General features: G+C 38.3%; 2 protein-coding genes across 3 annotated transcripts in view; both read left to right on the plus strand.

Moving 5' to 3' along the window:
• Window positions 1-32,928: 32,928 nt before the first annotated feature.
• POT1 (protection of telomeres 1) lies at window positions 32,929-100,082 on the plus strand. 2 transcript variants are annotated; one of them, XM_086747165.1, is made up of 19 exons: window positions 32,929-33,058; window positions 35,967-36,039; window positions 36,878-36,969; window positions 45,362-45,472; window positions 48,309-48,356; window positions 49,590-49,704; window positions 55,417-55,547; window positions 66,638-66,928; window positions 70,790-70,945; window positions 77,148-77,308; window positions 79,915-80,003; window positions 81,779-81,823; window positions 82,266-82,422; window positions 85,287-85,492; window positions 89,535-89,670; window positions 92,110-92,204; window positions 93,761-93,852; window positions 97,102-97,207; window positions 98,170-100,082. In XM_086747165.1, exons 1-19 carry the CDS (start codon window positions 32,936-32,938, stop codon window positions 98,280-98,282), a joined length of 2,340 nt encoding a protein of 779 aa, XP_086603291.1. In that variant the 5' UTR covers window positions 32,929-32,935; the 3' UTR covers window positions 98,283-100,082. The 2 variants fall into 2 exon arrangements, with proteins under 2 accessions (XP_086603291.1, XP_086603302.1); XM_086747176.1 differs by lacking the exon at window positions 45,362-45,472.
• Window positions 100,083-137,368: 37,286 nt separating this feature from the next.
• The window catches only part of GPR37 (G protein-coupled receptor 37), a 13,866-nt gene continuing 7,055 nt past the window's right edge, over window positions 137,369-144,179 (plus strand). Inside the window, exon 1 of the mRNA XM_086739984.1 lies at window positions 137,369-138,550. Within this exon, the coding sequence (XP_086596110.1) occupies window positions 137,864-138,550 (687 nt within the window). The 5' untranslated portion in view covers window positions 137,369-137,863. The remainder of the gene's footprint in view (window positions 138,551-144,179) is intronic.

Below are 144,179 nucleotides of genomic sequence, written 5' to 3' on the forward strand. Positions count from 1 at the left end.
AATGGGGCTCCTGGCCATGGCCGGAGTGGGTGCGTGGGGGTCCCAGGTGGGGACTGTCAGAACACTGAAGCTATTTCACAAAGGGATTCAGGAGCCTCAGCAGAAGAGGTTTTCACTGTTACCAAGAGGAAAATGCTCTCAGCAGGGCCTCTAAGCTGTTCTCCTACTTCTGTAGCAAAACATCCCAGCTTCATTAGAGTTAGAATTACCTTGGGTAACTGACTGTGAAGGAAAAGTAAATGACTGTAGAGAGACTCATAAAACTAAAGAAATAATTAAATAGGTCCTTGTGGATAAGTAGCATTCCAGAAAACAGAGCAATGGTTGAGCCTATTCATTATTTGGTAGATGGTGTTCTGATTTTATGGGAAGAATTAAAGTTGCTTATTACTTCTCCCATTTTCAGTATTGATCCTGGTATCATACAAAATAGTGCTTGGATTATGATGCCAATTGGTTCCTGGGAAGGTAGAAAGTACACAAACCATGTATTTCACATTTCCTTCCTGATGCAACAGCATCGTCCATCCTGCCTATTTCACCCATGATTAGCGTTAGTTAAATTCAAAATTAATAAAACTGTAGAAGTGTAGACTAAAAGAGACCTTCCTGCTCTCTGACTCTAGCCCCTTGCTTTCTGTTCTATAATATAATTAATAAATGACTAAGCTTGGCATTTGAAGTAATTGGTGGTTTTGCCATCGTTTTTTTTTCAAAAGCTACTCCAAGCGATTTCTTTGCATACTGTGTAGTCAGGATGTGCAATTGTCAACATCAGTAGCTCTTACAGTCAAATGCTCCTGATAGATTTTAAAAAGAAATAGCTAATTTTATGATCAAATTATATATTTTATAAATGAAGCATGATCAATTCTTATCCTTCAGTGAATCCGTGAATGGAAGAGGGAAGACCGTTACACGGTTGATAAGCAAACAAGGTCCCATCCTGTGGGACAGGGATGGATTATCAGATCATCGCAGTTTTCTCAGAAATATCACTGAGCCTTTCTCAGAGGTGTTTATCAAACAAGTTGAATAAATGGTCTGATGAGAATTAACAGCTTCACTTGACACCCCTATAGTGCTGAAGTGCTGCAAATAATTGTGATAGAAAGAATCTCCACCTGACAAAAATTCAATATCGTTCAAGCTATATAATTATATTTTTCTGTTTATCAGTTTTGCTTCCTTCTCTATCCCTTCCCTCAACTCTTCTCCAGTCTGTGGCAAGCATGCTAATACTTGCCCAACAATGGAATAACATTTTAAAGAAGTCTCTTTCCTCCAGCTCTGCTAGTTTTTTCAACTATCTGACTATTACCGCTCTCTATTTATCTTATATTTCATTTATCTTTATTCTACCATGGCTACAACAGTACTATCAATGGTGAAAGAAGGTCACTAGAGAGGCCTTGGTATTGGCAAAAGAGTCTCAGAGCTGGAGTAGTGGATTTGCTGTATAAATTTGGATAACCTCAAGCTACTCTTATTCATCAGAAAAGCTGAACTGGTCCTTGGCTTACCAGGATCACAGAAACAGAAATCTGGCTTTAAGCATAGTTCACCAGAACTCAAGGGAAGCTGTTTGGGCTCAAATAGTTACTCACTGGTTTTAGCTTAGTGTCTGAGTATTATTTAATACACCTACACATGATTTTTATAAAGTAGACATCTCATGGAGAAAAGATAGGTTCTTCTGTTTCAATTGCCAGCTTTAACTTTGGATGTTGTGAGCTGGATCCATATCTCTCTGAACACATGCCAATTACTTTTCCATCGGGAAAGCTGGTATAGTTAAAAAAAAAACCAAAAAACAAGAAAAAAAAAAAGCCAGAAGGGATTATAATAACTTACCTCTGCTCCTTAATAAAATCCTGATGTTTTCTCTTGAGGGAAATCACAATTTTACAGCATGAGAATCTTTAAATTACATTTTAAAAACCTGAGGTAAAATTTGAGGTGATAGTTTTTTCTTTCTTATATGAACTTTCACTGGAAGGGAGAAACCAAACTCCCTACTTCCTTTTAAGAGAGCTGACCCTTGGGGTATTTTTTTATTTTGTGTTCATGAAAATTTCTGATTTTTTTACTAAGTCTGCTCCATCTGACTATGGATTTAAAAAAAAAAAAAAGTTTTATTTTAGCTACATGTGATGCTGTTGCAATTTACCAATCTTTGTCCTTAGTATCAGCAATTGTGAGATGTTCTATTGATTTCACAAGGATTAGTTATGTCAGTAATATGAAATGCATGCATCTATGACAACAAAGAGTTTAAAATAATGTGATACATGAACCACTGCATGCCTTTAAGTACTTCTGCAGTTAATTTTACGCATTTCTTGCATTTTATCATGTTTTGTTGCATATTGCATATACAGGAAAGTCTACTGACATTTTTTTATTCCAAAGCTTCAGTGTATGGATTCTGGTGATCCATGACGGGCAAAGATATTAAATTCCTAGACCTAAGTAGTTGCAGAGAAAAATTTGAACATCTGAGATATAACACTTATGGTTACTTGAAGCAATAAAAGAAACCTTAAGTTATTTTCTTAATCAACCTTTCAGCCAGTTTCCTAAGTATGGAACACCCAACTTACTTCTTCTGAAGGCAGTCCCAGTAACTCTAGGTTGTAAGAGATCAGACGGATTTTTATGGAGATCAAGTAAAAATGAAGGGAAAAGAAAGATGAGACACCTGAGAATTATGCTAGTAAATTAAATTTAATGAGAGTATTCCTAGGTCTTGGAACCAGCTGGCAGAGAAAAGCCTGTTTCTGTGCTAGTAATCGCTGTTATCCTGGGAAATCGAGTGGTTGCATGCCAGCTGTCTATTGGCAGCCCTCACTGGAACTTACCAACTCCAGCATCATGCCCAGGAATTCTTTGGGTAAGTTACTTGTGACACATGAAAAAATCATGCCAAAACACTAGCTAAAAAGCTAAAAGCTTATTAGTGTAGGCAGTTGTGTTCCAACACTCATAAACAGCACTACACATTGCATAAAGTGCTAGTGGTTTGTGTCTAGTATTAGGATTGCATTAAATATATATATATAAAACTTCAGATATACATAAAATAAACATGTAAAAAAAAATGCTGTAACAGCCATATAATGTGACAAGAGCTCCTCTGGCTTCCTACATCTTCTACCGTCTCAAACACTATGTCTATTCATACGGAGTCAATTTTACACCATACCCTTACATTGGGCTAATCCAATGCTATGTTTACTTATTCACTATTGATCTCACACATTGCTCTTCTGCCCCAAGTTACAGCTAACAGTTCCCTGGCTGAACCTGCTGCATTTTCACTGAAATCACCCACAGAGCACAGCACAGAGGTGAAAGACGTCTGAAGTGCACGCATTCCTTTTGTCACCTATTTTCTGACATGGTTTATAGATCTGCCATTTTTCCTCTAACTCACTGTGTTGGTTCAGCTGACCCTTCAACCATTCAGCAGAACAGCACCTTACGTGGACAAGGCTGGAATATATGGAGCTGATGACCAGTAGCTATTAACAGGCTCCACAAGAAGTATAAGCTACCATAACATACAGCAACAGGGAATTTCTCGTCTAGGTAAACTCTGTTGGTGTAAAGTTAGCAAAAAATATGTATGCAAGGAGCACAGCTGGACTAGACAAATAAAACTTTTCCCATGCAGCTCCAACCAAATACAAACTGCCTTGAACTACGTAGCTGCACTGGTTACTTGCAGATGACAAGGGGTAATGGTTTTAAAATAGAAGGAAGTAGATTCAGATTAGACGTTAGGAAAAAATTTTGTACAGTGAGGGTGGTGAAACACTGGAACAGGTTGTCCAGAGAGCTGGTGGATGCCCCATCCCTGGAAACATTAAAGGTCAGGTTGGATGAAGCTCTGAGCAACCTGATCTGGTTGGAGATGTCCCTGCTCCTTGCAGGGAGATTGGACTAGATGACCTTTAAAGGTCGCTTCCAACCCTAACGATTCTATGATTTTATGACCTGTTCTACTACACTTAGCCTCTGGAAGGTATTTTGAGTGCACAGATCATGATCTCAAGTTGAGGAAACTTACTGCAAGACACTATCAAACACTTCTTGGTAACAGAAAATCGAAGAGAGAACACTATGGCTCTTGTTGGCCAAACCCAGCTATGATCCTATCCTGTAGCTGTTTCCAGATGATTAACATAGTGAACCATGTCTCAAGACACAAGAAATTGTTGAAGGCTTTGTGAACAAACTGCTTCACAAATTGCAAGTTTTGGACCCAAAGAAAGTAAAAAACCATCCTCACATTTTGAAACATTTTTCATCTCAAGGACAGAACATCAGGTTTGGGGAATTTACAAACCTACCAGGTGAAACAGTCAAATTGATTTCCAGAGAAGTGTTCTGAGCAAGAGTGGTTCAATTTGTCAAATTTGGTAGTTCTCTCTGCTGACAGAGAAAATGTCAGGTGTGGAAGCACAAATCAAAGTACCTCAAGTAATATTTGCATGCACGTAGCAAGAACAAAATGGTTTTGTTATTACCCTGGGCTCTCTGACACATAACTGCTACAGCAGAGCCAAGCCTGCTGGTTAGTGCTAAGACCATGAGGCGGAAGCAATTGTATAAAAGATTGAAAGTCACATTTCTAGTCCTGTTTGTCTCATAAATCCTGCAAGGATTTTGTGAATATCAATTACACACATTCAAGTAATCTCGAGCTCATACTTCTGCCAACAACTGAAAGAGTCCTGCTGCTTTGGCCAGCACTAAAAGACCACTTCTTGTCCTCTGAAGCAACATCATATATGTTGCTCTGCTAAGCAACAAATTTGCTTCGTCTTTGTTCAGAGCCTGCTCTTGTTACTCAGAAAAAGCCAATGTGGTTTTCAAAAAGCTGAACTAATCTCTCCACTTCATGCAAGAGATTAAATCAGCACATAAAACAGTAAAAAAATTGAATCCCTCAAAATTTCTACATCACAGCATGCAATGCTACTGTGAATAGGCTATATCATTTGGTGAAGTACAATGATGAGAATGAAACTTAATTCCAGCTTAGAACTCCATACAGTCTGAATTGTTTTATAAGTTTGCATTTTTATTTTTCCTCTACAATCTCTTATCACCTAGCAATTTAGATAGTTTTGCTTATTTTAACTTGTGGCATCTGTTAAAACATGGTAAAAATCAATTTCACTAAAATAACACAAATCATATGTGTGAAAAGGAAATAGGAGAGAGAACTATTAAGATCTAACCTACCTTTTCTTGTTTTACTGCCACACGTGTTGTAACAGCTTAATGCTCTGCTTTTGTCTGCAACAGGGAAATTAAAATTGCAAAAACTATTAAGTGGAAAACTTCTTTGAAACACAACTTCCAAAGGATAACAATACTTGAGGAATGCAGCACTCGAGTTGTTTATCCAGCCAGCAAAATAAGTGGGGTTTTTTGCTCATCCGAGTGCTTAATGGTTGTACCCTCATCATTTTTATAACACACACTCTAAGAGCTTACAGATATGGACCAAATACTTCCTCAAGGGAAGCACTGACCAGTGAGATTTTTCTGAAATAGATCTTTGCTGCATGGCAAGCTCTCAGAGGTTGTTAGATAATTTTTAACGAAGCCCTCCTGCTACCTTCTGAGCTCCTGTCTTTTGTTGAGATCTAAAAATATCTTAACACTGTTTCTAAATTAGTCACACTGGAAGCAACCACCAGGGATTTCTTTGCACGTCTCTCAGAATTGGTTGCTTCACAGAAATGTTGACTTTATGAATTGTGAAAAGATTGGAGAAACTGACAAATCTGTCAAGCCTGAACTGGAATGTAAAGATAGCTTGTTTCATGCAGTAAATCAGTTGAAAGCTATTTCCAAGGAGCCTGTTGACAAGCTGTCAGGACACTGGTTGGACAAGCCCCAGGTAGCACTACTCAAGAGTGAAAATGTGACAATGGTGAGGAAATTCATGTCATTTCAGCTCAGCATGCCACTTCTTGAGAACCAGTTGTCATATAATAGAAAACATACTTCCTGTCAGATTGACTTTATGTACTAGGGCTCTACAAGCTGTCCACTTAAAAGGTGCATGTTCAAAGTGTAACTTCAGGCAGAAGAGCCTAACTATGCAGGTTCCTCCTTTCTCAGCCAGCAGTGAGAGACAAGATCTTCCACAGACTTCTTCAGAGATCATAGGTGGGGCTCCTTTCATGAATTCTCTCTAAAATGGCCTGTCTCCTGGGTTCTTGTTGGCCCACTTTTTTAGTCTGTTGAGGTGTCTCTGAAGGGTAGCACAACCATCAGCTGCTCCTCCCAGTTTTGCATCATATTCAAACTTGCTGAAGGTGCACTCTGTCCCATTGTTCAGGCCATTAACAAAGATGTATTGGCCCCAGCATCAACTCCTGAGGTACACCACTAGCAACTGTCCTCCGGCAGGACTTTGTCCTGATGATTGGAACCTTTTGAGCCCAGCTCTTCAGCCAGTCTTTAGTCTACTTCACTATCCACTTACCTAGCCTGTACTTAATCAGCTTGTCCCCAGAGATAAGCTGTTATAAGAAACAGATTTGACTAAAGTTGAGATAAACTGCTCTCCCCTCATCCTCCAAGTTAGTCACCTAAAGGGTTACCCAGCCTGCAGACAAGTAGAGATTGTGACCATCTTAAGATTTCATGACAGACAAGGACATGGAAGCTTACATTCTAAGTTTCTCTTTTATGGATGACCACAAGCACCACAAAAATCACCACTGGCCAATATACCTATGATTAATAAAGAAAAAAAAATATAGAGATATCAAGCTACTACAAATTATTATCAGTAATCAGTAATACAGCATCAATCAATGGTATGGCACTAATCAATAACAGTAACAATAATAATAGCAGCAATTAATGGTACAGCAACAATCAATATAATAGCAACAACTAATAGCAGCAACAACAACCAAGTAGATATATACTATTAGAGGTTACACATCATTACACAAGCATTACACATTAGTGAAGCAAACTTGTCAACAATGTAACATTCATGTTCATATACTTATGAAAGATTACTTATATGAGTACACAATATCTGTATGAAGCAAATTAGATAGATTTCAGAAGGGGGTAAATCATCCCCAGAGGGGGAATCTACCATCCCAGAGGTCGGAGGACAAACTGAACAGAGCCCAAAAGTGTGGGCCCAGAGGGGGACCAACAGAGTAACAGTCTCACTTCAAAGATGATCCATGTCGCAGAGTCTGGAGTCAGCTAGGCATCCCCAGTGAGAGTCCAAGATCTTGTAGAAAGCTTGTGCAGAAAATTCAATTTGTTTAGGAAAGGGAAAGTATGTGCAGCACAGCAAGCTCTCCATGGAGAGAACTTTTAATGTTTACCTAAAATGGAAAAGCACCATTCTGGGTAAACATTAACTCATTTTTATATCACAGAGATACAAGAGAGCACAAGACACCACCACTCCGAGCAGCCAACAGGTGTAGTTAATTTTCATTTTTCACCTGGAACAGCCAACAGATGATTATGTTTTCTATTCTTTCAGACCAATTTTTATATTTCCAGACTGTTTTCATGTTCTAACAGTTAGAACAGCCAATGGCAGTTACTGATTCTTACTTTCTAACAGTGTTTCCCCTTTTTGTAGAACAATTTGTGAGCAATTTTCAGCAGTATAGAAAAAGAGCATAACTATTACTATCCTGATTTAAAGGAAAAGCACTATTTCAGACTCATAGCCCCATCTGATGAGCTCTGATGTTTCACAAGAATTACCAATAGCTGGCATCCTTTGGCTTTTATATGAGCCTTATAAAATTTTAAAGTCTACTGTAGGGATACTTCTCCTTAGTTATCAATAAACTTAAGACCTAATTGTTAGTCTCGCCTTGGAGTTCTTAATCATACTAGTCTATGCACTAAGGGAGGTGGTATAGATTTAGAGCAAGTTATAGATGTCTGGACAGATAGTAAAATGTTAAATGTAAAATGTTAAATGCATCTCTTATTGTTCTCATAGCCTGCTTTTTTCTTGTCCTGTTTCTTTTCTATCTTGTTTTCCATTTCAGCTCTTCATATCACCTTTTCCTGGTTTTCTATGTAGATATGCCTATGACAGTTGAATAATTCATATAAGGATTGTTCACGGCTTTCCGTAAATATCCATTAATTTCTGGCATGTCACTCTATACAGACAGTCCACATCAATTCTCAGATGGTTACACGCAACAGCTGTTGATATCAGTGGACACTGTGCTCCGTCATACATTACCATTTAAGGAAGTACTTACAAAATGTTATCAGCACCACCTGATAAACATTTCCAGAACAATCTGATTTTTTGACATCTATATAACAAACGAAGATTTTTAATATTCAGAACAGTGTGTTATACTTCATTTTGTATGCACATCATGTGGGAAATCGCTCTGTATTTCAGTGATTATTAAGCTTAGAGTAAGATTATGATACTTGCCTAAGAATTTAATGATGGCCATCTCTGCATCTTCCCACCTGTGAGATGTGCCAAACTGCCGTATCACTGTCCTAAGAAAACTCTGTAGAAAGCCATCCCCATAATGGCCAGAGGCACTGACCCACAGAATACAGAAACCCTCACCTCCTTTTTTTTCTTCTTCTGATCTCAAGAGTTTCATGAAATTACTACGAAGAAGGGTAGGTGAGAAAAAAAGGCAGAGATAGTAATGACATTTTCAGAGTTTAGAAGATGTACAAAGTAATTATCTTTAATCACTACTGCAGTCTTTTTTTGCCTTTTTTCTTTAATTATCTCTGTTTGTGATTTCTACTATCATTTAGCCAAATGCACTAGCTGCGGGATATTTGAATCCTCTGGAATAGTTATTGGATATTTCTCCAATGAAGGTAACGACCTACACTGTTCATTATGATCCTTTTTTTTAAAAATCTTGTCCACCACAGTTCATGCCTTCTGGCTTTTTTTCCCTCTTGACTTTTTCTCACATGTGGAGAATCGCTTCTGTCAGACCAACAGGAAAATGGACAGATGACTGACTAAGAAATTGGACTGCTGACCTCAGCAACACTTAATTTGCTGCTGCTCTAAAACTACCTCTTATCAGGCTGACCTTATTACCTCACTGGCCTTCTCTTTTCTTCTACTGGTTGAAAGCACTTACTGTCGGCGGCTGTTCTCTTTATGACTATGTGGAATTAAATTCCCGATAAAGCTCCTACTTGCTACAGTAATAAACTTAATAAATAAGAATAAAATTTGCCCACCCTGAGAGAATTTTAGAGCTCGATGTCAATACAAATGATAAATTGTCTTTGTCAATGCATAGCAGTATCTGTTGGATACCACATAAGTCAGACTAATAGCTATAAAATACACATTTTATGTATTATTTGTTAAAATTAAAAGCCATGATACAAGCTGAGAAGAAAGAAATGATGAAAGCTGATGACAGCATTCAGTTCTTAAAGTGTGATGATGGGATATGGAATTCCTTCTGAAAAAGCAAAGTGGATAAAAGTTTCTGTGTTGGTGTGGCAAGGTTTTGGCAGTGGGGAGTTGCAGGGGTGGCCTTTGTGGAAGAAGGTCGGGGCTGTTCTGTGCTGGAGATAAATGGCTCTGGACTCATCATAGGCCAAAGCTGAGCCCATCAGTGAAGTCAGTATTGCCTCTGTGAAAATGTACTGAAATGACAGAAGACTCCAGGGAGAGGAGAAGGGAACATGGAGACAATGAAGGAACAGAGATAGAAGCAGGGAATCAGAGGGAAACAGCAAGAGAACACCAAGGTGAGAGGGACAGGAGGTCCTCCATGGCAGAGCAGATATGCCTGAAGGGACAAAGCCCATGGAAGACCCATGCCAGAGCAGAGGAAAAGAGTAAAGAAGCAGCAACAAACAGAAACCACTATGTCCTGACTGCAAACACTACCACCCCTCTGCCACTGCTATTCCTTGCTTCACTGAAGGCACTGAGCGTAACCTGCGGCCATAACAAGGTGCGAGGAGAGGTGTCTGATATGAAGTCAAGCCTGGGAAAAGGAATGGTGTGTTTTCCCTAAATGTTTCAATGCTTTTTTTCTTCTTTTGGTTTTTGTTTCTTAATATCTGAAATAGTAATTAAATATGTATATTACTTTGCAATAAATTAATTTCCTGAAGTTGAGTCTATTCCGCCTGCCGCAGTAATTTGTAAGTGACCTCCTTGTCTTTATCTCGACCCATGAGCTTCTCACTCCTGTTCTATTTTCTCCCCAGAGAGTGGGGAGAGTGAGTGAGCTGGGTACCTGGCTGCCAGCCAGGGCCAACACACTACAGACTTTTTTTGTAATTATCTTTTTGGTAATGTTGCTGACCTCTTCAGTAGCCTCCATTCTTAAAAAGAAATGAACCTTGTTTAGAAGAATCCACCTGTCAAAGCCACAGAGAAGCTAAAATTTCTGCAATTCTCACTGTTGTAAATAATTCAGAGATAGCTTCACATTTGAGAAGACATATTCAGATATATAGTGTTTGATCAATTGTAATGTTGTCCTGTGAACAGAACCACACAAGTTTCACATGAAACTAGAAAGAAATACTCATATTTGCCAGAGTTGAGGCAAACGTGATCTACGTGACTCATTCTTAATGTGTCTTCTTGGAAAAATGTCCTGTTTTCTTAGAAAATGTCATCTTGGACATCTTCTCTACAGCTATATATTATATCAACGCTAATAATCATAAGCAAATAAATTTACATTCTCCTCTAAGAAAAGTCTATTTATATTAGAGAGAGGTGCAAGCTCCAAATTTGGTGTTTTATTATGCTCCTTCATGCTCGACTGCTTTCCTAAAGATGCATAAATCAGTATCAGGAACCCTTATCTATGTTTAGTGCAAACACAGCATCCAACCGCAATTTTTCAAAATAATTAGATGCTTAGTTGAGCATCTAGTTTTAGTCAATTCAGTTGAATGCACGTGTAATTATGATACATCAGAAAACACTGTTTACAGTGTTTATTCCTTTTTGCTACTAATCAAATTATCAAATATATTTTAAAATTTATTTTTAAACCATTTAGCTCTTCTTAGATTTTTATGACTTATCTAAAAGATGACAATGAAACCAATAACATTAAAATGCACAAACCACAAAACTGAATGACACTCTCAATATCCAAAAAAGGTCAAGGAACTAACGTGGCATGAAAATGTGCAATGAATAACCATGTAAGATTGTGTAAAATAAAACTAAATGACAGCTTTTAAGTACATATTAACCACATCCACTCAAATACAATTAACACATTCTAAGCCACCAAAAAGCAACAAATTGTAAATATTTATTTCACAGTCTGCAAATGAATAGACTTCCATCCTTGGCTAGTGATTGCTTTGGGTTCACGTAAACAGGTTAGGAAAACGCCATCTGAGAAAAATGTAGCTTTAAGAAGTGAATAAATTTAAAATAAGTAAAAGTTTCATACCAAATCTTATAGAATCACAGAAAAATAGAGTTGAAATGACCTTCAGAATGTATCTTTTTCATCCATCTACTCTGAGACAGATCAGCTGGCTAAATTAAATATTTTATTAACCTGGTCAAAAAAAAATCCATTCAGTAATGCAGATTTCAGGAAAACTATTCCATGCCTCAACATTACGGGTTTTTTTTGGTCAGAGAGTCTGTCCTGTTGTCTAATGAATAATTCATTTCAGAATTTAAGCGTATTACTTCTTCTCCTGTGTACCATGGGCACACAGAAACAACTATTTTTTCTTCATTTCTATTTTTTGTATACCACATGACTCCACATGAGAAAAATATACTCTTGACTTTAGGCTAAATAACCCCAGGTCTTTCCATCCATCTTTGGAGGTCGTGTTTCCTAAGCCTTTCATCATTCTTGCTGATGTTCTTCAGAATCTCTACAACTGACTTGTGTTTTCCTCAAAGTTTTATGATAGAAACTGAACACATTACTTCAGCTTATCAGAGCTCTTGAACAGAAAGGTTATTTATGTATCTTACACGTTATTTATGTCATTTGTTCTTTTTCAGAACAGAATGACATGGCTGACTCACAATCAACTTGTGATTTGTTCCTTTTTTTTCTCTAAAGAACTGCCACTTAGCTCATTGTTTACCCTCATGTATTTATGCAGTTGACTATTTTTGCTTGTGTAGTAACTTTTGTTTGTCTCTGTTGACTACATCTTATTTTTCAAAACCATTTTTTAAAATGGTATCTGATAGGGGGTAATGGTTTCAAGGGGTAATAGTTTCAAAACAGAGGGAGGTAGATTTAGATTAGACATTAGGAAAACATTTTTTACAGTGAGGGTGGTGGAACACTGGAACAGGTTGCCCAGGGAGGTGGTAGATGCTCCATCCCTGGAAACATTTAAGGTCAGGTTCGACAGGGCATCTAGCTGAAGATGTCCCTGGTCCTTGCAGGGGGATTGGACTAGACAATCTTTAAAGGTCCCTTCCAACCCAAACTATTCTATGATTCTATGATATTATTTAAGAGTTTTTCTTCAGATTGCCGTGCTTCCCAGGTGTGGTATATTTTTAGAGAACACGGAAACAAATTTATTGCCAAGGTTGTAAGAACATATCAGCATATTCATATAATTCTAGAGGTCCTGAATATCTGTTCTGACGCTTTTAGGGAAATTGAGCTCAGGTAGTATGTCTCAAGACCTCGGCAGTCTGTTAAATAAGATCCTACCACAGCTGAAGGATCCTTATTACCACAAATTTCCATGTGGCTTTCGGTCCCATTGAAGTCCACAAGAATGCACGACATCCAGTACCATGCAGGTGCACTCAAAAAATGTGGCCAGTAATGGATGAAATAAGAAGCACTTTTGAGTTAAGCAAACTCTAGAAGTAAAGATGAGTGCAAAATCATCACTAAACTGTTATATCAGATACTATCATAGAGGTCAGACATTTTTTCTGTGCTTTCCCGTTACTTAGTTGCCGAGGGACACTTTTTTCACTTCCATCATAGTCAAAAACCAAATGGCATATTTTGCCTCAGTTTGAATATTCCAGCTGTTTCCAAATGTAAAAAAAAAAAAAAAATGCTTATGTTTATCATGTTTTGGAAAATGCTGTTTCTGTTTTTCAATAATACAGAACCTTCCAAAACTAATCATCTAGCCTAAAAAAATAAACAGATGAAAGTTTGGAAGATTAAAGACAAGCATCTTCAAAGTTATAAAAGTTTTAAAATAAAGTGGTCTCTCATTTATGGTAGAACAACCTTTGTCTAGTTTTTTCACAGAACACTGAAGCTAAAGAGGTTTAGAGCACTGGATGCCTGATGCTTTAGCTTCAGGGTACCCAAAACCACTTAAGGCCCTTTGAGTTAAAATCTGAATTAAGGACCTCTTAGAAAACACTCAGGATATCTCAGGATAGGAGGTGAACATAACTAGTGATAAAGTCATTCTATTTAAGCCACAGGTCTTTCCCATCCTTTATTTATTTAGTTTTGATTTTCATTTAATTTTCCTTTTACTTGTATCTTACTCAAAGCCAAAAGGAATACAGAATTAAAAAAAAAGAATACATTGATACAAAGGTAAAGTGAGAATTAAATATAAAAAAAAACAGGGAAAGAACCATATATATATATATATAATAATCCCACTACAGTCCATGAAGATAGAATTATCAGAATTGAGCTCTAAGAGTTAAAGATTTTTCAAGATAAAGAACAAATGCTTTTTGTGCTTTTAGAGTATTTGATATATACCAAAAAGTCTGCGGTTTCTGAAATTATAATTCACTTTATGTATTAAAGTTTTCTCCAGGCTGGAGAATGCAAAGATATCTAGAAAACTGGCACCATATTACATTAGTGAAAGCTAAGTAACTTACTAGGAGTAGGCTTCCCAGTACTATATCTTCCCAAGTCTCCTCTTACTTCCTGATGTATTTTCTGGTTTCAAATTAAGTATTTCACTACATTATAAATCAACTCCAGTTCTAACTGTCTCAGTGTATTTTGACTGTAAACCTAGCAGGGTGGAGAATGGCTTTTTTGTTCGCCATCGCCTTGTTAAACACAAGAGGATTCCAATTCATGATGGCATCTATGGATTTCCACAGGGAGTACAATGATGCCTGTGATAACAACCATAGTTACACTTTCATTCTTCAAACTGAAAAATCTGAATTTTCCCAATAAACTAGTTCATAAAGAATTCTATTTAAAAAATTAGAAAAAAAAATTTTCAGGCTTTAGAATATATAACAGAAAAGCAATTGCTTCAGTTAATGAAAATAAAAGAGCAAGAAGTACTTTACTATTTTCCAAGTAATACTTAAAAAGCTGTTACAGAAATAGTTCTAGTTATCTGTGTTCAGACAATTGCACCCTTTAATAAGCTCTTTTAATGGCTTCCTTGAAAATGTATGCCTAGGTTCCTGTCCGCTGTTCTCTATAACTGAACTACACTTACCAGAATTCACATGCAATGAATGGACATACAAATAAATGCTCCAACATTAAGTACAAGTACTTAAAAATTAAGCATCTCAGTTACACCATTTCATTTTTAATTACCTTGTACCTATGAATCTTGTACTTTTCTTGCAGAAATATCTTAAGATATTTCTGCTTTTATTCCTGTGTGTGAAAGAGAAGATCCAATGCTTCTGAAGTGTTGTGGTTTCTTTTCATTATCTTACTCTCAAGATATGTGTTACACTAACACATCAACTCCTTGGGAAATTATATAAATTACATTTATTTTTGCAGTAGCCTTCTTAGCCAATATATCCTTATAAGCATCAGTGAAGGAAGCACAAACTTCTATAGTTAGTCAGACACTTGAGGTTTTAGAATGAAGAACAGTATTTCAACATTTTAAGAGCTAGGGAGTATTCAATTTAAAATATAGAAAAACTACTATGCAAAGAGATAACAAATAGCCATTATTGTTCATTTCTACAGAAGGCTGTTGGGTAGCTGACTCATTAGAAAATAAAATCCTATTGCTAAGCAAATTAGTTGAGAACACAAGCACAGAACAAGCATACTTAATTAGTGTATTAGATTTAGAAAAGAAAAATGTCTCATTTTAAACAAAGAAGCAGACTTAATACCAGCAAACAAAAATCTAATCTGCAGTATATGTGATGATTTGATGAACAGGAAACACTTGAAACCAATGGAAAGACTAACATTGACTTCAAACAGCTTTGGGTGAGGTTCCAAAATTTACACTGACTGTAATTGTTCTTTGTATTCTATTAAAATTTGTCTTATTAATTTTCAAAATTCCAGCAAGTTTTGAAGTACCAGACCTTGTCAGGCTGGAGAGGTGGGCCCGTGCAAACTTCATGATGTTCAACCAGGCCAAGTGCAAGGTCCTGCACATGGGTCAGGGCAACCCCATGCACAAACACAGGCTGGGAAGAGAACGGATTGAGAGCAGCCCTGAGGAGAAGGACTTGGGTGTGCTAGTGTACAAGAAGCTCAACATGAGCCGGCAATGCACGCTTGCAGCCCAGAAAGTCAACCACATACTGGGCCGCATCAAAAAGAGCATGGCCAGCAGGTTAAGGGAGGCGATTCCGCCCCTCTACTTTGCTCTCATGAGATCCCACCTGGAGTACTGTGTCCAGCTCTGGAGCCCCCAACATAAGAAGGACACGGACCTGTTGCAGACAGTCCAGAGGAGGGCCACGAAGATGATCAGAGGGCTGGAGCACCTCTCCTCTGAGGACAGGCTGAGAGAGCTGGGGCCGTTCAGCCTGGAGAAGAAAAGGCTCTGGGGAGACCTTACAGCGGTCTTCCAGTACCTAAAAGGGGCCTACAGGAAAGACAGGGAGCAACTCTTCAGCAGGGCCTGTTGTGATAGGACAAGAGGTAACGGTTTTAAAATAGAGGGAGGTAGATTCAGAGTTGACACCAGGAAAAAAAAATTTATAATGAGAGTGTGTCATAGTTCAGCCCCGATCGGGACCAAACTATACAGTCTCTCTCTCACTCCCCCCACCCTCCAAGGGAATAGGGGGAGATGATGTGTCCAGTTCTGGAGCCCCCAGCACAAGAAGGACATGGACCAGTCGGAGAAGGTCCAGAGGAGGGCCACGAAGATGATAAAAGGGCTGGAGCACCTCTCTTATGAGGACAGGCTGAGAGAGTTGGGGCTGTTCAGCCTGCAGAAGAGGAGGCTCCGGGGAGACCTGATAGCGGTCTTCCAGTACCTCAAGGGGGCCTACAAGAAAGATGGGGACAGGCTGTTTAGTAGGGCCTGTTGCAATAGGATGAGAGGTAATGGTTTTAAAATAGAGGGAGGTAGATTTAGATTGGAAATTAGGAAAATTTTTTTTACAATGCGGGTTATAGAACACTGGAACAGGTTGCCCAGAAAGGTGGTGGAGGCCCCATCTCTGGAAGCGTTCAAGGCCAGGCTGGATGAGGCTCTGAGCAACCTGATCTAGTCAGGGATGTCACTGCTCCTTGCAGGGGGGTTGGACTAGATGACCTTTGAAGGTCCCTTCCAACCCTAACCATTCTATGATTCTATGATTCTATGATATAAGAAAAATGGCCCAAGGTTTGAGATAAGAACGGGGAGAAATCCTTAAAGTTACCATTATGGGCAAAACAGACTCGACTTGGGGAAAACTATCCATTTATTTCTAAAAACAGCAGGAGAATGAGACAGGGATCAAGATAACCTCCCCCCCACCCCTCCCTCTTCCCAGGCTTAACATTATCTCTACTACCTTCCCCCCACAAGCGGCACAGGGGGGAAGAGGGATTGGGGGTCGCTGTCAGTTCATCACGCATTGTTTTACGCCACTGCTTCATGGTTGGGGGAAAAACTCCTCACATTCCTCCCCTGATCCATTGTGGGGTCCCTCCCATGGGCCACAGTCCTTCGTGAAACTGCTCTGGCGTGGGTCATCTCTTCCATGGGGTGCAGTCCCTGCAGAATGGCTGCCCCAGTGGGCCCTCCATGGGCCACAGCCTCCTTCAGGCCTCCACCTGCTCCGGCGTGGGGTCCTCCACGGGCTGCAGGTGAATCCCTGCTCCTCCGTGGACCTCCATGGGCTGCAGGGGGACAACCTGCTCCACCATGGTCGTCACCACAGGCTGCAGGGGAATCTTGGCCAGGAGCCGCATTAATCCTCCCCCTCCTTCTCCACTGACCTTGATGTCTGCAGCCGTTCCTCACAAGAAAAATTCTTCACAACAGGCTGGCAGATGCCTCTCAGGATCTTTTAACATCTCATTCACATCTCATCTCCTCTCCACTTCTTGCAGTCGGCTGCCCGGCGGGAGGCCAGAGGGTGAGGCCTGCAAGGCCCACAAGGGTCACGCCTCCCCTTCTCTGCCCCCACTCAGATGCTTCACATCTTCTCTACTTCCCCTTCTTAATTATGTTATCGCAGAGGCATTATCACAGAACATTCTGCTACCAATCGGCTCGGCCTTGGCCAGCAGCGGGTCTGCCCTAGTCCCGGCCGAGTCCACTGAACAAAGGGGAGCGACTTCTAGCAGTTTCCTACAGAAGCTACCACCTTAGGCCCCCCCTCACTAAACAAAACCACAACAGGTTGATAGAACACTGGAGCACGTTGCCCAAAGAGGTGGTGGATGCCCCATCCCTGGAAACATTCAAGGCCAGGTTGGACAGGGCTCTGAGCAATCTGATCTGGTTGGAGATGTCCCTGCTCCTTGCAGGGGGGTTGGACTAGATGACCTTTAATGGTCCCTTCCAAGCCAAAGTATTCTACGATTCTAAGTAGCCAGGAGGCACAAGAACTATTCCTTTGTGAAAAAATCCACGTCATGTATCACCTTCTTTTACAAGAAAACTTGGAGATTTTCAGACATAGAGTTGCTAAACCACAAAATTCCCACAAGCAGAGATGTCTCCCGAATCACAACAGTGGAGACCTTCTTTACATTCCTACCTACATTAATTCTCTTGCTTTTCCCTGGATTCTGTCCCATTTCTTTTCCCTATCCCCTAAATATAGGATGAAACTGTCTCCTGCCCAGAATGAATCCTTCTTCACCTACTACTCCATTAGTGAGTCATCTAAAGCTAGCTTATTCTGGTCAGGGAGCCACTCACAACCTACTCTATGACCGAGCTGCTCAAACACCAGCAATAGTCTGTGAAAGTGTTCCACTGCTATCATATAACACGCACAATCTAAAACCCATACAATTTGGTCTAATAAAAGGTTTATCCTCCTCTGCAAATCTTGCTTCTTAAATTACCATAATGTACCCATTAAATACCTATTAAATGTATGTTCTGTTTATTTTTACATCAACATAAGCTATATGCATGTAAGTGAGCTTAATTACATAGAACACTAATATAATACAAATAATGAAGAATTACTTATTTCAGTACTTCATATATAGTTATTTCAAAAGACTAATTCTGCCCTGAGGTTTGCCAGCAGTGATAACAAAAACTCATGGATCTGACTGTCCTTTAAGAGAAGGAAAATCATCTAACCACGGCATCTTGTAGTGAGAAGCATGCTATAATCTATTGATTCACTGCACATGATCTATGTCTGTAAAGACGCAATTAGTCAAAATGCATTCTTGGAAATAATCTAGAAATTATTAAACATTTACATTGCAATCTTTTCAGTAATTGTAACAAATCTGGATTTTTAACTTGTATTAGCCTATCAACTCTGACAAGCAACACATCATTTCAGAGGTACCGCAAAGGATCTCTGCCCCAAACTGACTGAATTTAGCCTGTATCCATAAAAGTCTACCAAAAAATCAAGTGCTGTCATCAAAGCGAAGTTAAAGGAGTTGAAAAGGGTTACCTTTAGCTGTGAAGGTATTTGGAAATAGTTTTACAATAGCTCTCAAATGAAATGAAAGCTGATCCTTTTAGAGAGCTGCATTACTTAGAATTTGAGTATATGCTCCACATTTAACACTGTATCAGCAGCCTAAGAAATGTCTCATGCTGAACTTAGAAAACATTATACCAAGACAGCTGCTAATGCTGACAGCCTGTATTCCTACAGAACAATTCTCCTGCTACTGTTTACTAAGACATCAGTGGAAAATAACATCAGATAGAAATTTCAATATTGCTTGTGGACTTGACTGCTATTGCAACACCTGTTTTTCAAAACACATTTGAAAATCTTGCCCAATATTTTCAAATGGCTCCAAAAATAATAAAAAAAAAAAGAGCTTGAAGTTAGTTTCCCAAACCCCTATTTAGTTTCCTGCCTCATTAAGAGAATAGTGTTCAGGAGCTCCTGTGACTCAGTATTGATTTAGTGCATAAGGCTTCTATTTCTGAAAGCTTTGATTCAATGTCTTACACTACATACACTTTTGATGCACAGGGGGAAGTTTTGGTCTTGCTGAAGTGAATGGAAATTTTTCAGTGAGATCAGAATTTCAGTTGTATTTGGGGCTTTCAAGAACTCCTTAAACTGGTTAGGAGCATGGGCATCAGTTACCTGTGGACCCTCTTTGTCATCTCCCATTTCAAAACACAAGGTCAATAAATAAGGTTACCATGTTATTTATTTATGAACTTTTATTTAATAGTGAAAGCTTTAAACATGAATTACTGCAGGTCACACAGCACACCAATGTCAAGTTGAGAATTCTGCTTTTTGGGGGTTTTGTGTTTCGTTTTGTTTTTTTTTTTTTTTCTCTTTGTACTATTTTCTACTATGATATGTATATATTGTAGGACATTTCAAGATTACTGCAAGTAGCATAAAAACATACAGTACATTCTTACTGGAACATTAAAAATCACCTTCTGATGTAATATAATTCAATATATTGTTCATCTAACTTCTCATATTGACTGTAATATTCTACTGACAGAAACTGTATAATTTCTTGAAGAAAAATTAATAACTGAAGAGGAAGATGACTTATTGTCGTAGTTCAGCCCTGATCAGGACCAGACTACGCAGTCTCTCTCTCACTCCCCCCACCCTCCGAGAGAACAGGGAGAGAAAATATAAGGAAAAACGGCCCAAGGTTTGAGATAAGGACAGGGAGAAGTCATTAAAGTTACCGTCACGGGCAAAACAGACTCGACTTGGGGGAAACTATCCATTTATTTCTAAAAACAGCAGGAGAATGAGACAGGGATCAAGATAACCTCCCCCCCACCCCTCCCTCTTCCCAGGCTTAACATTATCTCTACTACCTTCCCCCCACAAGCGGCACAGGGGGGAAGAGGGAATGGGGGTCGCTGTCAGTTCATCATACGTTGTTTCACGCCGCTTCTTCATGGTCGGGGGAAGAACGCCTCACATTCCTCCCCTGCTCCGTTGTGGGGTCCCACCCCTACGCCACAGTCCTTCGTGAAACTGCTCCGGCGTGGGTCATCTCTTCCACAGGGTACAGTCTCTCCAGAATGGCTGTCCCAGACGGCCCTTCACAGACCACAGCCTCCTTCAGGCATCCACCTGCCCTGGCGTGTGGTCCTCCATGGGCTGCAGGTGGATCTCTGCTCCTCCATGGACCTCCATGGGCTGCAGGGGGACAACCTGCTCCACCGTGGTCGGCACCACAGGCTGCAGGGGAATCTTGGCCAGGAGCTGCGTTACTCCTCCCCCTCCTTCTTCACTGACCTTGGCGTCTGCAGCCATTCCTTACAACAGGCTGGCAGATGTCTCTCAGGATCTTTTTTACATCTTGTTCACTTCTCATCTCCTCTCCACTTCTTGCAGCCAGGCCGGACCGAGTCGGGCCCAGTCGGCTGCCTGGCGAGAGGCCAGAGGGTGAAGCCTGCAAGGCCCATGAGGCCCGCGCCTCCCCCTCTGCACCTCTGCCCCCGCTCAGCTTCTTCACGTCTTCTTTTCTCTCTTTTTTTTTTTCTGTTTTCCCCTTCTTAAATACGTTATCGCAGAGGTGTTATCACGGGACATTCTGCTACCAATCGGCTCGGCCTTGGCCAGCAGTGGGTCCGCCCTAGGCCTGTCTGAGTCCACTGAACAAAGGGGAGCGACTTCTAGTAGTTTCCTACAAAAGCTACCACCTTAGCCCCCCCAACTAAACAAAACCACAATACTTATTAAAAACAATATTAGAAATTAAAGAAAACCAGATTTCAGGCTAAATTTCTAACATATTCAACAACTGTTCTGTCAACACATAAAAGTAGGATCTATCTTATTTTATCAAAATTCTGCTTATATACAGCCTCTCCTTCATTTTTCTCTTTTGATTATATACAGGACACACATATAAAACTAAAATTCTTCTAGGTTTGAGATGACTTTATAAAATAATTTAGTAATAAATTTAGAAAAGGTAGCTGGAACAGAAGCAGCAAAAGATGAGAGAAGTAAGATGAGAAGATCAAGTAACTATTTAAATTACTCTGGAGTGCAACTTGCTGTCTCCAAATGACTTTAATTTAATTCATCTATAATGTATAAGGTTTCCATAACTTCACTTCATCATAATTGCTAAGCAGATCTTTTACAGACATGAAAAAAGAAACCGAACAGAAAAGAGAAGCGCATCACTGGGTTAAAGCAGAATTCCCTCACTTGCACTCCTTTACTTTTCTCAATGATAAGGGGCTGTGAAAACGCTTCATTCCCAATTGTATCCTTCACTGCTTTCCCAACCTTTTAGCTGATCAATTTTTAACTGTGATCAAAACTATTGTTTTCAAAATGTAGGTTTAAAACCAGAGGTCATAAGAGAGGACAGACAATATTCCACTAGAAATGCTCGCTTGACAGAACTTAACAGTCTAAAAATAAGGTTGATTTCTCCGAACCTTTTGATGAAAACAAAGGGCATGGGCAATCTTCTCAGTCTATCTACTCTGCTGTAGCTGGCTCTTCAGATACTCAGATCATTAGTCCTACTGGTAATCAGTTGTACTTAAATCCCCAGCTCCATCTTAACTCTGACTGTGAGCTATTTTTATCATGCCTGTACAAAAAGGTCTTAATAATATTTTTCCTTACAACCAAGCACACTACATTAAAACCCAATGGAAGGTATAGTATTAAACTTTATTGAGAACAGTGACGATTAAAGAAAAGAAATCTGTTCCAAAACAGGCTGTCAACAATGAAAATGAGTACAAAACATAAACATCAGTGAATCCCCTCCAGAGCCTTCCTGAACACGGATTTATTTAAGTTCCAATTTTTAAACTGAATTTGAATTCAAAGTGCAACTAAAACACTTCAGAGACTTAACTAAAGCAGTTCCAAAATAGGGGGAGGATTGTGAAGGAAAAGATTTTAAGGCAGAGAAAGGAGAAAATTATTTCCAGTGGGACTTTTTAAAAGTCACTAAGTGATGAGAAACAAGAAAAGGAAAGCTGCCCCAGATATCCAGGAGTGCAGAGATGAGAAAAGGGAGATTGTGCAGGCTGGCATAAAACATATCTCTGAGGTACTGGTGAGAGAAAGCTGAAATCTCTAAAGGAAAAAGCCTTGCTGTTGTGATGTTGAGCCATGCTGTAATTCTGAATTGGCAAGCAATGCAAATAGGATCTTGGCATGTGTCAGCTTGCAGCATCCAAGCATCAGCAAGCCTGAGGGACCCTGTGTCTCTGACAATGACGAATACTGATTTTCAAAGCCTGGCCTGGTGCCTCCTGCCATTTAAACAACAACAAACAAACATCAACAAATAGCAAGGTTTTTTTTTCCCCTCATCTTTTTTAACCTTCTGCGGGTAACAGCTTTTAAGTGCGCCTGAACCAGGTCGCAGCACTGACATTTTATCGGTCACCCAGCATCGGGCCGGTCCCTGCCAGTACTGAGCACTCCCTTTCCCAGAGGGGTGCGAGTCGGCGCTGCCTCGGCCCTTCCTCAGCCCACCGGCAGCCCGAGCGCAGCAGGGGGGAGGCCGGGCGAAGGCCCGGAGGAGGCCGCCCTCAGTGCCGGCGCAGCTCCTGCAAGCGGGCCTGCGCCGACACTGCCTCTACGGGGCCTCGCCGCCCCACCGCGGGGCACTGGGCGCAGAGACAAACCGGCGCTCCCAGCCCGAGCAGACAACCTTCCTCCCCCGCCCTCCTCTCCACCGGCCCGCACCGCCCACTCCCGCCTCTCTCCGCCCCTTGTCCGGCCTCTGCCCGCACAGCCGGTGAGGGCAGCGCCTTCCACCCTGCGGACAGCGCATGCTCGCACCGCCCCCTCGTGGGGCCGGCGGCGGTGAGGCTGGGAAGCGTGGCCAGAGCAGTCAGTGCGCATGCGCGGTCCGCCTGGGCATGCTCGGTGGGTGGCAGGCGCGCGGTGCGGACGGAAGTGGGGTTGGCGGCCGCTGCTTCTGCCCCGCGTTGGGAGACAGGTACCGGCGGGCCTGCGGGCCGCCCTCCCCGGGCCCGGCGCGGTCCAGTCCGGCCGCTGTGCAGCAGCAAGGCGTGGTGGGATGCTCTGCCCCCTCCGTAGGGCTGAGGGGAGCGGGCGGCCGGGCGGGCGGCTGGGCTGTGGAAGAGGGGTCTCTCGTAGGCCGGAGACCCTGCGACCTCGACGCGGCCTCTGGGCAGCCGCCCCGGCGCGGCAGAGCTCCCACCGCTGCCTTGTGCCGTCCTGGCGCTTTGTGAGGCTTCGCTGTCCACTGTGAGACCTAGAGTTACCGTGCACCAGCCTTCCCTCCCTGAGCTACCCTGCACACGGGCTCTGCTGTGGGAATTGAGTTCTCGCTTCGACAAACACAGTGCTTTACGGATTAAAAGTTTCGTTTCTTTTCTTTTCTTTTCTTTCTTTTCCTTTTCCTTTTCCTTTTCCTTTTCCTTTTCCTTTTCCTTTCCTTTCCTTTTCCCTCACTTTACTGAAAAAGTTTTTGTTGGTAATACACCTATGCTAATACATCTAAGCTCTTAGTTTTTAAGATCTCACCTTCTTGCAACTGCTGAATTGACTCTCTGAAGTGATTGCAATTCACATCCTGAGAGGATCTTCTTTACAGCCCTGTCTTCCTGAGATCTGTTTGTTTTGCAGTGGGTGGGTGCTTCCTAGAGCTGAACTATTGTTCAGATAAATGGCAGTATAAGAATCCATTTTCTGCAGGTAACATTTGATTGTGGCCTCTTTTGCACAGTATCAGATTAGTAAATTTAAATCTGAAATTAATAAAGGAGATTTTTTATTTTTTCTTTTTTTTTTTTTTTTTGTGGAGGGGAGAATTCTGGTTGTATTTTAGTGAAAGTAAATATCAGCTGTGTTATTAAGAGTAAGAATACCTTAGGACTTATTTCCAGAGGATAAGTGCCTGAAGATCTGCAGCAACAACAAGCTGAAGCCTTACAGCTAAGGGGATAAAATGTGTCACATTGCTGACTTGGTTTCTCCTTCTGTTTTAGTTATCTGAGGGGATGTTTTTCCTTCTGAGAATTCTTAAGGGAATCACAAGTTACAAGATTAGACTATTGTAAGAATTGTAGACTACAGACTTTGTTCTTCATGAATTGATTTTGTTAAGACTGCTGTATGACAAAACATTTCTATTGCGACTGACTGCAGATTGAGTTTATGGTGGTTCTGTACTGTCTGCTTTGTTCAATGGTGTAAATCTTCATTTTTATGAGAAAATTTTGCATAAACTACATAGTTTGTGTCTACATATGTGTGCGCATTTAAAGTGCGGCATTACCCATTTCATAATTGCTTTAACTTTTACACAGTTAGCCCAGATATTGCATTGACTAGTATTTGTGTTTACAGAGGCTTCAGATATCATTTTAACTGACCATGTCAATAAGATGCTGATGCTCTTGCCTATTCCTGCATTCTTCATGAAACTTTGGTGAGGTTTCCTCCAGAGGTCCACACAGTCACATGTGTTGTTTTCTGATTTGGAGTGATTTTGTGTCTCCCTGCAAGTAGCATCTGCTTTGACATTTGATCCGCTAGAAATCTCCTCCTGCCTCTGACTGCTACAGCTTCCTTTTCCCAAAATGACATTAATCACCTTTACGTCATTTTTGTGTGTCACTGAAGTATTTCTTGATTTTAGAGAAGGGAGTAATCTTTCCAATTTACCTCTCACTTCTTGTGTTTTCTTTGCTTTTCTACTCCAAAGCTAATTTCTCATTAGTTCTTGAAGAAAAGTTGTGTCCTAGAGGAGGCTACAAAGAAATAGTCCATTTGTTGTAGTGAGAGATAGAGTCAGGACCTAGTAGTGTGTATCTGTGGTTTGAAGAAAGGCTCAAATGTTGGCTGGATCTGAGTAATCCAGGCAAAGAGGTGTTAATTACTTGCTATCCTGTGCACTGGATTTATATACTATGATGATAAACCATAACAGAAGAACAGATCCAATTTTGACTTCCTTCTTCATTAAGTTAATTCTAGAGTCAAGATGGAGACTATTGATATGCTTATTTTTCAGTCTTTTTTTTTTTTCAGGATTAAGGGCTTGCGGTTTTTATAATGCAGTTCTGTTGTCTGTAACATTTCATTTGTATTTTGTATTTTTGACAGTATGAACTAAAAGTGGTAAGCCTGTCTTGTGTCTTATTTTTAATTTCGGGTACTATTAGGGGCTCAGTTTGATTTACTTTTTTTTTAAAATTTTTTTTTCATCTTTTAAATGTGTCCTGATGAATTTTTACTGAAGGAGATAGCAGTATTGTAATGTTTAGAGAACTAGATGTGGAAGACAAATATGATGGACTTACTCATCAAATAAAAACAATTGGGGAAAAGTCTTGCTTTATGATGTCTTTGTCCTCTTCCAGAAGATTCTTACTTCTCTCGATCTGGGAGGAAAAAAACCAAAATATTAACTCTGTCATTACTTTGTTTTCTTATATTGTTCCTCATATGTCCTCGGGTATATGAGGTGTATGGGACATCATTCCATTCCTAGTGAAATGAGTTTTCTTCTGATCTGTTGTCATCTGTGAAAGTTCAGATGATCTTCACTGAATCCTAGAGATTCTCCTTGCTCAAAAGAATTCAGCAGCTTGTATATTCAGAATGTACATGGAGATTCCTGGCTCTAACAGGAGGACGACTTGATCTATCTGTCATGGCTAATAAGATGTTTTCCACTGCTAGAATGTTCCCTGGGCTTTTAACTGTTACAAGACGTGTTGGTACCTTTATTTAACGTTGACAGTGTATGAGAATATTTTTGTATACTTAGCTTGCTACATATAACTTTTTGTACTGAAACCTTTTAGAAAACTTGTACTGCTTTACTGTGTTAATTGCTATACAAAATTTGGGTATTTCATGTTGCTTAAAGAAGCATGGAGGAAGGGGAGAAACAGTGATGAACTGTCTCGATGATGAGAACAAATCTATCTTTCTTATGTGGCTTATTTTTCTTTTGTTCGTATGTTTTGTCATGTTGTGCTGGTATTCATGTCAACAGTTTTGTGACTCTGTGGTGTTAACTTCACTTGTAAATGCAGCTTGTGGTGTCTTAATGATTTTCATTGTGCACTGAAGGGTGATAAAACTAATATGAGAGTTTAAATTCTGGTGTTTTTCCAAACATAATTTGAGATTTTTTTTTTTTAATAAATTATAATGAAAATTTTAAAAGCCTAGAGAAAAAAAAAAGATGTAAGGCTTTCACAAAAAGACTTAAATGGTCAAATTCTTTCTACCACGCTATTTTGCAATGCAAAGCTCAAAAATTACGGTCTTTAAACCTTTTGTAGAGCCACTGTTTAATTCTGCAAATGCCTTTGGGTGTATACTTTCTCATAAACAGTGAAGTTATAAGGCTTTTAGAGCTTGTGCCTGGGGTGTGCTGCACCTAAAAGGAAATGCTAATTATTTTGCTTTCTGTGTGAATTGATGAAAACACTATGAGCCTGAAAAGCTTTTCTTGTTTCTTGTGCATGCACCGCAGACTATACCTAGCTGCCTAATTCAGCTCTATGCATGTTTAAGCTCTCAAGCTGCAAGTGAGAAGGATGAGGTAAAGTCCTTCAGATATATTTATCAGAATTTTTGTCTTGCTTCTGGACCTAGAAATAAAGGCATTCTGTGGCTGCAGTATTTTGATAGAATGATGTCCTCATTCCAGAAGGAAAAAAAAAAAACTAAAATGAATGCTTATTTCTGTTGAAGATTAGCCCTTTCTCAAAACCATTTCTACTAGGCATTTTTTTTCTGGTGTACTGTGGTTTAAGATGGTTTTTATGCTTTTGAAATACATGTTAATATTCTATAGGCAATTAAGACACAACTAGTGGGTTGTTGTAGCTTGTTCCACTGTTAGAAATTTAAGGTCTAGAAAATTAGTAGGTAAAAAATCAAGGAAAGGGCAGACCAGCACATAAAAGTTCAGCTTGTAGCCATTGTCAGTGTTATATTTCACTTGCTTAAGAAAGTGATATATTACTCTCTCTTCTAGGGTATTGTTACTTCTGAGTTTTCATACAGAAAGAACTATATGAAAGTATGTATATCTTTCATATAATTCTTTGTTAAAATTACTAAGCTTTTTGGTTGATCACTCTCCATATTTTTGTAACTTTCAGCTATTGGAAGGCAAAAGGTGTTTGTAATTCACTGCCTTCTTCCTTCTCCTGTGTGTGTGTTATGTGTCTTTCTTGTTCCAGGACTGTCCCGTGACGCTGTCTACCTTAGCTCTGTTTACACCACTTACAGACTTCTTGAGCTGCAGACTGAAGTTGCAATGATTCTTGTCAGTGTTATGAAGTCAGCATTTTGAGAACAACAAAAATAGTTGACAGACTTATTTTCACTTATTTGCCACTCAGGAAAGCTGTTAACACCAAGGACAGCACTAAAGAGATCTTCATATAGACGTGGGAAGCCGATGCTGTGTCAGTTTGTTTTTAAACACTTACTTTTATAGCTCTTAGGGCTGGATACTCACGTCTTTGTTTTTTAAGTGCAAAGAGCAAGAATCTGGGAGCTTCAGTGGTTGGTAATTAAAATGCACAACCTTAGTTTTATATGTACAGAATTTTAAGATCTGAAAAAAAAAATCTTGTTTTCTGCTTGAATGTTATTTATGTAAATGTACTAAATTGTAGGAATATACAGTAAGTAAATAATATGGGCAAGTCCCACTGCATCACCCTATATAGGACTTCTTTTTAGAAATTTTCCTTTGTAACCTTGAAGACACATGGAATATTTATCCCAATGAAATAAATGTCAAAGGCTCTTTTTAAATTAAAGAAAGGGAGATGCAGAATTTGAGGGTAGTCATCAGAGAGAGATGAGTTTTTAAACCTCAATTCCTTTCTTTGCTTTGTTTTAACAATGATATTTGAATTGTAACAAAATGCATCTTGCTGTGAGACATCTTTATGGGGGAAAAAAACTCGGAAAAATCTATTTAATTGCTCAAGCACCATAACAGAGAGAAATAGAAGAAAAAAAAAAAAAGAAGTAGTGTTAATCTGTTACGTTGTACATTTTGCTAGCTCATTTTAGTGTTGCTGGATGAAGATCAATATTGCTGATTAATTTTGAAGTTGACTGTTTCTCGCAGAATAGATCAGTTTCTCAGCCTGCTAGAACTTAGTGTGGAGTAGATACTTTGCACTGAAAAGCTTTGTAAGACTTCTAGTTGTTCTTTTCACTAGAGGCTTGAAATCCTAGTACGCTAAAGACTATGCTATCCTGGTTCGTGTTTGAAAACATACAGATAAAGGCATCATTTTTAGCATCAGTTAGTGATATTTTCTAGAAATTCTAACTCCTAATACTTCACTAGTCAGAGCAGTCAACAGAGACGGAACTGTATCTGCATCTCTGCACCAGGCTTTTGCTTCTCCTTCAGCTCAAGTAGAAGTTGAAACTTGTCTGGTGTTGTACCTCCCAGTTCTGTACCATGGTGAATTGACCTTGGCTGGCTCCTATGTGCCCACCAAAGTCGCTCTATCACTCCTCCTCGACAGGACAGGGGGAGAAAACACAACGTAAAGCTTGTGGGTCGAATTAAGGACGGGGAAGTCACTCACCAACTGTCATCATGGGCAAAAGAGACTTGAACTTGGGGAAATTAATTGAATTTATTGCTGATCAAATCAGAGTAGGATAATGAGAAATAAGAACAAATCTAAAACCACCTTTCCCCCACCCCTCTCATCTTTCTCGGCTTAGTAGCTTGACTCCCAACTTCTCTATTTCTTCCCCTTGAGTAGCACAAGGGAATGGAGAATGGGAGTTGTGGTCAGTTCGTAGTGCTTCATCTCTGCCACTGCTTCCTCCTCACGTTCTTTCTCTGCTCTGATGTGGGGTGCCACCCGCAGGGGACGGTCCTTCATGAATTTCTCTGACATGGATTCTTCCCACGGGCTGCCGTTCTTCATGAACTGCTCCAGTATGCATCCTTTCCATGCGGTGTCACTGTATCCTATTGGATGGGTTTTAGGGATACGTACTGGATCTGTCTGGGATGGAGTTAACTATCTTTATAGCAACATGCACGGTGCTGTGTTTTGCATTTGTAACTTAAACTAGTGTTAATAACACACCAGTATTTCAGCTGTGCTTGCACAGGCTCAAGGCTTTCTCTTGTTCTCCCTCTGCTGCCCCCAGTGAGTAGGCTGAGGTTGGACAAGAAGTTCAGAGGTGACACAGGTGGGACGGTTGACATGAATTGGCCAAAAGGACATTCCATACCATATAGAGTCATGCTGAACAATAAAAAACTGGGGTTTTTCATTGGGTCTTCCAAGGGAGCCGCTGATCAGAGCACTGGTCTGCTTGAGGGAGGTGGTGAGTGATTGCCTTGGCACCGCTTGTTTGTGTTTTCTGGGGTTATTTTTTCCTCCCTCCTCTTTTCTTCACTTACTAAACTATTTTTATCTTGACCCATGAATTTTTGTGCTTTTACTACTCCTATTCTCTCCCCTGTCCTGCTGTGGGGAGATGAGTAAGTGGCTTTGCGAGTGCCTATGGTCTGGCCAGGGTCAACTCGCAGTGATAGCACAGAGAGTCAGAAGGTAGAAGTCTTGTCCAATGCTTCCTACAGCTCACTGGTGAGGTTATGGCGGGTATGACTGAAAAATGTGTCATGCATGTTGACGCTTCACCTTTGATTAATGTGTTGTCGCTCTTCCCTTTTCCCCTCCCCCAAAAAAACCCAACCGAACAAAGACCACTAGCATTGAAACCAAAATTGACCACCACCATTACTGGTGAGTTTTGTGAATGTTACTGTGTCTTTCTAGCTCCTTGGCCATCAAATGTTATGAAGAAGGATATTGAGGTTCCAGTTAAAGATTTATGAACCATTTTAAGAATTTAGTATATATGGTTTCCTATCAAGTAACTGACATTCGATAATACTTCAGTTTTATCCCAGTAAAAGAGTGAGGTTTTATTTTTGTTTTATGATGTGGTGAAGCTCCCTGCCCTGCTGTCCCGTTACAGGCAGTTGTTGATCTTGTTTTTGTCTTCTGGGTTCCTTTCAGAAGAGTAAAATTCTCTATGAGTGTCGTAGTTCAGCCCCGATCGGACCAGACTACGCAAAAGACTATATAAAATGAAATATATAAATACTTTAAGCCTTAAGTAATTAGGCTTAAATTTGTTGTTTGTTTGAGGTGTAAGCTAACATTCTACTTTGCAGTTGGGACAGGTTAATGTTGTACACAGATAAATACTGAGGTGAAGGCTGGTAATTTGTAACTGTGGCTAATTCTTGTCCATTCACCTGTCCCCATATAATTTTTTTTTTCTGCATATACCCAAAGTAATAAACTTTTTGAGTCTTCTCTTATTAGTAGTCAAGCTCTTAAATTTATTTATCAGTATTTGGTAAGCTATATCTGTTGCTCAAAATCTATGGTATTTTGAGTAACGGTGCCTCCTGGACTCTCTGTGTCTTCTGAATGTTGTAAGGCCTCTTTATTTCAGGCACACTGGGGAGGAAATTACAGAGAAACAAGTTGCTTGTTGACTTACATTGTAAAGTAGGGGAATATATATTGTAAGCAGGGAAGATGCATGGTAGTGTGGCCTTGTTATTTTCCTGCTCCTGAGTCTTCTGAGTTCTTGGGGCTGCTTAGTATTTTGTAGTAGATGAGGACTGATTTTCAAAGTCTAAGCTACAATTTAACACCCTCAAGTCAGGCACTATCTCCTATTTGAGATACAATATTTATCAATCTTGCTAGAATGTATTTTGCTTTTAAATGCATAATTTATTGCCTAGATACAGTAGCTTCAGAAATCAAAGGTTCCTTTACTATTACTGCTTTTTAACTCTTAAATGTTAAGAAGAAAAAGCTGATAACAGCTAGTGAATGGTTAACTAGTCTTCTAAGAATTGTAGATTTAAAATTAATGTATATTATGGCCAACTTTTCACTTGTCAATGTAAATGACAAAGTAAAAGGTGCAGTCTGGGACAAGTGAAAAGAGAGAAATTGGTAAAATGGCAGCTAGGAGAAAAACAAAAGCCAGTCGTTCTACGTACAGTCATTTTGGCTGAGAGATCCTTGAACGAAAGTATTTTATTTTATAGAATTGTTATTAGTGAATGTGAATTCTTGATAATATCTGTTAGCCAAGAATAACATTGCTAGGGAGTTTCTAGGAAAATGAGGAAGGAAAAAGGACAATCATTCACAACCAGAGAAGTAGTCATGAGTAATAAATGTAGTTGGATATCTTTAGATACTGGAGTGGAATTTGATTTTTCTAAAGAATAAAGAAATTTTTTCAAGAATGTCTATAATATTGCTGAGAGTGTCTACCTATATGCATTGACTTATGTTTATAATTTGTGATCCAGTGGTCTTTCCATTTTGCAATGGCTTTCCACTTCCATTTAATTGTAAGTGAATATTTTGTAAGAATTCAGTCTGCCTAGTATTGAAAAAGCACTTCTGAACTGTAATGAAAGTGTAGTTTAAGCTTTTATTTAGTAGAATATCAAGTTTTTGGGTTCATCCAAATATATAGGAAATACTTTTCTTTTTTCTGTTCTTCACTGTCACATAAAAATGACTAAAACTCTGTCTGAAGTTAGGACTGTGGCAATAATACTACCAGATGGGTTTTCAGAAAATACAACACTTTTTTTTTACTTAGTTTATTAAAACTTGCTGAAAACAGAAGATTGATAACACTATGACTTTTCTGAAGATACCTTGCTTTAAATAAAAATTATACAGCAAAAAAAAACAAAGATAGCCCAAGAAGAATGAGATGACCGTGTGTCGTAGTTCAGTAATGAGAAAATATAGCAATATAGCAATAACCACTCATTACTAGATCACTTTCTTGTATTTCTTGTATGTGTGACTTCAGTGTAATGTTACTCTTCCTCTCCCCCATTCTCAATATTATAACAGTGATGTCACCAAGAATTTCTTTCATTGACTTTTAGCACAGTGAGAACAAACAATCAAACAATAGACAACAGTCATACATTTCAAGCATTTTTCCACTGCATTCAGTGTTTAGCATTTGTAGATGCCCATCTTATTTTCTTTATTTTTTTTCTTTACTTGATACATCAGTCAAAATTATTTAATCGATACAGAAGCATTTTTTTGTTCATTATAAGTTAAAATGACAGACATTTTACTTTGATGCAGTCAAATTGTCTTCTAGGGAAACAACTGAGTATAGGGACTGTTTCTGCAGGACCTGTGCTGGGGAAGGAGTCATTCAAAGTCCCTGCTTGGCTTTTAATGTGCATTTCTGTACATAAAATAGTCACATTGTTTACATTACCTTTTGCATTCATATATAAAGTAATATCTTGTTGCCATTTGCAGTGTTTTGAAGTGTTTGCAAAATAAAGTAATTTGTATGGGTGTGTATTGCCAAGGAAACACTGCTTTCTCTCTTCCGCTGTTAAGAGATGAAGCCAATCCCTCTGAAGATTTTTTAGTCTTATGTAATTAAACTTCCCTGTTATGAAATATATAAATACTACCCTTCTGGGTAAATTGCAACTTCTGTTAACTCTTAATTTGAACAAGATGAGTAGCTTCAGGAGTCTATCATTTTTGTTTAGATAAAGCAGCTATGCCTGTTCAATTGCTGAAGATCATTAAAGGGAAATCTGAGACTCCACTACCAAGCCATTTGCAGAAGGAGGATTTGAAACATTTGGAAGAAGGCTTTGATCATACCAACAAATATTTTCAGGTAACTTAGTAATTCAAAAATTTTGGCTTATTTTGACATAGCTCCTGGTATATTTATAAAGGACCTCCATATTCCAGCTCAGTTGGTGACTTGCTGCGACTGTGTGTCTTTGTGTGCATCTGTTGCATATCTTTAAGCAACACAAAATTATGACCCCATTCAACTTCGTTGCATGTTGTTAATAACTTCATTGATTGACAGTTCTGCTCCTTCCTCTTACATTGTCAGACTTAAACTTTAGAAGATATTTTCTTAGTTTCTAAGCTGTGGACCCATTTAAAAACACATTCATATGCAGAATAGTGTGCTGAAACTGAGAGACTGGGGGAGTATTTTGTTTTTAAAAAAATAAGCACCACCATCCTGCTAAAGATCAGATTTCAGAGTAATGGCTTCTAAGGCAGTTTTCCTTTCCGGTATGATGCAATGTGATATCCAGTTTTATGAAAAGAGGACTCTATAGCACCCACCTGCATTAAAATACAATTAGGTTTTTTATCATTACCAAGTGTGCATTTATATTCTATAGGAATCCCAAATATGTTTCAAGTTGGAATTACAATTCTAGTGTACTAGTGAAATGCAGAAATATTTTTTTCATCTCTAAAACGAGTATACCCTGTAAAATGCAATGTCAGCTCTTGTGAGTTTTCTTTTTTAACCTGTTTAAATTTTTTTTTGTGAATAGTTCTGAAAAAGCTTTTATCATCCCTGATGCTTAAGAGGCAGGAAATCAACATCATCCCAGACTTGCCTTCATTCTGTTACCAAAAAAAAAAGAAAGGGGTGGGGGGAAAGGCAAGCTAGTTCTATAGAACACTTTAGGTGGCCTGAATCCTTAAAAAAATTATACAGATCTTTTAAAATTACAAGCTGAAGTGGCTTGATGATTTTCTATAACCAAAAACCACGTTTGCTTTCCCAGCTGTATGTTTCCAGTTCCAGCTTACTTATCTGACCTTGTGATTGAGTCTATTCCTAAGAAATAAATTGGCAGAATACTATCCATATTGATGGAGAGAGGGTAGTTTGCTGCTGCTCTCACTCTCTGGACTGGTTTATTTTGGTGTCAAGAGATGCCAGGAGTAGTGCAATTAGGTAAAGCAAAGGAGCAAAATTGCCATTTTTGGAAGCAGGCAGCAGTAGAGTGTTATAGGAGGTGATTTGATTGAGAATGATCCAGCCTCCCATAGGTCTTATAAAGGAAAAAAATTGAAACATCAATAACCAACGCTGCTAGTAAACAGGGTTTTTATTCCTCAGGGTGTAGTTTTCTGTTCCCCTTCACCTGCAGGGCATGTAGACTTTCCTGCTTTTAAGAGCTATGTCTGCAAGCACCCTCGACATGGAATAACAGGGGTTCGCGTTCACAAAGGAAATGTTGAAGCAGACAAAACCAGGTTATAAATTAGAAAATATTTCTGCCAAAATAAATGTTTCCATTAGGAAAGCAGAGCAATTATTACCAGACTGTGATTTAGAGCATACATAGTGTTATACCTGATTGCTGAAACAGAAACTCTACAGAATCTTTCTCAGACTTCTGCTTCATGTTAAGAGAATGTCATGCTGCTGCTCACCTGGATTAGTAGGTGACTAAAACAGCTTGGCATAAAAACAGTGCAACTGGAGAGCTGATAAAACTGATGGTAATGCACCATTAAATATGTAGGAAAATCCAATTCTACAGATTGAGCTTGACGCGAACCTTAGAATGCAATGATGTTAGGTTATTTTAGCAGTGGCACAGCACACTCGCTCTAGACGAGCCAAAATAGGGATTAGGTCCTGCTTTGAGGAGGGAGGAAGGGAAGAGGAGGATTTTTGAAGTATGTCCTGAGAAAAAGCAACAAGAAACATTCAGAATACTTCTGTCCGGCTTGTATGGCTCAGTCCTTTCATTCTTCTGAAACTTCTTTGCTTTCTGGCATCCCTCTGAGCAATACAATTTTTAATTTAAATTTGTGGAATCTCAGCACAAGCAATGTCCATATATCCTCACTCATGATGCCTATTAACTGAATTCCCATTCCCCATTAATTCATCATCTGGATTTTGCTGTGGCAAAGCTGAACCAAACCTGAAAATCAGTTGCCAAATCAGCTGTTGGATCAGAATGAGGAAGGAGGCTGCAGCAAGGAAGGAGACAAATTAGTTAGAGGAATGGCACAGTCAGTTTGAGAGTGAGCCTAGTGGCATACGGAATGGGGAGAGTTTTGGAAGAAGTTTGTGTGTGGGCACAATAAGCAGTGCAGAATTTGTAGGGAAGAGTAATTTGAGTGGATTTTGTTAAGGTAGGTTTTGTTGAAGTTTGGAGCCCAAGAGTTTCAGACATGTTGAGAAAGCAGTGGGTAGTATTTCTACTGAGGAAGAGAGCTAGAGCATAGGTGTTCGGGATGCAAAGTGGTGGGGCCAGACTATTGTAGTGAAGAATGTGGTCTCAGAATTTGAAAACTTGTTGGAAGATGCTAGAATGTAAAAGGAAAAAGAAAAAGTAAAAATAGTTAGAAAGCAGTCTCTATATCATCAATGTATTCTGCTTTTAAATAGCATACTTGTGTGGCTTGAAATTTATTTAGTAAGAAAAAAATACATATGTAAATGCAGTGTTCCTGTGGTGACTTTGTTTCATTGCAAAGACTTTGCTACAAGAAAAATTCTCCAGTATTTTGTTTACCTGTGAGTACAGTTCGAGACAAACAATCTCAGCAATAACAATTACATATAATACTTGAAATTTTAAACAAAGTTGTAATTTTGAAAACAAGCGGCAGGCCTTTCTGTAAGTATTTGTAGGCAAATCTCAGAATATTATTTTTCATATGCTGATTGTTAAAGTAAGATTTGATACTTAAATCCCCTTACAAAACTCTTCAGTCACAATATTTTTTTTTTTTTAACTTTTTAGGGAATTGTTATTCTTACCTACCCATTAACAAAGCTTGGAGATGGGACAGACTTTTTCAAGGTTGTTCTTCAAGGTACTGTATTTAAGTATACATTTTAAATTTATTTTGTTGAGCTTCTTGATGCTTTTTTTGACATCATGCTATTACATCACTAGTACCTGCTTTTTTTAGTGTTCATTAAAATGCTGTATTTAAAATACTTTCTAAAAGATTATTTTTAACTTGTGCCAGGTAAGTTAATGGAAACAATACAGTCTTTATATTTCAGTAGACGTCTGTTGCAGAATCTTTAAAAATACTGACCTGGAAATGTGTTAGCTATATGTACAGGTTAAATAGTGTATTTTTAAACTGCTTATCATAAAGAAGGACTAAGAAAAATGCACACTTAATAGTTACCATGTAACCATAACCATAGTATATGCTATGTAAGTGAACATTTTAATATAAGTCATTGTGTTGATTAGCAGCAAAATATTTATTTTTCATTCTGTTTTAATCTAAGCAGTTAGAAAATGGAATTTCACCTGATTACTCAGGTGTTCAAATATCAGTAGGCACATTAACCAATTGAAAGACTGAAGTTGTCCATCGTGTAAAAAATGATACTAAAAAATAATGTATCTCTTTCGAAGTGGAAATCTTTGTAATTTTTGTTTAATGTACACTGATGTACAAAGTGTGCACAATTTAAATGCTTCTCTTATGAAGAATGTTCTTCTTGATATACCTATAGTTAGCACATAAAAGCAGTTGTATAACCATTTGAAAGGATTTTCTGTTTGTAGGTTAGTTGGAATTAAAAGTGTTAGACTCTGTAGATTAACTTATTTTGTCAAACTCTTCCCATTGCTGTTTTATTTTGGAGAAGGTATTGTGATTGGAATTGCATCTGCTCTTTTTTCTCTAGATTTGGATAACTTGTGTTCACGGATCAAAAGCATCAATATTTTAATATACGGAAAAATGGCAGAGGATTGTGCAAAAGTTATACGTCATGGGGTAAAATATTTTTTTAATTATTATTATTATTTTAGGAATTGTTTTTCACACATATATGTTGATTTCTTATCTTGTCTTTGTATAACTGTAACCAAATTAGAAATAAACTATTCAGTTAGTTCAAATCTATAAATATGAAGTAGAAAAAAAAAATTGCTTATGTAAATAAGCAAAATTAATTATTAAAAATAGTATTGAAATAAAGTAATTCTTTTCATCTGTGTTGTTTACCTAGCAAGTAAGGGATCATGAATATGGATGACAGAGAAGTCATCCGTTTATGTTCAGAGTTCAAATGTCTATATCCATTTAATAAGGTAGATTTTAGAATTAAATGGATTTAAAAGACAGTTACACTAAAAGCCTTTTTTTTTTTTTTTTTTTTTTCCCTAAAAATTAATACAAAACTAGGTACACAGTTTTCTTTAGGTGCTGGTGCCTTGCTTTGTCGGAGATACAAGCTTGGTTTGATTATCTCCAGGGTAAAAGATATTGGCAAATCAGCCTACAAGTTTGTGAGACTGTATTGCAATTAAAGAAGGAAAACAAGCTGAAAACAATTACATCAATTTAGTCTTTTTTACTAGATTGCCTGTCAGTTTGCTGACATTTCAATATTAGTCAGATAACAAATTAAAGTTAGTGTACAATATATTATGAGCTCATGTTAGTGCTTTTTCATTTGGAATATAAATTCACACTATATCATAGAATGGTTTGGCCTGGAAGGGATCTTTAAAGATCCAGTTCCAACCTCCCTGCTGCAGGCAGGGACACCTTCCACTGCATCAGGTGGCTCCAAAGCCCAGTCTGTTACCGAAATCCGGAATAAAACTCCTTAACAGCAATAAGAAGTTAAGAAGCAGGCACTCCTTTATTGCAGCGCTGGGCACATCGGGGATCGATCCACCTAGCGTGCGCACCTGTCTGGTCTAACAGTGCAGGTTAAATACACACCTGTTACACATATTTACTAAATTTCTGGGAAATGTTATACTAAACATTAATTTTCTGGTAAATCATTAGCATATGTAAATGTCCTTAACGCCGGTGCAGTGGAGGTCCGTGGTGGTCTTCAGAAGCCCTCTGGTGGTCTTTCCATAGTCTTCCTCACTTATCCGCTTCTTGACCTCTGTGGTGATTCTGCGCAGTACGATTCTCACCATTACCTAATATTAATTTGCGTACTATGTCTATTGTTAAATTTAACCTTTCTAATGATTAGACCTTCAGTCACATCATCTCATTAATATTCTTATATTAAAGCAATCATTGGTTCATCTCACTTAGCTCTACTGATTGGAATCCTTGACCCCCAGATCAAAATGGGAAGGGTAGGGGTTTCCTAGCAGCAAACTGGTGTCCATAACGATTTCCTTAGTTTCCTAAAACAATACTACAAATCAGTTAATCCTTGTCAAAGTCTGCATGGTTAACTGATTTTTAGACAATGCTTGAATCCTTAGGGTTACAGTTCCTATAACTACAATTGATTCTTAACACTCCTATATTCTACAATTTTACTTTTAATCAAACCTGGGTCTTTTATATATAATCAAGTCTTAATTTGTATCATAATATTTGCAACAGGTCCAACCTGACTTTGAGCACTTCCAATGATGAGGCATCTACAGCTTCTCTGGGCAACTTTTTCCATTGTCTCACCACGCTCAACATAATGAATTTCTTCCTTATGTCCAATCTAAACCTACACTCTTTCATTTTAAAACCATTGCCCCTTGTCCTGCCACTATGAGCCTTGGTAAAAAGTCTTTCTCCATCAAAAAGGTGGAAGTTATTCAGTGATGAAATTAGGGCTTTGTTTTCACGTTCTTAGAAATATACGTTATGCACAGAAGTTAAGGACTTTCTCAAATGTGGAAATAGCAATGACTTGGAATTCAGTCAGGGTTTTTCAGCTCAGGTGGAGTAGTACACCTGAACTCTGGTGATCTGTGTGTTTCAGAAGGGTAAAAATTATAACAGACCTTAGAGCATGGTATCAAAATATCACTTAAAGTCCAAGTTGCTCTGAATTTATGGACCATTTTCATTTCAGTTCAGTTTCATTTAACATGTTTATCTCCGAACTCAGTTCAGTTCAGAGGTGAGCACGTTCTCTTTATGTAATTCTACAGTTCTGTTAAATAATGACGTGACTTTTGCTTAGTTCCCAGCTCTTTTTTCTCTCTCTCTTTTTTTTTTTTCCTTTATTTTTTTTTAAGTTGAGAGGGAAAGATCTATTTATGTTCATGAAGAGTGGTCTTGCTGTTTCTGTATAGTAGCTTACACTCTGAATTGTATCAGCTTCAAAGATGTATGCATCAGTTCATGAGACATGGAACTGAGGCTGCTGGTTTCAAGAATTACACCTGCAATTAAAGCTGAGGCGTTTATATAATGTATAGTGACCTTTATTATAGTTTTTATATGATTATGTGCTTATAAATATTCAGACACTGAAAACTTTTGAGTCCCGGTGTTTTCAGTATTATTAATCTGACTAAATTAATATGGATTTGATTAATATTAGAGAGAAGGAACTGAATGTTTAATTATTGCTTTTATCATGTAGACAGTCTTCAAACAGGAGGTGACATCTTCAAATGGGTAAAAAAGGTGTCTTGCACAAGAAAGCAGTTAGTGTTTCTCTTTTTTCCAGCAGAGATGCAACAGTTTTGAAATTTTTATCACTTCTCAAATTTTAGTTCAAGTCAGTAAAGAGGTTTGGAAGTTACAGAACATGTAGGGCAGACTGACATGACAGTGAAATTTGTCTCTATAAAAGGCAAAGCTAAGAAAATACTAGTTTTATAATTGTTTAGTGAATAGTTGAAGAATCTATTTGAAGTTATAGTTGTGACCTAGTGCAGCATTCAAAAAAAAAAAAATTGCAGTGTCATATATAGGTGAAAACTTGCCATGGAAATGAAAGATGCTGGCATATATCTCTCTGTCACTCTTACCTTGCCTTATTTCCAGACACATAATTTGTGAGCCAAAATACTAAAAAATGCTGGCTGTATTTTTAATGAATCTGTAAAATACTTCAGAAGTCTTGTTTAATAATGTGATTCCTTGTACATGGAGCATTTTTTTCTGGCATCATTTACCATGTGGCTTCTATCAGCAGATAATTGAGCTTGTGTCATGAACTGAATGGAATAAAACTTTGTTTTCAAATAAATCATAAAGTCTAAGAAACATTTTCCAGCAATCAGTACTTGCTCTGACAGATAGCATGGCAGTAGTTCTTGGGAAGTATACATTGTCTGTGGTGTGTAGTCTATTAAACAGAAGTCTGGATGAGAGAAAAAAAAAAAAAATTCTTTAGGATGTCTTCCTCTATTTGCATCTAGTATCTGTTCTTCAACCAGCGTAGCTTATGTGAATGAGAAGTCAATAACACCTAGTGATTATGAATGAAGGATTTCACAGAAAGAATTCTTTCAAATTAATTTAGCCGTAAGGATTAAAAATTACCTAGACCCTTTTAGTAGAACCCATTTAGCGATTGTGCTATTAATTTGACCTTGAAATTGATGCATGGCCCTTTTCAGCCCTTTGATATGTGTGAGCTTGAGGGAACAGCATGGAGGGGCTTTGGGCTGGGTGGTAAGGTGTGGAGGTCAGAGTATTCAGTTTTACATTGGATTCTGCTGTGAATTGAAGCCTTGTCTTAATGCTTGTCATATGCCATGCTAAAGAGAGAAACATGCCTTGAAGATCAGCAAAATCACTTCAGTCTGTTTAGGGCAGAATAATCTTTTACAACCATCAGATACATATAAAATAAAAAGTGATAGTCTTTGTACAAATTTCTTGACTTCACAGAATTTTGACAGTGAGTCTAGGATGGGAATTTCCCAAACTAATTTGCTAAATATAGACGCTGCAGAGTAATTTTAAACTTAACAAAGCAGTTTTATTGCCCTGATAAAAATATGAATCTTGAACAAGGCCCTAAGCAGCAATTAGACGATAGAAAGATCAGTACTAAAGAGCTGACCAGGAAACCACAACCCACAGGCAGCTACCCTTACGTAGCCAGAGTGCACCGAAACTAGTGTTCAGTCTTCCTTGGTGAACTGAACCTTCATGGTACTTCCCACATGTCTCAAATGAGATTTTAGTTTTGGCAGAATCTGAATCTGAGAATGATTTCTGAAGCTAGCAGAGTTGCTGTTTGGCAGCTATGAAATAGATTCAATTTTTTTTTAAAAAACAAATATTAGCCATTAAAGAATTACTTCAGTAAGTTCCAGTACTTTTTGTTTATGAATTAGAATTTCAAACTTCACTGTTTTCTGCATTTCCATACCATACTTCCTGTACTGTAACAGCTTTAGCTAATTAAGCTGGGGGGAGGAAAAGAGGAGGTTGTTCCCAAAACCATAAATAACCAAACCACATTCTTATTGTCAACTGAGAGTATTCTGCTTCTGTAACAGAATAACCATCGGGGAAAATACTGTCTTTCCTTTATTTCTCACTTCTTTTGAATGAGGGGAATAGAATTTCTCTTTGCTATTTAAAAATCTTGGTAGAATCTTTTAGTTTGTATATATATATATACAAACTAATACTCTTCTGTTGACATGAAAATCCACCAATTTATGTAAATGACTTTGATTCCCAGGCCAATTATAAGAGAATTACTAGTAATTACTAGTAATGACATGACTAAAGGTAAAATGGAAACTACTTTATTTTGAAAACTAATATAGCATTAAATTTCAAAGCACTGTGCAAAACTTACGTAAATTTTTTGCATGTTTAGAAACCACAAGTCACAACCTGTCAAAGTTGACCATGACTTTGTAACAAATCTGAGAATATACCTGTTTTTTTTTTACCTGAAAGGCTAGATTTTGAAGATAATGGTGTCTGTCCTCATTGAAATTGCACAGTCCTTTCAGAGGTGTTTTTTGAATGTCATGTTACGCATTGCATATTACAGGAGTGTAACCACCAGTGATCCAATAATATTCACAAAAAAAAGTTTCCGTTTATTATCAACATGTGTAAATGCTTGAGTGTGTAATTCTAAAGTTCCTTCTGATGCAGGAGAACAAGATGAGTCAAGTCAGCTGTACAGAGCTCCAATCCTGCTTGACTCAGCAGCCAAGTCCCAGAATCTCGTGCAGCCTGCAATCTAATAAAATGCTGAAATAGGAATAATGTATGGCAGGGCATTGCTTTTTAGCTGAAAGTTGATTCCACTGTTGAAGGAACACCACGAGTAACATCAGCAAAAGTGAAAAGACAGACACATGCTAACACCTGGTTTCTCCAAAATAGCTGAGTTTCCTGAAGCTTGTGTTTCTGTGTGTTTGTATCTGGAAATAATTAAAGAACTTTAATGTATGTTAGCAGGGTGAGATGTTCCAGATGCAAGGAATATTTAGTTGTCTAATTGTTTTGACCCATTTTAACTTACTTAGCTCTGAGTATGGCTTACACTTAGCTGGCATACATATTATCTTTTAGTCAAAATATATGTTGTATTCCCATTTGTGACGCTACCTGAAAATCACCATGCCCTAAGTAGTTTCATTGTGTATTAAACTGTCTAATTAAACTTATTTTTCTCTAGGTTTTTTTTTTTTTTTGGCAAATCCTTTAATAACTAAATATATCACTGTCGCTTAAGCTAGCAGCCTTTCTTTTTCTTGCACAAAACATTAAGTTTTTGGATCTTAAATCATTTAAAGTAGCATTGTCAGATTGCTGAAATAGCAAAAAAAAAATAGCCATCATAGTGCAATATTTGGCTAAAACTGTCAACTTTAATCAAAAAAACATTTTATTTGTTGTAATCAAATAAACACATGAACAAAAGTGATTCAGTAAAAGCTTATGGAAATGCTTTTGGCACAAGGTCAAATAGAAATAGGGTTCTGAGTCTAATATGTTCACTGGAATGGATCACAGTGGTACAACCCTGCTATACAATTCTGGTACCAAAGGAGCTAGCTTTATAAAGGAGCTTTACATTGTAACACAGTTCCAAGTATTACCTTTGTTTGGTCAGATAGCTTTTTTTTTTTTAATCATCTTTATCTCCTAAATGTATTTTCTATCTTCTCTCTCTCTCTCTTTTTTTTTTTTTTTTTTTTTTTAATAAGATTGCTTCTAAAAAGGCAAGCTGCTGCAGGGACTTAAATAATTTAGTTATAATTTTCATAGAATGGTTTGGGTTGGAAGGAACTTTAAGGATCATCTTGTTCCAACTCCCCTGCCCTGAGCAGGGACACCTTCCAAACGGGACAGCTGTCCTTCTAAACCTACCCTCTTCCAGTTTTAAGCCATTGCCCCCTGTCCTATCACTGCATGCCCTTGTCAAAAGTCCCTCTCCAGCTTTCTTGTAGGCGCCCTTGAGGTACTGGAAGGCTGCTATAAGGTCTCCCCAGAGTCTTCTCTTCTCCGGGCTGAACAACCCCAGCTCCAGCCTTTTTTCATAGGAGAGGTGCTCCAGACCCTCTTATCATCTTCGTGGCCCTCCTCTGGTCTCACTCCAACAGGTCTATGTCCTTCTTATGTTGGGGGCCCTTGATTTACCTCTTAAATCATCCTTTTCTTGGTCACTTTGTGGTATCTGAGGAACTTCATACCAAAATGAAAGTGCAGTTGCAGATGCAAGTGCTTCCTGTGCCAGAATCTCAGGATGCCAGAGGAATTTGTAACGTCCCTTTTGATACCAGAGACCAACCTATTGAATGACCTACCAATTTGACCCTTAAGGAAGAAACTGAAAGATGTCAATCCAACCAAACCAAAAAATATCTACAAGGAGAGTCTCTTCAAAATGCAACTGTAACTCAATGTCATAGTTCAGCCTCGCTAGGGACCAGGCTCCGCAGTCTCTCTCACTCCCCCCACCCTCTGAGGGAATAGGGAGAGATAATAGAAGAAGGCAGCTCAACGTTTGAGGTAAAGGCCAGAAGAGATCCTTAAAGTTAGCATTACAGGCAAAACAGACTCGACTTGGGGAAAAACTTGTTTATTATTAAAACCAAAGCAAGATAATGAGAAAGAGAACAAGATAACTTCCCTCCACCCCTCCCTCTTCCCAGGCTTAACTTAATTTCAGTTATCTCTACCTCTTTTCCATCCCCGAGTAGCACAGGCGAAATAGGGAATGAGGGTTACGGTCAGTTCATCACACATCACTTTATGCTGCTTCTTCCACCTCGGGGGAAGAACTCCTCGTATTCCTCCCCTGCTCCATTGTGGGATCCCTCCTGCGGGCCACAGTTCTTCATGAAACTGCTCCAGTGTGGGTTGTTTTCCACGGGGTGCAGTCCTTCTGGAACAGCTGCCCCAGCATGGGCCCTCCACGGGCCACAGCCTCCTTCAGGCATCTGCCTGCCCCGGCGTGGGGGTCCTCCCCGGGCTGCAGGTGGATCTCTGCTCCTCCGTGGGCCTCCATGGGCTGCAGGGGCACAGCCGGCCTCACCACGGGCTGCAGGGGAATCTCTGCCAGGAGCAGCATTACTGCTCCCCCTCCTTCTTCACTGACCTTGGCGTCTGCAGCCATTTCTCTCACAAGAAATTCTTCCCAACAGGCCGGCAGACGCCTCTCAGGTTCTCTTCACATCTCCTCTCTCCACTTCTTGCATCTGGGTTGGGCCCAGTCGGCTGCCCGGCAGGAGGCAAGAGGGTGAGGGCTGCAAGGCCCACAAGGTTTATGTCTCCCCCTCTCTGCCCCTGCTTCAGTTTCTTCACATCTTCCTCCTTTTTATTTATTTTTTTTTTAATTTTTCCTCGTCTTTAATGCATTATTGCAGAGGCATTCTTGGGGAACATTCTGCTACCAGTTGGCTCGGCCCTGGCCAGCAGCAGGTCTGCCCTAGGCCTTGCTGAGTCCACCAGCCAAAGGGGAAACTTCTAGCAGCTTCTTACAGAAGCTGCTGCTGTAGCCCCCCCTCACTAAACAAAGCCAACACACTCAGTAAGAAATAAACTCTGAGGAAAGAGTGTTTTGTCACTGCTGATCCGATGTGTGATTTTTTTTCTGGCTTAGTTAAGCTTCCTCAAAAAGAAGTCAATCTTCAGTATATTTGAAAGGGAATGATTATTTCGCTTTATTCAGTATGAGCCTTTCCCCCTAGCCCTTGTCAAAATTACCACCTGGTCATAGTAGCATCAAGATTGTGGAAATTATAGCTGAATTTGAAACAAAATGCCTGCTGTCATGGATTGGAAATATGAATTCCGTGGGTAGAAGAACTAAATACAGAAACTTAAAGGCAGCATTTAGAATTTGCTCAGGGTTTTTGTTTCTTGAATATCTTGAGGCTGTAAGGTGAAATTTCACATCACATACTCTTAAAACAGAATACAGCATACAGCGTATGTAATCATCTGTTTATCACCCTGTACCCCATAGGACACCTTCGTAGTTGCAGGATTTAAGTTGGCAAAATCGCCTACAGCGAGAGAAGATGGTAGACATGGTTGCCACCTGGAGGTGTCTGAAGAAGCTGGATCAGCCATTTATGTAAGTGGGTACCCAACTTTTTTTTTTACCTGTTTTTTTTCCAAATACCAATATTAGCATTTTGCTTTACAGTAGAAAAAAACAATAAAATCTATTATAATCTGAAGTACTGCAGGTTACTTTATCATGTCCATCAGGAAACAATCAGAAAACGTGTGTCTGTGTGCACGCATACAGTTTTCTAACACCTATATCCATGCAGGATTCAAATTATCTCGGGCCTCGAGTTAAATTTCTGTGTATTGAGTGCAGAATTTGACTTTAGTTGGCTTTAGATAGATCCCTAGAGCTGTTTAAGCCATTCTTGTGCATAACACAATGCAGTACTGCAGAGAAGGTAGAGGGTGTAAGAGTGGTCTTAGGTCTATCATTTTTTATTTTCTCTGGGTTTGCACTGCTTTAACTCACATCATTGCACTTTGCCTTTGAAATACATGGATTCCTGGATTCTTAATTTTTAAAAGAGAATTGCAGTCCTTTTTTTCTAAGTAATATATTTTTTATTTTGTACTATTCTTTTGTTGATACTGTTCATCTTAAATGCCTCCATCTGTGGAGATATAGGTATATTCTCCTGCCACTTCTATTTGTCTGTGGTAATACATCAGCAGTGCAAGTTTGTTGTAGCCACTGTGCCTTTGCTTCAAGAAACATTTGCTACCCTTTTTAAGCCTAAGCATTAGTATTTTTAAAGTTACCGGACTTACTAAAATGACATAAGATTTAGAATGTTGTTCTGTGTTTGGAAACCTGTGGTTTAGGGGGGAGAGAGAGGCACTGGATGTGGAATGGAACTAGGATTTTAGAAACTTCGTTGGACACTTCAGCAGGATATTTCTAATATTTCTTAATAAAGTTATCCCAGCAGTGATGGGCTTCTGGTGAGAAAGTGCTGCACATTTTTTATCACTCGAATTGTCTACTACTGTTATAAAGAGGGATGAATGCATTATACTACACTCACAGTAACAATGTTGTAAACTCTGTTCTGTACTCAGTAAAAGGGAAAAGCCACCTTCATTGGAGAACAATATAGCATTACACTAAATGGTGATTCCTTTGAGTCTATCCATCAAATTTTGAAACAGACTTAGAAATAATTATAAGAATTCTGGAGCCCCCAACATAAGAAGGACATGGACCAGTTGGAGAGGGTCCAGAGGAGGGCCACAAAGATGATCAGAGGGTCTGGAGCACCTTTCCTGTGAGGACAAGCTGAGAGAGCTGGGGCTGTTCAGACTGGAGAAGAGGAGGCTCCAGGGTGACCTTATAGCGGTCTTCCAGTACCTCAAGGGGGCCTACAAGAAAAATGGTGAGAGGCTGTTCAGTAGCACCTTTTGCGATGGAACTAAGGGTAGTGGTTTTAAAATAGAGGGAGGTAGATTTAGGTTGGATATTAGGGAAATTTTTTTTACAATGAGAGTTGTAGAACACTGGAACAGGTTGCCCAGAGAGGTGGTGGATGCCCCATCCCTGGAAATGTTCAAGGCCAGGCTGGATGAGGCTCTGAGCAACCTGATCTGGTTGGAGATGTCCCTGCTCCTTGCAGGGGGGGTTGGACTAGATGACCTTTGAAAGTCCTTTCCAACGCTAACCATTCTATGATTCTGTGATTCTAAATATAAGCACAAAATCGCATATGAAAGAGACTTATTAAAATAAATTGTGCACCAATGTCAAGGTTTAAACTTTTGTCTGTATCATTGTTTGACAATAATTTTAAATTTAAGAAAATGTATTTTTTTTTATGTCAGAAAGGCATTTTTTTCCAGAATTGACCTTTATAGATAGTTAAAGCTTATCGTGCAGCTTAATGAGAAACAAAATGAATCAAAATCATAGTGCGTACTCTTTCGTGACATTTTCTGTTGATAACAATGATATATAGTTAGAAACAGTATCTTTAATTGAAGATAAGAGATAGCAAAACTGTGCCCTGAGTCTGTAATCCCAAGGAAGATATGCAGCTCACTGAACACGTAGGTTGTGCTGAGAAGGTATGTGTCGTCATTGACTACAGAATGGAGCTTGTGGCACTTAATTTACTGAACATTCCTTTAATGCTTGACATTAATACAAATTATCTGAATTTTTTGTGTGTGTCACTTTCTCTTGACTATTTAAAATAAATACATGGAAGTAAAACTAACTTCAGGAATGCAGTTGAGGGTGGAGAGCAAAACCAGATCCCTAGTAGGAGCCCGCACTGCTGAGGCGACGTGCAGTTGTGAGGTGGGACCCTGCGTCCAGCAGACAGGCTGTAGTGTTGCATCAGGGTGGCAGGTGAACCCTGTGTTTCTCATTATAGAGTGGGTATGTGTTGACATTACGTCAAATCATCATGCATGATTAGTTCTTTAGAATACCTTGCACTGAAGATAAGTCTGGCTTCTAAGCATAACTCTGAAAACTTGGGAACTACCTTTAAATAGAATTTGTCACATTCTAGTTAATTTTCCTTGACCTTTTTTTTTTCCTCCAAAGGAGAGTAACGAGTCACTGAGAGTAGACCTGCTCCAACTGCTGACATGTACAAAACCTAAACCCATTTAAGTTCTGACTTATATTCAACGAAGTGCATTTCTGCTTTAGAAAATGTATGTGTTATTTAAAGGAGCTTTTGTCTTAGTGTCATTGGAGTAAATATTATTTTCTTTTTTTTTCTGTAGGATAAAATTTAACTAGTTTCAGAGGTGATTCACGTAGCAAAAGTGTCTATAGTGCTGTTTTGTATTTGCTTATAGAGTTATGTTTGGTTTAGTGTTATCAAATCTTGTTGTATTTACAATGCCTTAAATTTTGTAATCAGAGAGTTTGATTTTTTTTTTCTCCTCAGATTTACACTATGCCAAGAAAAACTGCTGCTTCAGAAACTGCATCTGTGGTGAGTTTATATTTGGGATGTTTTTAAACCACATGAGACTAACTGCATGTAAATAAGAATGTGTGGAATTCTTTTTCTGTCCTGTTTATTTTAATTCCATACTCCCATCCCAGCAGTTGTTTGTTTAGCTTTTAATTTTGCAAATAATATGCCTGGAAAACAGAATAAAATATGAAAAAGTAGTACTACTTCTATACTTACAGTATAGTTCCCACCTCAATCTCAGAATAGGCTGTGTGTTGGTTTAGCAAATACGAACTAGAAAGGTAACTTCCAGTCTAAAGAAGATTGTATGCTTGTACTTTTAAAAAATGGAAATATTAATCTTCTCTTGATTTAAAATCAGACTTCATGTACTGATTTTAACATTTCTTTTGATTACTGTTTGGAACAAGCCTTTATATGTCTGAACTAAAATTCTACAGGAAATAGAATATGAAAGGCATAGAAATAGGTGTCTTAAATTCTGTTGTTCTCTATCACATACTTAAAGATGTAGTACTGAAGATGATACAGCTTGCCTTTGTGTTAATTTTGTTAAGTTTAATTTTTTCCCCTAATAGAGTAATTGAAAACCATCATTTTCGGTCAGTTTGGCAGAACTTGTATTCTTTAAAAGAGACTACTCAACATATAATGTAACCTTAGAATGAGAGGAGAGTAGTCCTTAAAAAGTAGAAGGTAGTCCTTCAATTTCTTTAATCCTCAACAAGTGTGCTGTTTTAATGGGAAGACTTACACAATGGCTGTGAGAGGTAAACATCCTCCCCAAGACAGTGATTTTGTGCAGTGACATTGCCAATAAGAATTACAAAATTATTTATGTATGTGCTTTTAAAAGCCCTTTGGATGGACATGTTAAAATCAATCAGTAAAAAATTACTTTCCATTGTTCTTTATGATAATGACTCATATTCACCGATTTCATGCATTGAAACTTACTTGAGCTGCCTGCTTAGTTTATTGTAAGGAAGATGCAATCACAAAAATAAATGGAAATAAGTCTTGTGTGCTTTATTGCCTGGGAAAATATATATATATACATATATTTATCTTTAGAGAGCCTAAAGTGAATAAGATAGAAAGAAATAGATAACTTTTTTTTTAAGATGAAATAAAGGATATCTGAGGATGGATGGATATATATATATATATATATATACACATATTTATCTGTGTGAATGTATGAATAATTTTTTTCTTCTGATCCCTAATTTTATCATCTCTTTCCAGTCTGTTGCACCAAAATATGTATATACTCCTCTGAATCGTCTTAAAGATGGAACTGTAGTGAATTTGTATGGCGTGGTGAAATTCTTCAAGCCTCCATATGTAAGCAAAGGAACTGGTATGTACTATATTGAAGAGATTTAAAATCTCCTCCTCCCAACAGAACTGTTCTTGCTGTATTTGTTAAAAATCAACGAGAACAACAAATTCAGGTGATCCTTTGGCCATGGTTCTCAGCTAACATCAAGGAAACAGAACAACAAGTACGTAAGGGATATCAGAGTCACTTTAGGCAGACTAGTGGAGATAGCAAATAAAGAAAGTATTTGTCAAGCTAATGCTGTCAGTACAAAACAGGGAAAGGGATCTGTACCAAAAAAAAGTACAAAAGCCGTGCACCTGTCCTTATGGGAAAGGATTGTTTTGTAACTATTTGCAATTCTTCCTTTAGATTTTTGAAATGTGTTATGATATGCTATGAATGTGGTGCAAGTATATTTGTTACTTGTAGAAGCTGTGCAACAACTGAATAATTTTTCTCTGCTATACCTGCAGCATGATGGCTTCCAGAATGAGGTTTGCTTACAGTTAGGCAGCTTGAAACATAAGTGAAATAGCTGAAAGCTCTGCAGACATGGTGACACACCCAAAAAAAGTTCCAAGTCCATCTGAGATTCAACTAATGGCTTCACTTTTTGAAGACCAAGGAATCTTCAGCCTTTGAATCTGTTTGGAGTGTATGAGTGGGAGGAACATCTGGGAGGGCTGTGCAAATGTCTGTGTGCTGGCTTCAGTACATTCAACTGAACTATACTGATCCAATCTGTGTTGTGGGTATGCTTAGTTACTTCCATTTGGTGCATGTAGTATTCTAGATAAACAAATATGCTGGTATGAATGACCTTATTGACAGGAAATTTTTGTTTTCACTTGTAGCTGAAGCATGGCTTTGCTCTACTTGTAGCTAAAGTTGTGGTCTGATGTTTGCCCACAGAACAGACAAGACGTGCACTGCTCTCTGGGCTATTGTACGCTACGCGTCAGCAGTACTAAAGGCAGCCAGCGGCCCAGTCAGCAGTCATGGTTAAGTTATGCAGAGCAACACACAATTTTTGAAGAATATATTAGATTAACTGGGTCCACAAGCTAATGAATAGCTTTTGGGAATTCAGCAGCATTTTTACATACTTTTGACCATGTCAACAGCAGAAGCAATGTATGTGCAGCACTAGGGCTCCGTACCCTGGTATCTGCTGGAGAGCAGTTCTGTGCTTCCTATACCATTAGTGGTTGAAATGTATTCCCATCGGTGTTTATTATAGCAGGTGACAAGGCTTGCTCCTTGAAAACCTTTCCACTCTACATTCTTACTCAATGCTGAGAAGGCGGTAGGGTTTCCCAGAACAAGTCTGAAACATAAACAAAAAACCAAGTCTGAATAATATGGGTGTTGTAGACATTGATACACTGAAGTTATTCTACTAAACAATAAATCACAAATCTTTAAGATGAAGTATTGGTTTGATTGTTTTATATAGGAAGAAGCAAATGGTAGTTGGTAGAGAAAGCTGTGGAAAAGTTGGATGTCACTGTTTTTTCACAAAATAATTGGTCTGTGATAATACTGTAGCCCAGTAGTGAAGAAGTACAAATTCCAGTTGTTTTACGTTAGGAATGTTAGAACATAACAGATGTTCCTAGATGTGTGGAATAGTTGTAACTGAAAGTATCTGCAGGAGCTCAATGCATTTCGACTGGAAACAAAAAAGTGCTCTGGCATCTAATTAGAAATGTGAGCATTCATAAAATACTAAATTAAGTGTGTGTGTGTGTTTGCTGTTTGTATAGCAAATCAAGTTTTGCTGCTAGATTAGAAGTAATAGTAATAAAAATTATTCTGCCCCTAGAGCTAAATACTTATTATGGAACTGTGATGTGATTTAGCTACAGTTAATGCTTAAATAATACTTTAAAAGTATTATTTCAAAGAAAGACTCCAGTGGGAGCTCTTCCAGATCAGAGGTAGATTCCCAGATAGTAGTGAATATGTGATATTAGGTTGCTGGAGGCTTAAGGAGAAGGATTTGGGGCTACCAGGCATGAAAAAGGATTGCAAATAGGAAAGCAAACTACTGGATGTCCATGCCCAGGTGCTGGTAACAGGGGGACTGTGAGGTAACAGCCCCTGTGAGGCCAGGGCTGCCCCGTGCCACACTCATCTGGTTCCAGTGTAAAAGTAAAAAGGAATGAAAGATTAAACAGTTGAATAAATAGTTAATAGAAATAAATCTCAAGACATTTACTTTGATCTATAATTTACCAGTGATGGCATTAAAGCATCTGTTTAACCAAGTGCTTCTGGTAGTTACTGAATGTTTGTATCTCTTAACTGTATTGCCATGTTAGAAATAATAAGGTGTAGTAACACTTCTTTAGAAGTTTTGTTTTGGGCTTCTGCAATGTCTGTGTTTGTATGTACATACACACACACACGCACACAGAGGAGTGTGTGTACATTCGTATTATTTTTCTTCCTGTGTTTTGTTGAACATATTTCCTAAGTTTTCTGGTTCAGCTGCTTGGTTTTAGTACAAAGACACTAGTGTATTGAATGGCCTCCATAATTCTTGAAAACAGTATTAATCTTTGTTGTAGTTTTGAAGAGAAAATAATTTGCTGCACTACAATAATCTCTCTCTCTTTTTTTGTGTATATTGAAATATAACAAACAGAATGCAATGTCTGATTAGAGTCCCTCATTGCCAACATTACCAAAAACCTTTTTATCTCTTTGCAGGTTATTCATTCAGGATAGTGGGTTTTCCACTTAAATGTTAGTCAAGAGTACATATGTGATTACTCAAAAGAAGATTCATAATGAGGTTGATGTTTTCTACCTTAAAAATTTATACAAGCCTATTTGTTAGGAACTGCTGAAATCCTCAGTAAAACTAAAATAAATGTTTAATCAATAAGTACTAAATGCCTTCCTATGACATCCGTAACTACTAATCTGGAAAGCTTTTGTAGCAATTCTGGTTTTCTTACGATGATTGAAAGATAAATTTGTGACCTAAGCTGTAGGTTTGGGGATTTTTGTTGTTTTTTTAATATATCTGTACACTGTGGAGCAGTGCTGACGTTCTGAGCATGCTGACTGACATAACAGTCCATAAAAGAGTGGAAATGCCATGGCATTTATACAAAGAAAGCTGAAACCTAAAGAATGAACCTCAGTCATCATCACGGTGGAGGAAACTTTAGCTTGCCAATGACTGTTACAAGGCTACAAAATATTCATATTTCAAACTATTTAAAGTCAGGATCTAGAAGTTTGGAGATCACTGTTCTCTATGTAGTTAATGTAACCTTCTATTGAGCTTGACTTGGAATTTTATTGATTTTAAAGTCATCCTTGCAATAATAATTAATTCTTTTTGTTGCATAAATTTATTTTCTAAAAAGCTGCTTCACCAAATAGTTTTGGGGTTTTCTATAAGATGAAATAAAAAACTAAGTAACAAGTTAAATTGTATTTTTAAAGAATAGTAAGGAGTAATCTGAAATTATATAAGAAGCATATCAGACAGATGCATCACTCTGTATACTTCCATTTAAACCAAACATTGCTTCTCTCTCCTTGTTGTTCTCATGAACACCAATTCTGAGGTGCTACAACCATCCTTACAGTTAGCTGCCCATTGCTGGTGCTCCCTCACATGATGTTAAGCCTGGATGAGAATACCTCTTCATGATAATTAAGTACATTTAAAAAAAAGTAGGTGCATTTTGGAGTTCTGTGTAGTATCAGCCTAAACCCAGTGCTTTTACTGAGTCAATCTAGTGTGAAAGTAAAAACTTTATTTTATAGTATATAAATTTACTGTGTATCCATTATGTCACATTTTTAAGTCAATTTATTACAAGTAAAAGTTACCAGTGGTAAATTACCCTTCTTTAAGAAAATTTTATCAGTGGAGTAATTTTATCTAGTAGAGGAAAGTTGACTCCAATATGTAAACTTTCATTATTTTTTTTTTTTTTTTAGCTTGGTGACTAAGGGATTTTGCTTCACTGGAAAGTGTATTGTGAAAAATCAAAAGTTAGAGCAATGACATTTATTATATAGTTTCCTGTAACACTGGGACACTATTTAAATTCAGCAATTCTGTTTAGAGTTTGACTCTTATTTGTGCAGAAAAGTGAATTGAATCACTGAACTATAATTCTGCTATGGAAAGCAGAAAGCAATTTTCACATTCCAGCTGGAGAAGGAAAGACAGGTGGCTTTTTATTTTAACCTTCTAAAAGGACTTGCTGGATGAGGATTTCTTTAAAAGAAAATCAGTTTTTATGCTTTGTTCTTCAAGAGCTCTACTTTAATTAGGTTTATTGTAGAAGTGATGTTTTGAGGTTATAGTTAAGAATGGAAGCATAAAATCACAGAGATAGAGAACCTATATTACGTAGAAGGTGTTCCCTGACTACATAAAGCAAGTATACTATTTTATACTGCTTTGAGTAGGATGATTATTAGCCTTTCAGTACGCTAATTGCACAGAAAATTGAGGGTGTGTGTTAACTTTTTCCCCCTTAAATAGGCAGCTGCACATGTATGAGGCTGACTAGGTTATGTAATCACAGCATCAAAGAGTAACCCTTTTGAGAATGGTATGCTCAAGTGGAAAAGCAACACAATTTACGATTGCAACAGTTCAAACTATAAATTTTAAATTGTAATTTAATGAGCACTGTTAATGCCTAAAAATTGTGCTTTTTGCTTGAGGATCTTGCTAACTCTTTCTAAAAGCCAAAATTTTGTGTACATAAATGTATCAAGGTTGTTGAACAAGTTAAAAATAATAGGTTATGATATCATTGCTCTACTGATCTGATGAAAAAGTAGTAATTCAGCCCTGAACTGTAAGTTTCAGTAAATGCTAGCATAATAAATATCCAAACCAAAAGCACTCTGTCTTATTGATTAAAAGCAACTAGGACAAGATATATGAATTTTTGACATGCTAAACATACAGCCAAGTCAATATTGGGTATTTGAAAAGTTCTCAGGCAGGTTAACCAGCTACCATGCTGTGAAAGAGCAAGTGTGCTCTCACTCCATTTTATGGTTGTAAGATATCTGAGCACACATGCTTCTATAAGCTGCAATGGAAAATACTGTTTTCATTTATGTTGTATGCAAATACTGCTCTAGTCTGGGCTGTTTTGCTTTTTCGTATTTGTATCTTGGTTTTGAGTTTACTTTTTAGGTCACTAGTAGAAGTGAAATTTTATTAACGAAGTTTAACTTCAAAAGGACACATTTCGGATTCTTGCTATACTTTCTAACTACAACTCTGTGACTGTATCCTTGCAGTATGTATTTTGCATATTTTGTTGAAGTTAATTTATGCTTTCATTTGCTTTTAGAACTTGTACAACTCATTACCTCTTCAGAAGACAGTGCAAAACCAAATCTTAGAAAAGGATTCTACAAGATTGTATATATGCTCCTCATTTTATACAGGAAGTAATTGAAACTTGAAAAAATAGCATGCCTGTTGCAGACAGAGGAAAAAGTGTTGTGTTTTCCTGGCTCTCAGACCTGTGCTTAATCACACATTTCATTTTCAGTTATTTGAGCTAATTATCAGCAAGACGGGCCGCACTTCAGTTGTTATGTTGCTGTAACTAAGTTTACTTTGAATGAGTGACACAGATCATAGTAGAAAAAACATTGGCCATATGGTTGTTCATCCCAAGTTTAATATCTGTGTATTAATAACTCTGTAATACCTATTATTCATTCAAACACTTTTATATTTTACAGATTATTGCTCGGTTGTAACACTTGTGGACCCATCAAATGTGAAGTTAACATGCACTCTTTTTAATGGAAATCTAGATTCCCTACCAAAAATTTACAAAGTTGGAGATATTGTTCGATTTCATAGAGTAAAGGTATGTACTAGGGTGTGGGGGGTTTGTGTGCTTGCTTTTTTGCAGTGAGAGGACTGTTGGAATAATTTAATTATTCATGAAATTAACACGTGGAGACATTGGATAAAGCAATTGATTGATAAAACAGCTGTGGTTATGATATGGACCAAAAGTGGAAATAAACAATCACCTTTTTTAAACAACAGAGCACTAAGCTGATATCTGTCTCTAAAAAAGTGTTAGATGTGGTTATGACAACTGCAGAACAGCGTTATCTTTTTTAAGTATTTGTTAAACTAGTTGACAAAAATCATGTGGTAATACTTCTAGATGAACAGAATTTAACTGGCATAAATGTGCACAATTTATTCCTCTTCAAACTAACTGAACTGAGGAATTACTTTAGAGCTTCTGTTGTGGAGCAGTTTAGATCAGCTGGAGAGTTACTCAAGTAAATGTAATCTGTCTTCGGTTCTTAGTGTGCAGTATGCTCTTGCTGCTGCTTTGATGTTTTCCTGCCTTAGCCCATATTTATCTATATCAAAGACCATGAAGGAAATTGTTTATAGCTTTGGTACTGCTTCTGCTGGATGTTTTTCTCATGCCTGCTGCAACTATATAGGGAAGAGGAACCACATTATAGAGACTGAATGGAAGTCTTCTAATGCTGAACCGTACTTAAAGAGATGCAGAATAGTAACAAAGACATGATTTTACCATGTTACATATTAATTTTGCAAGATAACTGTACATAATCATATATATTTTTTTTTGCTTAAAATAATTATAGCAGAAATGAGTAAATGTCCTGAAAGAGGCCAGTTAAAAAAAAAACAAACAGTTTGCATATTGGAACACTCGTGAGAGATCTAGGAAATTCAGCATTGTACAAAAGGATGATGAAATGGATAAAGATCAGTAGTACTAAGCATGTAAGTTTTGATATGCTGTGGCAGGAGAACAAAGAAAAACCCCATGACAATAAATGTTAAAAGGTGTAAGATTTATCCAGTAATTGAGATTTGTACTGCTGAGATTATTAAGAAAGAACTTGTTAAGATTCAGAAATAGTCTTCAGTTCTTCATGTATATTATAAATATTTACAATTGAGAGAGAAATTAGCTAACCTGTTCTGGGTCAGTATAAAGCTTCTTCAAGGTCATCTTTATATATGAGTGGAATAAAACTATATTTAGATTTTGAAGCTTGTGTTGCTAATCAATACCTGAGATGTGTTAGTCTTGTAAGTTCATTGATTTGGCTTCACATGGGAAAGTCTTATGCTAAATCTTGAATTCTCTCTGAATACAGCAGGGTGATTGTTAAACAGATATACTCATTTCTGAAATTCAGTGAAGGTATAAACATGTTTATTGCTGCTAAAATCAAAATATATGTGTGTTTTTGGAATTTTATAATTCTGGAGTTGTAATATATGCATGGAAAAGGAGAAAGCAGAAGGGAGCCTGATTAAAATGAAAGAATTGAAAAGTTGCATGTCTGTGGTAGGTTGCTATTGGATTTTTTTGAGATGTGAGAAGTACAGGTTAAAAAAGCAAACAAGACCACTATCAGGGAAGTTATGTATGCACCTTTTATGCAAATGTAATAATGCCTCAGCTCCACTGTTTATTATAAACTTATTAAGGAAACCTATTGATATAGCACTTGTGAGGAGCCTCACCATTCTCCTGATTTGGCATCAAATTTTTAGGAGATCATTCTAAAATCCTTATCAATTGGTGCTTCATCATTCTCCAAGGTGACGTTTCAGCATTTAAAGATAGAGTCCGTCAGTTCCCTCCCCACATACACTTTTTTTTGTCAACACAGCTGAGCTGTTTTAAGTGGTTTCCAGCCCTAATTGACCTCAAGCTGCTCACAGTCCATATCTCCTCAGATGCATAAGCTGACAGCTTGTTTAATTACTTTCTGAGTTAGAATGATCTGGACTTGCTAAGTGGTCTTTTTCTGGATAGGAATGTTTTGACTACCCCAGGCTAAGAAACAGTTACTTTGGAAATTTTCATATCTGATCTGAGCAGTTAAAAATCTGACATAGAAGCCTGGTGTCAATTGCTGGGAGTGAACTGGAGGGGGAGTGACCTATCCCTCTCTTTCACCTAGAACCGGCATAGTATGTGTGATTGCTAGGCAACAGAGTTTTCAATTGAAAAAAAAAAAAGAAATCAACTCTAATTAGAGTTCTAATTACACTGTCTGTAGTTCCTTCTTCACTTTCTTCTCTTTTTGTCTTCAGGCCTTATCACCTTCTCTGAGCTTGCTGACTGGAGGGCAGTTAAGGGTAGCAGGGGCCATAGTCTGTCAGAGCTGTGCCTACCAATGATGATAGGTGTACATAGACCTTACAGCATGTATTCACATTTCCCTGTCCCAAGTATGCTTTTGAGAGACTTCCAAGAAGTTGACATTGATAGCAAACACATTTTAAAAATTACTGCTCCCAGCTACACTCTTGGCTGCTAATGAATAACTTCTCTTCATAGTAACAGTTGTTGGCAAGATCCAATGGTTCAGAGCTAATATGAACTTAATGGAGAGGATTCTGTTTGGATTACTCTGCGTAGAGAATAATTTTATTTGCTCATTATTTGTTGCAGAGAATGAAAATTTTAAGTCTCTTAGTAACAGAACTGAAAGATTATCCCGTTTCAATTACATTTCTGTTAATATTTCTTAAAGTGCATTTTTATTACTTCTTACGATTTCTCATGAATAGTAGTGCTTAGTGATTTGCAGTGTTGTATTTGGGCCTTCAGCCACAGTCAGTACTCTGGCAGAGATGACAGTCAGGGGATCCCCCCACCTCCCAGTATGAAAGCTAGGCCTGTAATCTAATTGTCTAGCCTCCCTCTACCTTCCTGGCAAAGAAGGGGTTATCTCAAGTAGGGTTTTCTTGAAGCTTTTTTTTATGGTTCACTGTGGATGCTCTTAGTATCTTAGACTTAATGCCTAATGTTTAAGCTGTTAAAGAGGCAACCTGCTGGTACTGACTAAATCTGCAATATTTTATCCTCACTTGACTTGGGAGTTTTGATGTGTATTCTGCCTTTCTTCTGTTACTCAAACCCTGCCATGATGATAGAATTGTTAATTTCCTCATTGACTTTTCTCTAGTATTCCTTATTACCTCTGAGTGATTCACAAAGAAGAATTTATTTCCTCACTCCCAGTGAAGTGAATTGATATTTGATTGCATTTTAATGTTTGAAAATTGGGGAAAAGTGAGGCACATTCTTATTTAGGTATTGTTCTGTGTACTCTAGTTGTCTGATACAATCGCTGTTTAGGATGTGTTTTGGTGGGTCTTTTTCCAGAATACTCAGCATTATAGAACTGCGTGACTCATGTGGAACACTTGGAGAATGAAGACCAAAGGAGTGACCTCTCATTGTAAACTTTATTTATGTGACTTTCTCAGAATAATGCAATCTCTGTAGCAATTACAAAGTCTTAATTCTCTAGCTTTTTGTCACAGTAATCTCGATACTCTTCTCATCTTTTACTTTCCTGCCTTAACTACTTTGTACATAGGCTCCAGTTGCTGTAATGAATGAAGTAGGAGTCTTAAAGATGACAGCTTCTTTGTTACACAGCACTAATTCATCATCTCTGCACTTCTGAAGTCATGCACTGGATAGGAGAAGGTCCTGTAGAAAAATAGGACGAAGGAATGGAGTATTATAATACAAATGTACCATAAGCTCAACTGTGATTGCACGGACAACAGTAACTGTTTCATCTACTAACTTCCAAATAATTACGATTTAGAATTCTAGTGTTTTAGCTTTACAGTTAGATACGGCCTGCTAGATCTTTAGAATAACAAAATGGAGAAAAACAGCAACAAATTCCTTGCATGCTATGAATTGCATATTCATCTGGTTCAGACTCTTCAGATTTACAATATAAATGCATTGCTTCTTTGAGCAAAGGTACTTTGTAGCCATGGTACTGATGGCTGTTCCCTCCATAGGTCAGTCAACTGACAAGTGTAAGATGTGCGTTTTGATAGTGACTTTCTAAGCTGTTTGCCTGTTCACAGGGGAGTGGGAATCTGAATATCAAGCATATGGAGTATGGCTTCGTAAAAACATGGAAGAATCAACTACACTCTCTTTTTTGTAATCTGTACTCGTTCTGTCCTGTCTGTCTTCTTGTGCATCACTCTCCTTAACTCAAGTCTGGAGCTTAGATATTGAACATACTGAGTGAACATTAAACTTCTTTAGAATTTAGCTAGCAGACTTTTAGTGTCCTCTGAGTAAATGTGGTTCAAATATATAAACTTGACCAAGGTTAGATTTGAGACTTTTTGCTAAAAAGGATGTCAAAGAATGTGTTGTCTGTGGCATTGCAACCCTGTTTTCAAATTCTTGCTCTGAAGAGTCAAAGCAATTAAATTTTTTTTAAACAATTATGAGATTCTTTTTAATACAGAGAAACCAAATTTTTTCTCAGAAATATCAGTATTACTATTACATTTGAGTTCCCTTCAAAAATTATGTAAAGAATGCAACTCACTTTGAAGTTTTGATAGAATTTAAATAAAAAACAAGTATTTGTCCTATGGTAAATAATGTCAGGAAATATTGACTGTAGGTAGGGATAGAGTTTCTCCATAATTCAAAATCTTAGCATTTTGAATATATGTTTTCTGAAATTTTCATCTGAGTACTTATAGTCAAGCTACCTGATCATGTTTGAAATATGTAGGAAATATTCCAAAATAGTCATATTTTTCTTTACTAGAATTTTCTCAAGTATGCTATCCCCCTTTCTCTAAGGTGTATTTCTAAAGTAGTATCACAGTGCCTGCTGTTTTTTTAAATTATTATCAAACCAGAAATTATTTCAGCTAGTTTAAGTATATATACTTTTTGCATGCAATTTTTTTTTCCACAAAATAGTTATAATATGTTCAGGTGAACTGATAAATGAAATGTACACTGTATTGTTCATTTTCTTCTTTAATTTGTATTTCCATTGCTGCAGACATTTCTGATAATCTTACTTTGCAGACAGCAATTCTCAGGAATAGTAAAAGTTGTAATTTGTCGTCCTAATGTCTAGGTATATATTTCATGTCTTCAAAAAAATTCATTTAACTTCCATATGACTAGCCTTGTTAACTTCCTTTTGGAAGGTGCCTGCAGGTAGTTTTTGCAGTTCAGTTTTCTTGTTCTTATATTTAAATATGTTCAAAATAGTTTAATTTAGATAAGGAAGAAATTATTTACTCAGTTACTTCAAATTGCTTCTCTTTCATTACTACCTCTCTGTTCATACAGCTGGAGGTACACGTGCCCTAGGACTACATTTTTAAAATACAAGAAAATATAATCAGCATACCATGTTTTCCAAACTTGTTTAGACTGCAATTTACTCTGCTTAATGTGAGAAAACGTTTACAAAATATAAGGAGATACACCACATGCATTCAAGTGTTTCTTTGACAGGAAACTTTTTTTTTGTATAAACAGCATCAGTGACAATAATAAAACTTTTATGAAGAAATTAATCTCTGGATCTGATATGGTTAAGGCTCAGGTTCAGTTGTCTAGGACATTTTTGAGCAATAATTTATTAAATTAGTAACAATTTTAACCAGTCATAGTAATTTTTTTTTTTGTAATTTGTTTGTTTGCATGTTCTGTTATGGGATGTGTATATCATTCAAATGCTTGTTCTGCAGCTTTGATTTAGCTTAGAAGTATGTCTTCAGTGTTTGTGATGTTCTTTTTAGCCTTCCATCCCATCCCACCCTTGTGCACTGCATGACACTCAGAATGGAAAACAAACATTTTCTGTTTCCAGATGAGTTTTAAAAATGCAGGTTTCCAGATTGTAGGACTGAAGTCATTCTCATGTTGCCAAATCTGGAGAGGACTACTAAGAAACATCTCCAAAGGTCTTATGCTAACTTTTAGTCTCTTCTTAGTCCTGTGCAATTCCTGATAAAGCTTAAGAGTTTCAGCAGCAGTAGAACAGGGGAAAATTAAGAGGATTAGTTATTAATATCCTTATAGACAATGCTGGACATACAGTGTATTGTATTCAGTGGCTACAGTCTCTGAGATGGACAAATCATCATAAATCCAGGACTTAGATTTTTCTCTAAGAAGTCTGTAACACAAAGGAGCAATTCCCATTTAATAGAAAGGCCATTTAGGAATGAAATTGTTGAGGCCATTCATACCCTAAAAGACTTCAGGACAATTCTTATGGTATTTTTTTTTCAGCTAGTTTGAGGCATATAAGCATAACTTCTTAACAAGACACCTTCTCAACCTGCTTCTGCTTTGTTTCTTATTTAAATTGTCAGAACCACTGATAAAGTAATAGTATTTACCAGCAGAAAGCAACCTTTGTTTATAACCCATCACTGCTCAAATGACAAGGAATACTTACGGGTGCTTCCAAGTCTTAAAAGCTCTGTAGTTCTGTTCAGACAGATCTGAAACCCATGCTGTCTTGGACCAGTGGCTCTTAGATACCATTCCATTTTGAGTTGGCAGCCTGTGCAGCCGAAAATAGAAAAGAAAGAACCCAAGGAAATAAGCTGAATGCCTGTCTAAGTGAACTAATTGTTTGTCTTGACACGAAGGAAAACCTGTATTTTATTTGTGTTTTTCCATCAAGTATCTGCTCCAGCTATTCTAACATTTTTGAAGTTAAAGCACAGTAATCTGTCTCTAAAACTTTGTGTAAGGTGGTGAGTGAATGAGAGAATTGAAGGGCATCCCTTTGCGACTTGGAACCCCCATTCCGTAGCATAAGGTAAATTTTTTTGTGTGTCTTCTAGAAAGAAATGCTTTTTCATAGCCATAATTTATAAGAACAAATGAACAAATCACAAGTGTATGTTGCACCTTGTATATTGTGTTCTTTTTTTTTTTTTTGCACTAGCCCAAGTTCCTGTCCATGTTTTTGGAGTTTTCAAGTTTCACTTGAAATATAATCCATGGGTAGATATTTTGCCCAAATTCCTACAGATCTTTTTAAACATTCGATACAATAAAAATATTTAGTAATCAGTGCTGGGGAACCTTACCGATCTAGAGATGATGAGACTTACTAAGGCAAAGGAGGTTTTACCTAGAATGCTTGTGGACTAAGGGAGTAGTGTGTTATTGAAAAAGGTTACCTGAGGAGGTTCTGGAATCTGCATGCTTGGAATTTTTCAAGGCTCAACTAGTCAAAACCTGATGTGACACAGTGCTGACAACAGCCCTGAACTGAGGAAGAGCTGGGACCGGATGTTCTCCTGAGGTCTTTGCCAACCAAAATTCCTGTGGTTCTGTGATTGGGCCATACTCTTCTAGTACTTGGACAGTATCCCTTTTCGGTACAGCCATTTGTAACTCCATCTGTACCTTCATAAAGTTGTTTGCTCTTGGAGGCTTGTGATCAGATTCTGTGTTTCAGAAGGAGGGTTTTTTTTGTCATTGCTCATTTGCATTAAGATATCTAGCTTCTGTGTCAACTGAACTCTGTCCGTATCATAGTGGCCTGTGCTTATATATGTGTTTTTAACTGAGGGGAATAAGTACGTTGCTCACCACAGTAACTATAATTCTTGCAGATAAATTGCCTGTAGGCAATTTTGCATGCTCTCTTTCCTTTTCAGTAGCATCTCACATATACTGTATTTCTCCAGTTAAGGAAAGACTGGGTAGCAGCATGTGAACGTTGATCTGTTATTTTGTTGTCAGCTGTGAATCACAGGGATCATAAGTTTTTGACTTCTGCTTAGGTAAAAGATATCTTACAATGAGATTTTCAACTGAATGTACACTCAAATTGGAATGGAAGTTTGGACAGTGCATTTCAGATGATGCAGTAATTCAAGTTAAACCAAAAACCCACAACACAACTTGATGTCTTGAAATAATTTTATATGTATAAATAATAATCAAGTTTTAAGCTTAATATGCCCATATTTCAAAATATTATCTTGAATTCCTAGTCCTTCAACAAATCAAAAGTTAAATTTATTTTAGAAAATCTTCTTCATGGTATAAGAACATGTACATTAGCTTAGTTTATGTTGTTTTACAAGGCAAATTTTAAATATTCTAAGATGACCTGTGACTGCAGTGGTTTCATAATAGTTCTTTACTTCTGCAATTTAACAGTCAATTTTGATGGAAAACTACCTTGAAGATGCTATTATTCCAGTTTTATACACTACTTACTGTCACACTCTTTCATCGAGTGAGGTGAATAATACCATCTTCAGTAAAAAAAATTAATAATTTGGGTGGTTTAGGTTACTGTAAATCTATTTATAAATATTTCAAGATTAGCTTCTTTTTATTGAGCTTATTCAGGATCGAGTTGTACCACATAGAAATCACTAGAGGTTATTGTCCAAGCAATTTGTTGAGGTGACATTTCACCTTTTGTTCTTTAGTTTAGAAAAATATGCCAAAAACTCCCTCAATATATATTGGAATTTACTTGTCTGCTTAGAACAAGCCAGATACATTTTATCTGCTTTTGTCTCGGAATATATTTTTAGTTAGTAACGATTCTTGATTGAATTTATTTAAAATTCTCAGGGAATTTTTCGAGTGCTAGCCATCTGTCCCCTTTACCTGTTGTGTCGTCGTCATTCCCCCGTCCTTCCCCCCCCCCAATTTTTTAAAAAATCCCAAGGCCTCTAGAAATGACACAAAATCTGCTGAGGGGGAGTTGTCACCATATACAAAAGTTTCAAATTAGCTCTTTTCCCTGAGTTTAATTTAGTTTCAAAATCACTTGTGTCCTGAAAAGTTTACAGTATCGCTGCTTAACTTGATCTGAGATGTACTTAGAATGCCGTAATGTAATAACATTTGCTCACGGATTTTGTTCATTTTACACTCCAGTGATTCCTCATCACTTTAGCAATGATTTGTTTTTAAAGGACAAGCCCAGAGAATTTCTGTTGACCGTCATCTCTTTTGTGGGTCTGACATAAGTAATTTTCCAGCTATGAAACATTTTGTTCTGTAACCCATTCTACGTTTACTTTCCCTCTTTGTTCTTTTGTTCACTAAATAATGTTGTTGAATGATGCATACCTTTGAGACCACTCAGTGACTTCTCCACATACCTATGCCTAAGGACATTTTGTTTTGCTTCAAGATCATTGGTAATGTTTTCATCATGACACTTAAGTTTACCTTCTTACATATTTTATTTTGTTCGTTATTTTATAACTGCCTTTCCCACCATTAAGGCTGATTTCAAATCCAATGAATGAGGGTACTAGGAGATGTCAGAAGTACAGTACATTCAAACACAGCCTCATGACTGCTCAAAACACGACATAAAGGATCTGGGAAATGGGGAAAATAGTCTGTGGTGAAATATTAGTGAAAGCCCAGGGAGACAAAGTAGTTTCTTGAACTGGTTTCATGAAGGGTGTACAGCCCTCTTAAATAGGCTAGAGGTCTAGAACGGAATTTTTGTGACAAAGAAGTCAAGATGTTTTGATGATGATTTAAAAGAATTAGTGAAGAAATAAATAAATAGACAAATTGAAAATTAAAACACTTTGAAAAACATTTGACATGTCAGACAACATACTTAAAAATATGCTTGAAGTATCTTGATAGCGGATGAATGAGTAAAAGTTATGAAAGAGAGCTTTCCTCCCCTCTGGATGTTACCTATTTTGAGAAGCTATGGAATATAATGCCAGTGGCAGCAACTAAAGTAAATCTGTGTATTTATATTAGATAACATCTTAGTGTTATAGTGGAACTTCTTCCAGATCATGGGTAATGGGCACGAATTGATTACGAAACTGTGTAATTTCCTTATTTGTCCATTAGCTTTTCTTGTATTTTCAGTATTTAAACCTAAAGGTTAAAGGACTAAAGCTTTTCAGTGTTACAATGAAGAAAAACTACATCATGCATTGATGTGCTCCATTGATCAGGTCTAGGGAATGCTTCAGTAAATGAAAGTTTGTCCTGGAAATGATCCTTAATACATTTATGCATTATGTCAAAGTAGCAGGGGTTAAAGGAGTTCCTGTCACCAAGACTGAACTGCTTTGTTTATGAATTTACAATCAATACTTGACCTGTGTGCTTTTTAAATTTCAGTGCATTTATAAAATATAGGCCTAAATTATCGGCAGTGTTTTTGCAAAAAATGTTGCTGTCACATCTTTCAGATTCTGCAATTTTAAATCAGTAGAATTTTCAACTATTTGAAAATTGAGCACTGGGAATCCTAAACTAGATTGTCTCACAAATGCTATATTCAGAAGTCTTGTTGCTTTTTTGGTAAGCAAATTTTAACTAAAAAGGGATGGATCAAAACAGCGCGTTTGAGATTTTTGGATAATGAGTTGTGCAGTGGTTTTTTATTTATATATATATATATGAATTGCAGGGAACAGTTAAGACTACGCTAGATCCTTGAAGGAATGCTTCAGACTTTGAACACTGTTTTATACACAGTGTAGATAAAGTGTGTTTTGTACACAGTAGTAGATACACAGCTAAATCAGCAGGATGTAGGGGACATGCCATGTACAGGGCAGTAGCCATATGAGTAATTGTGGAAGCTGTATTCATAATTCAAGGGATGAAAGCTGGTCACTGTTTGCTTTATAGAAAAAAAATGCCTCCTAGAACTGACACTGTCTTTTTCAGTTCCATAATATCAGGAAATGGGGCTATTGTGAGAGCAGAAAACAGGAATCCGTAATAACTTGGCTCTGCCATCACTCTGCTGTGTGACCCCCTTTTTGGTTTCCCCATCTGTAAAAGCAATCCTGATGTGTTCCCAGAACAAACATTTTGAGATTTGTGAATAAAATACTCTGCACTGATGCTGTATATTTACAGGTATTAGTATGCCTCTTTTAAAAAAAAAATTGTGTTAGGTTATACTTTCTGCTTATTCACTTTGTTTTCTTGTTAATGTTAATTTCCTTTTTTTTTGTTTTGTGTTTATTTTGACTCCATTCTCCTAATAGCATCAGGAACAAAAATGATCAATGGTCCATTCTTCATGCACATAATAAAACAAATGTATGTATTTGATGCAGTGACACCGGTTTTTTTTTTCTTTGTGTTTTGTACAGATCAGGGAATACAATGGACAGATGCAGGGAATTACCAGTGTGGGGTTTGCATCCTTAACATTTGATGGAACTGTAGGAGCGCCACTAGTTCCTCGAACATCTAGCAAAGTGTACACTTTTATGGATGAAGAACAGAAAACAATAGAAGAATTACGTGTTTGGGCAGCCAATAATCTTTCCGTCTCTGGACCAGTAGTAAAATTGTCTGGTGTTCAGCCAATGCTGTTCTTTGATCTCACTTGCCAGCTGGTAGGAAAAGCGAAAGTGGATGGATCTTCTTTTCTTCTAAAGGTAGATTTAAAAAAAAAAAATTGTTAGGTGTGTTTATTAAGACCTTGTGATTCTGTTTTCAATAAAATAAACTTAGTACTTGATTTAAATAATGTTATGTAGATATATATTTTGAGGTTAAGCAAATTTACGATCCTTGACCATCCATTAGGAAAAAATTTTTTACAATGAGAGTGGTGAAACACTGGAACAGGTTGCCCAGAGAGGTGGTGGATGCCCCATCCCTGGAAACGTTCAAGGCCAGGTTGGATGGGGCTCTGAGCAACCTGATCTGGTTGAAGATGTCCCTGCTCCTTGCAGGGGAGTTGGACTACATGACCTTTAAAGGTTCCTTCCAACCCAAACTATTAAATGATTTTATGATTCTGTTTCTATGAAAACAAAACAGAAATCCCAGTTCTCTTTAAAGTTGTTCATCTGATTTATTTCTTTAGAGAGATGGTTCTTGATGGATTTTAGGTAGCTTCTTTTATTTATACATAAGCTCTTTGGGGATCAGTGCTTACTGAAAGTACAAAATACAAAGTGCCACACAACAGGAGAGTACTTTACAAGGGTGATCCTTAACATCAGCTAAATAAAATGGAGGTCTGTCTGATTTTCCTGGTTTTAGCTCCGGATGTGTCAGTCTGATGTTATTCTGAAACTCTTCTGTATTTCTTTTTCTTTTGTAAGTTGATTATTAAAATGTGAGTGATGAACAGCCTTTTATTTTCAATTTTATGACTTCATAAAATTATTTATTGGTTCTACTGTGTTAAGCTGTATTGTTACAACATTTTTAGAAACAGCACACTGCATTATTCCTTCTTTAAAGCAGCAGAGATTTTTCTTGTGCAGAACAATGCGTGCGGTACACAGAAACAAACCTTAAATATCATCCTTTCATATGCTTTGCAGCTGTTACAAATATTTCAATTTAATTATTCCTTGTGAAATAGATGTCAAATGAGACCCAGTAAAATTTCAGAACTTTATGGACTGTAATTAAGTTGTTCGTTAATAAGTATATATTCAGCATTGCAGAACCCTTTGCAAGGACAGAGACAATCACTTTCTGAAATTATTAGTATTTCTTTACATTCTTTTCTGTCTTTTAAGATCTGAAGTTGATTTTGTCGGTTTTGTATAGTAAAGATAATGACTTGGGGAGGAAAACTTAGGATAGACTTAGGAAGGTAAAAGTTTGAAATCAAATAATGGTATCAATTTTTCTGATATGTAATTCCTTTGACAGTATATTTTTAGTAGCATAAAATATTAAACACTTAAAATACTAAAATACATAAGCTTAAAAATGGTAGATTAACATAGATATGGTGTTGCTGATTTCCTCAGTTTTTCAAGAAGGGCAAAATGCCTTTCTCATGTCAAATATTGGTTGTGATAGAAGAGAAGCCTTTTCAAAAAATTGTAGACAGATCTCTGATTATTTTGTTGGTGCACTAAGCAAAAACAAATCAGTACCAGCCTAAATAAGATGATAATAAAATATTATATTATTTTGGTTATACATTTTACAAGAATAATTTAAATTTATCATGTCATTCCAAGTATATGAATTATATTAATGTTTGATTATACTGTTAAATTTTATTATTTTAAGCATTGAGCTCATGTAACTAGTTGGGATTGCTTCAAAGACAATTAAAATTTAGCACAACTTTTAATATTACACTTAATAAATTAATTGGGATATGCACAGCACCTCAGGCTGACATGGCATAAATACAGTATCACTAACTTGTTAGTGCTTACCTTTTTTTGGGAATTTTGTTATTCAAACTGATGGAGAATAAAAAACTCACACTAGTAACTCTTCTGTCTTTTATACATTTTGTAAGAGTTTTACTATTATTTTTTTCTTTCCTTCTGTCTGTCAGTTAAATTGTCTGAGTTTAGCTATGCCATACAATCAGCATGCTCCACTGAAGAGAGAAACAGGTTTCATTGTGCCTCTCCCATTTCAGTGTTTTGCCAACCATGGCGATCAAAGGTCGTAACTAACTATTCCTTAGCTCCAGTCTGTTCATGACTAGTAATGGAACCATTTTCTATTTCTTACCCAGAATTAATTTAGTTTCTGTTGATTTTTAGACCAGTGTTGGTTTTTTAAACCAAGGCTTCTGTATTTTCATCCATGATTTCAGTAAAGTGAAGCTGGCAAGCTCCTGAGGTAGAGAGCTTGATCTGTTTTTGTATTTGTGCAAGTGAAAAACAAAACTAACTACTTTTCTAAAGACTTTTTTTTTTGTTATAGAGAAAGCTTACTGGCCTACGTATTCCTCCAAAAGGTGCCCTGATGCTGGCCCCATTAGTTACTCTGGCAAAGGACATTTTAAAGCTAGGTAGTCATCCTCGTATCCAACAGGGAGCATTCAGGTTATTTCAATCCATTTGTCAGATCCATGTCTTAAGTACAGAGCTACCAAAGTGTCTCAAGTAAAGCCAGTTGAAAAATAATGTGAAATTTGACAAACTTAAGGTTCTTTATTTTGTCAAAGTGACTAAATTCATAATATGTGTGCACTACATCTATATTTTTCAAGCTCAGTTCTGGAAAAGGTTTGATAATTCAGGCAATGGGCCACTTCTTTTTCAAAGGTGATTTTAAATATTTCATGGTATAGGATCAGAAGATAATAGGCTTTTTTTTTAATCTGTTGCAGCATGTACCACCTCATTATCTGGGTCCTTCAGAATGCAGTCTTACTTGGGAACATTAATTTGATGTTATGGGTCATTTTCACTGTGAACAGTTTTCCCTTTTATCTCTTGATTTGAGATGAGTATTTCAAGCATGAGTTATTCTCAGTGTATTTACACATGGCTTTGCTGATTCTTAGATCTTTTCTTGTGGGTCCTTTGATCCATAGCAGTTAAGTGTAAGGCATAAAACCCTTTAAAAATTAAGCTCTTTTTTCTCCCCGTCTGCAGTGACTAACTCATGGGACAAAACGCCTTAGTGTAACAAACTGTCTGAAAACTAACTTCTGTTGAACCTGTATGGATTAAATCCTACTAAATGCAGTATTTTAGTCTTAAAGTCTAAATGCTTCTAGATTTTTCTTTTTCTGTGCCAGTATTTCAGACCGTTATTTCTGTTGTCTTTGAGGATAATATATCTTCAGGAACTCAGGAAACCACAGTTTACAGAATATATTGTAAGCAGCTATTACTGGAATTTTAATGTTTGATTTAAGTAGTAGGATTTTGGTTCCAAAGTGGTAAGTCTGTTGGTAATCTTACTTTTTCACAATAACTTTGATAGCTCAAAAATAACTCTTGATGTTTCAATACTTAAGTGTATCAAGAACTTAGCTTTAGGCAAACAATATTTAGAATCTTTGATATTAAGTATATGTTAAATACTGATGTTTTTCTAATACTTTCTGGATAACTAGCAGTGTACACTAATGTGAGAGATCCATAATTAAGGGAGTATACGCTGTGTACTCAGTCGTCACATACTGTAGCTGGAGTCGTTAAAAAAAATCCTGTAGCAGGATTAAAGTGTTAAATATAGACAGTTCTGCATATGGTGAATTCTGATAGTTGTAACTGCTGGATAAACAGTTGAGGTTTTGCTAGCACTGATTTAAAAAAAAAAAAAAAAAAAAGACAAATACCAGGTCTTAACACTTGATCATATTCTCTACAGAGGTTATTTTATTGTCTGTAAGAAAGTATTATTTTTAGAAATCCCGTAAAATCTAATTTAAAGACTTTGAGACTCCAATTAAGTTTTCTTATTGTTATCAGTTTTTAATCAAACAACAAATTTGTTTAAAACATTAAAGTTATTTAAAATCTCAATCTAAAGTACTCTGAGCATGTTGAAATACTTCCTTTTCATTGTAGGTATGGGATGGCACAAAATGTCCCTACGTAACGTGGAAGGTGCCTGTGGAAGCAAGAGACCTGGAAGGAGAAAAAGTTCTTCTTCATCAGCTGCAAAATCTAACGGTGGACATTCTAGTCTATGATAACCATGTACAACTGGCAAAATCGCTTAAGGTAATGAACAATCTGGTGTTTCTAACTCTTTTTTTGTGGCCTATTTTCTGCTTAGAACTCACTTCAGAGAATGTATCAATTCAGTTCTGCTGTTAATTAGTTTCAAATGTTCCTCTTTATCTTTCACTATATTTCCCATCCCTTTTATTGAATGCAGAAATCCTTCAACATGTGTAAAACAGCCTCATTATCCGAAAATTGCCATAAAAAAAAAAATTCTTGCAATTAACCAGTTCTTTCCAGACGCTGTATTATCATATATAATCCTGTGAAACTAATGCACTCAGAAGAAGTATTCTGTGCTTGAGAATTGTTTTTAAATTATATAAAGTGGAGTTAAACTTGTTGTTCCATTAAAGACCCATAATTCTGAAGTCAATAAAAGATTTTCTTTCTATAAACTTCTGCAGTTTTCAGTGCAATCTTCATTTAGTGGGTCAGTAATGTTGATTATGCGTAGACAGAGAAAACAACAACATAATTAAACATTTGATCTTCAGCAATGCTGCCATCTTGCTTCTGAGTACAGTAAATTAGCAAAGAATACATCTTTCATTTTATGTCTTGCCCTCTGAACTCAAGCATCATTTTTAAGAAAGTGTTTGCTGGAAAATAAAGATAAGTGATAGCTGTTTGTTAGGCTGGGTCTATCAGCAGACATGAAATCAATTCGATATATTTATGTCCATTCATAAGTAAATGACAGATTGCAAAATAACTTGCTTTTGTATAAGAATTCATAACAAAACTTAATCACAGAAGTATTTCATTACTTACAGGTTCTCTTCCAGAATTTTTCTTTTGCTAACTGATGTAATCTATTGATATAAATAACTACTGATGTTCCAGTGAAGCAGTTTTTTAAAAAAAATAAGGGAAAAAATTATTATTAGTTAAACATACTGTCTTGAGTAGCTGATGATATTCCCTTTATTACTGTCTCCCATTTATATTCAAGAATTCCTATTGAATATGTGGTACATGGGATGTCTTCATCAGCTGTCTCAATTTTTTTTCCATCCTATAAGTCCTTTCTTTCTTATCTCTAAAGCTTCTTTGCCTTTGCTGGTTATTGGACTGTGTAGCAGAAGCTCTAATGTCAAAGGGAACAGTTAAAACTGATTTAACCTACTGACCAACACAGGCCATTTTTCTCCTTCTGGCTAAGTCCAAAGTTGCAGTAGTTTCACTCATGCAAGCTGTAGAAGTTTTAAGTTAAATCATTTTTTAACACTGCTTTTTAGTGGATGGTCTTAGTGGAATTGTTGAAGAGAAGTGCTGATATCCTAACAATTAAACTTCAGGAAGATGTATGAAGTTCAGATTACAATATGTGCAATTAATTTTATTTCACAGAATAATCTAAAGATAAAATTTGAGGGGACTCTTACTAATATGGAAGATTTCATGAACATTCATTTTTAAATACTAGTGGAAATCATGTCATATTGTAAAAAAGTATAATTGAAATACTCTATATTAATCTGTGTAATATTTTATTTCAAGGTCTTGTCATGCAAAGACTTATTTTTAAAATCATTTATATAGAAGTATAAAACTGGAGGGCATTTAGTGTATGCATGTGCACCTTCCCAAGTGTGACCACAAGAATAGTGTGGAGAGAAGCTGTACTAGATGTTTTGCCAGTTTATCGTTTCAGAAACAATAAAAGTGCACCGTTTTTCAACCATCTCTTCTGCATTTGACAATAGCTTAAAATTGCCTTTGAAAATGTAAATTGTCGTTTAGGTTACAGTGTCTCATGTGTCTCATGTTGTCGTGTACCATTTGCAATTGCACTTGCAAGTCTGAAATGATGTTTCATGTAGGAACAATCTGTTTTCTGCAGCCTTGATACTAAGAAGGGCAGATTGAAAAAAAAAAATGAAATACTTGTTCTTATTTTAAAATTGTATCTGTAAGCACATGTTCAGATAAGGAAGCTCTGAGTAAGCACTACAGTCTAGAGAAAGTAAGTAATGCATTACAGTGAATTTTTAGCAAATCCTGGAGCACAGTGTCAGAGATATTCCTACAAAAGTTTGTTGAAAGCTCTTTGTTTGGATTGTCTGTCCAGAGAACACTGAAGATAGGAGCATTTCATCCCATTTTCCAAGGTAGTCAAATAATACTTAAAATTTTCAATGGAGAGAACTTCAGTTACGTTGAAGGTACACTACAGTTGATACTTTAAGTAGACTGTTTGTCCCGTATATTTACTGGCCTTGCTTTCCTGCTGGGTAGGATTGTGGCTTTTCATCATTTGCTGCCTTAGCAAGAACACAAATAGAATTGTCAAAAATCTCATCTCTGAAGTAGATTATTTCCTGTGGCCTAAAGACACCGGCAAGAGCTAACAGCTCGGCAAGGGCAGCGGTGTTCACTGCTGTTTCCCAGACTTCCCTCTTCCTCTGGCTACCTGAGGTGCCTGAGGCTTTCTTGTTACTCTAGAAACCCCAGCCTGCACCCGTCTCTCCAGAGTACAGTTGCTCCCCATAGGTTGTAGTTTGTTGTTCTTTGGGCTTTCTTATTCCAGTTATTCCAGAGGTTCTCAGGATTCACTCAGACCTTGCCATACAACTCTAGAATGGGTCTGTGACATGGATTTCTCCATCTGGGGTGTTTTGCTAGATGGTAAGGATCAAGGTGAGTGAGCATTAGCGGTCAGTCAGTGCACAGTAGGGGTCCAGCTGTCCACAGCTGGTTGGAGATTTCCTTATGTACCATCATTCACTGAATATGTGGTACTGTGCATTGCTCTTATGGCTTGATACCATCAATTTGGTGTTGCCATGTGTTTTTGATAGTACAATTAAAACAATTAACCTTGAGCATGCATACAAGTCCTAGTCTGTAGTTTCACCGTATTTGCTTTGTTGTGTATCTTGAAATGTAGAATTTTAATATTCTCTACAGTGTTCCTCCCATGTGTGCAATTTCATGTCTTTTGAGATAGCAGTTTGGACTAAGAAGTCTTGCTTGCTTTTCTAGTGTCTTGAGTCACATTTCCAACCTGCAACTTAAATGAGTTACATGGCTGTACTATCTAGCTCCATATTTTTCAGGCGTTGGTAGCATTCCTTTGACCTGTCAGTGATATTTTCCCCACTTTGGCCTTTGTACTTATTAAAAGGGAGAAAAAAAACAAACCACACACCCCTCATTCCAGCCCCCATCCTACCCTCAAGTCCTCCAAACCTTTTAATGGATTGAAGTTGGTATTTTTTATTGCAAAGGACTACACTCAAATGCTATGTATATACTTTCTCTCATTTGTAAAAAGTTACACACAAAATACTCAGTAAAATTAGATTGTTGATATGATAAAGTGATGACAAAGAACTCTCATTTAATGTCATCAGCCATAAAATAGTACAGGTTGTTTTGTTAAGTGATTCTTGTAGATAAAGACAGCCTCTTGTCGTGAGTGTCTTTCTGGTGAAACATGAACATTTAACTGCCATGATAAATGACCATTCCAAATTCATCAGCCTCTCAAAAGTGAACACAACCCTATATGTTTTTAAATAATTATGAGAATTTGCTGCACTAAAAAGTTGGTTTAGTTGGCTAGTTACAGGTAACTGCATATGAGACTTCTTCATTTCAATTCTTTTTAGCTGTAATAAAACAGTCGTATTTGACTTAGACTGCAAATAGGATATTAGTACATTTTATATTGCTGCAAGAAATGTATTCTTATTGCTTTAATTTCATGTTAAATGAACTTGCTCTTAATGAGGTAGGTAGTTCATAAACAGAACTGCTGTACAGTCAAGGAGTTTGTTTTGTGCTAGTTTTTAGTGATGACTGTACTTTGGTGTTCACTTTAATATAGCTTATAATTTCATCTTAGTCGGGTATATAACGTGTGCTGGGTCTGCAGGCCTTCTGTAAACAGCAGAAATACAGTAACATTTTTTGCCATAACACCATTTACTCACCAGTTAACAGTGAGCAATGCTGCCTCCCGAAGGAATTGACGGAAATTGCACTCCCTCTTGCATAGCCAGATAACTTTCATCACTTTCCGGACTTTTTCAGTATTTTGCCATGCTGATTATAATGCATCTCTTTGCTATAGTTCTAAGTGATAATAAAATACATGAAATAATAAAATTTTCAGAAAAAAGTATCTAATAAAATGGAAATATAGAAATGTATTTTTATGGTGATCATAAATCTTGGGAAGTTGAGTGTCGCACTAGAACATGCAATTTGGTTGACTTTTGCATGAATTTCAGCACACAAGTTTAGAAGGCAAAGCCAGCATTTTGTGTTCTTGGCTTCTGGGCTCTCTTCTCCCATGTTTAATGTTTTCTCTTTGTACATATAGTAAATACTTCCTTTTTTCATACATTTTTGAAAAAAAAAATGAAAATCTTCAATTACAATTTACTTTTTCCTGCTTATATACAAATTACTCTTGGAAAAAAAAATAGTTTGGCACTATTATATTGATATAAGTTTATTTGATAAGCAGTACTTAGCTAAGAACTTTTTCAGAAACTTTCTCCAAAAGCATTTGTAATCGTTGTTAGATTACTTTTATAATATGACTGTCTCTTGCATGTTTGGATATTCAGCATAATTCAGTGAAATTTAGGTTCTAGAAAGAAAAAAAAAAAAGAAGCCTTCAGATAAGCCTCTTAACAACCATCTAAATGCACAAGCTGTCCTGTTGATCAGCTTTCAGTGAACAAAATGAGCAGCCCCCTCATGGTGCAGATCAATTAAAACCCTGGTAGGAGCTCCATGCTGGAAGCAAAATAGGTGCAGGCTGAAGTGCACTTTTTATGTCCCTGGTGTCTGAATTTGAAAATATGCTGCCTTTTTTAATATATGGTTATTGTTTAAAACAGCAGTTTGATACCAGCATTATATAGTCGTAGTCTGTTCCTTGACACAGAGGAGGATTCCAGACTCAAGATGCTGCTCTATCTGATTTTATGCATATATAAATGAATTTGTAAATGTTATACTAAGACCTGGCCGATTCAGTCAAGTAGGAATGCTTTTTAGGTTTCTACTGGTTAAAGCAGCAGCTGAAGCTGAAATAAGACTTAACAGACTGACTGCTGTAATATTAATGTTAATTGAAGTCAATTTAAAATAATTTATCATTTATATAGGGCTATTTAAAAATACTTTGAGTGAACATAAATCTAGGTTATTGAATATGCAAAGCTTGCTAGCTATCAGCTGGATCTTAGGTTATACTTTAAAAAAATAGTTGATTGCTAGTTAATGTGATTCAAAGGCCTTCAAAACACATCAAAGGGAAATTAACTATGCAATTAAGTTTCCTTTAGATAATGGTTTTGGTTTGGGATTTTGAGGGGGCTGGGGGGAGGGATAATAGGAGTGGTACTTTGAAATAAAAGCAAAGTTATAAAGATGTGTTCAATGTTCAGCACTCCATAACTTCTTCCTTAATATGTACTTGTATAAATTAGCCTAAGTCCGTTTGTGTAACTTGACAAAACTGTTTCAGAGAACACAAAATAATTCTAAGCAAAACAAGAAGCATATTCTCTGTGTACCTAAGGAGAAAATCTAACAAAGTTAGGAACAGTCCTAAAATTTTTTAATTTCTAACATGTGTTGCCTTTTGTCCTGGTGCTGAAAAAATGTTATCTGCGATGTAAGAGTAAGATATGATAAAGAAATCTGGGTAAGCAGATGCGTTTGCATGTATACATAAACAGATAATATGCCATGCATGATGGTGGACATGAGGTCAATTGCTGAGTGCAGTCATACATGGACAAATCGCAGCACGCCAATCTCTGGAGGGCTGTGTTGTGAATACAGAAGACAAATTGTGCCCTAAGGAAAAGAATATATTGGCTCATTTAATCTGTCTTCTGAAGTCTGCTTGAGAATCAGATTTAGTGAGAAGGCTTATGCTGGTTCTGAATCAGCCTTTGCTGCCAGTAATGTTGTCTGATAAACAAACAGGTCACCCAGAGAGGTTTTGGAGTATCCATCTTTGAAAATATTCAAAACTCAGCTGGAGACAGCCCCAAGAAACGTACTCTAGTTCGTGTCTTTGGGCACGGGGGGTGGGCTAGGCAGTCTTCAGAGGTCTCTGACAACTTCAGCTATTCTGTGATTTAGTGAAAACAGGGAAGAAGCTTTATGAGGCCTAGTAAATTTTCCAAGTAAATAGCTGACTTTGTGTTCTTTTTTTTTCTTTAAGATTGGAAGTTTTCTGAGAATTTACAGTATTCATACGAAGCAAGCAAGTGCTGACGATAAAAACGTCTCACATTTAGAATTTCATCTTCATGGTGGCACCTGTTATGGTCGAGGAATAGGAGTCTTACCAGAAAGTAACCCAGATGTTAAGGAACTAAAAGCGTAAGTTCTGTATGTATTTTTTTTCTAGCTGATTCTGGAGAACTCTAGGCTAATGTAACAACTATACAGTTCAGAATTGTAAACATACTTAAGAACCAGAAACTCTGGAACAGAATATGTCTTTAGCACCACTAAGATGAAAAGTAAGTATTTGGGGGGGATAGGTAAATAAAAGCTAATTTTTCAAATTTAAAATACAGTAGGGATTAAGTTTTCTGTCCTGGCCACATTAACATACTTACTGTGTTTTATAGTGACATATAATCTTTTAAAGATAAAAGCTATGGTTAAGCAAATAAATCGTGCATATTTTAAGCATGTGCATATTTGTTACTTGGAAATGGTGAGACTTAAAGATGTTCAAAATGAAGCATATAATATAAGTGCTTTAGTGAACTGCGTTACATACATAAGGAATCATAGAATCATTTAGGTTGGAAAGGACCCTTAAGATCATCAAGTCTGACCATTAACCTAACATTGTGAAGTTCACCACTAAATCGTGTCCCTCAGCGCCCTGTCTATACATCTTTTAAATAACTCCAGGGATGGTGACTCAATCACCTACCTGGGCAGCCTGGATAACCCTTTCAGTGAAGAAAGTTTTCCTAATATCCAATCTAAATTGCCCTTTGCGCAACTTGAGGCCGTTTCCTCTTATCCTATCACTTGTTACCCGGGAGAAGACACAGACACCCACTCCGCTACAGCCTCCTTTCAGGTAGTTGTAGAGAGTGATAAGGTCTTCCTTCAGCCTCCTTTTCTCCAGGCTAAACAATCCCAGTTTCCTCAGCTGCTCCTTGGAAAGACTTGTGCTCCAGACCCTTCACCAGCTTTGGTACTTTTCTTTGGACACACTCGAGCACCTTAAAGTTTTTCTTGTAGTGCAGGGCCCAAAACTGAACACAGTATTCGAAGTGTGACCTCACCAGTACTGAGTACAGGAGAAAATCACTTTCCTATTTCTAATACAAGCCAGGATATTATTAGTCCTCTTGGCCACCTGGGCACACTGCTGGCTAATATTCAGCCACCTTCTGACCAGCACCCCCAGGTACTTTTCTGCCGGGCAGCTTTCCAGGCACTCTTACCCAAACCTGCAGTATTGCATAGGGTTGTTGTGACCCAAGTGCAGGACCCAGCGCACTTGGCCTTGTTGAATCTCATACAGTTGGCCTTGGCCCATCGATCCAGCCTGTCCAGATCCCTCTGCAGAGCCTTCTTACCGTCAAGCAGATCAACAATCCTGCACAACTTGGTGCCGTCTGCAAACTCACTGAGGATGCACTTGTTCCCCTTGTCCAGATCGTTGATAAATATATTAAACAGAACTGGCCCAGCGCCGAGCCCTGGGGAACACCACTTTTGACTGGCCACCAACAGGATTTAACTCCATTCACTACCACTCTTTGGGCTCGACCATCCAACCAGTTTTTTACCCAGTGAAGCGTACATCCATCCAAGCCATGGCAGCCAATTTCTCCAGAAGAATGCTATAGGAAAAAGTGTCAAAGGCTTTACTGGTATCTTGGCAGACAACATCCACAGCCTTTCCCTCACCCACTAAGTGGTCACCTTGTCATAAAAGGAGATCAGGTTAGCCAAGCAGGGCGTACGTTTCATAAACCCATGCTGACTGGGCCTGATGGCCTGATTGTCCTGTACGTGTTGTGTGATGGCACTCAAGATGATCTGCTCCATAACCTTCCCTGGCACCAAGGTCAGACTGACAAGCCTGCAGTTCCCTAGATCCTCCTTTTGGCCCTTCTTGTAGATGGGTGTCACATTTGCTAAACTCCAGTCAACTGGGACCTCCCCAGTTAGCCAGGACTGCTGATAAATGATGGAAAGTGGCTTGGTGAGCACTCCTGCCAGCTCCCTCAGTACCCTTGGGTGGATCCCATTGGCCCCATAGACGTGTGTGTCTAAGCGGTGTAGCAGGTTGCTAACCATTTCTGCTTGGATTATGGGGGCTTCATTCTGCTCCCCATTCCTGTCTTCCAACTTAGGGGGCTGGGTACCCAGAGAACAACTGGTCTTACTGCTGAAGACTGTGACAAAGAAGGCCTCAGCCTTTTCCTCATCCTTTGTCACTATGTTTCCTCCTGCATCCACTAAAGGATGGAGGTCCTTCTATAGCCCTCCTTTTGTTGCTAGTTTATAGAAACATTTTTTTGTCGTCTTTTAGAGCAGTAGTCGAATTAAGTTTTGGTTGGGCTTTGACTCTTCTAATTTTCTCCCTGCATAACCTCATGACATTCTTGCGGTCCTCCTGAGTGGCCTGCCCCTTCTTCCAAAGAGCAAAACCTCTCTTTTTTTCCTCTTAGGAAAGGCTAAGTAACCAAAGTCCACATTTCTTTATATTGTGTTTAAAGTTCCAAAAGTGATTTGGAAAGGAGTATCTCATCTGCATCACTAATATACACTCCTGCAACTTCTGTCTCAATTGAGTTTTATGCCTTTGCTGGAAAATTTCTGTCTGAACATTAAACCCCTGTATTGATAAAGTAGGTTTTATGTAAGTAAATGTATTTATAGTCTCATATATATATGAGAATGTGTCTGTATGTATCTAGATTATAAAATACTTAGTCATTTATTTTTAGATTCTTAGAATCTGTGGATCTGGCAGGCAGTCAAAGTATGGAAAGCATGTCTTCAGTGGAATTAGACGGCACTTTTAACAATATTACAGGTAAGAGAAATTGAAAGCTGATTTGCTCTTTCTTCTAATATATATATGTTAGAACATAAGGTTGCAGTTACTTCTTCTTGAAGTATATAATGCTTCTTTCTCATACAAAGCCATAGAGAATTGTTTTGGATTATTAGAATGGAAATTGATGTTACCCTATCCTTCTATCTCGCAATAGAAGCCTTTCATGTATGTGGAAAAATAGGAGGTAGTCAGTAAATTATTAAACACAGATGGTACTCTTACTCATACTATATTAGATCACAAAGCAGAGTAATGTAACTGCCTCCCTCTAAAGGGAGATTCCTCAGAGACAGGCACTGAAAACACTACTGAACAGCTGCTTGCTGAGGAGCCCTTCTAAAGCCATTGAATGGAAAGTTGTGTCAGTGGCAGAGTAGCAAGGGGCAGCGGCATGGAAAAGTAGTGTCTTATAGACAGTTCTACAGATCCCATATTATTTTTTGAATGGTATTTTTAGCCCAGAATAAGAATAACTAAAAGTGAATTAAACTCTAAAGCTGGTTGGATATAGTCTGCATCTTTGCTTCTAGCTTTTAAAATCCTATGTTACTTAGCTGTTATTAACATGCTGTGACAGGATATTTTTAAAAGGGTGCAAAAGTCAAGAATAAATAAATATTTCATGTCTAAACCATAACACTGCAAATTTTGAAAAAATTTGCGCATATTTACTGCACTGTCTATATGTAGTAAGGTTGTTCAGAGGAGGATCTAGGCAGTTGTCACGTACCAATTTCAGATGAGAGGAAGGCCCCCTTGCGTTTTAGCCAACCTCAGACGAGTCTGGGAGGCTAGGGGCAGCTGGACCAACCTCTCACACACCGGAGAGTGGTTTTGCTGGTATTCTCGGGAACAGAATTAAGACTCAAAACGGAGTCAAGCGCCAGGTAACTTTATTAACCTGACAAGAAGTTTGTAAATGCAAGAGAAAGGAGAGAAAGAAAGGAAAGAGGGAAAAGAGTTGCAGTAGCTACCACAACAGAGCTGCGGCGTCTGGATAGTCCAGTTCACTCGGTGGGGGAACGATCCGTTTCAATGTTGATTCTGTGGATGTTTTTTTTTTGTCGATGTGTATTCCCCTTTTATGTCGGTTGTTTTCATTGTATTCCAAGAGCTGGTTTTCCTAGCCGCGCCCCTCACCTGGCAGTGATATGCATGCCCATTACCGGGTGATATGCATGCCCATTATTGTCTTTGGGCGCATGCTGGGGCGTAGGGCTAAATTTCTCAGAATCAGCTCTACATTCAGGTTCACAAGACAACAGGAGTTGGCTTGCAAGGTAATGGGAAGCCGTTGTTCGGGTGGTGGTTTGATGTTTCGACAATGTTGAGACAAATATTCTACACAGTCTTTTACAGCAGTCCGTATTGTTTTTAAAATAAAGTATTTATGCTCTTGTCTAGAAAGATTGCACGAGGATGAATACAGTTTATGTCGGCAGTATAATTCACAGTATACATTTCAAAAGTGTTCATTTTGATGAGCATTGCTATTTAATCTATACACTAATTTCTCCTCAAATATATTAACTCTTAGTAAGTAATGTTTGTCTCCTTCTTACTTTGCTTTTTACCTTTGATACATTGTTTTCGTACATTGTTTTCATACATTATTAGATTTTCCATTTTCCTTTGTTCAGCTTTTTGTGTTGTGTGTGTGCCTGTCTACCTGTCTGTCTGGTTTTGTGAGTCTGCGTGATAAAGAAGAAAAGAAGGAAGGAAAATAATTAGGAAATTCTTCTTTATTTTAGATCTTGAATCACACTTACAGAGATGTCAGCAATTATCTGTTACAGGTAGGAAACATTTTTACCTCAAGGTGAATTCTATTTTTACTAAGGAACAAAAATATTTTTTAGACATGACCTCAAAGGCTGAAATAATATAATTTACTTATTATAGGAAGAGTTATTCTAAGAATATAAGTTTATGAATGTTACATTGGTTTTATTCTGTTTTAAAGAGGTACAGCATATTTATATATTCTACTTTCATTTCTTTTTTTTCTACATGTTGAATTTCTGTACCCTGAAGAACACCATACTCCCACAGCCTGTTGTGCTTTTTCATAAACACTGCAGTAATATGTTGTATTGATAAAACTGAGGCTGCAACTGGGAAGGGAATTGAAGCTGGGAATTAAGGGAAAATGCGTACCTGCAATGGCCATTTCCCATATTGCAAATATTATGATGTTTAATAGGTATGCATGACTTGTTTTGTTTTGTTATTTTGCAGTATTAACAGATCATCAAGATTTGAATAACACAGAACTGAAAACTATTCTGAACAGTGCAGCTCCTCAACAGTATCGCATTAGAGCAAAGCTGAGAACTTATAAACCACAGAAGCTCTATCAGTCTATTAAACTTCATTGCTCCAAATGCAACTCTTTGTAAGTGTTTCACACGATAGAAGTAATTAGCAATTGTTCTATATATTTTGAAATACTTAGATTTTCGGTGTATTTTCATCCTATTTTTTTTTGTGTAAAATGAACTGAATTTAATTTTGAGCAAAGATTTGAAGCTCACTGATAATAGGTAGGAAAATTTTTAATTATCAGATGAGTTCCGTACCAAAATTGTATTTAAGTACCTGTTGCTGTATTGTGAATTTAGAATAGGATATGCAAAAAGGTACAATAGTCTCCAAGTGAATTAATAAATATCCACTGAAGTGGCTCTTCCAGAGAAGGCATCTTTTCTAGATCCAGAAATATCAGGGAAACACTATTCATCGTGATATTTTTGTCTTTTTTCTGACCTGAGTCAGTTTGCTGACCATTTTATCATTGTTATTTCCCCTTTAATGCTGTGTGTCATTGTATCAAATAATGCTCAGGCAAATAATCTTATACCATTTCTGGTGTATATTAATCTAAAAATGAAAGAATGTTTGTTTGAAATGGCCTATTTTTGATTAAACTACTGAGTGATGAGCTCTTCAATGATCATCTAAATCCTATGTCACTTTTTTTTTGCCTGACTTAGCCTAGCATCAGTCCTAAGCAAACAGCTTTATTGTTACTGGTGTAAACTGCTGCTTTCTTTAAATGATGGCGTGTTAGCATTCTCCTAGCCTTATGAAATTTTTTGCACAATCAAAATTTATTAGATACAAACATTACTGAGACAAGAATGCGCCCCTACTGTCCTTCTCATACAGCTTTTGGATGTGTAGTAGCACGCTTGCAGCTTTAAGAATACTGGTCCTTATCAGATGATAACAGATGATGTTATAACATTCTCTTCATTGCTAATGTAAGAGGAAGTGCTTCATCATCTTCACAACATACGAGTACATGGCCTTTATTACCAAGTATAAAAAGGAGATAATTACCAACCATCTCTGCCATTTTTGTCACTTTTCTGGTAATATTTGTGAACTCCGTATAGTAATAAGCAGGTGTGAATCATAGAATTTTGTTTGTTCTTTACAAAATTTATCCTTATGCCACAATTTTCCATTACTATTATAGCCTTTTTATATATTCTTGAATTGGTTTTGTCTTCATTTCTGTTCATTCGAGTCTCCCCCTGTTTCACATCTTGCTGCCTTTTCTCTTTGCCACAGAATTAGGATAGACTTTTAACCAGATAGATTTGTGAGGCTTTATTTAGCATGTTTTCTACTACTGCCACCACCATCTGGCTGCAGTGATGGACTACTTGCAGTTCCTTCTCAGAAATTTAGCTTCTCCTTTCTCAACTGTGTGCATCAGGTGGAAGGAATCTGTGAAATAGAGTGGAGCTGTACTGAGGCCTGGATTGGGTGAGTTAAGAGGCCCAGAAAGGAAACAGGATTTAGGGTCATCCTTCTTTCCTACATGTTCTGCTATGGCAGAAGTAGTTGTTTCATGTTTTAGCGTATGCTGAAGAGCCTGACTAAACAAAGTTCAATGCAAATTTGATCCTTTAACACTTTATGCAGTAAGATGCATATAATGCTTGGGGTTTAAAACCCTTGTGAGAGATACATTTTTGTTTTCAGGCTTCAGGTGGAAGCTTCTCTATAAATAGCAAAATATCGATATACATGGATGTAGTTTTATTAATATATCCACATTACTGAAATTTCAACCCTCACGTGTAGCTTAGTTCAAAAGCAATTACTTCTGTTCCTGTCTCTGCAGGAAATCTACAGGCAGACTGTAGAGGCTGGAAGAGTTTGATGGGTATATCGGGAAGCATGACCTATTATGTCAGGTCCATTGCTTTTACATTTAAGACAGTAATCCAGGAATACAGGTGGAAAGAGTTCATGTGAACAGCACTGTGTTCTTTGAATGAAAGTTCAGATTCAGGAAGACCTCTTGTGTGCTAGTTCTACAGTCATAGAAGAGTATCAAAGTCTGATTTCGTAGGCAGGAATTGTTCTATTCACTGGTAGAAGCAGCTGCTCTTGGGTTTGAAAGTAAAATCATTAGAAGAATCTGCAGGGGTTGGTGGTATTTTTTCTTTAACTCCACTCTGAAGCTTGCCACCTGTTCAGTGTTTTATGAAATAGCCCAAGCTTTTGCCTTTTTTTTTTCATTGTCCTTTTTCTCATGGTTCATGAGATAGCCACCAGGTCTATCTTGCTTAAGAAAAAAAATATTCTAATGCATTTTTAATTTGTATGCCAACCACTAGCTTTTTGCCTATTGTTGACGATATTGGTAAAACTTGAATGGCCTGCATTACTTCTCTGTGGATGACACCTAGAAATGCACAAATGGTACACTCTAGCAGGACAGGAAAGAAACTGTGTGGTGCAGAGTTGCAGATTTCTCTTTACAGTACGTATGTGAAGCTGGTCTGCTCCTGCCCTTTTTCTTGTTTTTTTTCCCCCCTCAAAATATGCAAAGTAGAATATGCTAGAGCATAAAACTTGAAATTATACGGTCTTTTCACTCTGCTGAAGTGGTATGAGGTTCTGTGACGCTTTTAAGGCCCAGCTGAAGTCACATAAAGCTGATATATTGGTTTTTCCATGGATTTACATATGTGTGGATGAAACCACTAGGCTCTCTCTGCTCCTAGGTAAGATTAGATTACTTAGCATATTGATTAACATGGAAATGAATTATCTTGTCAAAATTTGCTATACAACTCTAAGTGTATCTAACTGATACAACAGCAAAGTTATTTTTCCTGTATATACTTTAACTCTCATGATTATATTTTAATATTTATTCAGAGTACTGTCATCTTTGTTGCTAGATTGCCTAAGGAGAAGCTGTTAGAATTTACCTACTCATTTTGGAAATGGTTTTAGGCAAGAAGTTCCAGATGGAGATGACTTTGACTTTATTTTACAACGCTCTGCTGCTACTGCCCCAAACCCAGAATTACACAACACATCCTGGTATGATTCTGTAATGTGGACTACACAAGACCAGAAACAAAGGAAAATAGCTATCCATTTTGTAAAGCATGATGAAATGCTTCAAGAGCCTGAAGATACTTTGCTTATGATAGAAGGTAAGATAAATTGCAAATATACCACTCCTATGGCACAGTGTTCATTCTGAGTATCTGCAAAGTTAAGATATCATATGTTGAGGCTTTTCAGTGTAAGTAGTGATGATCATAAAAGCATCTTCAAAGAAAAGAAAAACTCAGCTGGAACTTTAAGTTACTGTTGTGCAAACAGGAAAAAGTAATCTGTGAAGGTCTTGTACGGTGCTTCTGTCTTTTAAAACTATACCAGTAAGTTTCTTGTTGATTCTGCTAAAATTAAACATCTGAATATGTTTTTTTAGTTATGCTTACTGATTTTTCAGTTCTGATTTGAAAACTCACTGAGTTTTCTAAAAAAAAATCTATTTTTAGTCTTGACGTGGAAAAGTTTTGGAAAGCTTCTGATAATACAAGCCTACAATTAACTTTGTCAGCCTCTGGATGTCAGTGTTGTTTCAGATTAATAGAGCTTCTCACAGCGTGAGGTTGGTTTGATTTGGTTTGGTTTTTTATTATTTTTCCTGAGGGAAGAGAAATAGCCACTGAACTTTAAACAAAGCAATTTAGCAAGAATACTAATAATGAGAGCTTTGAATAGAACAAAAGTAATAAATAATTGCAGACTGTACCCTTCTGGATTTAAAACAAAATCTTCAATTGTGCTCATGTAGTGGCCTGAATAAGCAAATGTAGTCAGGTGGTCCTTTGTGTAAGGGTTGATGACAAAAAACATTCTGTTTTCTGCTTTATATTCAGCTAGTTCTGATAAATGCTCTCTGATATGTTCCAAACTGTATTTTTATTTTTTTGCAATCTAACATTATCTTTGTGAAAACAAAAAAAAAAAGGTTCTATTTCTATTCTGTTTTCCTAAAAGAACTGAACAATATAACTTGATAAAACTTTTTTAAAGTATTAAGTGCCAGCAGCTAAGTATCTGTATATGTGGATATATGTGCTTCATGTTGGAGTACAAGGAAAAGGCATAATGAGTGTTTTAGCACTTTTTTTCCCAGAACACTGATCATGAAACTTCCAAAGCTACATGCTTTTCCAATTTTTATGTTTTTGGAGATGGAGATTTTGAAGCGTCCCTAGAAATCTTCCCAGCACTTTTCCAGATACAGAGCAGCCTTAAAGGCCAAACACATTAGGCAGACATGGTCTAGATTCTACTTGTTTGTTAAACACAAGCAATTTGCTCCTCCACCACACAATACTTTCTTCTTCCCCGTAATCATTATGCTGAAGCAAGGACTTATTTTTGAGTGTTTGGCATCTGTGGGGCTAGAATTGAGGAAACAGTTGGAAAAGGGACAGAATTTTGAGTGGCTTTCTACAGGGAGTAAGGGTGATCTGTAACCATTACTACAGATAAGTTGAACTGAAGGGTAAAATGTTACAGTTAACAAGTGCAAAGTCAGCCTCACCTCTGTGCCTGGCAAGGTCATGGAGCAGATTCTCCTGGAAACCGTGCTAAGGTACATGGAGAGCAAGGAGGTGGTTGGTGACAGCCAACATGGCTTCACCAAGAGCAGATCGTGCCTGACCAATTTGGTGGCCTTCTATGACGGGGTGACAGCATCGGTGGACAAGGGACAAGCAACGGATATCATCTACCTGGACTTGTGCAAAGCTTTTGATACTGTCCCGCATGACATCCTTCTCTCTAAACTGGTGAGACATGAATTTGATGGACAGACCAGCGGATAAGGAGTTGGCTGGATGGCCGCACTTAGAGAGTGGCGGCCACATGGCTCAATGTCCATGTGGAGACTGGTCACGAGTGGCGTCCCTCAGTGGTCCGTATTGGGCCAGGCCCTGTTCAACATCTTTGTCGGCAACAGGGACAGTGGGATAGAGTGTACCCTCAGCAAGTTCACCGACGACACCAAGCTGCGTGGTGCCGTTGACACGCTGGAAGGGAGGGATGCCATCCAGAGGGACCTTGACAGGCTGGAGAGGTAGGCCCATGCAAACCTCATTAAGATCAACCAGGCCAAGTGCAAGGTTCTGCACATGGGTCATGGCAATCCCAGGCACAAATACAGGCTGGGCGGGGAATGGATTGTGAGCAGCCCTGAGGAGAAGGACTTGGGAGTGCTCATGGATGAGAAGCTCAACATGAGCCGGCAATGCGCCCTTGCAGCCCAGAAGGCCAACTGCATCCTGGGCTGCATCAAGAGGAGCGTGGCCAGCAGGTCGAGGGAGGTGATTCTCCCCCTCTACTCTGCCCTGGTGAGACCCCACCTAGAGTACTGTGTCCAGTTCTGGAGGCCCCAACATAAGAAGGACATGGACCTGTTGGAGTGAGTCCAGAGGAGGGCCACGAAGATGATCAGAGGGCTGGAGCACTCCTCCTATAGGGACAGGCTGAGAGAGTCGGGGCTGTTGAGCCTGGAGCAGACAAGGCTCGGGGGAGACCTTATAGTAGTCTTCCAGTACCTAAAGGGGGCTTATAGGAAAGACAGAGAGAAACTTCAGCAGGCCCTGTTGTGAAACGACAAGGGGTAATGGTTTTAAAATAGAGGGAGGTAGATTTAGATTAGATATTAGGAAAAATTTTTTACAACGAGGGTTGTAGAGCACTGGAACAGGTTGCCCAGAGAGGTGGTGGATGCCCCATCCCTGGAAACATTCAAGGCCAGGTTGGATGGGGCTCTGAGCAACCTGATCTAGTCGGGGATGTCCCTACTCCTTGCAGGGGGGTTGGACTAGATGACCTTTGAAGGTCCCTTCCAACCCTAACCATTCTATGATTCTACAATACTCCTTGCATATCCTCATTTGTACATGAAGTCACTGTGGTTCATATCATTGTCAGCCCCTACTAATTCTGTGTTTTATGCCAGTCTCTTAGCAGCTAGAATACATTTGCTCAATGTAACAGCAAAGTTGAAATTTTGGAGACCTTTTAGCAATGTCAGTTAAAACTACCCTGAATTTTGTATCTTAATCCCTTGAATGAGAGTTCAAACATATATGAGAGGCTTTATCTGTGTCTCTGTATTTTGTTTTCTAACCTTTTGGGAAGCCATTTTAAATATCTGTGACTCTGTTTTCTTTGGTTTTTTACTAGAAGTTAAGTTCATTGGGAAGGTTTCATGTTGTGTGTTTTTTCATCAGCAGTAATAATGCAATTTAATTAATTTTATTTTCTTGTCTAGTCACCTCTGCAATACAAGTTACAAATATATACAATAAGTACCTTACAATCCAGTGTCGTAATTACTTGTCATAAAGTCTTTGAAACAGCTTAGTTACAGTTAGTGGTAAACAACACAGTTGTAGAACATATTTTAAAACACTTTGGTCTCTTTTTTAATTCTTGTTCGTGAGCTGATTAAATAATATATTTTTATTCAACTATTTCCAAATAACAGTTTTCTGTGTGTTAAATTAATAAATTTAACACATTTCCACTGAACTGATGAAATGTCAGAAAGATTCCTTAAACAGTTCTGCAGGCCATACTATAGAGACAGAGGTAGGTTATCCTGTCGTTATAATAAATTTGAAATTCCTGTCACTGGAATTGGAAAATCTCAGAGTTCCAACTGTATGTAATATATTAAGTTTCTACTGTGTTCCTAGGATGACTCCAATTTAGTAGCACTCAAATTTGCATGATGTTTGCTGGCTCTGCATTTCTTACCTTGTGTCAACTACGACATGGTTAAATAACATTTTTTTTTCATAAACTGCTAGTTAAAAATTAATACATTTTTGCCACTTAAAAGCTGCAATTGCAAAAGTCAGTTTATTGGGTTTGGGTTTTTTTTTACCAAGAAAATTGCTAGTAAAATCATAGGATTATGTTATGGTGATAACTGTGAGGAAGATATTAAGGCATCCACTCTCATAAATGTTCACCTTTGATTCTCTGTTGAGTCTGTCGTTGAGAAAGAGTGAGAAGATTATGGACCGTTTTTTCAGTTTTCCACAGTGGGTCTCAGTTTTTATTGAAGGTCCTGAAATGAACATCAAATCAGCCAAGAAATGCAAGTTGTTCAATTTATTCTTTATTACAGTTTACAAAAACATATTATTCTGTTTTTAATAGGCGGAACACTAAAAGAAGTCTGGAAGCTTGCAAAAAGATTTAAATGTGTTATTCCTGTGAGATCTACAGAAGATGATCTTGAATTATTAGATCTTTCAGCTCCTTTTCTTTTACAAGGGAACATAAAATATTACGGGTAGGTTAAAAGTATTTGTTGATATTTTAGTAGTTGCAATAATAGAGACATAATTTTTTTCAGTAATTCAAACTGCAGTGCTCAAGAGATAACTTAGCCAAAGATTTTTTTTATGCAAAATACATAGCATGATCAGCAGTACTGAGATGAGGGATGAAATGCCATACTACGACCTCATATCAAAGGACTGAACTGCAGCTGGGCTTTATCTTACTCTGTAAATCTTATGCCCTTAATTAGACAGCACTCCAGGTTCAGTCGTGCCTTTGGTGTGTGGGTAGGGCAGTATACTGCAGAGATGGAAATGCACGTGTGACTCTCTTTAGGCTGCAAGATGCTTGAATCCACAGACATTGGGAGCCACAACACTGCAAAGTGCCTTACCTATTCGTGGATGTCAGTCACTGTAGAGACAACTTCTAAATTCCGCAGTTCCAAGGCTGTGGAATGTAGTACACATATCTAGGTGTGATATCTACATTATGCCATGCAATACCGTATTCCTGCTCAATGAGAGCTACCAGCAGTATGCGCTCCCAGTACTGCACAGCAGCATGCAGCTACTGAGCTCAGAAATACCAGTCTACTTCATGCAAGCTGTTGAGTCCTCCTTCTCAGCAGTCCTAATAAGTTCAAACAGAGCGCTGTGTTGCATTGCTTCAGTCCTGTAGGCAGTAAAAAAATTTCTGTGCTGAAATATTGTATGTTTCATGTGAACCCTGAAGTTTCCCGTAAGGGCCTGATAAAATGAATACATATAATGATTTCTCTTTGTCATATATTGTTTTGACCTTTTCAGATATGCCTGTCCACAGCTTTTTTAAATAAAGGCAACATATGGGTATTCCTACTGGGACTGGATCTTCACCAGTGCAAAGTATTTCCCCTTGCACTTTTATAATCCATATATTTCCCCAGCTATGCACAACTCACCTTCAGACATCGTTCTCTGTTGAAATGGCTATATTGTAGAAGCCAACACTCTATAAGATATTTCATGAGTGTTTATAGGATATTTAGGAAGGAACCTCACAATGATGTTGACATTTCAGAGCTTTGTTCCACGCACTTCTTTGTCAGTGGCATATACTTAGCGAAGTCAAAAATTAAAGATTCTGTATAGTAGAATGAAAAGCAAAGTTATGTTTGCTGCAGAAATGAGCTTGAATACCTGTATAAATATTTATAAATGTGTGCATATGCATGTATATTCATATACAGATATAAAAATAAACACACACACTTGCATATAAAAAAATTCACAGCTAAAGTAACTTAATTGAGTTTGGCTTTATATCACTTGAGTAGAATTAGTGGTATTGATTTTTACAACACATTTAGCCTGTAATTCTGAAAGATAGTAAATGTCTTATTTTAAGTTCTAATGGTAATATACTAGCACAGATGCTTAATTTGGAAAAAATAGTTGTTCTGTAATTTTATTTCTTGAGGCAAATGAGAACAACTTTAAAAACAGGTCATCAATATTTTCATCCACTTGCAGCATTTGCTTACTATATCACGTGTAAAATATATTATTACTGGTGTAAATACACCAGTAATAAAAGAGGTTGTTTTAATAAGTCAGAGTTAGTAATTTTAACATAGGTAAAGACAAATTTCTCCTTTAACTCTGTTGTGCTTTTAGAGTGTACTACAAGTTCAGATTCATTCCTGCTTTTACAAAATGAGATGTCTGTATTGTTAAACAACAAAGTCGTGACAAATGAATATATGTTTAGCAGTGATATATGAAAATATATTTAGCAATGTAACGATCTTAGAATCATAGAATGGCTGGAAGGGACCTTTAAAGATCATGTAATCCAACCTCCCTGCCATGAGCAAGGACACCTTCAACCAGATCAGGTTGCTCAAAGCTCCATCCAACCTGACCTTGAACACTTCCAGTGCCTGGGCATCCACAACATCTCTGGGCATCCTGTTCCTGTGTTTCACCACCCTCATTGTAAAGAATTTCTTCCTTCTGTACAATCTAAACCTACCCTCTTTGATTTAAAACCATTGCCCCTTGTCCTGTCACTACAGGCCTTGGTAAAAAGTCTCCGTCTTTCCTATAACGCCCCTTGATGTTTTGAAAGACTGCAATAAGGTCTCCCTGGAGTCGAGTCTTTTCTCGGCTGAACAACTCCAGCTCTTTCAGTGGTATTGTACAGTTTTCCTCCTTTCTGTTCTCTAAGATGGTCTTTTCCAGACCGAAGTGATTTATTTCTTCTCAGGGATAATTCAAAAGCCGCGTTAAGGGTTTTGATGTGGTCTAAAACTTATGAGTCTGGTAAAATAGTTATTTTAAGCAGCAATAGAAATACTTTTGCACTTCCACTGAGTAAGGAAGTCAGATTTTTTTTTTTTCTGTACAGAAGGCTTCTAGTATAAATTAGTGTTTGTTTAGTCTCAGTATCTTGTTTTATATGCTAGGTGCAAGCAGTGTTCAACTCCAAAGCCTATCGAGAGTCTAAGTTCCATTGCAGCAGAACAACGACCATCATGGGAACCAACTGAAATAGCACAAGGTCAGCTGACATAATATTGTCCTGAAATACTTTTGTGCCTTGATTCTGAAGTGTTTATATGAAATAGTTGGGTTTCTGGGCTGTAGTACTATACAGAATGCATGTAATTTATGGTTATGCTTGAGAATAAAGCTGTAAAATTTATTCACCTTTTAACAGTTGAAATAACATATTTACTTTTGAAACCATTACAGTATGAATTAAAGGATTTTATATATTGAATAGTTTCTTCTACCACAGATGTCACTAGTAACTCCTATTGTAGTACAGATGTGATGCATTTTTGATTGCAGATGCCGCTTTTAAACTTGTATACATGCTTGCATCCCTGGAAGTTGGTCTTGCTTTTCCTTTTGAAGATACAGGTTTACTGACCTGAACTAAAGAGAGTCTTATTTAATGACTAGTACAAGTTAGACTTTTATCTTCTTTAAGCCTTATCAATGCTAAGAGTATTCCAGAGAGTCTGCAAGAAATAATGTTCAAATGAAAGGAATGGTACCATAACATAGATGTATGTCCATGCTTTGTGTGTTCATTGTGTTACTTTATGTAATCAACATGTGTGTTCAAATGATAGAGGTAAAATGGAGATTAAAATTTCACAACACATTAAGGAAAAAGAATATTTTCATGTTTATCAATTTGTATTCTAACATATTAAGTTGGAATATCTAGCAGTATCCAAGCTTGGTAAAGACTTTATAAAAGGAAAAGTTATCTGAGCAATACAGTGATTCTCGTAATTATATTCTATTAAAAAAATGTAAAGTAGTATGTAACTGGCACCTGCAATTGACATTTAATTCTCAAAATGAGAACGGTATTCATTAAATGCTTTCTGGCATTTAAACTGTTTTCTGTGTATTATTCTTTTATGATCTTTATTTGCAGACAGATGATAACCTGCAAGTATATCAGATCAGTTGAACATAAAATGATTAGCCAGTTTAAGTAGATGTGCCCAGAAAAGACTGATACTGAGTTGCAGTAATTTTGTATATTTAAGATGTTTTATGTTTGCAGCGTAACGGTTACTTCTGCCAGTGAGAGAATGACTACAGTCATTTACTTATTCTGGAATATTTTCAGAACTGCCAGCAAAGTTTTTCTGAATAAGACTTTGTCTGGTAACTTTTACTACATCGTATGAAACAAATTGTTTTCCTTAGAAGATATGTTTTCAGGTGGAATGTTATCTTTTTATCACTGAATTAAGAGCAAGTCTCCTTTAATCTTCTATGCATACAAGGAGTAGGAAGACCCTACCAATGGAGGATCTAAGATCTAAGCAAGTATTAGCATTTCTTTTATTAGGATGAGAATAAGTACTTAAAAACTCATCTACTAAAGTGTTTCTAGGCAAATTGCAATGCGCTGTCAAAATACAAACCACATTCTGCTATTCAGTGCCTCTGTCTTTTGGCCTGTCAGTTTATACTTTTAATGACAGTTTTCAAAGTCAGTTACTAATAAAGGAGGGATATTGAGAGCTTGAGTTGCCACAGTTTGTCTTGCAGCTTCACTCAGAAACAGATCTTTTTTTTTTTCTTCAGTTTTAGGTATTGAGCTGCTTCAGTATGTTTTTATTATGAAGTTTACACTGGTTGATGGAACAGGAGCACTAAATGCATACCTTTTTGATTATGTAAGTAAATCTAGGTAAAGGTAGACTCTACAGATTATGTGGGTTTGCATTTTATTTGTTTTTAAAATAGTAAATGTATGTACAGAAATATTCATTCTGTGTTACCTGCAGAGTGTTGCTGAGACAATTACAAGTGCTGTAATGTTACTAATACTGTCCATCAGTGAAGATGGCACAGAATGTTATCTTTAGGAATTTTTCAATAATATATCAGTATAGAATATCAAAGCATAAAGATAAAACTGAAGCTTGTAGATAGATTATTTGGTATTTCCATAGACTTTTATACATTTCCATGGCTGAATTTCTCCTTTATTGGCAATGTTAAATTATGCAGCCTGAATGCTGTGTGGATGATGGGAGTGTTTCAGGATTTATGCGGGTAACTTCTGGATTAGTTCAAAATCTCATTACTTCTTTTTGAACTCTCAGTAGAATCTGTCCATTCAGTAATTCTTGATTTTTGTTTCATATAACCATGAGGTAGAAGAGGCCTTCCTTCCCCTGAACCTAGGCAGGACTCAGCTATAGCTATACAGATACTTGTCTTTGATTTTCGAAGAAGTTCATGCAGCTACTTTGCTAACCTTAGAATTAACCTGTCTTTTTTTTTCTTCCATATCAGAGTTCTTTGAAAACTCTGACTATCCTCACTGTTGTTGTTCTGGATTCTTCCCAGGTGACCCACATCTTTCTTGAAGTGCTAAAGCAGTACCTTAGCATGAGGCATTGCCAAATAATGCTTCTATATGTATAAAACAGTACTGTGATCACTTAATTTCTTGCTTACTGATTCATGGTATAATCCCTTCATCTGTGAGTAGAACCTCAACTTTAATAAATTATTCCGCATTCTTTGTTTGAGCAACTGATTTGACTTGCTTAAAATCAGTATTTTATACATGTATGTAGTGGAAAGTGTATGGGGCTGGGGTTTTTTTGTCCTACTAGCTCTCAAGTTTGTCAAAAATTGATTCTCATTCTTTACTCCTGTATACTTGCAGTTCTCCCAGCTTGGTTTTGTCTGTAAACATAGTGGGCCTATTTGCTATTCATTCCATAAAGCATGTCACAAATGAAAAATCTCACAATCACCAGACTTAGGACAATCCCCTGCAGAATCCACTTTGGACATCTTCCATTTTGACAGTAAACTGCTGATTACTCTTCAGGACTTTTTAATTCTAGTTCATAAGCTTTATTATTAGATTAGCAATTTGATGCACAAAGATGGTTTGAGTAAGAATTTCCTGTGATGCTGAATGTGGAGGATTCTGACTGACAAGAACAGGTCGTTGCTTCCTACATCTCCAATTTAGGGCTGAAGATGAATTATATACATCTAGCGTACTCCTTAGTGAATATACTCTTTTACATGTATTTATGTGTGCAGTAGAAATATCCATTACTGTGTACTTTGTGGATTTTTTCCTTTTGTTTTACCTTTTGGGGTTTTTTTGTTTGTTTACTTTGTTTTGCTTTTTACACACATATGCATACATTTTGAGATGGTATGTCAATCATTTTAAAAAGGGAAAATAATAAAAAAGTGAGAAGAACTTAGTAAATACAAGAATTATTATCTAAAATAGATTAGTATTGCATTCTATGTTTTGTCCTTCTGTAAGTGAATTTGTCTGTTTTCTTATTCCAGCAACTCATAGCTGGGAATATCAGAATCTCACAATACAGATTTGGAGTAATCCATCTACCTAAATGGAAAGTAGTCAGTGTAATGGCACTTCAGAGTTATAACTTTGTCCAAAATGGGACAGAGAAACAATTTAGTGGGATTGTTTCTTTTTTTTACCCCACAGCAGTGCTATTTAAGGTGTATATAGCTGTATATTTTCCACTATCATACTAAAGTACTTTGAATGGGACTTTGAAGGCAATACTCTTCCTTGTTTAATTTTAAGACTGTAAATAAAAATAATACTGGAAAAAATGTAAGTATGTTTTCTTAAAATACACAGTATATTAGCAGCAAAGGAAGTCAAAGACTGCAACCCACGTTTCAGCTAGTCATCTTTTCCTTCTACTGTCCTTTTTTGTTTTTACATTGAGAAACTAAACTGCAAAAGGAAAGCGAGGGAAAAGATTTTAAACCATCTCTTGATGCAGAATTCAAAAAAACCCTGCTTCAAGGTATCTCAGATTCTTATTAGATACTGTTCAGTACTCCTGCTTAGCTGCAGGAAAAATCCCACAATTTCTTCTGAAGTGCCAGCTGCTAGCATTCCTGCTGGTGGTACTTCAAAAACAAGCCAATACCTTCCAAGCCTAAACTTGGGTCCTTCAGCACCACCTGAGAAGGAACTGGACTACTTTGAAGTGCAACTTTACACTACCTGCCAGTCACATTTCTGTAGGAACGTTCTTAGTTCTTTTCTTTCCTCTCCTTTATATGAAAAGTCATTGAAGGAAAAAATCGAACAGTTTTATAGTCAGAAGAATTGGAAGAGTGAGAGGAAAAAGTAATTACCTGTGTTAATTTTGTTGCTGGATTATCCACTAACTTCTGATCACTTCCATTAAACATGTCATACAAAAATTATGCAAAAGCAGATTATTCTGTCTTAGTATCTTTTTTATAAAAGGAGACATTACCTCACTTTAGAGGTACAAAATCAGGTAGCAAACTTAGAAAGAATAAAATGACAGTTTTGTCAGTCATGCTAACTGTATATGATTTAAAGATACGCAGGAAAGGTTTATTTAACGTTTCAGTGTTCCCTTCTTTATTTTACTCCTCCATTCAGAAATGTATCCCACAGTATAAGCCTTTCTCCATATTGAAAAGTGAAACTCAAACTGAGGGAGTTCCTCTTGTATGAAGCTAGGTTGCAGTGCCTCCTTGTTGTCAGGTTATTTTATTCCTCTCAAAATGTTCTGCTCACAGCAGTGAGAGACTTGAGGAGGACTGACCATCCTCTCTGCCCTAACATTGTCTGTTTACAGAAGTTTATGAGGAATATCTGCCAGTTACATATGCAGACCTATGTGTGTGCTTGCTGGGTGGCTGTAGTTCCTGAATACTTAGAGTACTGGAACATAGACATGTAATTTTTTTCAGGTAGTTTGTTTTTTTTCTTTATCTGAACAGTTCTGGAAATAATGTAGTTCTATTGTGTAACCTATCTGGATAATTTTAAGATTCTTAAATTATAAAAGACCATGTAGTCAAGGTTCTGGCTACTGATTTCTTACCCCTCTTCCAACACCTCATAGTTTTCTGTTCTCTTCCAGGAAAAGTTTTTCCAAATTTCTGCCTCTGAAATCTTAACTAATAATTTTCTTCAGCAAAAGATGCAGATGACCATGAATACGCTCTGTCCTCCAGGAAGAAAATTAGGTCAGTTTACCATTGTTTTAAAAGGGGGATGTGAAGGGAAAGGGTCTTCAATCTGCTATTGCATATACAAAGTCTTAGAATTCAACTTAAGCATGGGTAAAACTCAGTTAGTTTGTTTTGATACATTTCTTTAATAGTAGTACTCCCTTTTGAGAAAGAAAAGTAGTGGTTCAGTAAATTTCATGTAGCATGCAGTGATGTGTGAATACAGTCATGTCTATGCAGGCATTAACATGTCATTTGTGTGCATATGGAAGTTAACCGGAACACCTTTATACTGAAAGTCACAGCACATTAGGCAAAACTGAAAGGCAATTCGGCATATGGCACATGCTTTGAGTGAGATTCCACTTTTGAATGCACGCACTGATTTAGAGCATCCTTCACAATGGGAAACATCCATGGAGATTGTGCAAAAGCTCAATGCAAATCCAGTCACAGAGTTTTTGTGCAGTATTTCTGTTGTGGCAGAAAGTAGCTCTGTCTAAGCTATACGTCTCTGATGCAGCTTTGACGTCCGGAGCATACTCTCTCTCTCTCTAAGTACATGGCTGTCAGTGACCACCACAACCACGCTGGAGTCTTTACTATACTTATAAAAAGTAGCCTTATTGTAAAGGATGTTCCCTTTGAGACCAATGAAATTGTCTCATTGAGACACATCAAGATGAGTTCTTGTTATTGGAAAGTGTTTATATGTGCTATACTGTGATACAACTACTGGTACCAAGTATTTCAGGGGGACAGGGAGGGCGAGACTTTGAAGATTGTCACTGAGCACCGCTTCAGATGGTGTGGGAAATTTTAAGATACAAATTGGAATTTCAAAATTAGGAATTCAGTTTTCTTCCTATTAAGTATTGTATACGTTTAGATATCCTAGTTAAGATCTCGCTCAAGTTATATCAGTCCTATAAAAGTTAGAAATGAGTATTAAACAGTAATTTGGCTTTTCGTTGTAGATGACTTGCCATGGCTGGAATGCTTCATCAAGTCCTATAATGTCAGAGATGCGATGAAACATCAAGTTTGTTACCAAATTTTTGATACTACAGTTGCTGAAGATGTTGTATAGTGATGTGTTGCTAATAGGAAGTAATCCAGTTAAGAATCCAATTTGGGGGGTTTTCGAGATCAGAGACTGTATACAAAAATTTTGTTCCTTTCTTAGGAATTCAACCTGTATGTATGAAATTTTAATTTCTATGTTAACGTGAATGGGAAGTATAATTTGACGTATTTGCTACTTCCCTGGCATACAGCCTTATGATCTGAATGCAAGTGGAGGTGCTAGGCTTTTCATTGGAGGCTGCTTGGCTCAGGCTGATGGAAGCAATCTAGTATCCATCTGTCCTTCAAAAAGGCAGTGATGAGGTTACTCTAAACTGTGAGTTTTACTCAGAAAATATAGTCAGAATGGTGCTACTTTGTTCGTTTCTGTGTTAAAATAAATTATGTCAGCAGAGAGGGAAAAGCAACTCTTCAGTAAACTTCTCTCAGGCTACTTTTTGCAAGCATGTGTTAATGTTCTCAGCCAGTTTGACAGGAAGATTGTCCATATTTAGATGTTTCTTTGCGTTTGCACTGCTATATACATTTAGGCAGAACTCTTCCTGTTAATTGTATTAAGGTAACGGCTGTGTGTACCACTTACTATAGATTTTGATGGAGTTATGAATGTGACCAGGTAATGATTATCACTAAAATTAAAGTCAAGCCATGAAAGTAGAGTAGTGTAAAATCGTAAAATGAATATTGACATTTGCTAGGTTGTCACGATTTTTAAGGTGGCCCTATTGAGTACCAAAGTTGTTACCGTGCTTATTAGCTGGGTCTGTGTTTCCAAAGGCTCTCACGTCTGGCTAAATTTACTGTCAGATTACACTGCCCAGATCTGCCGTTTCTGTTTTACGTAATCCGATTGTATGACTAAATTTAGAGATACAGAACTGATCTAGTGATATCATGGCTTGAAAATACTGCTGGGCTAGAAAAATTACTCAGTGGTTTTACTTTGCATTCGGAAGTCTGTAGGACAAATTCAGGATATGTTTCTACAACGATAATTAATATAGAAATTCCTGTCAAATCTAATGCTTTCCATCAGAGCAAAATTACTTAATATTTACAATAGCTTTTTTTTAAGGGAGTTCAGAAGCAAGATGGAATACATACATAGATTATTATTTGATAGTAGATGACATTTTATTTTTTAATTTTTCAGGGCTGCTTAGTACATTATGCAATTTGTCATTTAAAATTTCATCTTAATATCTTCTGATAATTTTCTGATACTCTAAAAAATTATACTGGCTATATATGTCATAAACCAAGAGATTATGGTTTTTATTGATCAGTGTATAGGGAGAACCAATATTAAAAGTCGTTAGTGGATATTTCCTTTAAAAAGTAGAAAAAAACAAGCAGTTTACCAAAGATCAGCACTGGCTTTTGAAAGCTTGCCTGAATCTCTGAATAAACACATAAGCAAAAAATAGTTATAACAAGTTATTGAATGGCTATTATAAAACTTTAGGCACTGGCCATATCCAAATGATTTCAGAAGTTAGGGGTTAAATTGAAGGCAATCTTTTCTACTGTTCTTTTATATAGTGTATGAAAACTCTGGAAGGAAATTTTTTATTTTTAGATTTTTGTTAAAAACTGATAGATATTTATATTGTACATTTTCTCTAAATAAGTCTTTGTAAAGTAATAGATAAGGATATGTTTTGAACTTCAGTGTAAACTAAACAAATTTCATGACATCCCTTGTCTGAGATCCCTGCCAGAAGACTATGCAGATACATCACTTGATTTTTTTACTGTTAAATATTGTATTAAAATGTTTAATAAAAATTTTTCTAAATATTGAGAGGGGTTTTGTATTTGACTTTCAGTTCTTAAGTGATATGACAGTGAAAACTTTGTCATCAGCAGCCTTCATCCAAAAAATGCTCCAAATTAATGTTTGTATAGTTTGTTGGGTTGAAACATACATGTTTAATTCTCTTTCTAAGTATAATTCATAGAAATAATTTTCATTAGTAATGAAAAATTGTGTATTTGACAATATACTGTACAGAAAGGAATTAGTGCCCAGGCATTTAAAATGTCTGTCTGTCATTGGTAGCCTTTATATGGAGCAGTGGATGTCACTGAGGTGGGACTCGGACCTTTAATTTCTTACCCTGGTCAACACTGAGGCCTGTGAATAGCTGACTGATGGATGGAAATCCTGAGATTGCTGTGTCCTGAACATGCAGTACCAAGACACTCCAGTGTCTGAAAGCTGAGCCTTTCAGGCAGCAGACTTATAGCTGTTACTTAGTAGAAACAAAAATTCACGTTTCCCTTGGTCAGTTTCTTAACCAGGTTTGTGATTTAAGTTTCTAAAACATTAATAAAAGGTCAAATGTCTGTTTTAATGGTTTAAAAAATACTGACATATATTATAATGTACCTAGAGACACTGAAAAGTTGAAACAATAGTGGATCAAGTTAACATTGGGACACTCATAACCAATGAACACCCCAGGCATGTCTTCCTGGTGTCTCCTCTTCTTCCTTCATCCACATACATCCCAACATATGGAGTAGCTGCATGAAAACATGAGCTTCTTACTAGAAATGTGGGCTAAATGGCAAATATGCAAGGAACGTGAAGTAAGTAGCACGGAGCAACATCACCACAGGCAAGGACAAAGAATATCTGATTGTAAAGGAGGAGCTATGAAGGAAAATTATAAAACTGTAGAAGAACAATAAAAGAACATGAACCCATCCCCCCTCCAGTTATACAGGCGAGTGCATAAAAGTGGTAGCATTGTAGTTAAAAAAAAAAAACAGAAGGAGAGTTTTCAGAAAGAAGAAAAAACAGAAGGAGAGTTTTCAGAAAGAAGAAAAAACAGAAGGAGAGTTTTCAGAAAGAAGAAAAAACAGAAGGAGAGTTTTCAGAAAGAAGAAAAAAAAAAGTGGAATAGTGTTTTCAGAGGTGCCTGTATGATTGGACTCCCTGTAATCCTTGTTTTAATGGGGTTTAAAAACTTGTGATTGGAAATCTCCATAGAGTTAGTTGAATGTAAGCTCTTGGATGCCTCACACTGTCTTGAAACTCCAGCTGGACAGACAGAATGTAAATAAATAACATGTATTGCAGAGAAGGCAATTCTGGTAGGTGACCTGCTGTTCAATAGTGATTGAACTTTCTCATCAGCTTTTGCTGTTATGGGATCCAGAGATTTACAGACAAGACTTTGAAATGCTTTGCTTAATACTAATCCTTTGGCTACCAAGCAGCAGGAAGTGGGATTGCAAAAAAGACGGTAGAGCCCTCAGGCTGACAAGCTGAGGTTTGCAACAGAAGGAAGAGAGTTTATTGTGTTAACAGGGGTGAGGGCTTAGCTCTTCAATACCACAGTGTTTTACCTCAGAAGAATTTATTCATGTTAGGTCACTCTTTGGCTAAAGCCATTGCATTAATATGTGAAACTGGCAGGAACTGGGGCACTGCAATAAGGGGCAAGGCCAAATATTGAATTGGAGTTGTGAAAAAAATTAAGCAAATATGTATGTTCAAGTTCTTCAGGTGGAATGGGAGCACTGCAGAAAATTTTCTTCAATGGAGGAGAGAAAAAATTTCAAATAAGAATTTACTTCAAGTAAGCATTATTCCAAGTGTACTGAACAGTGAATATTAAGACTTGGAAACACGGAAATACAGCAGAAGAGGGAGAGAGAAGGGAAGAACAGTTGCAGAGGACAGTAGCAAAGGCCAGAAGTGATCGTAGAGCCTTTATGAGACAGTTTGCTGCAGCTCCTGTTCACAGCATTTCCTATACATGAAATTCCCAGTAAGAGCTATGGTTTGTGGAAACACCCATCTGATGAAGGATTACCAGATCCAAAGTGCTTGAAAAATGTATAGCAGAATTATGTTATAATGAATGAGTTCATATTTGTGGTAAAGCTATGGATGGACCTCACCCCAGAACAGTGCTACCATGTGTTTTTCCTTCTTATTTTCTGCTACAACTCCCAATACCTGCACAAAGAGGTACCCCCATGAAATTGCTGTAATGTTATCATTTGTCTATATAAACCAAGCAAATTGAAAATCTAGGAATAAATCTACATTTACTTGTTTTAATGTCAATTTTTGCAAGTAAACTAGGAAGACATATGCTTAATGTGGAAATATATGCCAGAGGAAAAAATGAAATTTTTTTTGTCTCATTACTGTTCTATTACATAAAAAGCTTTGAGCTTAAATTTGTTCTGTACCTTCTCCTGTGTGTGTACAGCCTGTAGACTACCACTGTTAAAAAAATACAGATTTGTGAAGTACAAGCTGCATCGTTATAGTTGAGTCCATATTTAACTGTAATTTTGAAGACTGGCTATCAGGTGGCTTTGGATTATGGAGCTGGTACTTTGCTGAAAGGAAATCTCTGAATGATGGCTGTTTAGAAATGCTGCTTGAATTTTGTGACTAAAAGAGCGGCAAAACTGAACACTGAAATCTGCTGATCAGACACATTTATGTACAAACTTTATTTCTTTCTTCTTCTGTCTACAAATGACCCCCTGAGCAACTCAAAGCCGCTCCAAAGCAGTGTTTCAAATGACAAACATGATCAGTCACAGACGGGATGTGTTTTACCAGAGGGGCTTTGTTTTTATCCGGGGGGTGGGTAAGGGGGCTTGCACCAGGCAGCTGAGTTTGAGATGAACCCACAGTATAGAGAGATGTGAAAGGTCATCTTGACATGCTGCCCTTCGGTTTCTCATTGTGCTTAGGTACCCTGGTGCATATAGTGATGTGCATAAAGCCTCGCTGCTCGTAAAGTTACGGTTGTCTTAAAGGGAGACAACTACTTTACGTTTCCACTACTTTGCTGTGTTTTGTCGATGGTAAGCCACCTAGCATTAAAAGTAAGGAGAAGGGTGAGGAATTGCTTTTCCCCTACAGGTCAGTCAATACCTTTGTTATCAAAGTGCTGCGGCTTGGGACCTTCTTGCAGGAAAAAAAGCAGCAGAAAAGAAAGCTTGAAAAGCTTCCTTTGAAGGGATGGGAAAGGTCAGAAGTTACACATGAAAGGACAGTTAGGAATGAGGAGTGCTCTTTAAATATCTTACAGTGCACTTCTAAAAATCAGATGTTGTAGCTGGAAAATCTTGATGCAAGTCTGTTGACTCCCATGGTCTATGTGATTTGATAATGAATAACCTTTTGAATATTACTCCAATCTGTGCATAAGTGATTAACTGGACTACTAATTCACAGTTATGTTTCTAAACAAGTTTAATTTCTCTGCATCCAGTTACTGGAATTTTTTTTCTGAACTGAGAAAAATCAATTTGTTTTTTCTTTAAAAACTGTGGAAAAAAAAACTTGGCAAAATTACAATAGTCATCATTAACTAGATGCATTCTTGCACTTCACCACGTGCCAGGGCCTGCTCACATCAGATCATTTTTTCTGGCGAGGACTATGTTACAGAACGATACGTTGTAAGCATACATTTTCACAGCAAGCTTACCAAGGCATTGTAAAAAGAGGAATAGTTTTCAAAGCTCATTGAGCTCCTCTCTGAGGCCTGAAAAAATGTGGACGTCTTTTGGCCTACTTTTCAATCTGGGTAAAGAGGTGCCTGATCTGATGTGATAGAGCAGGGAATTCTTAACTCATTTCTTAGCGGATATGGCAAAGGTACGCAAGCCTCAATTTAACTATTGAGGTCATCGGCTAATATGTGTCAGGAAAGCATGGAGCTGTACCAAATAATCCCGTCAAGAGCATGTGCAGCAAAGCAAATCAGAACTGGAAATCAATTCCAATTGAAACTGACACAAGGAAAAATGCGCCACTGATATAGTCTGCTTTTGGTAATTCAGCTTTGGTAAAGAATTCTAGTCTGAAACTAAAGCCAAATAATAAATAAAAAATTTAATCTAATGAAAAGCGTAATGAAACTACTTGCTCAAATAGAGCGGAGACCTCAAAAGAGGCATTGTATTGAGAAGCGCATAGCAGAACATACCAGTGCTTCTTTGTTTTTCCTCAACTTCGTTCATGAAGGTTGAATATTAAAAAATGCAACAGCTAGTCTTGATCAAAAGGAGAACACTGACAAGTTCGAAATAGAAGCAGCAGATTAAATCGTAGTTTGCAATAGCTGTGTCTGCACAGTTGCAAAATACCTAAGAATGAGCATACATAATGCCAGGTGGTACTCTTGTACTGCAGCCCTTTAATTCCTTAATTCCTCCTTTTCAATTCATACTTACTTACAGGGTTTATTTTGTTTTTAACAGAAATTTATTCTTGGATAAAAAATTAATTTTGACTAATTTCCTTGGTTAAAAAATTACATTTCTAATCTTTGCGTAGGGAGTAGAGAAAACAATTGCCAATTGGCACTGTTCGCATCTTGATAAGCTTATTGTTTTAGAAGACTGTACAGCACTAGGTGCTGTAACAGATGGGATCAGTGGTAACAGAAATATTTTCAACAAGCCCACCCAGCATCCCACCATATTTCATTGCAGGTTGGAGCGAGGGGATGGGCTACATGCAGCGTTTTCACTCCAGACAAGTGAAACTTAGGCCCAACAATGTTATGACTTAGTCGTATTTTCTTAACAAATTTATTTGAGGCCAGGAATGGACCAGTGCTTTCTGTCTCCCACAGTAATGCCTTGATTGAAAGAACAAATGCCCGGCTCTGTCTCACACTACACTGAGGTTACCCTTTTTAGTTAAAGTTTTTTAAATACTGAACAACAAACAAACAAACAAAAACAAAAAAAGAAAACCAACCAAACAAAAAACCACTACCAAAGCTTCTCAAGCTTCATGTAGTTGGAGTGGTGGATGCGGATGCGTGCAAGGCATAGAGGTATAGTACTGACAGCAAATGCAAAGGCACCTGAGAACACAACAGCAATCTGACTGGTACTATTGCTCAATGGAGACTGGAGAGATGGGTGAAAATGTGAGACAGAGTTACGTGATTTAGACAGTGAGAGTTAATTTCCTGATGGTCCAGCCTCCCTGCTCCAAAGAGATGAGGCTTTTTTTCTAACCAAATTAGGAAGTGAGAGGTTTATTCACCTTTGCATATAGAGTACCCAAATCTGCATCGGTATGAATTTCCATACCTTTACACCTGTGCTGATGTCACAGTGTAACAGGAGGGGAGATCCCGTTTCCCTGCCTGGCTGTAGTGGGTTGAGTTTGGCTGGCTGCAAGAGGCCCACCCAGCTGCTCTCTCACTCCCCCTCCTCAGCAGGCCTGGGGAGAAAAAATTAATGTAAAAGCTTGTGGGTCAAAATCATAGAATCATAGAATGGTTTGGGTTGGAAGGGACCTTCAAAGGTCATCTAGTCCAACCCCCCCTGGCAAGGAGCAGGGACATCTCCAACCAGATCAGGTTGCTCAGAGCCCCATCCAACCTGGCCTTGAATGTTTCCAGGGATGGGGCATCCACCATCTCTCTGGGCAACCTGTTCCAGTGTTCCACCACCCTCACTGTAAAAAATTTTTTCCTTATGTCTAATCTAAATCTACCTCATTCTAGTTTAAAACCATTACACCTTGTCTTATCACAACAGGCCCTTGTAAAAAAGTTTGTCCCCATAAAGATAAAGACAGGGACATCACCTATCATGGGCAAAACAGACTTGAGCGGTTGGAACCGCCTGTGTCCAGCACAGGGCAGCCCCAGCTGCTCCTCACAGAGGCCACCTCACATCCCCTGCTGCCGGCGCCTGGGCAAGGGCACACAGGACAAAGCCTGACTTTGCAGGCACAAGCACGGGCTCACGCACACTGAGACACTGACTTCTTGCCATGGGTGGCTGAGAGATCCTGATTTTAGTTAAAGAGAACAGCATGAAAATTGGCAGCATAAAAAATAATGTGGAAAGCTGTTAATCCAAAAATTCTAGCCTGTTCACTGATGGAGCAGAGCCAGGCTTTTGATGAGATGTGAGATTTTGGTAAACACAAATATGTTTGGTTAAGATCCATAAATAGCTTGATTTCCCAGATTAAGAGCAGAAATAATGTGGGATAGAAATGTGCAGGGTTCTACCCTTCTTTCCCCAGCTATCTGAAAAACACATTATTAAACAATTAAGGGTATATTCTTCTCTGTACTAGAGAGATGCACAACTTAAATGGTAGTAGACAGCAAAGGACTTGGGCATTTTAATCAGGAGAAGAACTTAACGCTTAAGGCCTAATTGTACAAATAACCCATCTGTCTTGTACAGTGCAGAACCAGAGTGATATTTTAAATCAACCCCTTAGAAATCAGACAATCTGTTGCCACTTCTACCCAGCTGTGCTTCAGGCAGTGGCACTATTATCCATTAACTCATCCAGTATTAAGCGACATGCAAGTGGAAAGAAAGGGCTTCAAATAATTGAGCAAATTATTATCATGTCTCTTCTTTTAATGGTTCTGGAACTACTGCAGCCCCAAAAGTCTATGTACTCACTGAAATAAAATGTTGTTTCGTTCATAAATCTGTGAAAGAAGGGATTAGGAAATGCTCCACAGATTTAATCTGCACAGATTTAATTTGCAGATACTGTATAATAACTGCTTTTCATATAAATAAGATCTTCATGACAAACTTTCTAGCACGAGCCTTTTACTCTTCCCTTTATTCTATAATGAGAATCTCTTTGGCATATATCTGGAGGATGTTTAAGCTTTTCTTGTTTACCCGTATAATTCTGGTTGCATCAAGATGCTTTCAAAGGGAAACTCACTTTAAAGATGCACAGATTGAGGATGATGATGGAAAGTTGGTTCTAGAGGAGAGAAGAGACAAGCACAGATACAATTCCAGTAAGCCTTTTGTAAGTCCTTCTGCAGTCCAACAAGACTATGACTTTTTTTTTTTTTTTAAGTTTTGCCATAGGCCACTTCATTTGGCTAGCCATGTGTCCACCTAGGTAAAACCCAAAGACAAAACCTGTGCAGTATTCCTTAAGGCAGTGGCTATCATCTGGGCAGTCCAGTCCATTTATTCAGCTATTTTCTTTTGCAGCCACTTGACATACAAAGAGCTTTGTGAACCTGAACAAGATGAATGAAACAAGCAGTCAGGTGAAACTATTCCTCAGTATCTGAAGAAATTGCTAATATCGGAAGTAAGCAATAAGTAAGCTCTGATTGATTGAAAAATGTGTCAGATAATTTTTTTTTTTTTTTTTAAACAAGCATCAGCCTAGTGATAGAGGAGCATTTTAATTCACTGTGGTCATACTTCAAACTTAGCTGAGAACATTGAGTGAGATTCAAACACAGAACAGGAATGAAAAAATAAATTCTGACACAATGAGCTGAAAGAAAACAAGGATTACTCAGAAAAATTATCTTTAGATGATCACAATAGCAACCATATTTCATTGTAATTTACTTAAAAGAGTAAGACCTCAGCCTGAGCAATCATGTTATCTTGTTAGAAGTGGATCCAGAGTATTTGCTATTTCATCTCCACAGACAGAAAACACCTGACTAATACACATTATTTTTAAGCCAGTCAAGGCAGGGACTACAGCCAGAGTTGGGAATCATGTGTGTTATGCCCCTCACAGACAGACATATGGAGACAGCCCTTGTTGTAGATTGTGCATGTTTGTGATCAGATGCAACACATAAATGAAGCAGATGAATGGGAGGGGTGTGAAAGAAAGGATGTCAAGGTAACAGTATAATTAACAAACTTGCATAGCAGCTAGAGGCCAGCTCATCACACACATTTTCCTGCAAGGGAAGTTATTCAGTTTCAAGTCCACTGAGTACAAGAGATTTAGTTTCCTTTCATAGCTTTAATACAGGTCAAGGTTTCAAATACTGCTCATCTCCCACTTGAGAAAGTAACTAGGTTTTCAAAAGCACTTTTTTGAGAGCTGTTCAGCTTGTCCTCTGAAAAGCTGGTAAGGGTTTTGCCCAATGACTTTGTTAGGAGCTTTCATTCAGAGCTTTGAGACACTGGTGAATTATTCCTCCTCCTAAGGAAACAGACTCGAAGCAACAGGGCATCATGCACAAAGTATGAAATAGACCTTTCCTCTTTGCTGAAAATACAGCAGGAAAACTATTGATATGGAGAAAAACAAGTCTGATTAAAGTTCATCACTTAATACTTCTAAAAGAAATAGAAAAAGCTCCTGCCTCCTGGGATTATACACCTGAGTCTTGATATTGCGTGTAATGCTGCGTGGGTGTGAAAAGCAGATGAGAATTGGATCTTCACAACTTTGTGATCATTTTTTGTGCATCTCCCTATGAGGCAGGAATCAATTTTTGAATGTTTGCCCAATATATCCAGTGTTGGTTTTCGTTTTCAAACAAGTTAAACACCTTTTTATGCCAGTAGTCTTAGAATTTGAGTTGAGATTGACATAGCCCTTCTTTGAACGTTGATGAGTGATCACTGTCTAATCTAACAGTGATAAGACCTTTAACAGTTCTAATATCTTTAACATTACATCTTTGGAAATATGGAGATGAGTCCTCTTGTTGCTTCCTTAAACTCAATGAGCCTTATTCATCTCTTGTGTAATTATTGCAATTTCAAAGCAGTTAGTTACACTACGGATAGGTTGGACCACTATTCACCATGAGAACCAGATTCCCCAATGTATGGCTCTTTATACATAACAGAATGAAGACCTGAAAGTATTTGTCTTTATAACAAAGATTTACTGTTGTCTTCAGACTGCTCAGGCTGATTGATAATTAGATATTTGGCCTTAAAAACAAAACTTTATGTGAACACACAGAAACACTTTCATGGTTCTGATTGCTAATCTTGTTAGAGTGGCACAGTTACCAAAGCCGTAATGGGAAAGTAAGTATAGTTATTATACCAGTACAGGCAAAAGAACTTTGAAACTTATTTCATTAGCAGAAGGCTAGAGCTCAATTCTTTCCAATGTAGAAAGTAATTATTATATCTCAAACTGTCTAGTTTATTATGTGTTAGTTTGGTACACAGAAAAATAACTCCTCTAACAGATTTATCCCTTTAACAGATAAGCTACCCATTACATTCTAACTTTTTGAGAAAAAGGAGCTTGTGTATATACATTTAATAGGTTTAGTGCTCCTGCAGAGATTCATAGCTTCATCTGCAGCAAAGAACATGGATGGAATCAGTGCACCTGAATGCAAGAGGAGCTGACAGCCCTGGCTTGATACCAAGCTCTGTGGAGATGCCTCTGTGTCTGATTTACCTCACGGCATTCTCAAATGCTGTCCTACTGTGAGAACTGATTTTGTGGCAGTGTAGCAGTCACTTCCCGGTCTGGGAAGGACAGCGAGGTTTCAAGGATCCCACACCGATAGTGCTTAGTTGATACTAAGCTTGCTGCTTTGCTCTCAGACACCACCACTGATATCCTGAAACATCACCACTGGATCTTGAAAACACTGGCTGCCCTCTCTAACATCTCCATGGGAGGTCCTGTGCAACAGCAGGCTTTGCATAGATACAATTCTTTCTGAAGATAAAACATCATAAATCACTTAAGCCCCAGCAAGTCCATGATGCCACCAAAAAGATGAGTCCTGCATTTGTCTCTGGTCATAAGCCCCAAGCCCCTCCTTCGTGCTAGTAGTAGTAGGGTTGCATGATCTGGCTTATCAGCTCCCTGGTGTAGCTCAAAACTAATCTTTGCAGGGAGAGAGAAAAGGAGGGGAAAGACGTAGAAACTATCTACATAGATGCAGGAGGCAACAATCCATTTTGGCAGCATTACTGTCTCAGGTCTTAAGCAATTATGACATCTATGAAACTGTGTCCAGCCAGAGGCCATTATAGGAGAAATGGTACTAATGCTTGGCTTTCCAGAGCTCCTTGAAAAAGCTCAGATTTGCCTCCTCTTCCTGCCGGAAAGATTTGTCATTCACAGTGGACTGCGCAAATCTTTGCAACATGATTTCTCCTTTTAGTGTGATTTGATCAACAGTAAAGTCATTAAGAGGATGATCATAAATGGCTCTCATTAACTTGTCATAGTAAAGATGAGTGCAGCTCACAAGTCTCAGGACTGTTATTTCAGGTTGTCTCCCTGCAGACTGAGGCAGCAATTCCTGTGGTACTTTGTATTCATCTTGCTTCTGCTTCCCAACTACAGAGCTTAGACATTTTCTTTTCTGTATTATCTATCTATCTATCTACCTATCTACCTACCTATCTATCTATCTATCTATCTATCTATCTATCTATCTATCTACCTACCTACCTATCTACCTACCTACCAGTTGGCAGTAGGGAGAAGAACGTAAATTTTGGAGGATAACAGGCAGGAAAATACTCTGCTTGCATTGTCCTTGCTACTGCACAGTAACTGCAATGGCTTTAGCACCTGCCTGCAAAGCCATCAGTGCTCTTAAAGTCCTCTCCCAGTACACACACAGCTTCAAGGTTCCAGTTTTACAGTCGCTTTTCAAAATCAAATAATGTTTTAACCTACAGCAAACTTTTTATTACCATCCCAGCTGCTCATTCATGACACTGTAACCAGCAAAGGTATTTCTCCAAATGATGACAGATGCTTACAAGAGATTCAGCACTGAAATTGCTGAATTCATTTCTACAATGTCTTAAGATATACACAATATACCTTAAGAACAGCCTTTTGAAAATCATCACCAATACAACAAGAAAATTTGGTCAATACAAAAACTGAGTCCTCTTGTAGGCCAAAAGCAAAGCTCTGCTCGAGACTCAACATCCTGATACTGAATTTCAGAGCAAACATCTGTATTCTGACCTGCAGACAGTAACACAAATATTTTACAGCTGAGTTCAATAAGGAGATTAGTACTGTGCATGCATCTATGTTGTACAACTATTACATAAAAAAAAAAAAAAAGAAACAGTCCAGAGAGCAGAGATTAGGACCCTCTTGGTCCTGCACTAGAGCAGGAGGTCCCATACAATCTGGTTCTCACCGGCTGGCTGCAAGCGCTGCGCACTCCCATGAGTAATTTTGAGTTGAGATTGTGGAAATGCAAGTGCTTATACAGGACTGACCTTGAGAGGCTGAAGTTCTTTATTGAGCTTAGTCCTTTTCCTCTGACTTCTAGCTTCTTCATATTGAATCTTCTTTCTTTCCACCTCTTCCTCTTCTCTCCTCTGCTGCACAGTGAAGAGCAAAATAGCACTTAGAAGATCTGTGCACTTTCCTTCATTGTTGAATAGAAAAATGTGACTTTTTTCCCTTACTTACTTTTATCTAGGTAGAGTTGTCCAGACAATACACAAAGAGGTTTCACCATTAATAAGTCTTAGGTTCATTCATCAGCAGAAACTGCTGGATAATTTTTTGCTTCCTGAGGCCATTTAGAGCCCGGTAGGTCTTTCTTACTGTACTGTTCTGCAAATCTTTTCTGAATTTTGAGAATTTCCCCATCAAAATCTGATGAAAAGAGAGCTTAACTGATAATTTTCAATTTTTAAGTCACAATGAATTACTAGTTAGGGGGAGGCAGCTTTCTCTCCACACAAGCTGTTATTTTCATTGGCAGCAAATCTACTTTGAGATTTATATTTGTACCCAGCTGTGTTCTCCTACATCCCCTCTCCAAAAGTTTATCATCTCCTCTGGATTTGAACATAGCAGCTCTCCAAACAATTTTTAAACGCCTTGGCCTAAAGCAAAATTTCTTTAGAAAGAAATGTTAGAAAGTGATCACTTTAGCCTACGTTCTTCCACAAGTGCAGTGTGGAAACAGTCACAGAAAAAAAAAAAAAAAAAGCTTACCAAAACTAAGAAGGAGTGGGAATAAGTAATGGAAATTATGGAGGTAACTTCTTAAACTGGATTTGCTGATGAGCATATAGTGACCTGTAACCATGGCTAGAAAGATCAAGTAGACAGGAAAATCCTTGGGTAGTGTACCTCAAAGTATTTTTATTTATTTTCTGTTTTAACTCCTGGTTAGTTCTTGAAATGTGTTGTATTGGAGGAAGTTTGGAGATCTGTTCAAGTTTCAAAATTATCTTTGTTCATTTCAGAGTGGTTTTCAAAAGCAATATTCTTAGACAATTTCAGCCCTGCTCTTCAGACTGAAAAAACCACAGTGTTTTACAGTACTTCACAGGTTATACACCATTCTTTCTCTGAGCTGGTCAAAAGCCACAGGAACATGTCAGTACATGGAATCATCAGACCAAGCTCAGAACTGTGTATTTTCTAGCTGTTCAGAAGATTTTCTAGCAAATCTCTGGTACTTGGTTGTCAAGTGAGCTGGATTTGGCTATGCCCTTTCATATTTCCAAATTTTAAAATCTGTATTTTCCTCCAGAGCAACTTAAAACATTTTCCAGGTCACAAGCTTTAACTATGTCTGAACTGTGAAGTCCTCACAATTGCAAGTTTGCTTTTAGTACATAGATAGGGAAATAAACATACCTGCTTCCTGACACAGATGGATGACTTCTGAACATGAGAAAGTATGAATGAGGTGAGTTACTGTCCAAACTATTTACAGTCAGTTAAAAAAAAAAAAAACAACAAAAAAAAAACCAAAACATAACCACCAATTGCAGTGGCCTCAAAATCCATGTGGCAAAGCCCTTACTCAAAGAGTATCTGGCTATTTTCTGAAACACACTGACACATCTAAGAATTAGAGGGTGGAGCAGTACTTTCCAGGTAGACAAAACAACGGAAGAAGTGCTGCTATGGGTTGTTGACCCACCAAAAACAAGGGCTGTGATGTGGCAAAAGCGGGCTAAAAATTGCTTTGTAAAATGGAAAATGACAACTAAGTCTAAATACAAATATGTGCAGAAATGCATCCCATTCAAATCCTTCTGCTGGAACATAGACAACGCTTGGCTGGAGGCGTGCCAGCTGCCTGGCAGCACCAGATGCTGAAGAGCCTTGTTTTTCAGGGTCTATTGCTCTAGGGCTGCAACACCATGTGGATGGCTCTGGGCCTCCAGGGCTCCCAGGTTATCTGTTTCCCATCATGGAGTTTGGAAATCAGGAGAGCCTTGACCTGAGATGAATATCGGAAGGATAGGCTTCTCGCTCCTTAGCAGAAAGCCATCCACCCACAGTATCTGCATTAGGGTTTACTTCAGCGTTTGCACAGCATCTGTAGAATTTCTTTAGGTTTGTACCACTGCATAGCCAGGATGACCTACACGTAATCAACACAACCTAGTATTTTTGGGTGAGCCACCTCACAAATCACATTGGCCATGCAACATGGATTTAAGTTTGTAATTGAGATAATCCATTCTGAATTTTGTGTAAAATTAATACATGCTAAGCAATAATTAGCTAATTTTAAAAGTCAGAAGGATGAGGGAAACAAGGAAGAGGGAAGCACGTTAAAACGCATATTCTATGATTCTAAAAACTGAAATGCTGAATAACTTTTTAATAATCAGTGAATATTGCATGTCTTTTCTTAATAATCCAGGAGGAACTTATATATAGATTTCATTAACCTGTTCTAAAACTTGGTATTTTATAAGAAATTGTTTACAAAGAAAAAGCAGTCTGTCACTAAAAAAAAAAGCTAAATCTCTAACCAAAGATCTCACTTGGGGAGCTTTGCTGTCTCTCTAACCAACAACATTCACGATTGCCTCACATTTGAATCATTTGACACAATCTTTGTGAGACCAAAACTACGTATTTGGAAGTGAAAATATAAAAATATATATTTGCTAACAATTTGCATAAACCCTGATTTCAGACCAGACAGTGCAAATTTGTCATGCATCATAAGAAAAAACACAGATTGAAGTGTATATTTTGGGGAAGTTTCAAAAAGCAGAAACATGAGAACCTAAAATCTTACCAGCCATTTGTATTTACTTTAACTGTGTCAAACCTTCAGTCAAGTTAGTAATAAGCATGGAGGTCATTAAACAGCTTAATTGAATTTGAGTGACATCTGCTTTTGAACAATTAGATGGCAAAACATATTTTCATAATGAAAGAATTGACTTAATTTCCCTCTTCTCTCACTGAAAGTTTATTAAGTAGTTCAGCCATTAAAGTGCTTATTTATTAGTGAAGCCCAGATGGCCAATCACTATAACTGTAAAGAATAGCTGAGCCGTGTCAGGCCTTAATTAAGTGATTGCAAATTAGAGGAACATCACTCAAAGCATAGAGGCTGAAATTACACTTTTCTACCATTATAATGCCATAATGACTTGTGATTCAGAAAGTCAGAAAGTAAATGTAACCACAACATAAAGAAAATATGTGGTGTTACCCCTGTACCGAAGCCCTATCACTGCTTCTACTGAATGTGCAACCCCTGAATACTTTTTCTGACATACATTTGCAAGGTGCTATCACTCCTGTACTTCATATGCCCTCAGTGGGAACCAAGGATACTCAGAGGCTGAAGGATTAGATCAGAAGTCTGTCACATGTATTTGGTTATAAATCTGTCTTGTTTCCTCATTCTGAAAGGCAATGAGTGTGTAACAGCCATGTACAATTTTTTTCTAAATATAAGTAGTAGACAAATAACACTCAGCACAGCTAAGGAGTGTGACACAGAGCGAGAGAGATGTCTGTCTTGTCTGACTCGGCTGGTTCATGTAACGTGCCAGCTCCCGTGGGCCTGTTTTCTTGAGTGAACGTAAAATAGAGACCCACAGCCCTCTCAAGTCCCATCTCGGCAGTTTTTCTGTTTCACAATACTTTCTTTACAGAAGATGGAGAAAAGACTTGTGATTTAGACTACAGTGAATTTGCATTTCCTGATGATCCACAGGTACCACTCAGGCCCGTTTTCTGCCTGCTTTGCACAAAGCCGATGGAAAGGACATCCAAAGACCAAGCATATTAACAAATGACCATGGCAAACTTAAGCCCTTTATAAATATAGATTTATGGTTCCTATGAGATGTGGGTTTTGGCAGCTGGGTTTTTCTGTGGCTCAGCTTCTGTTTTCATTGTTTGTTTCTAAGCTGAGTACTCAGGCAAAACTATCACAGCTTAAATAACAAAAGCAAATTCTGTTCAATGTTTAAAGTTTCCCAGTAAGTTCATCTCTCCAAAGCATAAGAAGAGTTTCCATAGCAAAACAAAATTCTAAACCAAGATGGGAACCGTTGCAACCCAGGCATTCAATACTGGTATTTAAATAACTGTAGATACTAATTAGACCCACTGTCCAGGCTAGTGCTCAAATACTGAAAATCAATTTAAGCTTAATGTTGCACATAAGTCTTCCTAGTGTAAAGACTGTGAAAAATCTATAATGTATTTCACTTTTCCTTTAAACATTTAGGGAGTTTCTGGATGTTGCCATCAACAAAACAACTAGAAGACAACAGCTTTTGGTTGAATACGGTCATGACACAAGCCCACCAGTCCTTTTATTCCCAGCACAGGAGTGTCCTTAGTCTACACGGTGCCCCAAGGAATGATTTCTCAGGCAATGCAGCAGAGGTGACAGCGTTCCTAAGTTCATCCTGTTCTTTTTGGTTCTAACTTTTGTCAGTTCCAAAGGCCACAAGCACTGATGATTGCTTCACAGCGAAAGTTGGTGTTACCCCACACTGGATGCATTAAAGATGAGAAAAGCAAACAGATCGAGCACAATATGGCTGACGAACTGGTAAATGATGCAGTCAAGACATTCCTGATGCTGCTGAAATCAACAGGTGTGTTTTGCTTTCAATTTCAAGAAGGGCTGGATTTCACCAAAAGCTTGCCTGTGCTTAATTCCTGATGGGATTTATGTCCATAGTTAATTGCTTAGCAGTTCCTACTTCCAGGCTATTCTTGACTAATTAAAAATATGAACTCTCTGGCACAGCACATCCCTCAACCACTAAGGCACATCAAAGGACATTAATCATCAGCACTGTTTCTTATATTCTTCCTCAGCTTTTGTCAGAAGGGAGAGACAGGGCTAAATCTTATCAGATTTTTACAGTGAATTGACTCATAAGTCTCAACATATTCCATTATAGTTTACCATTGGGTCTTACAATGCAAAAGAAGAGAATATTCTTAATGAGACAATACTGTGTTGTTTTTTTTTACAGGACTATAGTGTATTTATTCAACAGGTAAACGACTATATGGCCATCCATCTATTCAATCTTCTTTAAAAATCCTTCTATCATATTATAAAATGGGTTTGGCTTCTTGTATCAATAACAATTCTCACCATTTTGTCTTTGCTGAAGGGATATCTTTGAAAGATCACATATGCAGCACTGCAAGCTATATATACATACACACACATATATATATGTATATTTACATACTGTCCTCCACTGTGGTCCAGTGTGTCATTTGAAAGAAACTGGGACAGCATAATCAATCTCAGTAAGTTTATGCCCTTTATTGTGGCTGACAAATTAGGCTCCAGAAATATGATGTGCAACCCACCAAAATAGTACCACCAATATCAAAAAGTAATTGTGCATTTTGAAATATTTTCTGGATGAAAAAAAGAGAAGGAAACAAAGAAAAGTGCATCAAGAACTATATGATACAAATTCTGCCAGGTTTACTTCTCTTATTTCAATGATAATTTGGTAATGACTGTGATCCGATCTTAATTCCTATTGCAGCTTTTGTCATCTGGGAAGATTCATCACGAAGCAAAGCAGAGAATGTTATGTGTCGGCAGTGAAACCTGGAGAGCTCAAGTGCTTTATATCCTGCACCCTCCCTAGTAGCCAGTTCTCACGGTAGTGAGAAGAGAGATGAAATCTGTTACAATCGTAGAATAGCTTGGGTTGGAAGCTCATCATCATCTTTTTATTGTTCTTAAGACAGTCAGTTTCCTTCTGCCAACTTCTCCTTAAACGTGTATGTTTTACCAAATGCAAGAGTGAGGATTTCATAAGGACTCCTGTGCCATATATCATGCCTTGGTATTTTGCAGATCAGATGCTGGAAAATCATTGACGTTTATATTTTACAGTTTTAATGGCTTCTTATTAAAATACGAGATGTCTGGATCTACTTTTTTAGTACTAGTGGGTTGCACATTTGTTATTAAGCATATGTTGAGAACGATGTGTATAAACATTGTGAAGTTTCTCTTACAAAAATCAAGCAAAAGTGTCTGAAATTGGCATTTAGTAACTGTTTTCAATAAAGTAGGCTCAATTCCCACTTATGTAACTCTGAGGAGGATATTTTAAGAGCCAATGCTTAAATTTCTAAAGGTAAAGAAATGCGTCTTTACAATCAAACTTTCAGAAGCAAAAGAAACCTGTTAGTGGGAGTAAAAATAATGGGTGCTTCAGTAGGTGCTATATAGCAAGGTTAACAGTCTAGTCTACAACTGTGGGCCTGCAAAATACATAGGAACTGGCAAACTTATAATATCATACTAATTTCTAAATAAGGTCAACATATAAACTTCTTTGTTCAGTTTTAAAATCCAAGTACCTCACTCCTTCCGCCCACTCTGCACCACTTGATTCTGAGGTGAGCAGGCTTTCATGCCACACAGTTGGACCTGCCCATGTACACTAGATCCTGTTTAGGATCTTAATTTTGATGTTATTTGAAGCTAATGGCAAAAATTCCCTAGATGTCATAAAATCATAGAATAGTTTGTGTTGGAAAGGACCTTTAAAGGTCATCTAGTCCAAGCCCCCTGCAAGGAGCAGGGACATCTCCAACCAGATCTGGTTGCTCAGAGCCCCGTCCAGCCTGGCCTTGAATGTTTCCAGGAACTGGGGCACCCAACACTTCTCTGGGAAACCTGTTCCAGTGTTCCACCACCCTCACTGAAAAAAAATTTTTCCTTACATCAAGTCTGAGTATTAGTGGAGTATGCTCAAGATTATAGTACTCTCATTTAATTTCCTAATTCTGGGAAAGGTCTCTGATAAGAGGGACTAAGCCTGGATCAAGAATACAACTGAACTAGAACAGGTTTAGGTAAGTGGTTGGCTCATACCTTATAAACTCTTTCCTTGACATCCCAGACTGCATGCTGGGGATCTGCGTTTAGCTGTGGGCTACTTACAGTTTAATCGATGCATGTGGGAAGAGAAATTACCTCATAATCCTATATTTATTAACATTAGCAGCAGTCCAAGATCAGATGTACCTTAAAAAAACAGACGCGGAAATATGTTCTGACCTAAGGGATGGATAGAGAAAGAATTGCTGCATTCTGACCAGCAAACCTCTGGAAATAGCCTCCTCTCAGCTGCTGGTCTGAATCTGCCTTGGCATCTTTTGCTGAGCATTAAAATACCTTTACAAATTTGCTGGATAACAACATACAGGTTTATTATTGTAGACATTATTTAATTTTTTTTAAAATCCTTCCCAGTGTTCCTTGTAATTTCATACTTCTAATCTTAGCACTAGGGGAAGAGGGGGACTTTGATCAATGCTCACATTATATTTATTATTTGTATTGCTGTTGCACTCAGGGGTCCCAATTATTATGGATATTTCCAAATGCCAATTAAGCAAATGAAAGCTGAAAATTTTATGTAAAACACTTCTCATCTTTGGTACATCCATTAATTTACTTCTTAGGCCATACCTCTCACAGAGGATGCATAATATTTTAAACTACTTCATAAGTTTTCTTGCAAACGTGTGACATGTTAGAATTCATTAAAGTGAAATCTAAAGCATCAAGTCTTGATCTTGCGGGAAAGTGGGATTTTTTTGGCTTTGGTGCTTTTTTAGGGAAAAGTTGCTCTCTGTATATGATAGTCTTGCACTCTTCTCGAAGCATTGGATATTAAACACTTTTTGAGACAAGATACTATGATACATAGACTGACCCAGCATCTGCAGTTCTTGTAGTATTTGTATTCTTACACTATCATGCTGTCTACATGTTGACAATGAAACAGATGCTTTTTTAATCTTTTATTGGAAGAATGTATAAGTCCTCCAATAAGAGAAGTCTAAGGGATGTGAAGTTTGTTTATTAGGGAAGACTTTCCTTAATAGGCTGTTTCTATTGTGCTTCTTAAAGACTCTTATTATATTTGTAACTTAATTTACAACCTAGATGTCTGTCTCTGATTCATAAATTATATGCTCTAAATATCAGAAATGCTGTACAAATGACTCAGCAAGCGCAATTTAGCAGTACAATCCAATTAAGCAGGCTGATTTCCCCTTTAACACTCAAGGAATAGGTACAAGATGGGTCCTCTGTGGCTTGCAGCAATACCTTCTCTTTTGCAGGGGAGGGAGCTATTCCTTACATATTTTAGGATGTGGATGTGTAAAATCATTCAGTGTGCTAAAGAGAAACATGCAGGAAGTGCAGCTATGCTGGATAGGCTAAGGATGCCTGTGAAACATATATTGTTTTGTTCTGCCTCCAAGATTAAAACAGAAAAATAGAGATGATAAGAACAGAGGAAATACTCTTTCCTGCAGACCTTCAGCCTAACAGCGTGTTCCAGCCACTTGCTTTGCCTCTACGTCCCCACCTCATCTAGGGAGGAAGGAGTATTTAGCTGAGACTTTTGCTCTGTTTATAGGTAAATGTGTCTGCAGACATTTGATAGTGTTAATGCCACAATCTTTTTTTTTCTGCCAATATAAAAGAAATATAATGATGTTAAATATATATGTTTTTTTTGTTTGTTTTAAATAAGGCTCTGGGGAGATCTTATAGCAGTCTTCCAGTACTTAAAAAGGGCTTATAGGAAAGATGGGGAGAAACCCTTCAGCAGGGTTTGTTATGAAAGAATGAGGGATAAAGAAGGAAGTAGATTCAGACCGAACATAAGGAAAAAAAAAATTTACAACGAGAATGGTGGAACACTGGAACAGGTTGCTCAGAGAGGTGGTGGATGCCCCATCCCTGGAAACATTCAAGGCCAGGTTGGACAGGGCTCTGAGCAACCTGATCTGGTTGGAGACGTCCCTGCTCCTTGCACGGTGGTTGGACTAGATGACTTTTAAAGGTCCCCAACCCAAACTATTATATGATTCTATGATTCTATAATTTTTCTACCAAATCCTGGCTATTTTTTTGGCATTTGGCAAAAGATTTATATCCCAGCTTTGTGCCCTCTCAGCTGGTCTGTCCCCACAGGGAGGCTGCACTAAGGGCCCTTAAACTATAAGTTGGAAAGTCACAAAGTGCTAAGGAGAAGTTGTTTGTAGATTGGTAATGTCTTTATCTGTAGCATCAGTAGCACACAACTCTTTGGTCAAATTACAGGTGTTTCTTGCAGGGCTCGCAGCATGTGCCTTCTGTGCAAGTCAGAACATGGGCAACACTGGTTCTGCTCTGTGCGTACATCCATTCATCCACCTGTGTGGTACCTGGGGGACCAAAATCCTGAGTCAAAAAGGGTTTCCTCTTTTATCCATATGTAGCCCCGAAATAGTACTTAAAATGGGAGAAGTATGCATTTGAAAAAAAAAAAAAAATTTGGAAATATTGATAGTGACAGCTGGAATTATCTCTGCCTCCTTTCATTTAGTTACCAATTCAAATTTCCGTGCAGGCCCTATTTATGCTGCATAACAGTTAACACTGCAAATTGATGTGATTTCAACACAGCCCAAACCACAAGGTGAAACACATACAGAAACATATTCACTACATTAACTAGCAACATCAGTCAATCACTTGCACCGTAAATTAAAAATCACAATAGGGTAGATTGTACCAGCTAAACACTTTCTGAAAAGCACTGAATATCCTCTGGATGGGAGGCAAGGGAATGGAAAATAACTTCTTAGGATTTACAGCATCCCCCTCCACCTCTGTCTTCCCCTCCTAAGACTGTGTTCGTTAGCATAATCTGTTCATAGGGGACTGCATATTCCCTCACACCTGCCTCTTCATACAAAAGGTCAAGCGAAAAACCAAATGTGACTGAAGTTCATAGAACCACGATTTCAAATTAGGAAGACACTGTTGAAACTTGTAGGGCTGAAATGTACTTTAAATTGTTCTCATTTTTGCTCTGTAATTTAACGTAAGTTTTTTTTTTTTTCAAAATTAATCTTCTTTTTTCCTCTTCAGCCTCCAAAGAGGAAAAGGGAGTGTCAGAAGCCCACCAGTTTATCTCAGCAAGCTAACTTGGACACAAATTGGAGAAAAAGAGTTGTAATAAAGAACAGATTCACTTTCGTGTTGACTGATGATTGTTATGGAACATATAGAAAGAATGATTTTTACAGCGATTACCATAATTTTGAATGGCATCCTCTTCTCTATCCTTTTACTCTCTTGGGCAATTGTACTTACGGATGTTAATAGACTTTTTATTTCTGTGCAAATTGTCCTCCTGCAAAACCAGCTACAAACACTGGTTTAAATTGCCTGCAAAATCCTCTTTAAAGCTCAATTTGTGTCTATATTGAACATATTGATGTTGAAGAAAAACATGAGAATTGTGCTCATTATTACACAAAGAGGTTCTTTGGGCTAGAGAAATAGCCATCACTTGCTTCTGCCTTGGAACCTAACGTTGTTTACCACCTTATGTTATTTATTACCTCTATACAAACATTTTTGATACAGCCTTACATTTTAAGGCCTTTACTGAGTAAAAAAAAAAAGGGTTATATTCTTATAAGACAGATTCATGATCAATATTTGCATTTTAAATGTGATATTTATGTGCCATTCTTGGTACCATATTTTTCTGCAAATATTGCTGTAACTCACTCAGGTTTATGACAAATAACTGTAAGAAACTGTAAGAAACTCCTCTGCATTTTACTTCTGTATTGTAGTTTTTACTGGCTCAGGAAAAGGAGCTTCAGGAGCTTCAAAGCCATCTAATATGTATGTCTGGACCCTTTTTATTTGATTGTAGTATGAAGTTCTATGTATTCCCTCCTGTCAGTCAAAACAATAACAGCAATATGATAAATAATCATATGCATGCATCAGTTTTGGGGTTCCACAAGCTGCACAAATAACTAAATATAATTGCAAAACCCCATCCTTCTGGCTAAATTTGAACAGCTTGACTCTGATTCACTCACGGGTTTTTGCCTGAGTAAAACCAGGAAAAATAGCCTGGAGGCAATGAAAAATAATATCAACAACAAACAAGTGTCAGATCAAATGTCTGATCAGTCAAATACTTTTCTGGGTTTTTTTGTGTGTTTTTTTGGCTCTAGGAAATGCACATTTAGAGTGAAGAGATACTGGTCTGAGTTCAAGACAAAAAAAAATACCTGAATCTTTGAATGGAACCTTCATGTCCTCAAGGGAACACCAGGAGCTCAGCAGAGCTTGATCATTCCTAGTGTTTTTGGACTGCCAGGATTGCTGCTCCCCATTCTGAGTGCAGCTGACAAAGTATAAGTATCTTATATACTCCATCCCAAATAATTTGCCTTTTCCATCGACGTTAGGATTTCTGTTGCCAATAACACTCAAGAGGCGCTTCCTCCTGTTAGCGGATGGATAGGCAGCAAGCTGCTTGATGACCACTTGGTCACCAGTGGGCTTCTACCCACCAATTTTCACCTGGCTGCTCGGGATTACTTCGCAGTGAATAGGTAATGTAACATGCAGAAGCGCCCTGGGGAGCAGAGGTGAAGGACCTGTTCACTTGCTTCCCAGGAAAGTCCCAGCCCTAGGACCCAAGGTAGGCAGGAGATAGAAGTCTGAATGACTCCAAGGAAGGAACTGAATATAGATTGTTATTTCCCCATGGAAGGTCACTAGTGTCACTAATCACTAATCTGTTATGCAAACGATGAGTGTCTAAGCCCTCATTTCTGGATCCACTCTTTCTTCCTTCCTTTTTGTTCCTGTAACTCCTACATTTCTGACTACACAAAGGAAGCAAAAAAAAAAAGCTGAACTGGTCTGAAAACAGTCCTCTTCCTGGCCAAGCACCTAAACCATTAGAATATAACAGAAAAATTGGCTGCTACTACTACAGTATCATCAACTTCAATCGGTTTGGATCAGATACTTAATGCTTTACTACCTGTCAGCTTCAGAGCTACTAAAATCTCTTATCCCTTCACTAATTATCTATCTTTGCTGCTTCATTTCTTCTGCCGTTATGCCCTCCCCAGCATTCACACTGCATGCTTCTCACTAATCTCTCTATCACTTGTTGTTGCTTTCTCCATTAGTTACAGCTATGTATTGCTAAGCTGTAGCATTTTTGAATAGTTCGCTTGATATCTTATTGTTAAATACTTAAGTTGCAGCTCATCAGTTTAATTTTTATGCTGCTACAGCAGGATTGCTGAGTTTTCAATGGCAGTAACTGTAGCATCCTGAGAAGATATTCAGAGATGGTTATTGCTAATGGTGCTCAAAGTTCATCAGTCCTGCAATGAGGTGAGTATATTTTTTTAGAACTGCCAAAGTATCCCATGAACCACCATTTCTTTTTTTAAAGCACATCTCAGCAGAAATGGCTAAAAACTCTCTATCTCATTCTGACTAAGCTGCTATAGGACTTAAAAAACCCTTGTGAATTAATTGCTGTGATCCCAGGGAAAGAGGAGAATGTGTTGCCTCCCCTTTCACATTTTAACAGAAATTTTATGTCAGACTTATTATCTTTACCTCTTTTTTTCAATCATGCCAAATCATTTCGGGTAAAAAATTCAACAGCATGATCAGCAAGTAGGAGCATCTTCCAGTAGCCCTTGAACATCCTTGATTGCTTGTTAAGAGAGAGGTCATCTTTTTTTTTTCAGCTTATTGTAGCCTCAAGAAAAAGAGGCATGTAAAGTGGAAAGAGTTTTCTGCAGGTGTATTTTTTCTCTCAGGACTGCTCTTCTTAGTTGGTCTTTACCTTTAAGACATACCACACAGGTTTATTTGACTTCTCAATGTAAAGCAAAAATCCTGTGTTTTCTGAAGCTGTTCCCACAGAGGCTGGGAGACTTTTGCTGGAGAATTTTAGACACAAGCTACACAAATATCTGCTGGACATAGTAGTTATTTCACTCACCTCGTTGCTGGAGAATTAAGTTTTTTGAAGGTTTTTTCTCCACTCTCCAGCTCTAGAGAAAAGAATGCTATACTGGTATCCCACCATGGCAACTGAGGACAAGACTGCTTTGTCTAGTCTTTCTTACAACATCTAGATGTTAAGATGTCAGAAATAGCAATAAAATGGTAACAGGAGGGGGAAAAAAAAAAAAAAAAAAAAAAGCTGTTCTTGTGATTATTTGCAGCAGGGGAAGCCAGCAAGAAAAACTAGGGAGTTGGTGTCCCAGTTATACACAGCTATGTACCAGCATCCATGAGTGACACAAAATGTCACAGTTAGCAGAAATACGATAGACATATTTCTACAGGGGCAATACAGCATACATAACTCTGTGTGTGTATTTGTGTGTGGTCAGCAGTGTCCTTAAAAAATAAAGCACTAGGGCATGTATTAATGAAAGGACGTTACCATTCCTAAAAGTCCTGCCACACGGAGTTGAGTTGTCCGACTTGACAATGACTTGCTAGGATAACAAATTACTGCAGACCCTGCACAATTGGTACCAGGATGCATCACCAAATACATTTTTAGAAATTTGCTGCCAAGCACAAAAGTGAAAAAAACCCAAGTGTTCTGAAAAGTATTAATTCAGACGTAATCAGTAATAACATCGGCTGAAACACTTTGTTATGTGAAATACCATATATTTTCCCTCTGGCTCTTTTGTGAATACACAATTAGCATAATAGTTAGCATTCTCATATTAACAGGCACCAAAAATTTTCTCAATTGTTGTCTGCTTGCTCTGATAATCTACGAAGCTATTAGTCCATGTCAGTCCAATATAAAAAGCATTCTAGAACATGTGGATAGAAGCACATCAAAAAGTAGTATTCAGACACAATAATGTATTAGATTGATAGAGTGGTCACTCATTTAACAAGCTGGCCTGTAAAATACTAGCAGGGCTCCCATTGTTTTATCCAGCATAGTATTCAGAAAGTGCTGTAGGAGATGTCAGATGTCTCCAGACTGACGTTGTCATTGCCTCAACCTCACTGTCACCCCCTCCCCTTCCACTCAGTTCCTCACCCTCCACGTCCCTCCCCTGCAAAACTCCTGTCTTTCTTCCCTTCTTTTGTGATGCTGAGATTCTTTTCTGACCTCTGATTCGGGAGCGAGATTAGTGACAACATGAATGGTAGAAGAAGGAATTTCCTTCCTTTCGCTCACTGTCTCTGCAGCCAGATACATCTCCATAGCACCACCAATTGGGATGAGCAATTACAGAGTTCTGATGTAGTGCTGTTCCCTTGGGATGGTGAATGTTCAGTGCACAAACACTGGTCTGGCATGTGTATGGCTTGGTCAGAGCGCTGGAGTATCTGCAGTGAAAAGAGGATGCGCACCAGGCATCTTGCAAAGAGAAAAAATGGCTCGAGTGGCGTAACATTTCAGGGAAACAATAAAAGGAAACATCCTCTTTCTCTGCCCTTCTGCAATACATTTCAAACTTCTGCTTTTCATAGTGATCAAAATAATGTATTGTTTCCTTAATGCTCTCCCTAGAAACTTTCCAAGAAAACAGCCTAAAAATTCAGCCTGAAGCAAATAATCCTACCCAGTTTTGCCAAGTTCTAGGGAAAAGGAAAAACTCTGGAATAATATTTCTAATAATATTTCTAATTCATAATATTTCATTTTAGAAATCCAAGGAAATGGCTGGTGTTTCTAAAGCTGTTCTCCAGCAGTCTTATTCACATTATTTGCAGCTTGGTAGTGCACACGTGTCCAAATAGCATTGGAATGTTGTCTGTTGGACATTTTATAGGTGTTTTGCTGCAGTCACATCCACAAGGGCCTAGAAATATCAAGACAATTAGAAGACCAGAAATAGTGATCCTCTTGTAAATAAGAGGTACCAAACAGCAGCTAGCTGAACCACTTTCTTGAGGGCACATTAAAAGAGTACTCTCAGAGCCAGCTACTGAGTTTGCATCTCCCAAGGTCTTACCCACAAGAGCATCCTTCCTTTTCCAGTGGTCTAAAAAATGGGAGATAACTGGCTCTGCTGGGTAATTATATGACAGAGTAAAGGAATTTGAAATGTGGCACCCTTCAAGGCTCTCTTCCTTTCCCATTCCCCATGCTGTAAATACAAAATCCCTCAGTGAGATCATTACTGAACACAGGAAAGAGTATTACCATTATGCTGATGATACAAAATGTATTTTTCTGGGGTTGGAGCTACAGGGCCAACTCCATGGGAAATTTCAAAAGATACTGTTAACTGAATGCGTCAGGAGTTATTCATTCCCAAACCTGAGAAGATCCGTGTTCTTGGCAGAGGTCACACCCCCCAAGAGGGCACTCAAAAGTCCCCAACCTATCACCGCACTGTGCTTGCTAACAGAGCCTTTTTCATTATTTTTATTCAGTTGCATCATTCCAAGACCCCATCACGGGACTCTTGACAGGGCAGTTGACGTCATTGCAGCTGTACATTATCTCAACGTGATGGGCTATTGTGACACATTATGTCCACCCAGCAATTTTTTTTGCATCAGCTGCTGCTTGTTATTTCTAAATCTTTTGCCAGGCTTTACTTTGGCTATATTTAAGAACTACTTGCAGAGCTCTAAACCGGTGTGCCTCTGTGCTCATACACCACCCACTGTTGAGAGTTTCTACCATTTAATATGAAGTCAGCTGGAGAGCTTAATTCTGTTATGACAGCCCTCCAGAATAAAATTCCTCCTATATCACATCTGTTCCCATTTATCCATTCCCAGTGTTATGAATTTAGACTGAAAATATGCTGCTGCTTTCTTGGTTTTAACGTTAACATACAACACAAAATAGAAAGTGTGACAGACACGCTTCAGTAAGTGCATGAGAGAGCATGTGTTTGTGTGGAACAGTACGTGTGCGTATGTGCATTTACAACATACAGCATTATAAAAATGTAATTATTATTGAATGGGACTGTGCAATCTGTAAAAAAAAAATTATCACATGGATTTCAGGATATGAGCGTTATGCATTTTTATATTTCCATAATAATTTTATGAGCACTCTATGAAATATTGTGTAATGTTTCTATTTGCTCTTCTGTGTGCACAACTGCATTCCAAATGCTATTCAATATTATACTCCCTTGTACTATACACGTCAAAAAACATGTAAATATTTTATTGTAAAATGTACATCCTGTGACTTGTGGGCCAGAGGCTATCCCCTAATTTATAAGTGGTTGATAAAGATGCTTAGATTTTATTTGATATTATTTATTTTTGATAGCACAGCAGAAAAGCTAGTGTGCAGGGGATAATCTTGATGGATTTGCTATGACGGATCTGGTGTTTTACAAAATCTTCTACCCCAAAGAAATCGGTTCTTCTGCTGTGATGGCTCATGGGAAACTCAGATCACTTCCATTAGCAACGATGCATTGGTAACATTACTATATTCAGATGTTGGAAATTCATTTTAGCTTAAGATTTATACAGTGAACATAAAGAAAGCATGAGGCTTTCTTGGATGGACTCAGAGTAGCTGCTGTGCATTACTTCCCAGTACAAAGATATCTGCAATATTTATATTTTTCCTTCCATTTTGCCAGGCTTCCTTCACAGTTGTTCAGTCACCACGCTGTATTTTTCAGGGAATAAAGCTACTCTCACCATCAAGAACACTCCAGGGCCCTTCGATGAGAAATCCCTTCCCCTACACACGGCCTCAGAGTCTCACATCTGTCTGTCTGAAGTCATTAATCCAAAGACTTAAACGAAGGCAGGATTCTCATGTTAACAAGCTGGCAGCTTGGGTTGTGCTCCGTTTCCTGGCTCCAGCTAAAGCCTTCCCTGCAAATGGTTAGGAAGAGCAGCCCCTCATTTTAAGGGGCATTTTAATGCTCAAGTGGGTGACTGGAGCTAAAATATGAGTGTTTTTCAGAGAGGCTCATTCTCAGAAGGAAGGATCTTCATGAACACAAAAGCAGAGCCCTTTCCTATTTAAAATATTAATTAAATATATTTTTAAAATTCTTCACATAAACCACTCCTGTTGTCCGTTACCTTTGTAATGTTGGAGGGGACGTGACAGAAACCTTCACACACAGTGAAGTACAATTCACTCAGGGTCAGGCTATACGATGTATGCATGTGTCACGTGAAATAGGTATGTATTTCACTCCACAGCAAACTAAAGTTTGTGAGCACCCAAATGAAATACTGTTTGACAGTGGCTGCTAAGAGCAAAAACAATAAGCATATCAAAACAGATAACATTCATTTCATGAATTAGACTATAATAATTCTTAACTTACAGCCTGTAAGTAAAAAAACAGAGAAAGAAAAATAAATGCCATTAGCTTTCTTTCAAACCATAGTTATTTAAAAAGAGATTGTAGATTATTTGGTGGATTTTGCATTATTATATTTTAAAACAATTTTAAACACCTCTTTCAGCCAGTAATATATTTTCGTTCTGGAAAACATGTAGCTTTCTCTGTTTTTCAAGCTCCCATAGAAATAAGTTCTTTGAGAGATCAATAATGCATTTCTGAAGTTCTTTACAGAAACCAAACTGGATCCTTGGCCTTTTTTTCTGATGTCTATGCTATGAAGGACACATATTAAAAAGCAGCTAAAACAATGCGAGTGAGACTTTCCTGATTTAAGAAAGTTGCTGATTGCCAAACACTGTTCAGGGTGGCTCTGTGATACCCTTCAAGAGGAAAGTGGGCTGTAGATAACAGTCCAGAGCACTATTCCTGTGAGCATCCCTGAACCCAGTGGTGGTTTTTAGAAGCTTTAGAAACAAAGTAGCTAAAAGGCAATTTAGTTTAACTCTATTCCTGTATCTTTGCTGGCCTGATTAGCAAAGAACAGTCACAGCCAAAAATTTGCCCCACTGTACAAGTCATTCACCTACCACTCAAGTGAAGATATTTCTGTTATGGGAAATGACCGCACTCTCAATGTTAAGATATCCTCAGTCTTGCAAAAAGTGTTCTGGAATTTATTAATGGGCACAGCTAACAAGTGCCTCCTCACAATATTTCATTTGGCAGGGACATTCTAGTAACAATGGTGCTTGCTTAAATGAGGGTATTCACCGGCTATTTTAAGGGATGAATATACTAGCTCATGCAGCAAGCTGAGGTTTCCACCTAAACAGACACGAGTGCTGACACTATTTAGGTAGAAAAAGCACAGCCTAATGCAACGTGACCACAAGCAGCTTTTAGCAATGCCCTCAGAAGCCTTGTGTGGTCCAGGACATCTGTGATTCATGAGACCAGTGACAGAAGAGCTGGCATCCCTGACTGCCTCTTCTCCTCAATGACCTGCTGACATTACCAGTGACTTTCTACTATGTCCTCATTAAAAGATGCTGGCAAATTGGAACAATGTTATAGAAGGCAAGAATTTCAGTCTCTAAAATAAATATGGAAAATTATGCTAATAAAGAAAATCCAGCTACATCTAAAAGAGGTAACAGATATATCCCTCATAAGGGCATAACATCAAAATGCACAAAAAATAACTCTCCAGCTGCTGAGATGCAGTTGGTAGATCTCCCTATTCATTGTCAGCCGTCAGAAGCTATCAATTTATCGTGGGATAGAGAAGTGGGAGAGAGGAAAAAAAATTAAAGAGAAGGAAAAGCAAAACAAAACAAAACAAAATGGAAAAGAGGACCCCAAACTAAAACAAAATATGAGATTTGACAACTAAGAGTGTGATCCAAACTCATTTTGATGAACTGGAATATTCTCAACAACTTTAACACACTTGGATCTGTACTTAACCAAGAATAAAGAGGGTATGAAAGGGAAAATGTGTATGACATAGATCATACAGTTTTAAGTAACTCTTCTACCAGGATGATGTATTTACTTACAAAGAAAAAAGCAAACAAAACATACAGAGTGGGCTAGTATTCAGAGAAAAGATGAACCATAGAAGATGACTTGTATGAGCAACAGCAAAGTGTAAAATTTTGTGCTTAACCTGAATGTATGAATATTCCCAAAGAAAGCTGCATGATGACTTCAGCGATGAAAAGTAAATATATTCTTACAGTCTTGTTAGACCACGGTTGAAGTGCTCAATGGCTTTCAGGATAAAGCCAAGAAAAAGTTAATTATACCAGAGGGGATTGTTAAAAGATATAAAATAAATGCAACAATAATCCAAAAGAAGGGCTACTTTGGTAGGGGAGAGATGGGCAAAACTCATGATTCCCAGATAAATGCATTTATTATTCGTTCTTATTGAAAGCAGAAGGTTTGACAGAAAACAAGAAAAAAAAATGCTGTTGATAGCACACAAGTTAAGAAAAACAGTGGTATCCAGCCAATTTGTCCAAGTTAAAGGCATTCCTGAGTACACACTGAAAATAGTAAGCCCTCAAAAAATTATTTCTGAGAAGTCATATAGCATAGCAAGTATAGCCTCAAACATCCATAAAGGGAAGAAGAATGGTTTATTAAACAAGAAGTCTAATTTCAAGCATATTCTGTAACGCGAAAGAACAGAACAATTGCTGAGGGGAAAAAGAAAATAAACAGAAAAAAAAAAAAAAACAACCCAGAACACTTCTATAAACATTCAAAGGATAATGGAACGATAAGCAATAAGCAGGATGGGTTCATAAGGAACATGTCGTGCCAAGGAAACGTGATTGCTTTTTTGATAGAACTGCAGAAATCCTGGATGAAAGATACACAGCATGATTTTAATAAAGGATTTAATGCACTGTCTCACTAAATCTCCCAAAATTAGTTCAAATTGCTTTGGACATAAGCACTGTAATGTAAATTGAAAACAGGTTGAAGAATCACAAACACTGGCTGATGAGAAATGGCAGCAGATTGCACTAAGTTGTGGGGAAATACGCAGCAGGTCTACCTCAAGGTATAAAGTTGTTTCTTGTTTTAATAACTTCATTAATAAGCTGGAAAAAAAAGTAAACAGCATGTAAACGAGCTCTGCAGATGAAACTACAGTTGGAGTAATGTTAGAGTGGCAGAAAATAACAAAGGTCTAACTTTAAAAAAAAAGTTAAAAGACGGCAGCAAGATACTGCACTGGAGAAGGGACAGCCCACTGCAGAAAAACAAGTCTCTTGTACAGGCAAAGCAGTGGCCTACTGTTACTTTTAGGAACAAAAGGCAGCACACATATGAGGGTTTGGAGTGCACTTCTCTGGACACAAAAGCTAATGCATGTTGGGCTGCGTATTCAGGAGTTTAATGTGGCACAGGAAGAGAGAAAATCCTCTGTGCGTGGAGGAAACGTAAGGTTTTAAGTGTTTACAATTAAATATATTTTAGCATTCCAAACTAGAGGAAAATCTTAAGGTGCATACAGGAGGGAGAGACAGAGACCACAACACTGGGAGATAACAAGAGGGGCTAGGGACAAATAACCTGAAGTTGTCTGCTCCATGCTTTCAAGGGATGAGGCAGCCTCTACATCGTAGGCTCTTCCTTTCCATTTAATTCTTTAAGCTGTTCTTCTTCTCCTCATACTCTCTCAAGAGAATCCCTTCTCTCCCACTCATGACCTTATTTTCTGTCAGCCTTCTTGACTCTTCTCCCTCTTTGTCCTTCAAATAATCTTTTTCAGCTCCCCTACCCCTCATTTTATTAATTTTTCTTTATAGTTGCACTAGCTGCTTAAAACCAACAACTGAGATGTCATTTGACTGCCTCTGCCACTCTGAGATATATGTAATAGCCCAGTCTGGGCTGGATTGCAGGTGGGGTTGGAGGAGGTGCTGCTATGCTAGGCAACCAGGACCATCCCAAGGACAGCAGCGCTGCCAAAACTTTTTGGATCCATAAACTATTGCCAACTCTTTACAATTTCTCAGGACAGTTTCAACTGGAAATGATGGAGGTTTCATTCTTCTACCAGGTTCTCCACACTAGCTGTGGAACCCTTCCTATGGCCTCACAGATCTTCCTTGGTTCATGGACCACAACTTAGAAGTCACCACAGTTCAGGTATTCATTTCCCTTGAACTTCAGTTTTGCTTTAAATAAAATACTAGGGCAAGCGGTGACTAATTGGAGCAATGTTCCTGTTGTATCACAGGGGCAGACTGACTTGAAGCTCTGAATACTAGTTTGTGCTTTTTACAGTATATGGCTCCAAATCCAAATGAGTTGAAATAGTCAGACTTGGAGATCAAGAAGGTGAGAAGGACCATGGCCATTTTTCTGCATGGGGAAAGTAAAAGGACTCTGGTAAATACAGGAAAAAAAAAAATTGTATAAAGCAGCTAGCAAAAACACCCAAACAAACAAAACCCCCTCCTCAAAAAAAAAAACCAACCAAACAAATATCTAAGAATTCTCTGAAATGCAATGATCGAAAGAATTTCACCATGGTGGACACTTCAGAAAAAAACACTGTTGGGTTGAAAGCTGGCAACAGCTACCATTTTAAAAGTCCGTAAAGGTTTAACCTGTGTCCATAAGACTCTTATTGTCCATCTACATTTCTTACTGATTACAGAGTGAAAATCTTGGATAAATTTTTTAAAAAGAAAGATTTTATTGTTTTCTTTCCCTGATCTGAATTTCATAGCTAGGCAAAGGGAAAAAAAAAAGTCTTTGCATCTCACCTCCAGTACTCTTGATTCTTGAGACCTTTTATCAATTTGAGCACTTTCTGCACAGAAACTTGTGAAGATGATCACAGGTAAAAGGGAAGATGCTAACATGAGAGACTGAAATAGAATGATTTAGTGTGGATGGACATGACTCACGGACAGGGCTTTACCCTCATTGTCTTAATCTACGGACTATCAAGCATACTCACTAATAGTAGACACTCTTTCCCTCAGCTCCACATTATATAAATATAACTTACTCCCCAAGTAATTAACCTTAAAAAAAGTATTGATGGCTTCTCCCTCCAACAATCGATGTTGTTAGATAGTCTATATATTTTTCTGCTTTCTGGATAAAATAGGACAGAAAAGTAGCAATGCAAGTATCAACCACATTTTAGTTTTCCATGCAATATTGATCACCTCTCTTTTTATTACTAATTGTAATAGAAGGTTTCCTGGTACTTATCCTTCAAACAAGGATAACTTAAACAACAAATCTATTTGGACTATGTGATATGAGCACTGATGCTTACTCTTTAAAACAGAACTCAAACTTTAGCAAAAGAGAAAGGTTAAAAGGAAAAGTATTATAATTTAAAATGTGAAAATAGACAGGAATAGGAATATACACTCAGGAGCCATCGTAAGCTTTTCTAACGGACATAAATAAATGCAGAATCGGAATAGTAATTGCAATAAATTCCCAATATTATCATTAAACTTTTCATTCCTTTTTGAATTTCAATTTCAAATTTTCCAACATTTATGTATTATTACATAGCCTGACTCAGCCATATCAGCAATTGAATTCCACAATGAAAGTCCTTCTGTTGATTAGGGGATTTTGATCTGTCTGAAATAAAAATCCCAATGACACTACATCAGAGAAATTATGTTCTCTCTGAACTCAGATTTTTATGACAAGGTAATACACATCAAAACCCAGTGAGATGTAAGAAGATAGCATAAAGAAATCATTCTTCTTTCTATAGAAAAAAAGTTGTCCTATTACGTTTGCCTAAACAAGGAAGGAGAACAGAGAGTAAGGTAGCTGAGCACACCATAGTTCAAAACAAAAAAAGAATGGAAATTATTTTGGGAAATATACTCTTTTTCTTCTTCATTGACTAACTGTTGAATACAAACCCTGAGGAGAGGTAAAAAGGACAGCAACAATCCCTTCTTGCTACAACACAATAACATGTTCAGGCTCAGAGCATCACTTATTTGTATAATGAACATGAGATGTCAAAAAAACCAACACTGCAGGCATTGAAGGCCTATTGATTTCTCTACCATAGTTAAAATGTAGTAGAATACTAACAAAAAAAAAAAGGAAGGTATTTTGAAACCTTTCAAATTCCATAATTTTACATTTACTTTTCATGTAAAAATATGTTTATTGGTTTTTCCTTTTATAGATTTTGGCTGCAAAAATACCTCTGAACCTCAGTTCCCTCATCTAACAGAGAAAAATGTTTTTTTTTTTTTAAAATGTGTTACAAATATAAATCTCTGCTTCTGGTTTGTGAGACTGTTTCTAGGCTGATGCATGAATTGGTAGAAAGACTGTCAAAACGTGTACAACTCCTTTAGAAGAGAAGCACGCTATGAGTTGTGAAAGCCTGACTGAACCGGAGGCTGTATCAGAATCTGACAGGGTAGAAGCTTCATCCTAAAGGAAGATCTTACCATAAGAAGTACCTCACTGATTTGAAAGACACAGGACACATGCAGCACTCCCCCTCCCCGTCTCGTAAAACAAACCCAAAACTCAACCAAAAAAAAAAAAAAAAAAAAAAACAACAAACCCCAGAAATTATAGAGATCGCAGTAAAATGTTAATTAAATATTTGACAACAAAGAAACTGGGGAAACCAAATCTTCAGACACTAACTTCCAGCATCTAACAGAGCAGCAATAGTAAACAGGGAACTATCATAACGGCAAGTTAAAGGTTTTTAAAGCCAGCAAGAGGGCCTTTTTAGACTGGCAGAATTAGTTAATTATGATGAGGTGCAGATGCACCTAACTCTACAAAAAACTACATCTCAATGAGACAAAAAAAAACCTCTAGGAAATATCATTCCTCTGATCCCTTTTGACGTAAATGTTTCAACAAGACAAAAGCCCAGAAGAGCTCTTCCTTCATGCCTATGTAAATACAACAGGCTCCTCCGTTCCAGGCAGGGTGGGTATATGGCTACAAGCCACAAAATCCAAATTTTTTGCAAGTGCCGTTCTTTGTAGCAAGCCAAATACCTAATGAAGCAAGAGAAATATGACAAAATGTAAGCACAGAACAACAATTTATGGGAGTTTTTGTGTTTAGAAATCCACTTTTTCTATTATAAAGCAGGTAGAATGCTGACAGTGGAAAACCTACGCATGACTCAGTTCTTATCTTTCCATTAAAGGATCAGTGACGTAAAGCAAACACTGCTTAACCTTCTTCTTGGTGATCCATATTTCTTGCAGAAGTATGCAGAAGAGCAATATGTCTGCTAACTGCTGTCTGCTCCTTCCATACAAAAGCCAGAAGCGATATTCCTCAGTATCCTTTAAGAACAAGCAGTGAATTTATCATATCTGTTTGTAATGCCCGTTGGGACTCTTCAGGAAGAAAGGCGCAGTAAATGTAAGCTCATTATCATCATTAACTCCTTTTATACACCAGCTGAGCTCCAAGGAAAAAAATGGGAGAAAAATATAAGGAAAAAAAGGTGAAATGTATTTATCATTCTCTTCTTTCCCTTATAGCCTTTGTTGGTTTGTTTTTTGGTTTTTTTTTCATTCATGGATACTCTTATTAGATAAAACTTATTATTTATCAGGAAGTCTTAAAATTAGCTTGATCATTTAACTCTAGAAGATGACACTCGCACTGCTAAGGAAGAAGAAAATGGCTTGACAACAAGGGACATTCAACACAGCAGTGCCTAACTTAATACACTCGTTCTCATAAGCTTAGGAGCACCTTAACCTTCCCACCATGACACCTCACCTACACGTGTGAGAGAGCGGTATCAGGAAAAGGAAAAGCTTTCTGTTTGTGTCTTTTCTGGGTAACAATCATGGCCAGGGCAATGGCACTACACCTTGATCTGAACGGGAAAGGACTTACTAATTCTAGACATGAAAGGTCACATTTTTCATCCAAAATAATTTTCTAAGTTCCTTCCCGGGTAGATGTCTGCAAGTGGCACCTCCAGACAGCAATTTATACCACATGTTGGACATGAATATCAGATAAATGACTTCAGGAAGGCACTTTTCTATCTCTGGTGACAGCACAGGCAGCCTAGTGAGCACCTTTGTGTAAAGCCTACCTTTCCACCAGGCAGTGAATTTGTGCAGCTGTGTTTTTACGTATAAACAATAATTAACAAGTCATATGAAAGGATCCATTCAATGCTGCAGCTTGATTCAAGTATGGTGAGAAAAAGTGGTAGTAATCTTGTCTCTTATTGCATCTGATAGATTTTTTGTGTGTGTGTGGATGCAATGTGTATTTTCTATTACTGCAGATGTCCATGGTTTTCTTTGTTGATCATTAATATAAAAAAAAGATGGAGCCCCAACCGGCAAGCACATCTCACGTACTTGGGATCTCAAGACTTTAAAAACTGGCCCACAAGAAAGGACTGTTGGATCCACAGTGGTGACTCCAGTCTCTAGAATGGGGAGCTACGGTAACTTTGACTAAATTTCTGATCTTGACATCAATCGAGTTACGTTGGAGGGGGGAAGAGTGCTTGTCAAGCTGCTTTATGAGAAAAGTTTCAAACTTTTAAAACTGTTGGGAGTATGCTACACTAAAACTCTTAAAGATGGAAACAAGGGTGATAGGGGATCCCTAAGGTTACTTTCAGTGAAATATTTATTGTATTATTCTTTGGCGGGCTAAGAAGTCACCTTCAGGTGATCGGAGGAAGAAGGAGGAAGAGCTGTGAAGTTTGTCTGACTGTACAAAGCCAAGGAAAAAAAAAAAACAAAACACCCACAAATGTTCAAAACAGGAAGGAAACGTGGACTTGAGACGCTTCTGCTGCTGTTCAGCTGCGGGGCTGATGCTGCGAACACCGCCTCCCTCAGCGGCACTCTTGTGCTTCGCGTAGCACCCCCCGCCCCCTCCCCGGGTTGATAAAACCCCTCTCCACCTCCCGCCCCGACGCCGAGCTCCTCCTGTCACCTCTCACCCTCTGCTCCCACCGCCTGGGAGCTGTGCCGGGCTGCGGAACCCCCCCGTCAGCCCTGGCCGCCGCTCCCTCCCTTCGCCCCGCTGCCCGGTTCCCTCGGCCCCGGCCGGGCGGCGATCGGCCCCGCGGCGCCGCCGGGCGGCGCTTGCGCATTGCGGGCCGCCGCGCGCTCCTTGCCCGCCTCTCCGGCGCGGCCCCGGGAGCCGCGGCCGAGCCGAGCCGGGTTGGAGCCGCCGGGAGCAGGAGCGGAGAGCGCCGCAGGCCGCCTCGCTGCTCCCCGCCCAGCCCCTGCCTGCCCCGCGTCTCTTGGTACCCGCACGGCTCGGCGGGCAGGAGCAGCCCCGAGGGGTCGGTCCCGCCCCCGCCCGCCGCCCCCAGCAGCTTTGTCGCCCCGGGCCGTTCTCGCCGCTCTTCGCCGCGGGGCGAACGCTTCGGGGGCGCGGCGATTAACCCCGGCGAGAGTTCTGCAAAGCTCTTAAACACTCTAAGCCGCCCCGCAGCAACCTGTTTTCTCCGAGGTTGCTGGAGAGGAGGAATTAGCGATCATCCGGAGAGGGGAGGTGTTTTCCGCAAGGGACCTTTCCTCACCGGTAACGCCATGTGAACGGGCAGCAGGCGGCCGGTGCTGGCGCGGAGGCAGTGGTCCCGGGAAAGGGCGGAGCGCCGGAGGGGGGGTCCTCCCGGCGCTGCACTTGCTACATTAACTCGGCGCCTCGGAGATAGCGGCACAACTTTCCAGGTCTGCCAGGGAGGCGGCCAGAAGAGCCTCTTCGCCGCCCCCAGCTCCGCGGCGGATCCCGGCGAGGTCGGCAGGCAGGCAGACCCCGGGAGCCGGGCGGGGATGCCTCCCCCCACCAGCCTCGCCGGGCGGGGTGGCCGCCGCCTCTGAAGGGGAGCGGGTGAACCCCGCCGCTTCCCGGCCATGCAGCCCCTCTGCGCTCCCCTCGCCCTGCTCTGCCAGGTGCTGGGCGCCTGGGCTGCCTGCGCCCTCGCCCCCTCCGCCGCCGCCGGGCTGCCGGCGCCCCCGCAGCGCACCCGCTCGCCGCCCGCCCCGACGCCCCTGGCCGCGGCTCTCCCCGGGCGCGGAGCCCTGCCCCGCGGAGCCGACGCGGCGACCGGCGAAGCGGCTGGGCCGGGCGGCGGCTGCGCGCCCCGCGGGGCGGTGGGGTCCGGGCGGCGGCGGGCGCGGAGCAGCGAGCGCGGAGCTGGCGCGGCAGCGGGGCGGGGGGCCGCGGGCGGCCCCCGCTGGTTGCCCCTGAACGGCTCGACCGGCGGCGAGGGCAGCGCCGGGAGCCGCGGCAACGCCACCGGGCGCCGCGCCCGCCTCCGCAACCCCTTCTACCCGCTGACCGAGGAGTCGTATGGCGCCTACGCCGTCATGTGCCTCTCCGTGGTGATCTTCGGCACCGGCATCATGGGCAACATGGCAGTGATGTGCATCGTCTGCCACAACTACTACATGCGGAGCATCTCCAACTCCCTGCTGGCCAACCTGGCCTTCTGGGACTTCCTCATCGTCTTCTTCTGCCTGCCGCTGGTCATCTTCCAGGAGCTCACCAAGAAGTGGCTCCTAGAAGACTTCTCCTGCAAAATCGTCCCCTACATCGAGGTAATGGCGGTGGGTAGGGATGCGCGGGACCGCGCTCGCCCGAGGGGACGCGGGACCCCCGAGCATCCTCCCCTCGCTTCGCCGCCGGCGGCCGGGGCTGCGTGCGGGACCGGCCTTACCAGCCTACCCCGCTGCCGGCCCGCGGAGGTCCAGGCGCGGTGCGGGCTTCCCGGGAGCTCCCGGCCCCGGCCGGGTCCCGCGATGACTGGCGGGGGGGGTACGGCCGCATCAGGGCCGGCAGCAGCGGGATTTCTGCAGCCCCAAACCGAATGCGTCCGGATCTGTCTTCCACTCGCGCGAGTTCTGCCAAACTTTCCCTGCTGCTTGTGATCCTGAAAGGCGAAGAATCCTCTCAGAATTAGATTTCAAGTTTTTTGGTTTAGGGTTTTTTTTTGTTTTCCTAAAGTGAAGTGAATCAGGAAAGTGGGGGCGTGACTGGGGATGGGTTGTAAGAAAGTGATTGTGAAAGGGACCATCAATGGGATGTGAGGTACTCTTAATCTGTTCTTCAGCCTTCATATCTTGCACTTATTTATTAACTTATCTTTTTTTAAAGAATGACCCTAGCTCCACTTAAATCACAGCTTTTTGGCTGTTGTGCAGAGGCCCTGTCAAAGAAGCTCCCAGCCAACTGGCCGGAGTCCTGCCGGCAGCGTTTTCAGGTTGCTGCTTTATTTATTTACTGGAACTGAACACTGAAGCTTGGTGGTAGGGTGGTAGCCCTTAATTCTGGCTGGCTCTGCTGTGTTCCCAAAACCTTATGTTCAACATTATTCTGTAACTGAAAGCTGATGAAATAACTGTTGATTCTCTTGTCCTAAGAATGACATATTAAGAAAAAGAAAAGAAAAAACAAACAAACAAACAAGCAAACCCAACTTGTTATTAAGGCACAGAATGTCAGTTTTGACAGCACATTAGTACACAGTAATACATAATTAACTGTCAATCATTATTTTTAAGAAAGTGTTTATAAAGACGTGTGGTGTGCGTAGCCACTAAATTGCTGTTACTACTTTTGTATGTGATGTACTTTATTACTGGTGGTGTTGGACAAAGGGTGGAGCTGTGCTACGCTTAGATGAATTTGAGGCCAGTAGTATAGCACTGCACTGGAAAAACTCAGAGTGCACTTAATGGATTTGTATTTAAGAAGACATGAAGGAGTAAATATGCATTTGCTGAGAAACTGATAGTATCAGGAGTTTTTAGAATTCCCGAATTGGGTCCTGGGGCTCCTGTGTTAACCAGTAAAATAAGTAGCACTGTTTCAGGTAAAGTGTAACCATTTCAATTACAGTAGCTAGTGTAGTTTAAGTGTTTTCAGGACTTTCCTATTGTGACATTTCATGCTTCCTAACCTTTTTTTTTTTTTTTTTTTTTTTGGTGCATCCACATACAAAATAGAAATGATTCTTTGTAATGCTGATTCTAATTCAGGACGAGTAATTGAAATTATTTGCATGGCCACGATGTTCTTCAAAATTAGTCGCTTACGGTGTGCAGCTTTGGGCACTAAAGAGTTTGCCAGACTGAAAGTAGCTGATCTGAAATGTAGTTGACGAAGTTCAAAACTGTAATCCTGAAAAACATTCAGCCGCTGCTGTCCCCCCTTTTACTTTAATGACACTTTATTTTTTCACTTTAAAGTTCTGTAGATGTCTAGAGTTGAAGTCTTACTCCAGAACTGTCACCAATGCAGTCGTGATGGACCAGTAGCACGGTGCCTGTCTTAGGCTTAATTATTACTGGGGTCTAAAAGTAAAACATTCTCCTTGTCCCTGAGGAAATTGAATTAATTTATATCTAAGGTACAGATCTAAAAAGATACAGGCTTGAAGTTCTGTGTTGCTCCCAGAATTGTATATTTTTCATTCAGTAGTCATTACATATATATTATTCATATATGTCAAGTATACTCAATCACCTTGGGAGCAGTAAGTAAAAGGCTGAATTTCCCACTCCTTTGTAAGTTGTAGCTGTGAGTGGCAGATATTGAACACCACTAGTGGACTGTCCCTCTCCAGGGCTTTTTGAGGAGGGCACTGTCCTGGAAATCGGGGTTTGACCCTGCTGAGAAGGAGGAGGGAGCTAAAGCAAAGTTTTGCCACTTTCCAAGTGTTGTTCAAACCTCACAGGTGTTATACAGTGGTGCTGACACCACCAGGAGCAATGCAGATGTGGAGCATGTAGTGAAATCTGCACCGTGAGCAGCTGCTGCTCCATGCTCTGTCCAAGATTGTTCGCAGCAGTGCGCTGATCTGACAGCTGAACAAAACTGTCTTCTCCATTCTTGTAACTCACCTGAGCAGGGTCATCCCCTTCTCACGCAATGGGAGAAGAATGAAGTCTTCTCAGCTCCTTGAGAGCAAAGCTGTAGACAGCTATTTTCAAGAGAGGTTTCCAGACCTTCATGGAAGCGCCTTCCTGAAGACAGACAAATTGTAAGCTATCGTCTGTGTTTCTGTAAGTTAGCCCAGCACTTTGTTCCTCTAAGTTTCTCTGTGTTCCATGCTTTGCATCTCTTTTCTTGCATGCCAGGTCTCCTTCTATGCTGTTTAGGAGCTATGTGTCTCACCCAGAGTTGTAGGTCCAGAAATATCTCACTTTAAAGCATCAAAGACTGTTATTGGACTGAGCCCTCTGTCATACCAGCTTGTGCTTTCAGAACTAGGGAACAGGGGATGTCTCATTATCCGGAGTAAGTGGTGTGGTGATTACAGCATTTCAACATAACTCAAGCATGCTTTTCTGTTGTGTTTGAAGGTTTCAAGTGATCCCAGTGAGGAACCTTGAGTATTCATAGTTTAACCTCTTGTGGCCAATTGTTTTTTATTTGTGATGTTTAATGGGTATTGTGCAGAATTTCAACAAAGCATCTGTTGCTAGTGATAACACACATGCACACTGTCTGGGGAAAATGTTTTATGGTACCTTCAAGCACATCTGTATAGGTAAATGTTTAGCTTCCAGCAGTGGAAGATCTCCACAGTATTTAATTTAAAGGACAGTTTTCCTAATAAAGATCTGATGTGACCAAGTACATTAAGCAGTCGTTTCAGCCATGTATTTTGTCACTATATTGGTCACTTAAAAAAATATGTCATGGCTATACTTTCATAAGGAATGCTGTGCACGTGACTGAGGAAGAAACTGAGTAAACTAATTCTTATGTGCTTCTCAAAAGGAATTTAGACGATGAGAGTAAAACTGATAGAGAACAAATCTAGAAAGACAGATAGTTGGTAGAAGGGCATCTCCACCAAGAACTTCACCTGACCCTGATGATGACACTGTCCTGGAGGAACAGTTTTGGATGCACTGAGAGGGACTTGAGAAAGGAATTAGAACAACTGGGGAAGCTACACAGCCCACAAATATGTGTGGAGGTGCGCTTCTCCTTTGCAGTTTGAATCCTCCTCTCAGCAGTTTTTAAAACTTTACCACTTTTCTGCAGATTGTTCAGAAATCTAGCTTTAGACATGCACGTCTGAAGTGTTTACCTGCACACTGTGTTTTTCTTCTCTTCCCTATGCTTTTCTCAGTATTGCTCAGAATCAGGAAATACAGGGTAGATGTCAATACAAAGAAAATGGCTTTTAATTCCTGTTCCAGAAGCCCTGCTAATGTGGAACCCTTTTCTTCTCGTTTAAACACACCCAGTCTTTTCAGCAAAAGGACTAGGGAAAAAAAAAAGTACACAATAACACAGTTCCAGTTCCTCTACTTATAGATATATGCCAGGCCTTAATAGAAAGGAGTGTGGATGTAGACAAAATGAGTAGTTTTACTGAGCTTCTGAATGTTTCACAGCTGTTAAATATAACAGTCCTGTGAAGCAGCATTTTTATTTTTTATTTAAATGCTGGAAGCCAATAGTGAAGAGGTTAAGTAAGTTGTTTAAGGACCAAAGCAGCTTGCTCAAAATGACACATGGATTGTGTAAACCAGGACTAGAAACTATCTTTTGGGCTTTAAAAGAAAGCTTGCTTGAGTTGTGTGCATTCTGTTCTTGGAGGTTATGCTAGAAGCTTGGTAAGTCTGATAGATGTCATTGGAAGAAAGCATCCTTTTCTATGCTGGCAGGTTGAAACAAGCTACTTATAGTGGAGTAAGGATTTAGAACTGGAGAAGGGTCTAGAGCGAGGGTTTGCAGAGGCTGATCTACTGTCTTGTGCAGCCCAGCGTGGAGTAAGAAGTTGTGGAGGCCAGTGATGGTACTCAGCCCCGCACTCACTACTGGTAAGCCCCTCTGCCTTTCTTATACTACCCACAAAGAAGAGAAGGACAAAGTTTGTGATGTCCTCACCTGGACCATATCGTGCATGGCTTGACTCTGGAGCAGGCTCACAGTGAAAGCCCCTGAAATCTAATGCCTGATCTCTGCATGTGCTTTTGGCAGTCAATTTGTGGCATCACTCCTGGTGCTCTGGTGGGTAACTTCCAGCTCAGGAAAGCTATCACAATTAATACTCTTAGTGGAAAGCATAAAGATTGATTTGGCCTGGAATACGAACTACTGAAGCTGACCCTCCAGGGCAATTTCAGGTGAGGCTTTCTCCCCTTTCTCTCTTTTCCTTGGTAGAGGCAAATGAGCGGCACAAAGAAAGTGGCCGGTCTCTGCCTATTCCAAAGCTGTCAGACGAGATCTTTATTTTAAGTTTCACTTCAGGGAAGCAAATACATTTTTAATGGGAGTTTATAAAAGCTGTATATTCTCCATCTTTTCTGTGTCTTTTGTTGTGCAGCATCTTCTTTATGTCTCTTCTTTGACTATGGTCAGAGCTGGGCTCCTGAACCTCCAAATGAGTCTCTGGGTTGTAGGCAAAGATCCTCAGAGAGGTTTGCAGTTTCAAAGCTTCATGCTGAGAACTTTCTAGGGCAATGGCCACATGTGTCCTTTACCTAGCAGAATATCTTCAGCACTTCTCATGCAATAAATAATTATATAAAACAGAAGTGTTAATATATCTCTGCCCTTTAGGTATTAATGGCCTGATGATAGTAACTGCCATGTTGGCTGTCCTGTCAATCTTTCTTTTCTCTGCAAACCTTGTCCTCAGGGGCTTCTAAGTTGTCCATAAAAATTTGCTTTTGGCTTAAAATTTGTGTGTGGCATTTCAACATGGAAAAGAATTTGTGTCAGACTAGGTTTAAAATTGGGTCAGTAATATTTAAGTTACAAATATGTGGAGAGAAAAAGGCAGCATCTGCTATCCCAGCAGCATTGACTCTACTCTGAGCACTGGGATGTCATTTCTCAATATGACAGGAAGAGGCAGACTTTTAGCAGCAGTTCCATGTTGTTAATATTAAGAACTAGTGCAGGAATTCCTTGTGTAGCATGATGATAATTTGATCTTCAGTGGAGAATGGTGCTCATTTCTTTATCCAAAAAAAAAAAAAAAGTTTTAAAAAAAAATTCACTTACATGGTAGATTGCAAACAGGAACATAAACAAAAATTAAATTCTTTTGTGTTTTCTGATTATTTTTTTTTTCACAACTCTCTGGATAAGCATGTGATGTACTAATGAGTATTTCCAGTGCCTTGATCATCTGGTTCCTTTCGCTTCCAACAGCGAAGAGCAGCCCTTGGAAGTGGATTCTGATTCTGAACACTATTACTC

Source organism: Chlamydotis macqueenii, chromosome 1 (genome assembly GCF_036417535.1).
Source record: "Chlamydotis macqueenii isolate bChlMac1 chromosome 1, bChlMac1.mat, whole genome shotgun sequence".
Taxonomy (NCBI): Eukaryota; Metazoa; Chordata; class Aves; order Otidiformes; family Otididae; genus Chlamydotis; species Chlamydotis macqueenii.

Excerpts from the sequence above, each read along its gene's own strand:
- POT1 (XM_086747165.1), top strand. The coding sequence starts at position 32,936 with ATGCCTGTTCAATTGCTGAAGATCATTAAAGGGAAATCTGAGACTCCA. Across the intron at positions 36,970-45,361 it reads CAAAAGTTATACGTCATGGG|GACACCTTCGTAGTTGCAGG; the intron begins GTAAAATATTTT and ends TGTACCCCATAG. Across the intron at positions 89,671-92,109 it reads GGGAACATAAAATATTACGG|GTGCAAGCAGTGTTCAACTC; the intron begins GTAGGTTAAAAG and ends TTTATATGCTAG.